Source organism: Lissotriton helveticus, chromosome 2_1 (genome assembly GCF_964261635.1).
Source record: "Lissotriton helveticus chromosome 2_1, aLisHel1.1, whole genome shotgun sequence".
NCBI classification, from domain to species: domain Eukaryota; kingdom Metazoa; phylum Chordata; class Amphibia; order Caudata; family Salamandridae; genus Lissotriton; species Lissotriton helveticus.
In genome coordinates this window covers 961,722,528-961,866,706 of record NC_136059.1, presented here as the reverse complement: position 1 = coordinate 961,866,706, position 144,179 = coordinate 961,722,528, and the positions used below count along the sequence as shown (strand labels likewise).

The 144,179-nt window shown below is 44.6% G+C and overlaps 1 protein-coding gene across 1 annotated transcript; it reads right to left on the bottom strand.

Moving 5' to 3' along the window:
- Nucleotides 1–41,284: 41,284 nt before the first annotated feature.
- On the bottom strand, nucleotides 41,285–125,856 carry AK3 (adenylate kinase 3). The gene is made up of 5 exons (XM_078675712.1): nucleotides 125,509–125,856; nucleotides 80,116–80,235; nucleotides 48,603–48,775; nucleotides 47,924–48,042; nucleotides 41,285–42,074 (listed from the first exon to the last, which is right to left on the bottom strand). Exons 1-5 carry the CDS (start codon nucleotides 125,654–125,656, stop codon nucleotides 41,951–41,953), a joined length of 684 nt encoding a protein of 227 aa, XP_078531838.1. The 5' UTR covers nucleotides 125,657–125,856; the 3' UTR covers nucleotides 41,285–41,950.
- Between the last annotated feature and the right edge of the window lie 18,323 nt (nucleotides 125,857–144,179).

The window sequence follows — 144,179 nt, the reverse complement described above, 5'->3', positions numbered from 1 at the left end:
AGATCAGAACCAGAGTCGCCATTCTAATGGAGGCTCACCAGGATCCTGTAGGAAAACATTTGGAGGAGTAACAGTTTGCATGGTGCAAAAATATAGTGGAAAATAGTGGGAGAATAAGAAAGTGAATAGCAAGAAAGAAAGAGGAAAAAAATGATAGATAGCAAATTGCAGCAATGAATAACAGTGTAAAACAAATAAGTAGACAAAACAGTAATTAAAATAAGGCGAAAATGCGCAGGCACCAGTGTGTGGATCACTGAATCCACCGGAGTTTGAAAGAAAATTGTTTGGTGGGCAAGCGTATAGTAAAGATGCTCACAGAATGACCAGAATGGTTTCACACTGTCGAGAAATGTATAACGAGGTTAGCGTGCTAGTGCTTAAACAGCAAAAAGTACAAAACAGGAAGTGACGAATTCCCAAAAGGAAGAATACTTGGAGAGCAGGAGCAGAATCCCACGGCTAGTGCAGAGTACAACACAGGAAGTGACGCAGAGAGTCACTGAGGGTAAGACCTGAGTACACTCCCACGGTCGGAGTACCCAAGCGAAGAAGTACCTAAAGAGCCTGAGCGGAATTCCACGGCTAGTGCAGAGAGGAACAGATGACTGGCAGCACGCACAGAAGCCTCAGGAGCCTGAGCGGTATCCCACGGCAACAGAGAGAAGGAGACGGTATCCAGGTAACGAGCAGCAATAATGAAGGAGCAGGTAACGAGCAGCAATAATGAAGGAGCAGGTAACGCACACCAATAATGAAGTAAGCTGAGGATCGAGCAGAATGCCAAGCTTGAGGGAGTGCACACGCAAGAATTTTAAAAATAAACGAAGACGCATGTGAAAGTACTCACAAGGCAGGCAATAGTTATAACAAGCAACAAATGTACTAAAATTAAAAGCGGTGGAGACAGTAGGCCGTTCTGCTTGTAAAAAGAAGTGTCTTGAAAGTTTAAAACAAATCTGGTTATATTTATCGAGATGTAGACAAGCATGAAAGTATGCTTGAGATGGAATAAATAAACAAACATGGGGAAGCAGGTGGTGTACACCCAAAAAAACAAGCATTGGCATAGCCAATAGGTCTCGCATTTGGGACCTTATAAGTGTTTAGCCATGCAACAGTTGGTGTTGTTGCACCAAGGATATTCTGCTGCATAACTAAATACTTATAAGGTCCACAAAGCGAGCCCTATTGTCTGTGCCAATGTGTTGTGAATTGTTAATGTTATGATCATGCCGGCAACCGTCCATCTTGGAATGTTGCAATGGTATTTATGTGATATCACCCCAGGCGTCCGGTCATTCTCTTGTGCCCTTACCTGACCCCTTTGCCCTTGCTCTTATTCCGTGAGCCTTTCATGTTAGGATTAAACTTCCTTATCTTTCACCATCAGTGTCCTCCTCCTCTTTACAACAATGGTGACGAGGACATAACGGGAGAGCTCACGGACACCACCGGAATTATTGGTGGGATTTGAAATCTTCTGAGAAATTAATGGTAACTGCGCGTGGACCGTATACATGAGAGAAAAAATTAAATAAAACGGAAGTGGCAATAAATTGTTTTACGCTGCTGCTGCGGAGGGCCTGATCGTTGATGCGCATAATGAGTCCTGTCAGCATCGCGTGAAGCATGCTGGGATCGATCTAGGAATCCCGCATAACGCTGATTGGCAGACTGGGGCAACGTCATCCGACGTGCAGAACGTGCGGCCATTTTGGGCAAATAAACTAATCCTGTCAGAAAAACACGCGAGTTTCGAGCGAATACAGCGTACATATAGAAATAAGCGCAAGTTTAAGTGACAGCAAGGAAAACATGCACGCGCATTAAAACATCAAATAAGAGCGACTAGAGGTCAGTTGTGGCAAAATAAAAGGAGTATACTAAAGTAAATGTATAAAAGCAACCAAGGATAAGGAAAATAATACATGAGGAGTAAATTCAATTTGAGAAAAATTGGATAAGAATATAAAGGTGGAATACTTGTATATTTTGTGTGCTTTTAAACCCACTTATCCTCCCCCCTCCCTTCACTATTTCTGGGCACTTGCCTGCTTGCTGGAGACTCCGCGCAGCCGATATTTAACGCTGCCGCGGACTAAACACAAAAATGACATCTTGCCGCCATTTCCTGCTCACTCGCGGAGGCCACGCCCCCTTCTGAGGCCACGCCCACCCCGAAACTCGGACTCAGCGTTATAAAAATGTGCATCCACAGGAAGCGCAGCGGTCGAGCGCAGCGGGCGCGACGATTGTGCGCCTAAGGCAAATCCGTCTGCGCCCGTCATCGCCAAGACATCGCCTCTCGCTGGTCCCCCTGCCCAAACCATACGGACGGCACATTACCATGATAAAAATTCTCTCCTTGCACTAAACCCGGGCAAACGCTGTGACAAGTTAGTGGGCTGCACTGGACAGACTGACTTACATTGCAAGCGCTGTAACTTTGCCACACCTAGGCCCTGTCTGCCTCGACACAAAGCCAGTATCACAAAATATACCCCGCTTACGATTCTCCAGCTTAATGTCAGGTCCCTGGTAAAACACCACCCTGAGGTCAACACTCTATTGACCGACGAGAATCCTGACATTCTATTCCTGTGCGAAACTTGGCTCAAGGATGAGCTAACTAGCATTCCTAACCTTACGCTGCCGGATGGATTTTCTATGATTACCATCAATAGAGACGCCAGGGGAGGTGGCATAGCCGTTATTTATAGAACGCTATACTCCTGCTCCTTTTTGAAGGAAGACATCACGGGATGTGAGTGCGCCCGCTTCAAAATCACCATTAGCCCTCACTTCTCCCTTTCAGGCCTCTTCATCTACCGACCCCCGGGCCCCGCCTCTAAATTTATAGAGGAACTTCTAGAGGCAGCTCATGCTCTGGTTGTGACCTCCGCCAACTTTACTATTCTGGGAGACCTTAATCTCCACTTTGACTCCACCTCGGATCCCATCATCAGAAACCTTCTGGCTGACTTAACAGCCTTACAGCTGATCCCTCTTATCCAGTCCACTACGCACGTTGCTGGTCACCTACTTGACCCCGTCTTTACCAACATCTTGGAGGCCATAGCCGATCCACCAAAACCTCTGGGCTGGACCGATCACTTTCTCATTAAATTTGCCCTTCCCACCAACACCCAGCCCAACAAGGATCCACCCCTCTCCTGCCTCAAGCGGCCTTGGCACAAACTCCAAAGTAAGGACCTCTTTGCTATCTTAGGAGAACACAACCTTGTAACCACTAATGACATCAACACGTCCTATGCCTCCTTTCAGAACTGGATCATTAAAGGGCTCGACACCCTTATACCAGCCAAATGGTCTCGAGGTCGCTGCACTCCCTCTAACCCATGGTATAACGAAAACCTGAAACTTTTAAGAAAGGAATGCAAAGTAGCAGAACGTAACTGGAGAAAGGATTATAAGGACATGGACAAGGCTTTCTACCTGTCCAAATTAAAAGCTTATCATAAAGCTATTCGAACGGCCCGTGCAGCCTTTTACGCCAGAGAAATCAACTCCAGTTCAAACCCCACAAAAACTATTTTCAAACTGGTCCAAAAGCTGCAAAACCGAGGCAATCCTGCCTCGTGTATCTCTTCCACACAGCAGTGTGAGGACCTTGCCACCTTTTTCATTGAAAAGGTAAGGAAAATCTATAACACCTTTCCACAGAACTCGTCTGAATATTCTAGTTTTTCCAACTCTCCCTTTAAAGGCACCAGACTTTCATGCCTACCGGAAATCTCCCACGGGGATTTAGTCAAACTCTGCAGAAAGATTAAATCTGGCGCCCCCTCAGATCCCATGAGACCGGCTCAATTCTTAGAGACACTGGACTTTTTTCTTCCTTCCCTGGCCACACTTCTCAACCTCTCTTTCTCCTCGGCAACTGTTCCTACCTGCTGGAAAAAAGCATGGGTAACCCCTATTATCAAAAAGCCGACACTAGACCCAACAAAGCCGGAGAATTATAGGCCCATCTCCCTGCTCCCCTGGGTATCCAAACTAGCAGAAGCCCATGCCAACACCGTACTAACTGACCACATGGCCCAAAATAACATCCTGGACCCTTCCCAGCATGGGTTCAGGCCAGGTCATAGTACAGAATCCGCCCTCCTATCCACCACCGAACATCTCAGGAGGGTGTTGGATGCCGGTCAAAGTGCTGTGCTGATATTGCTCGACCTCAGCGCAGCCTTTGACACGGTTTCCCATTACATCCTGCTGAAACTCCTGGAAAATATAGGTATCAGGGACCTGGCCCTCGATTGGTTCTGCTCGTTCTTGTCGGACAGATCCTTCCGAGTTTCAGCGCCCCCGTTCACCTCCCGATCCCACTCTATCGGCCAAGGAGTCCCGCAGGGTTCGGCTCTCAGCCCATCCCTTTTTAACCTGTATGTGCAGCCTCTCGCGGCTGTGGCTAGAGAATGGGACCTCACGCTGGTGTCGTACGCCGACGACACACAGCTGGTGGTTACCCTCACTGAGGCCCCCTCTACCTCTACCGCGAGATTCAGGGAGGGACTTGCCGCAGTCGCCCATTGGATGACGGGTAACTGCTTACAACTGAATGCAGGAAAAACCGAGGTGCTGCTCCTAGGTAAGAACCCCAGCTGCTGGAGCGCCCATTGGTGGCCTTCCCTGCTGGGCCCCATGCCGCCCCCCAAAGCCTTGGTAAAAAATCTGGGAGTTTGGCTGGACCCCTCACTGAGCTATCAAACCCACACCAAAAGAGTGGCAGCTACGTGTGTGGGCCTATTGAGAAGCCTCAATCCTATTCTTGGCTTCTTTGACCCCAAAACACGTCAGCTTATTGTCCAAGCTATCATTCTTTCCCGGTTGGACTATGCTAGCGTCCTATTGTTAGGCGCTAACAAAGCTGAGACAACTAGGCTTCAACGAATTCAGAATTCTGCGGCTAGGGCTATCGTTGGCCTTCCAAGAAGAGGCTCTGTGAGAGCCACCATACAGACTTCACTGGCTCCCAGTAGAAGCCAGAATCCAATTTAAGGCCCTCACCACTGCCTTCAAAATCCTCAAAACAGATGGCCCTGCACTTTTGCGTCCGCTTCTATTGCCCTACATCCCTCAGCGCAATCTGCGCTCCCTAGGTCAGTATCTAGTGGTGGTTCCCCGTACGAAACTTTGCCGTGTCGGGGGCCGCTCTTTCAGAGTTTTGGGTGCAAAACTCTGGAATTCCCTTCCCCTGAACATCTGCTGCCTTGACAATCTGTCTGCCTTCCGCAAGGCTATAAAAACCCATCTGTTCCCACTGACCTAAGCCATCAGCCTCCCCCCCTCTTCCCAGTAGGTTATGTCTTAGTTTTCAGCGCCGGGACGCCCCGTTGCTGGGGCAGCTGTTGCGCTTCAACAAAAACTTAACATAACATAACATAAGTATAAAATACTGAAGTAATATTTGGAAATAGTAAAAGGAATTTAAAAAGAATTACAACAGGAATAAGACAAATATGGCACAAAGCAATAACATCTGTGTTCCACCACTTTTCCAAAAAGAACCAGGGAAACCTATAATGAAGTGGAAAAACTGGTTGAGAGCTTTTGAGAATTATATTATATCAATTGATGGCAAAGGATATGATGCGGAGAGGAAAAAAGCGCTATTGTTTGGACTATTAGGTAAAGCTGGTCAGGAGGTATTTGACAGTCTACCGGAATATGAGAGTCCACCAGGCGTATTCATACCTCTCAATGAATATCAAGAAGCTATTAAGAGACTTGAAAAACAATTTGATGAGGAAAGCAATATAATGGTTGGTAGACACAAGTTTGTGCTGAGGAAACAGGAGGAAGGTGAATCAGTTGAGGAGTACATAGCGTGTTTACGAGTCTTAGCAAGGGATTGCGAATTCAATGAAATGACTGACATTTATATAAGGGACCAAGTGGTATTTTATTGTTCTTCTAAAAAAGTGCAGTAGAGGCTGTTGACATGTAGAAACCCCACACTGCAAGAAGTAACTGATATAGCAAAAGCCATAGAAAGATCTCTGGTGTCAACTAAAGTACTATCTGGCAATAGTAATAATGCTAACGTGTTTTATTTACAGGACAAAAGAAAAGGTGAACAGAAGGGTGAGAAAAGTTGGGGAGACAAAAAGGTAGGCGGAAGAAATTTGAGTTGTTTTAGGTGTGGGTCACAAGAACATTTAGCAGATAGTAAGTCATGTCCGGCAATTGGGAAAAAGTGCATGAAATGTAAAAAATGTGGTCACTACACTATATGTAAAACTAAAAGAACAACAGAAAATGTGAAGATAAGTACTGTAGGGGATTACGATGATGAAAGGTGTGCCAAAATTGTACTATATGTTGAAATGGTTGACGGTAAGATAAAAGGACCTATTGGAGATGTAAAAATAGGAAACGTAGATTTACAATTTACTGCTGATTCAGGTTCTCCTATAACAGTTATTCCTGACAAATTGTTTGAGGGAAAATGGCAGAATGTAACATTGCATGACACAGATGTAAAACCAAAAGCATTTGGGGAACAGGATATAGAAATGAAAGGTTATTTTTGTGATACAGTGACATTCAAAGGAAGAGAAATAAGCACAAAAAGTTATGTTGCAGTAAAAGGTGGGGTTTTGGTGGGTTGGAAGGACCTGGCAAAGTTAGGTGTGATCCTTCAACCAGGAGCTAAAGAGCCTATAATTCTCAGAGAAAATTTTATGAACAATGTATGTACACAGCCCGCACGATGAACACCATCCACTCCAGATCACCGACCGACCCCTGCCCACACCACGTCTTCAACAAGGCCGACTCCACCATCGCACCCCAACTCCGGAACATCATCAACGCCTCCTTCAACACCGCCACCTTCCTGGAGAGCTGGAAGCACGCCGAGATCAGCGCCCTCCTGAAGAAACCTACAGCGGACCCCACCGATCTCAAAAACTTCCGCCCCATCTCGCTCCTCCCTTTTCCTGCTAAAGTCATCGAGAAGATCGTCAACAGACAGCTGACCGCCTTCCTCGAGACGAACGGATCCCTCGACCCCTCGCAGTCCGGCTTCAGAGCCAACCACAGCACCGAGACCGCCCTCATTGCAGCCACCGACGACATCCGGACCCTGCTCGACAAGGGGGAAACAGTGGCCCTCATCCTCCTGGACCTCTCCGCTGCGTTCGACACGGTCTGCCACCGCACCCTAGTCCAGCGCCTCAGCAACATCGGTATCCAAGAGAAGGCACTGGAGTGGATCATCTCGTTCCTCGCCGGAAGAACACAAAGAGTCCGCCTCCCCCCGTTTCGCTCCGAGGCCACCGAAGTCATCTGCGGCGTCCCGCAAGGATCTTCACTCAGCCCCACCCTCTTCAACATCTACATGAAACCTCTCGCAGCCATCGCACGCCAGCACAACCTCAACATCATCTCTTACGCCGACGACACCCAGCTGATCCTCTCCCTCACCAGAGACCCCGACACCGCCAGAACCTGCCTACACGAAGGGATGAAAGATGTAGCCGAGTGGATGAAGGACAGCCGCCTGAAACTGAACTCGGACAAGACGGAAGTCCTCATCCTGGGATCTTCGCCCTCCGCCTGGGACGACTCCTGGTGGCCCCCAGCCCTGGGCACCGCACCCAAGCCAACCGACCACGCACGCAACCTGGGCTTCATCCTGGACCCCTCCCTCTCGATGACCAGACAAGTCAACGCCGTCTCCTCATCGTGCTTCAACACCCTGCGTATGCTTCGCAAGATCTTCCGCTGGATCCCGACCGAGACCATGAAGACTGTCACCCAGGCACTCGTCACCAGCCGACTGGACTACGGAAACGCCCTCTACGCCGGAACCACAGCCAAGCTACAGAAAAGACTCCAGCGCATCCAGAACGCCTCCGCCCGACTCATCCTGGATGTCCCCCGACGCAGCCACATCTCCAGCCACCTGAGGAACCTGCACTGGCTCCCCGTCGACAAGAGGATCACGTTACGGCTCCTCACCCACGCACACAAGTCTCTCCACGACCTGGGCCCCAAGTACCTCAACGACCGCCTGACCTTCTACACGCCCACCCGTCAGCTACGGTCCACCAGCCTCGCCCTCGCAGCCGTACCACGCATCCGAAGAGCCACCGCCGGAGGAAGATCTTTCTCTTACCTGGCTGCCAAGACTTGGAACTCCCTCCCCATCCACCTTCGGCTGACCCAGGACCATCTCGCCTTCAGGAAACAACTCAAGACCTGGCTGTTCGAGCAGTAGCATACCCCTCCCCCCAAGCGCCTTGAGACCCTCTCGGGTGAGTAGTGCGCTATACAAATGGCATGATTGATTGATTGAAGAGGGATGTATGACGTTACAACGCATACTTTTACATCGCATGCCTTTACAACGCGGTATTTACAACGAATACCATTACACGCATAGTGCTTTGGGGCGCTGGATAGTGAATAGTTTAATTTATTATTCCAACTCCAGTCCCCGTGGACACTAGGGAAGGTGTTGGACAGTAAATTAAACTTATTCCCTATCCTAGAGCGCCCCCCAGCGCAATGCGCTGTAATGGTTTGCATTGTAAAAGTTGCGTCGTAAAGGCACTGCGTGGTAAAAGTTGCGTTGTAAAGGATGTTTCCCATAGAAGAGGATCAAAAAGTGTAGAACATTTACTGGAAAAGTATAAAGAAGTTTTCAAAAATGAAATTGGCTGTGTGAAAGGGTTCACACACGAGATAAAATTAAGAGACGGCGCTGAACCAATAAAACATAAAGTGAGAACAATTCCACTGTCAGTTAAAAGTGAATTAAAAAAGGTTTTAGCAAAGTTGAGTCAAGAAGGTGTAATTGAGGAAACTGATGCATCCGAATGGGTGTCTGCGATTGTAGTCTCAAAGAAGAATAAAATCAGGGGATATTAGACTGTGTGTGGACCTCAGATCCTTAAACAAAAACATTCTAATAAACTGCCACCCACTCCCAATGATTCAGGAAATTCTACAATCTGTAACAGGATCAAAATATTTCACCTTTATAGACTTGAAAGCCGCTTACCATCAGGTGTGTTTGTCTGAAGAATCGAAAAAGCTTACAACATTCATAAAACCGTTTGGTGCTTACAGGTATGTAAGACTACCTTTTGGTCTGGCCTCTTCATCAGGAGTGTTCCAGAAGTTAATGGATATTCTATTTGGTGAGGTCAAAGGAGTTGAGGCGTTCCAAGATGATATATTAATACATACTGAAAATGAGCAAGAACATCTAGAGGTACTTAGCAAAGTCCTAGAAATTCTGAGGAACAAAGGAATGACAGTTTCAAAGGAAAAGTGTAAATTCATGAAAAATAAAATAGAATACCTGGGGCATGTTCTATCCTCAGAAGGAATAACACCCAAGGATGATCTTGTAGAAGCTATCAGAGATGCACCTGAACCTAAAGACAAAGAGACTCTAAAGTCTTTCCTAGGACTAAGTGAGTACTATTCAAAATTTATAAAAGGATATGCAGGTAAGGTAGAACCATTGAGGAAGCTGCTGCGAAAGAATATAAATTATAGTTGGACTGATGAACAAGAACAAGCGTTCAAGATCAAAAAAAAAGGAAATTTCAGAGGCTCCTGCTTTGAAGGCGTACGACCCAAAACTTGAAAATGCCATTACTGTAGATGCCAGTGCAAAAGGCGTAGGTGCCGTGTTCTGTCAAGTAAAAGGAGATAAAGAAAATACTATTGCATTCATATCCAGGAGGTTGAGTGAAACCGAAAAACACTACAGCACCATAGAACGCGATGCACTTGCATGTGTTTGGGCGGTGCATAAACTAAAAAACTATTTGTGGAGAAAAAGTTTTGAAATAGTAACAGATCACAAGCCTTTGGTATATATGATGGACGGAGAAGGAAGAGGAAACGGGAGAGCAGGCTCCAGATTGATAAGGCTGTTATCTAAACTCCAAGAGTACACATTTAGTATAAGACACATTAAAGGAGGCCTAAATTGCAGAGCTGACTGTTTATCAAGACTGCCAGTGGGCAACCAGAATGGAGAGTCATTTGACGATGTGGAATGTGTAGTAGCCTGGGTTGATGCGTCAGAAATAAACAATGGATCCATAACGGAAATTGAATGGAAAAATGGTATTGAAAATGACAAGACAATGGAAAAAGTAATTAACTATATAAGATCCAAATGGCCTCCGATTAGGAATTTTCAGAATGAATTATAAAGCTACCAACAGATAAGTGATGAGCTAACAATAGAAAATGGATTTTTAAAAAGATGCGACCAGTTCATACCACCTGCTGATTTAAGAGAAAAAATAATAAAAATGGCTCACAAGGGGCACCCCGGTAGTAGTGCCACCAAGAACATCCTAAAAATGCACTACTGGTGGCCAAGAATGCACCATGATGTGAATGAGTTCATCGACAAATGTGAGCCATGTCTTAAAGCTGACAAGCATTGGAAGGTAAGTAAAGGAGAATTACAGATGGTGGAAATACCTACTGGACCATGGATAAAAGTGGCTATAGATTTTGCTGGCCCCTTTAATGGATTAGACGAAGACTGTAAATATCTAATTGTCCTAACAGACTACTATTCAAAATGGGTGCACCACAAATTCGTACGCACAATTACTACAGAGCAAGTAATTAAGTTCTTAAAGAAAGTATTTGCTATGGAAGGACAACCAAAGATTAACGGCACACAGTTGGTGTCTAAAGAAATGACAGAATTTTTTGAGAATGCAGGAATCAAGCAAGAAAAGACGCCACTTTATAGCCCGAAAAGTAATGGTCAAGTGGAAAGAATGAATACATTCATAAAAGAAGGAATCCAACTAGCTGTTGCATCAAAATTAAATGTGAAAGAAAGCATTCGTGAAAAAATAAATACGTACAATAGCACACCTAATGAGACAACTAAATATGCGCCATTTTTCTAAATGAGAGGAAGAGAATGCAATAACATGCTTACTCCTAAATTTAACTCTAGGTATAGAAATGAAAAGAATACAGAAGAAATAAAGGAAAGTGATCTCCAGGTGAGAGAGCGTATAGTGTGTAAACAGGAGAAGACCAAAAGATATTCGGATATGAACAACGAAGCAAAAGTAAAAGACATAGAGCATGGAGATTGGGTGATAATTAAAAAACCATTCATGGTGGCCAAAGGCGAATCTAGCTTCAGTGATCCAGCACACGTACAAGAGACATCTAAAGGAGCAGTGTACTTGGAAGGAATGGGTTGGCGAAGCAAGGATGATGTAGTGAAGCTGAAGAGAGGGCAAGAAAAAATCATTATGAAAGGAAAGACGGCAAGTGAGGACAGAGCAGATGATAGCATACTTGAGTGGGATGAAGTATCGGAAAGTCGTAGTTCAAGAGGTGCAGAGGGAAGTTTCAATATATCCAGTAATGGAGGAGAAGAAGAAAGCTGTATAACGGAGGAAGTTGTCAGCAGAGAGGAGATGGGCAACACTCAACAAAAGACTTGACTTTGAGAGTAATAAAACCAGATGTGGAAGGGAAGTTAGAATGGCGAAGCGTTTTGAAGATTATATTCATGAGTGAATTTGCTATGTTTTGGGGGGAAAAAGGGAGAAGTTGTGAATTGTTAATGTTATGTTCATGCTGGCAACCGTACAGTATGTTTACTATGTTCATGACTCTACGTCATTGATTCCATCTTGGAATGTTGCAATGGTATTTATGTGGATCTTGAGACCTACACTCTGAAAATGTTATGCTGACAACATGAACTTTTTACCAAATGATTGCATGAATCCTGCTGAAATTAGATAATTTCTAAACCAGTAGATGTAGGGAAATTAAATCCCGAGTACCAATGACTATATTAAAAAAGTAAAGGTCATGTATTTGAATTGTCTGGCTATTAACTAAGGGGACAATTTAATACAAAATAAAATGAATATGTTTAATAATGGTCATGTATTCTAGGAGGGATGTATGTTAAAAGAACTGAAATGTCTGTTTATCTACAGAAACTTCACCTGACGACTAGCAGGAGTCCTAAGGACGGGTAAAACCGTGAGTTATTCTGAGGAGAGTAATAATATTTGTTCTTCTTTCTTGCTATTTCCTAACGGTGTGGGCAGGCCTTAGCGTGCCTGGACCCCCGTAGGATTTGTTTCCTTTTTTAATCTGGTCCTGAAGAAAGCTGAGCTGACTATAGCACTATCAGCAGAAACATGTTGACCATTCACTTTTTTAAGGCCCTGGATAAAAATTAAAAAGTCCAGTGACCTCACAGTTTTTAATGTGAACAACTGGCCCCTAATAAAGTTTGTTGAGGCACAGTTGTGATCTTTTATATACACACTATTGCACAGATCACTTCTTTCACACACACCAGCTCCGCTGCACTTGCAGGCGTGGTAGCACACAGGTGGGGATAGTCGGCCCCCCCTGTGACCGAACCCCATGATGAAGCATGTCACCTGTAGGGTGAGTGAGGGTTCTTTTAGAAAATAAATAATTTTTCACTCCCTCCCACATTACTTAATGACCACTCACATATAGTTAGATTTCACCTTTTGTTTGATATAGGACTTTACTCGTGTCTTATTGGCGCTCTTTTGTTGATAATAGGTAAATGGTATTTATGTGTCATCACCCTTGGCGTCCGGTCATTCTCTTGTGCCCCTTACCTGACCCTTTGCCCTTGCTCTTATTCCGTGAGCCTTTCATGTTAGGATTAAACTTCCTTATCTTTCACCATCAGTGTCCGCCGCCTCTTTACAACCCAATGCTTGTTTGTTTGTATTTGCTGTTTTGTTTAAGTTGCCAGATCTACAATAGCTGGACATGGTTTTTGTTAACAGTTCTTTGCATCAAATGAACTTGTTTTCATTGCTCTGAATGTTGTTTCCATTTTGGTTGTAGGAAGCAGTCATTCCCAGGGTTGTGGGGTCTGCCTAGCTGTGCACATGTGCTGAACTTTGCAAATGACAAAAAGCCTGGTGCAGGCGCAATTTACAAGTGTGGAGTGAATGATCCCCAGGCAGCATGACTCACTCACACAGGAGTTCCTGCATTGCACCTGCATACTCAGCATGGTTTAAGGAAACTCAACACACTCCCTCCCAGGCATCAAACACATATTTATCAAGAAACTGAGAAGAGCCTGCCTGCTGTACTGACGGCTGGTGGTGTGTGTGCCTGGTGGAAGCGTGCACTGACGGCTGGTGGTGTGTGTGGCTGGTGGAAGCGTGCACTGACGGCTGGTGGTGTGTGTGGCTGGTGGAAGCATGCACTGATGGCTGGTGGTGTGCGTGCCTGGTGAAAGCGTGCACTGATGGCTGATGGTGTGTGTGCCTGGCGAAAGCGTGCACTGATGGCTGATGGTGTGTGTGCCCGGTGAAAGCGTGCACTGATGGCTGGTGGTGTGTGTGCCTGGTGAAAGCGAGCACTGACGTCTGGTGGTGTGTGTGTGTGCCTGGTGGAAGCATGCACCGACGGCTGGTAGTGTGTGTGCCTGGTGAAAGTGTGCACTGACGGCTGGTGATGTGTGTGTCTGGTGGAAGCGTGCACTGACGGCTGGTGGTGTGTGTGCCTGGTGAAAGCGTGCACTGACGCCTGGTGGTATGTGTGCCTGGTGGAAGCGTGCACTGTGTGTTTGCCTGGTGGAAGCCAGCACTGACGGCTGGTGGTGTGAGTGCCTGGTGGAAGCGTGCACTGACGGCTGGTGGTATGTGTGGTGTGTATGCCTGGTGGAAGCCTGCACTGACGGCTGGTGGTGTGTGTGCCTGGTGGAAGCGTGCACGGACAGCTGGTGGTTGTGTGCCTGGTGGAAACGTGCACTGACAGCTGGTGGTGTGTGCCTGGTGAAAGCGTGCACTGACGACTGATGGTGTGTGTGCCTGGTGGAAGCAGGAGCATTCACAGTGTTAGAAGACACAAATGAAACTGACGAAGAGGAGAGGGAGGAGGGGGAGACGGGAAAGGGAGTGCAAGCAGAGGAGCATGATTCACAGCTAGAAGACACAAATGAAGCTGACCAGGATGGAGGGGGAAAAGGGAGAGGGTAGTGCAAGCAGAGGAGCCTGATTACAGCAATAAAAACACAGATGGCAGTTGTGCACGTGCACGTGCACTAGCTCGTGAATGCAAGCTGTAGGCCTGCAAAAGCCTCTGGTGGCACTTTAAAAAGCCACTTACTAAATGTCTCGAAGAGATAGCGCATACACTGTCTCAGGTGAGACCTAAAAACGCCTCTGGGCCCGAGATACAGAACAAGGAGACAGTACCTTGATGAATCGAGGACAGGATGAATGGAAACTTGCCAGGAAAATTCAGCTTGCTCCAGCTCGCTCGAAATGGAGAATCAGCACGCCCCAAGACAGCTGGCTCTGGGTCCTAAGCTTGTCGCCAAATGAAAAGATGGGGTCCACAGCATGCAGTCTTGATGAGAAGCTCTATTTGGCAAGACTGGTAAGCAAGTCAAACGGGCCCAGAGGATTAGCACCAACTGACCGATAAGACGTTCTAATCCTCTGTGCTCTCACATTTCAATACAGAATTACACCAGGTAGAGGTTCATGACAATATTAACATTCCATACCATAAATAACAATAAGAGGGGACATCGTAACATGCAAACTAGTAATATGCAGAACACCACAGGAGTCTGGGAGTAGGGATGTTGGCACCATTCATATGCAATAGTACAAGACTGAACAGATAGGTGGTGCAACCACCCTGCTCCATGGCCTCCCAGACTCCACACTGGCCCCCATGGAGAACATGCTCCCTGTCTGCACCGGTGCCCACCCTCCTTCTGTGAACAAATGGAAAACCAGAAGGAAGTTTTTTGTTTTTTTAAAGGATTTATCGCTATGGTGTAAGCACAAACTCTCCACATTCGAGCTTGCACTGTATAACGTGCAGCAAAGAAAGTATTTAATTGCTGGTAGACACTGCCTGCTTTTGGGTGGGTGGGGGCGGGCAGGATGGGTGGCGACCCCTCATGCCTCAAAAGGTGTGCATGTAGAATTGTGCCAATTTACAGAGGATGCAGTTTTCCAAAGGGCGGTTACATAGGAGGAGGCATGCTAATTGTGCAGGACCTCCTAGTTGGCACATAGTTAGTAAACCTCTCGAGAGGCCTTTTGCCCCAGCATCCACATCAGTCATTTCGTTCAGACTCACAGGCAAATATGTTGCCTAATTTGCATGGGACCATGCACCCTGAAAAATGGAGGAACACCACAGCACTGGGTGAGTGCAAATTAAATCCATACTACAAGGGTATTGCAGAAGAGGTGGTAGGTGCGCAAAAAGCAGGTGCAAGTGTACACAACCGCTGGAATCCAGCGGCACCTGCCAGTCCTTGAATACCTGGCAGAATGACATAATGCTGTTGACATAAGGACCAAACCAACATTGAACCAAATGATGCAAGGAGGTTTGGCACATCATACAGACACACAAACATTACATGGATGCACATAGAGAAGCAAAATTAGATAAGACATAGGTGGTGAGGTTGGATTTAAAACCGAGACCTGCGAAGACAGACAAAGTCTGCTACAGCTCGAATCCTGCTGTTGAGGGTTTAACGGCTCTCTAATGATCCACAGCTGGTGAAATAACTGAGAATACAACACAACTGACCAATACAAATCTACAATACAATATTGGTCTTGTATTTAAAAAAAGACTTGTTCTCCCTGATTGTTTGTGGATTTAAATGCCAATCAAGTTTGACATATGCCTTTAATGAGGTTCAGGTCCACAATAGTCTAGTTGTTGCACTAACCCTTGGACTGGGATGGCGAGAAAGACTAGAGCTGAGCATATGATTCTGATTTCAAAGGATGGGCGACTGTTTAAAGCAATCTAAATCAAAGAATGTGGGGATTCATTTGGCCGTGCACTTCAAGGACCTGAGTAGAAGGTTGTAAGAGGGCTGTTTGGACTCTGCTCACAAGTCGAGTGAGCATTCATAAATCTGGAAGGAACTAATGCCTTAATTAGTATTCGTTTCCATGTAATTGACAAGAGCCATGTTGGGAATGTGTAAAAGCAGGACACAAGGCAATTCGGATGAATTTCCTGGATTGAGCAGCAGATTAACTGCCTAAATAGGAAGCTTGGTGGAAGCCAAGTCTGCATCTCGTTTGGGAAGATAGGGTCTTATTTTTGAGACGTGTCACATCGCTGCGACAAAGCAGCGATGCAACACTTCTCAGTGCACCCTCCTTACGACACCATGGATGCGTCGTATTGAAGGTACGGCGCATTATGTTGCAAGGAGTTACAGATAAGTCAGTATTACGGATGTATCTGTAGGCGCAAAAGTGACACATTGCTGGGGTGTGTTTGAAAACAGATTCCTCTCCAGCAATGTGTCCTTTCACATGGGGCCTGCGTCACCCTTACTCCTGCCATGAGGCAGGCATAAGGTTTTGACGCAATGGCATCCTAGAAGTGGCGCACTGAAATCTTATAGATTTCAATGCGCCACTTCTACGAGGCTTTGATGTGGGGGAACGCCCACCCTGCCTACATTATACCTGATGCAGGTATAATATAGCGCAGGGGTTAACGAAGTGACACATCTGCCTAGATGCGTCACTTTGTAAATGTAGAGCAACGGGGCAGCATCACAAAAAGTGACGCAACAGCAACGTAAATGTGACGCAGGGCTTCATAAATAAGGCCAATAGTTTTGGGGGTTTACCCTATGGATGGCAGTTGTGGAAGAAAGTGTTGGGTGATGGGAATTAATCGTTAGCGAGAAGGTTTCAATAAATACGTTTGTAGAGTGGGCTGGGGATAAATCCTTGGCTACAGGAGGTATTTTTTAACAGAATATTGGCATAGTCATGTACAGAGGCATGGCTGCTTAAGCAAGCATGGGGGTTACAGGAGAGGGCGGTGCAGCATTGTGTGCTTAAGATTTTCAAGTGCACAACAGAAAGTTACAGTAGAAAGATTGAGCAATAGGAGGGCGAAGAGTACCCACGAGACTATCAAACATACATAGATGTATCTACCAACTTTAAATACATGGCTCTGAAATAGAACTCAACTCGTTAGTTGTTCCAAGGGCAGAAATAGAACCATGCCCACACACTAGAAGACCTCCACAGAGATGCTGAACTGTGGGAACTAATTTTCTAAGCTACAAATTACTGGCCATGGATCATTTTTACATCAGATAAGGTAGCAAACTTGTTTATTTGCGGACAGTGTTCTCACACAATCACATTTGAAAACGTGAAGCTGAGATACAGCTTGAAACTGATTTTTCACATATTCAGAATCCTAAACATGGTCACATGCGTTAAAGCTATTTCTTGTGTGAAATCACTGTCTGTTACATTGGTAACATTCTGAAACCTAAAGAACTTTTGCTTAGTAGTCAGCAACACGCAATATATACACAAACACTGACAAAGCCAATAGGTCTGACCTTGGCATGCTGGTGTAATTAAGTCCTGGATCAAATCATCCCCCTTGCTGAATATTATCTAACACACTATAACATTTCAAATGTAATAAGATTTAAAAAAGCAGCATATATGCTTATTACTGCACTTTATGACATTGAATATGACACTACATTCAATTATTCAGCAGAATGTCAAACACCAAGGGGGGCGGGGGGCAGCAAACCAAGAGAAATTGCTGGACTCTGAGCCCCATCAACAACTGTGCCAGGAGATGCCACCGCGAGACCAGGGGAGGAGGTGGACACACCCCCTTCCAGCGCTTAAAGGCACGTTACAGGCTCCCGACACCCATCTGCGCCAGTCAGTGCTGGCAGAGGCCGGGCTGCCCTGCCACCTTGGCCCTGTGTTTTGGCGCCCATCACTCGTTGAAAGCTCATCCTGAAAACATAGGGGAAAAGGAAGACTGTATCCAGTGCCACAGCTGGTGACACAATTGTCAATATGGACTCCGGTTGCGCGCAGCTGGGGCACTCTCGAAAGAGATTGAACCATCTGAAAAGTGCCTCTCTTTGGAGGAGGAAAGTCACCTACTCCTTTGTGTTTGGCTGGTCGCCAGGGAGCCCTTGTGTTGGAGGACTCTGTCCCCTTGTCTGCCTCCCCAGTCAGGACAGAGAATGTATACATAGACAGGGTGACCAACTGGCATGGGTGCAAATCAGGATGGTGAGTGTAAAAATTCATGACAAAGGGTCAAAATTCAGGACAAAACTTTAGGACAAAAGGTAAGTTTTACAGACACATCAGAGGAGGTCATACAATAGTATATAAGTAAGCCCATCCATATCCAAACACATTCAACCATTTGCAAGCCTATCCATCATATACCTTCCCATCCATCATTTCCCTCATCCATCCCCCCACCCACCCTTTCACTCATCCATCCATTATCCATCCATCCACCCATTCACCCTATCCATCCGTACATTCATCCATCCACTCTTCCACCCATCCATCTACCCTTTCCCCCATACAGCTATCCTTTAAGTTACTCATCCATCCACCCAGTCACTCATCCTTCCACCCATTCACCCTTTCAGTCATCCATCCATCCTCCCTTATTCTCTCCATCGACCCTTTCACTTAGCCATCCTTCCATCCATCCACCCATCCACTCAGGAATCCATCCATTGACACGATCACTCATCCATCAGTTCACTTTTCCATCCATCCATCCACCCTTTCACTCCTTCGCTCATCCATCCATCCTTTCATCCATCTACATTCCTTTTCACTCACTCATCCAGCCTTACATCCACCCTTTCACTCATCCATCCACTCACCCTTTCACTTATCAATTCATCAATCCATCCATCATTTCACCCATTCATCCACCCATTCACTCACCCATCATCCACCCTTTCACTCATCCATCCATCCTTTTACTCATCCATCCACCCTTCTACCTATACATCTACCCATCCATCCATCCATCCATCTACCTTTTCTCTCATCCCTCCATCCTCTCATTATCCATCCATTCACCCTTTCATTTATCCATTCACCCTTTCACTAATCCATATAGCCATTCACCCATCCCTTCACTTACTTACTCGCCCACCTTTTCATAATATTTATGAGCTGAGCCTTTTTCTGGAGAGTTGCAGAAAGAAGCTCCCCATCAAGAATTTCACCTCTGCTGTAGTTCCTAAAGCAAGGGATGGAGTGCGGGAGGGTTCACTATGCCCCTGCACATAGGCAATCTGAAAAAGTGGAAGTCATGAGTCATGCATGATGCACAGTGCCAGGCCATGAGGTGACTATGACATGCTGTTGTTTCCAGGGCTTTAAGTGGGATAAAAATACTGGGGGGTATCGCCAAAGGGGGTGTTCGATGTAATTAAGGGAGTGGCTTAAAACACCTATGCTAAAAAATCTGTGCTTAGTATAGTGTACCGCCAAACTGGTATTTTGCCTCTTCTGTCATTGTATCCAGATATATAACACAACTAGTACCGTTAGACCTACAACAAGCATGAACTATTGGCTTTGTCAGTGGTTGTTAGTTGCATAAAATAAACAAGCATTGAAAATGCAATAGGTCTCGCCTTTGATTAAGTTAAAGCCATTTTCTTTGCTAATGGTATTCTATAGCAAAGCAAATGGCTTTAACTTAATCAAAGGCGAGACCTATTGCATTTTTAATGCTTGTTCCAATTGCACCCAGAGGAACCATTTTGTCACCCCCAAAATGAAACCATCTTGTATAGAAATTTCATTTGAATTTTGCTGCAAGGTTGGACAGTGTTCATTAGAGAATTCTCACGAGGCCACCCTTTAACAACAAATTCCAGAACTTTAGCCTGCTCAGCATCCTTGGCAACTTAATATCTCAAGTCTGCCTCACTAACTTGATTGCTCTCAGACAAACACACACTAGCACCCAAACATTCATTACCTTCTTTGCTCTCCATATCGGGGTCATCATCCAATGCAGGTAACCGAGAGAGACAATGCCTTTTTTATTTCTCCCCCCTGCTATATGTTCAATTTCAACGAGGTGCTCCAAGAGCTTGGAGCTAAGGAGCACCAGTCTGGTGATTGCTTTAGTAGAATAAACATTACTGCCACTCAAAATGGAAACCAGAAGTTTCAGATCCTAATGTAGAAAGAATTTTGTACCCCAAAATAGCACTTAAACATCTCAACAGTCCAAGTAGAAGCGAGCATCTCCCCAATGACCGAATATTGGTGTTCATGTACATTCAAAGTACAGGAAGCAAAAACAATGGTATGATCTTGGCTATCGCTTCGCTGTGTCAAAACTATACCCAACACCACACAACTGGCATCAACTGTGATGCAGTTTCTTTTCAGGAACAAAAGGACTCAATAAGAGAGCTTTCATAAGTTAGTTCTTAATTGACGAAAATTCAAGTACTTCCTCTTGCCCCCCCAAAGAAGTGGGTATTTTTCTTTAACAATCTGTACATAGGCACAGCAATGGTGGCATAATTTTCTATGTACAGATTGTTAAAGAAAAATACCCAGTTTATTTGCAGGCAATCAATCAATCAATCAATCAGATTTATAAAGCGCGCTACTCACCCGCTAGGGTCTGAAGGCGCTGGGAAGGGAAGGGGTCCGTTACTGCTTGAAAAGCCAGTTCTTGAGTGGGTGAGGAGTCTGAACGTGATCCTCCTGCTGACGGGGAGCCAGGGCAGGTCTCTCAAGTGGGCGGAGATGTGGTTGTGGCGGGGGATGTCCAGGATGAGTCGTGCGGAGGCGTTCTGTATGCGCTGGAGTATTTTCTGTAGTTTGGCTGTGGTTCCCGCGTAGAGGGTGTTCCCGTAGTCCAGTCGGCTGGTGACGAGTGCCTGGGTGCCCGTCTTCCTGGTTTCAGTGGGGATCCATCGGAAGATCTTTCGGAGCATGCGCAGGGTGTTGAAACAGGATGACGAGACGACGTTGACTTGTTTGGTCATCGAGAGGGAGGAGTCCAGGATGAAGCCCAGGTTTCGTGCATGGTCCGTTGGCTTGGGGGTGGTGCCCAGGGCAGGGGGCCACCAGGAGTCGTCCCAGGCGGAGGGGGATGATCCCAGGATGAGGACTTCCGTCTTGTCTGAGTTCAGTTTCAGGCGGCCGTTCTTCATCCACTCGGCGACGTCTTTCATTCCTTCGTGTAGGCTGGCTCTGGCAGGAGAAAGAACTTACCTTGTCTATTTACCGTGCAAGGTAAATGACCGCGACAACGAGGGGGGAAATGAGAAAACAACACTGCTTGGAGGTTGGCAACAAAAACACTAGAAACCGAGTAACGTATTGCAGCAGGGAACGGATAACTTCAAGGTAGGATCTTCTCCTGAGCAGGGCAGCAGAAAGCAGCCAACTGAGGGACTGCAAACGAGAAACTTCTGCATGAGGGAACGCAACACTAAAGAAAAGAGATCTGTCTCCCAGTTATTCCAGATTCGAAACCCCAAAACAGTTCCATAACCACTGACACGTGATTCAGGCTCCACCCCATCGCCCCCGCCCTTATGGATTCTCAAATTCTCATTCCACCATACTCTCCACACCCCAAAGTTCTTTATTCTCGAAACTCTTCCTCATAGACTCCACCCAACAATCACTCCCCAGCCTTGCTTCTTTGCACTTCTACATGTCGCGACTCCCGCTGGTCCTATGCACCCCTGAACCCTTTGTAAGATCCAGTGCCTCGGTCACCACCCTCCCCTCCACGCCTGGATGTGCTCAGGAACATGGATAACATTGAAGGGCCAGGCATGTGGTTGTCTCTGAGAAGCACTGAGCTCGTCCTGAGGCCCTGTTGGCCCACATGCAACTCCCTTCTTGCCATACTCTCTGTGCTCTCCCCTTCTGTCCCAATGCGCCCCAAAAGGCGCTGGACGGCCGTGTAAGTCTCCCCCGGGTGCAGCACTCACCAAAGGGCCTCGCACACACTCCCAGACCAGTTCTCCAGTATGGCGGCGGCAGAACACGCGCTGCTACCGCCCCTCCCACCTAACTCTTCTGCATGGCGTACCTACAGTTTGCACTCAGCCAATCCGTAGAGACAAAGTTCAAAAGCCTACTGGGAGTTGTACTTCATCGTAGGCGTGCCCCGGCTGCAGATTAATACAACAGAACTAGAGTGCCCACTTTGATGCTGAGGAGCGGAGTAAATGTTAGTGGACTTTGGACGCCATGCTACTGGAATGGGAGCTCGGTAATTCACAGCATTTTATTTTGCAATAGGCTGCAAAAGATACGCATGTTAGTATTATTGTTTTTTGTGGCACCAAAATGAAAGAAATAGATGTTTTTTCTATTTCTTTCATTTCGGTATAATCGCGGCACCCGCGCTTTACTTGTAGCATTTTAAAAGTAAAGCGTGGGTGCCGCGATTATACCAAAATGAAAGAAATAGAAAAAACATCTATTTCTTTCATTTTGGTATAATTGCGGCACCCGTGCTTTACTTTCAAAATGTTATAAGTAAAACGCTGGTGCCGCGATTATACCAAAATTAAAGAAATAGATGTTTTTTTCTATTTCTTTCATTTTGGTATAATCGCGGCACCCGTGCTTTACTTGTAACATTTTAAAAGTAAAGCACGAGTGCCGCGATTACACTAAAATGAAAGAAATTTCTCTTCTAGAGCCGTCCCACTTGGACGGACTGCCCTGCTGGCGTAAAAGGTTTCTTATCTTCTTTATGGGGCGAAACAGATGGCCCCATAAAGAAGATAAGAAACCTTTTACTACACAGGTAAGTTAAGGAAGCCAGTCCGAATGGGACGGCTCTAAATGAGAAAAGAGTACGTCACTGGGACCTCTTTTGCAATGGCTGGCCATCGTTTAGCATGAACGGTGACGCCAGCCAATGGAAAAGAGGGGCAGGGCATAACCTCGCTAGTGAAACGTACTCTAACTTATTAAATCTCGCCAGCGAGACTGCCCATGTGTGCAGACTACGCTAGCCGAGACCTAAAAAGCAGCAACCATGGCTTCGTTGAATATAATATTGAAAATGCATCCGTTCTAAAATGATAAGACTGTGAAAGAACTCTAGCCCCTTCTTTTTTTACTTCTTTCACCAGCTTCTTTTCATGAACTGGATTCCATAGCAGCATTGGCGTTTTTGCACATTTCTTCCATCTGACAGAATGCCCTGCCCTAGACCGAGGCTGGAGGAGGCCACCCCATGCTGTAACAGCCAAAACTGGCACATTGTCATTCTGTATGTTGCAATCATCAGCTGCATACAGCATGACAATGGGCGGGGTGGAGCTGCTCTTGTGCTCAGAGGAAGAGTGCAAGGCAGCCCCATCAGGGAGCTGAGGCTTCTTGCAGGGAACAGTGCTGCTCCCTGCAATGCCCAAAAGTACAGACAAAAGATGTCCGTAAAAGGGATCATGTCAGACAACGGACGTGAGATCCAAATTACGGACGGTCCGGGAAATTTACGGATGGTTTGTCACCCTATACATAGATCATGCTGGCAATTCAATTCCCAGTGAACCCCCTATTAAAAAGAAGAGAGATGGGGCACTGCATAAGAAGCCCATTCTAGTGTCTAAGAGGCCCAGTGGCATGCAGGACAATGTGCTCTCTATACCGCCCCACCTCATAGCTGATGAAATTTGTAGCAGAGTGAAAACTACAATGAATTTGCATATAAAACCATTAAAGGACCACCTCAACGCCATAGAATGCTAACCTTTTGCAATACCAGTCTCACCTAGAGGTATTACTAGTTTCTTCTAATTCCGCTAGAAACTTGAGTGGTTCTGGTAATACGGATAGATGTCACTGTTATCCTCAATCAAGTGTTGCTATGTGTCTGCGACTGGGGAGGGTGGCGGTGGCCATGTCTCTGTTGCAGGCATGCATCAGCTGTATATGCATCTGGCCCCTAGGTTCCCATTCCATCTACCCCCCAATCAGCACATGCAGTGAACTTGGGCTGATGCAACCTCTGCCCCAGATATCATAGTGGCCCTTCCTTTAGGGTACCAGATTGCCCTTAAAAAAAGGTGGCAGGATTGCGATCCTATTAAAAATTGCCTAGAGACATCCTGTCATCCTGCTCTTATTACGGACTGCCAGGCCCTCTCTTTTAGTTGTAATGCGAGGAATCAAACCAAGTTACATGTTCTTTTAGTCTACAGAGCCCCAGGTCCTAAGACAGCATTTTTAGAAGCCCTAATGGATACCTGGAAAGTAGTGTGCTTCTAAATAAGTTCACCATATTTGGAGATTTTAACTTTCATCCTGATGAGCCTAATTATAAAGATACTATTTCTTTTATTGATAACCTGTTATGTTTTGATTTAAAACAACTAGTTACTGCTCCCAGCCATCAAGCTGGCCACACGTTAGATGGTGTTTCACAAATTTTCGGGAATTGCATTTACTTGATATCATTCAGGTTACCTGGTCTGATCCTATGGCTGTCCAGTTTGATTTTTGCTTCAAGCCGACAAAGAGAGGCCTTGGCTTGGAACAGCAGATTAAGATGATCAGGCCATGGAACAAAGTAAATGAACAAGATCTAATTAGAACTCTTGAGTCTGCTCAACCGGTGTGAACAGTTAGCCCTGCTATGGCATGCTCGCTATACTCCAATTGGATTAATGAGGAGGTAAATAAATTACCCCTTTGAAGAAAATCACCAGTTACAGAAAGAGTTAGTCAACCCCTTGGTTTTTCGAGCAATTAAGACAAAAAAAGAAAATGTGTCCTCGGCAGGAAAGGAAATGGAGAATTAACTATGCTCCGGAGGAAAAACTGAGATATAAAAAAACAGCTCCAGGAGTACAAGAACCTAATAGTAGCCGAGAAAACAAGTTTCTTAAGTAAAAAAAATTAGATTGGCGGCCAATTCGCCATGTGATCTGTTCAAGACGGTGTCCAATTTATCAGCCCTAGCTGTCCCGCCTACTTAGACCCCCTCACAGTGGTTTTGCGACAATCTAGCAAGTTTTTTTTTTAAAACAAAGTTGAGGAGGTTTATGAGGATCTCATTCTTAAAAAGGGTTGAACCATCAACCACAAGTCACTTTGTTTATTTACTTAGAATGTTTTAAATAGCACAAACATGACCTCCGAGGGTATCAGAGCGCTTTACAGTATAAGCAACAAGAAGGGTTCAAGCAAACAAAACAGAAAAAACAAAGCAAAAAATTCACAGTCTTAAAATGTCAGACATTCTCGTGAGCCAGGTAGTTGGGCCACAAATCCGCGGTTATGTCCCCGGAATCAAATGGAGAAGCCAGATTGAGGAAAACATTTCTTCATCAGGAGCCCTTTGACTTCTTTTTTGAAGAGGACCATGGAAGGGTTCACCCTGACTTCAGGTGGAAGGAAGTTCCAGATCCTCTGAGCCAAACCTGAGAAGGCTCGATTGTAGGTCTTTTTTTTCTTGAATTATGGTTGTTTGAGCAACAGGGTGCTAGCACGTCTGGAGGCTCTAGTAAGAGAGCTCCAGTTTCAGTGCGAGGTACAGCGGGGCTTGAAGTGGATGGCTTTGTGTACCATGCATGCAATTTTTAATTGTATCCGAGTTTCATATGAAAGCCAATTCAGGGCCAGCAAGTCTGGAGATTATGGTTGAATTTTTTGGCCCAGTTAGAAGCCTAGCAGCAGAATTGAGGGCAACCCTAAAATGAGCAGTCTTCACTCTGGGCAATCCGCAAAGTGTTGTGCTACCATAATCCAGATTTGAGGTCACTAATGCTTGCACTGCAACCTTTAGGTCATGAGCGGGTAGATAGGGTCTGAGTTTTCTTGGGATGCTGAGTTAGAAGTTCGCTCCTTTGGTGAGGGAACTGAAGTGCTTCTGCATGTTAAGAGATTTGTCTAATATAATACCCTGAGAGGATGCCGAATCCACGAGGTGAGGTCTACAGTTAAGAGCAGTAAGCCGATTTAACCATTGTTTCAAAACCGGAGATTGTTTGTGGGGTGAGATTAGGAGGAATTCAGTTTTTAGAGCATTGAGCTTCAGGTGGTTACGTGTCAGCCAGCTTTGTGTTTCCATCAGGACTGAGTTGAGGGATTGAATGTCCTCGGAGGAGGCGATCTTCAGATATAGTTGGGTATTGTCCATATACATGTGATAACGAATGCTGGATTATTTAAGAATTTCTGTCAGGGGCTCCATGAACAGGTTAAAGAGCGTGGGAGAAAGTGCTGAACCTTGGGGAACCCCCAGAGTAACCAGTACAGGATGGGACAGGGATTGGTTCACCTTGAAGTTTTGGGATCTGTTCTGGAGGAACGAAGAGAACCAGTTAAGTACAGACCCAGACAGCTCCATTCTATGTTCCAGGAGGTCGATTAGGTTATCGTGTTTGACAGTATCAAATGCTGATGAAAGGTCAGCAGGATCAATAGGCACGACTTATTATGGTCCAGCATTCTTAAGGCATCATGGACAATATGCGTTAGTGCAGACTCAGTACTATAGCCCGGGTGGAAACCAGATTGGCATTGGTCCAGGAGTTGGAAATGGTCGATGTGATTACATAGTTGGGCGAGCACACGTTTCTCCAGGAGCTTTGCCAAGGTGGGGATGTTGGAGATTGGGTGAAAGTTATTAAGGTCCGTGGGATCAGCAGAGGGTTTCTTTAGAATTGGGGTAACTTGACCCAATTTTAGGCACTCTGGAATAGCACCTTGCCGAAGTGATGCATTAACGATGATAGTCCAAAGTGTTAGTAAGGAGGATCTCACTTCCGGAAAAAGGTTCGATGGCAGAGGGTAGTTGTAGTGATTGGAAGGTTTCAAGGTCGACAGCATTTTGCATATGGTGCCAAGGTTTGGAACAGGCTCCAGGATGCAATATTTTTGGGGAGGTAGGGCTCAGCATGGTCAATGATAACCACACCTGGGGGACGGAGGGAGTTCAGTGGACTGATCAAGGGCAGAGCGTAATTCAGTTTCAATCTTAACAGTCTTTTCCATGAAGAAATCAGCGATTTCTTCACAGTTCGGCAATGTCCCGTGACCCAGTGATGAGAGATTAGGTGGACTGTTGGCTTGGGACTTGATGAGTTCGAACAGTTTTTTGGGATTTTTTTTGCTTGGTCTAGATTAGTTCTGAAAAAGGCAGCCTTCGAGCATCTGATGTGTTTATTGTATTTGCTTCTCAGGGATCTCAAATGGTAGAGATGTTCAAGGGAGGGATCGTATTGCCACAACCTTTCTGCAAGTCTTAAATTTCTTCTTTCGGAGTTTAGTGGACATCCTTTTAAGCTGTAGCAGAGCAACCGAGTCTAGAACATTAAGCATTGAGTGGTTATAGTGGGCTGTAAGGTCGTGGACATCCGACATGTTCAAGGGAGGGGGCAGGATGTTATCGCAGAAAGCAGTCAGATCTTGGGACTTGATGTGTCATAGACATCTTTTCAGGTGTTTTGGGCTCTTAGGCTGGGCTCTATTTGATCTTACCGATCCCAAGAGGAGGAAGGTGATGCAGAAGTGGTCTGTCCAATCACATGGGAGGATCGAATCCAGATGGATGGAGTTGGGCTTACCAAGGACAAGATCTAAGGTAGCTCCTTTGATATGAGTAGGGCTGTCACAGATTTGGATGAGGTTGAGGTCAAGTAAGAAGGATGTGCCGGACCAGGGGCGGCTCTAGGCTCATGGCGGCCCTGGGCAGGGAGCATAGGTAGGGGGCCCCCGGAGGAACGCAGGCGCGGAGGCCAGTGAAAGGGGGGGAGGTGGGGGGAGGGAGGGCAGGGTGTTTGGAAGTGGAACAAAGCCAGAGGCCGCCTAATCCCTGCCAGGGGACGCCATGCAAATATGTATCCATCCTCAGAGGATTATTATATTAAGGATATATATTGGCGTGGCGGCCCCTGGGGTTTGGCGGCCCTGTGCAGGTGCACAGCTTGCACATGCCTAAGGCCGCCCCTGGCAGGATCATATGAAAGTAGGAGAGAATGAATATCCTTATCCGACAGTGAGGCTCTACATCTGAAGGTGGGAGAATGGTTGTTAGGGTGTGGAACGGAGGCCCAACAATGGGGGGTGTGGGTGCTGTGAAATGGTGACGGCAGAGTATAGGGGAGGGGAGGGGAGGGTGCCAGGTACTCCCACGCGAAGGGAGTGAGCGGAGATGGTGATTGTTCATAGTTGAGCAACTTAGCCTGGAGTTAGTTGACAGTTCCTCAGTGATGTTTAATAGACTACGAACCTTTGCCTTAAGTTGCTATAGGCAGAGTTCTATCTTTTTAAGTCAGACTTCCAAAGAAGTGAGGGAGGGGGAAAGAAGGGCAGGTGGTGAATAACTGTGTCCTGAGGGAAGGGATTCTGGGAAATGGAGCGGCGTGCTCGAAGGGCTGGGTAGGATAGGGAAGGAGGGGTCGGACGGATGGAGACCCCTAGAGGCCTGTGGGACCAGGCCGGCATTGCGAGACGGGCTGGGAGGAGGGATCCTGTGGAGAATCAGGACAGTGATGTGAGCAGTGGAGCTAGATGAGTTAGAGCTAGCTAACAGTGAGGAGGGAGCAGGCAGACTAGTCAATAACCAATTTTATCTAGGTCGTCAGTCTCTTGACAGCTTTCCTGCCATTTCCTTATGCCAAACGATAGAGCTTCTTAAACAAACTAAATCCGGTGTTCCTTCAGATCCTTTCCTCCCTAAATTGTTGCACAAAATAGCTGATTGGATCGCACCTCCACTCTCCTTGATGTTTAACAACATCTTAAAATCTGGAATATTTCCCACAGAGTGGAAACATTCTACCATTTTGCCCCTCCTTAACAAACAAGCCCTAGACCCAGCTGAAGAACAAAGCTATAGCCCCATATCGAGACTGTGGTTGCTAGCGAAAGTACTTGAAAGACATCTTAATTCTTATCTCATGCAGTATCTGGAACATGACATCTTGGACAAATCACAATTTGGGTCCAGGAAAGCCCACTCTACGGAGACAGCTCTAGTTATAGTGGTGGAAGAGGTTAGGGCACTTTTGGACCGTGGCGATAGAGCTGAGGTGGTCCTTTTGGATCTTTTCAAGGCTTTTGACATGGTAAGTCATGCAATTCCTAAGCAGGGCCTTCTTGACATAGGTGTCAATAGTATGCCTTTCGAACTGTTCTGTACTGTCCTGGATGGAAGAGAACAGTCTGTTAGTATAGGGGATTTTGGGTCAGAATCCTTTTCCTTGCATTGTGGAGTCCCGCAGGGCTCCTCGATAAGTCCCACCTTAATCAAACTTTATGTGGCCCCTCTCATGGGATCAATAAGATCTTTTGTTTTTTTTTATAATCATGTATGCGGACGATACCCAAATTATCGTCCCCATAACTAACAATATTGATGAAGTGGCCCTGCGTTTCAATAAATGCATTAGTGCCTTTGTGCAATGGATGGTAAACCATTGCCTGAAATTAAATGCAGCAAAGACCGAAGTTCTCCTTTTTGGGCGTGATTTTTCTTTTGGAATCAATCCTGGTGGCCAGACGATCTGGGTCCAGTCCGCAGCTCAGTGTCTAAATCCAAGAATCTTGGAACAATATTTGATACTAAGCAGTCTTTTAGGGATCACATCAACCAATTCACCTCTTGTTTTTATACGTTAAAATTGTTGAGAAAAGTCATCTCTGTTCTACCTTTGGAGTTACAAAAAACTGTAGTTTATTCCTTTGTCCTATCGAAACTGGACTATTGTAATGCACTCCTGGTCGATGCCCAACAGTAAATTCTAAACAGGCTCCAGAGGATACAAAATGCTGTTAGGGTTTTGACAAAAATTATAAAATCGGAGCCAGTGGCCAGAGAAGATCTCCATTGGTTGCCTGTAAAAGAAAAAAAAGAGTAGCTTCAAAAGCTTTGTGTATAGCTTACAAAGTGGTGCATTCCCAAGGCCCCAAACTCCTTAGGAAGACATTCTCATGGTATACCCCAATCAGGACTTTGCCGGTCAAAGAATTCTATGACTGTCAGCTGCTCGCATTCATAAGGTCTCCTGGGGAGGGAGATGTTTTTCTCTTTCTACAGCTCACCTCTGAAATCAAATGCCAATCTCTCTGAAGAACTCTACCAACTTCCTGGCTTTTAGAAAGCTTCTCAAAGCGTGGCTTTTTACACTCCTGCTCTAGTTTCTTTTCTGATTTTCTCTCTTTCACAAGCAGTGCCAAAACGCCATCGGGCATACGCCGTGCTTTACAAATTAATAATCAAATCATCTGACCATGCAGGACAGGAGGATCATGTTCTCAGTAACGGCCCGATAAATACACCTAACCTCCATTGAATCAGTGGTAGGGAAGTTCAGATAATGCATTTACCGACAACAGCATGCTCTATGTACTAATGCTGGCAAATGTACTTAGGCTTAAAGTGGCCCAGAATGAGTCGACGGAACAGTTGATCCTAAAAGGTCTCCACTGGCTAACTAAGTCTATGGGGTTTTCTCACTCGTCATCATCTCAACTTCTTTCTTTTTTTTTTTAAACGAATTTTTATTGAGTTTTGGTCAAACATCTTACATCCATGCATCATAAACTGGCATTCAACACCATAGTCTTTATCAGGATAAAAGCAACAATAACCCACACCCTCCATGTCCTAACAATTCTCCCACCCCCCTCCCCCTCTACCCCCACCCCACCTTGTCAGTGTGCTCCCTACCGCTTTCCCCATAAAGTGGCATAAACTTTTGTGCAGTAGCGCCCAACTCCTCCCAAAACATTCACCGTTGTAGCCGCCATCGAGTCGGTGATCCAGAAAAGTGCATAATATGACATGGTATCTCAACAGGCATTCACCCCCCGTCAGCAAGAGCACTTAACCCTCCCAAGCACCAGGGTGCGTGGACCTAGCCGTCTGCTGCCCCCGTGCGTTCCCCCGCTGCCCCCGCCCCAGTCTCCGAGACCTGACTCGCTTGCGCATCCGTCCCACCACCCCCACCAGCTTCCACCAGCGACTGAAGGTCCACTACCAGCGCGCCCCACGCCCTGGCCGCATCTAGCGCTTTGTCATATCATCTCAACTTGTTATGGCCAGGAGGATTAACTGGGTGGGGCCATCCTTTAAGACAATACCTGGCGACTGTATCATCAACAATTGTAATAGCCCATTTACTGTCTCAAACCTCCTAAGGCAATAAAAGAGTTTTTTTCCAGGGTTCTACCAGATTGTGGTTTCTCTTCTGGATTTATTTTATGGTTATGCCCTAAATAACCTTTTGGTAAAGTTTAACCATGTATTGGGGAATGAGTTGCCGGAGTTAGTAGGTGATCTTGCCTCTACCTTCATGTGTATGGAACGATCATCTACGATTGATTATATTTTACGAACAGAGCCTACAGGTGCCCTGGTGACTGAATTGGAGTCAGAATTTATGGGTTTCAGTGAGCATGCTAAGTCGTGCTTAGGCTGAAGGTGGAGTGTGTGAGCAAGAACCATCCCAGATTTGGGTTTAGGCCCGCAAGAAAAAAATGGATCACCATTAAGTGGGATATGGTGAAGTTTCTTCCCACAGTCCTCCGCGATATACAAGCTGAGGTCACTTTAAATTTGCACACGGAAGCCGAGTTCATAAATTATGGTGGCTTTCTTGGAAATCACGACGAGGGTAAGGCAAGCCCTGACATGAAAAACCTGCCAGGCAAAGTCACATCTCCGGGGTTGGTTTGACTCGGCCTGAACCAAAGCCTTTGCAAAGCTACATGTGGCCTTATGCAATGCGCCAAGAGACAGAACACTTATCAGGAACGAGCGAGCAGTATATAAAGAGGCCCTGGAGGCAAGGATAATAGAGATCAAGGAGTATGCATGGGAGGCTCTCTAGACAGCTAGTTTAACAAACAACAGCGTCACGTTGTAGAGGGTGCTAAACACTTCCGATTTTAGGGCATTTCCAGACTCATCAACAGATGTACACAATCAGGAATCAAAATGGGTTAAATACTTCACAAGTATTTATTCAAACAGGTCAGGGACTCCTGATGAAGTCGATCCCTCTCTCGACTATGGGGCTGAATCTACTGCCTTCGTTTTTAGGTTTCGACCTGGCGAGAGCACGCAGTGCTCCGCCCTGGCCGAAATCTTTTGAGTTACAGTATGGATGTTCGGCACCGCCTATGTTTCCCATTGGCTAGCTCCATAAATGGACGCTAGCCATTGGCAAACAGAGACGTCCGTCATCCTACGAGGCGACTCGTGGGCGTTCCTGTGATCTTTTTCTCATCCGGCCCCTTTTTGCTCGTCATGCGGCGGTGGGCGGGGTTTATTTTTTTTGATGTCGAGGTTTCATTTGCTCATTCCGTGGCCGACCGCCGCCGGAGGAAGTCCAGGTTAGTGCCTTTCTTGCTGTTCCCTCCCCCCTCCCGCTGTCCGTGTGCCTGCCCCCCCTCCCGCTGTCCGTGTGCCTGCCCCCCCCTCCCGCTGTCCGTGTGCCTGCCCGCCCCCCTCCCGCTGTCCCGTTCCCGACCCCCCTCCCGCTCTCCGTGTGCCTGTTCCCGCACCACTTTTTGTTTGTTTTACTGTTTTGTTTTCTATCAATGGCGGCAGGCCAATTGAAGTAAGTTATATATTACATACATTTCAACTACCAGTTGAAGTAGGAAATGCTGCTTGGCTGGAAGGTTGGTGTGTGTGTGTGTTCATATAAACAGTCATTGTCTGTCTCTGAGCTTAGCTGAGACAACATGTCCCTCCTGGCACACTCACGCTCAGCTCCGAATGAAAACATCTAGGCTCAGAGGTGTTTCGCCGGAGCCCGCGGCTGACACCGTGTGCCGTGGCGGGGTTTGGTGTTGGCGGCGGAGTCCATGTCGGAGTTCCCATGACAGAAGAGGGGTGCACCGATGGGCCCCGCGTGGCACCCCTTCCAGGACCTCTGGTGCCTGCTTTTGAGAGTGACGCATTTTGGGGCACTTGAGGATTTGGCCGGCTGTGGCTTCTGCGGCGGGAAGCTGGCGACGCTTCAATGTTCCCAGCTATTTCTGGATCGCGTTTATGAGAACCACCCGTGCAAGCATTCAGCGTGTGTTGTACACCAACCGGCATGTTTGTCTGTAACAACACAGCCTCTGCGCCTGCCATAGACTGACACAGGAAGGTGGATACTGTTTGCATGTCTGTGCTTTCACTGAGTACTACATATGTGCTATCAATGTATGCATGGCTACGTAGAATACATTTGTTCGGCTGGATAATTCTTCAGGGGTGCATTACTTGTTGAGTGTTTTAAGGATATCAAGTAGACGAGGTAAACAGAGAGTGATGCACGCGTGAGACTGCCCATAACACGACATGCTTGCTGCGGGTTTGGAAGTGTTATGACAGAGCAACTTCAGTACCACCCGGTTGGTGCCCACGCATATTTGCAAAGCTACCCTTCCGTACATCTCTACCAGTCACCAGCAGCGTGTTGTGTTTGATGACGTCTGCTTGGTTATTAACAAAAACACGAAGACCAAGTATTGGATTTGCAAACTTAATTGAAACTACTCTTAGTTTATCACACAGGCAACATTTTTGTTGTGATTAATGTGTTCTCTCCAGTCTGTTACGGCCCCCCTCCCGCTGTCCGTGTGCCTGCCCCCCCCCTCCCGCTGTCCGTGTGCCTGCCTGCCCCCCTCCCGCTGTCCGTGTGCCTGCCCGCTGTCCCGTTCCCGACCCCCCCTCCCGCTCTCCGTGTGCCCGTTCCCGCACCACTTGTTTCATATTATTGGTATTCCTTATTTGTTTCCTAGTCAGCTAACCCCCGCGCCCCTTCCAGAAAACTGTGGTCAATACAAATGGCTAAAAAGTAGTTCCTTGGGTTTGTGGAGTACGATATACTTAATGATTTACAAATTCTCAGTGAGTTGAGTATGTCTGCTTCTGTTCACGACCAAACTATAGATGAGCCTTAAACACATTTAAAGTATTGTTCTCAAATTACTGGGGTAATTTAATCATTTCTTTATTTACACATGGGCGGAGTAGATATGTGAATGTCCACGTTACTGACATTTTTTACGAATAGTTTGGTGCAATTTGTGCTATAAAATGCACTTCTAAACTATGAAATCCATGCATCCGTGATCACTGTTCACCAGATTTCACATATGTAAGCACATCAGTTCTAAAAATTTAGGTGAAATTGACGAACATAGATCAAATAATAAAATAATTGTAGCCAAAATATGGTTCCTGTATTCTCTAAGGAAAGTGCAACATAACCGTATCTGTCGTTTTTATTTGGCCACTATAATATTTGTGCCTTTAGACATATAGGATATAACAGGCAATTGTGTATTATGCATTCGGGGTGATGGTCACATGATAATGAACCATGAGGCTGAGCGGACTGTAAATGTCAACAGAACTGCTTCACGTTTCAAGTTTATTTTTGACATTGTTTTGTAAAATGCAGTGTACCATACTTTTTTCTCAGCTTATGTTAGTTCCACAATTTATGGACAATTAATAATTCATATTTAGAGTATCATTGGTGTGAAATACTGCTGCTGCAACACTATGATTTTCATCTGAAACTAAAAACACACAGATTGTCTTAAGATGTAGTTCGCTATGCTACTACCCTTGCACCCCCTAATTAACTGTTCATGCAGTTCATAAATTCCCTACGGCTAGTGCCCCTGCCTGCAGTAATTGATGGGCTCGGGTATGCCCATCAGGCACTAGACACAGTATCACCTGGGACAATGCCCTGGGTCCAGTACCTCTGCTTAAGAGTCTGCTTTCATTCATGTTAGAAGGCTTTGGGCACAGTGCCCTTCTCTGGTGGTGTGAAAGTGTGTGGGGGTCTGGGTGTGTGGGGGTCTGGGTGTGTGTGGCTCTGGGTGTGTGTGGCTCTGGGTGTGTGTGGCTCTGGGTGTGTGTGGCTCTGGGTGTGTGGCTCTGAGTGTGTGGGTGTGTGGCTCTGAGTGTGTGGGTGGCTGTGTGTGTGTAGCTCTGGGTGTGTGGGTGTGTGTGTGGCTCTTAGTGTGGGTCTGGGTGGGTGGGTGGCTCTGGGTGGGTGGGTGTGGCTCTGGGTGTGTGTGTGTGTGGTAGTAATTGCTGTCTTCTGAGCTCATCCGTAGGGTACAATAGGTCTCACATTTGCGAGAGATTAAGCTAATGGCAATGTAAATGACAATGCCATTTATTTATCTGTTTTCAAAACCAACTCATAAATACAAAATTTGTCATTTACAATGCCAATAGCTCTAATTTTTCCAAAGGCGAAACCATTGCATTGTTAAATGCTTGTTTAATTAGTTAAGGTGCTAAGGGCATTAGGGGAACGCTGTAGAGGAAAGGCACCCAGGCCAGACGGGGTTACTGTTGATGTCTTCTTAGATTGTCAGGACTTGTGGGGACCCTTCATCACAAATGTTTTTAATGTTGTTGCAAAGGTTGGTTACCCTGCCACCTGGAAACAATCAGTCATAGTCCCAGTTTATAAAGAAGGATAGAAGACCCAGCTCAAGAACTATAGGCCAATTTATCTCCTGGGCGCCACGGCCAAGGTTATGGGAAGCATTCTGTTGCACAGATTGGAGGACAAGGCAAGCTCAAATAACATTCTGGCAGACACCCAGTATGATTTCAAGAAAGGGTTAGGTACAATTGACCAATGCTTGAAACGGAGTCTGCTACTAGGCAAGTATGCGGTCGCCAAGAAGGGCTCCATCTTCTTGGCATTCATTGATTTAACAGTACCATTTGACTGTGTCTCGCACTCTAAACTCTAGCCAATTATGTCCAAGATGGGCATAGAGGAGGGTATTATTACATTTATAAGGGAGCTATATCAGGAGGTGAATGCAAGAGTACATTATGGAAGAAACGTACAGAGCTTTTTCAAATAAACTGGGGAGTGAGGCAAGCATGCATTTTTGCCCCTTTCCTTTTCTCATTATACACAAATAGAGTTAATTCTGTATTTATACTGAGATCCAAAGACACTCGCTAAGTAGGAAGTCGTCCCCTTCCAAGACTCTTCTATGCGGATGACGCAGTGTTTGTAGCAAGAATAGGGAGGGCACGGCAAGGGTTAATTAATGGTTATATTACCTTCAAGAAAGAGCTAGATGTACAGGTTAATGAAATTACAACCTTTACTAGGTCTTGTGGGAGAGACCCCAAGAAAAGACCAGCGCACTACATTAACAACATCCGGGTAGGAGGGGCCGCATCTTTCTCCTATTTGGGCATTCTTTCTTAATAGCAAAAGTCTATGGAAACCGTTGATTTCAAATAGAATTGCCATGCTGAAAAAGTCAATTCTGGAGCTACACAATTTATGTAAAAAATTGTGTTCCAAACCTGGGAAAGAGCTTTTGACCATCTATGCTGCAAAATCGGTGGCTATTGCGACATATGGGGCAGGCATATGGGGCATGGTTGATACGTGTGATATACAACTTGCGGAAAATGCTCTTTTCTGAAAACTTCTAGAAGTCCCTCATAGCTGCCCGAATAGTATTTGCCATGATGAGTTGGGTATTCTCTACACAGAGGATAAAATAAAAATTAGTGCCACTCCTGCTTTGGCAATCATTTTGGTCCAGGGAAACTGTACCGTCAAATTGACTTGTCATAGAGGATTGCCAGCAACTGCACACAGTACATAACATACCTTGGCTCGCTAATGTGAAATCAACTTTGGAAGAGATTGGGCTTCCAGAGTTTTATTCTTTCCAAATTCCTGCTAGGATGGCAGGAAGGCCAAGCTGAGACCATCGTTTCTAGCGAAAGCCGCGGCAAACAAATCCTTGTCTGATAGACATAAAGTTGCAGTGTCCTTATATAAATTGGTGTGCTTGCAAGAGGGTCTTCAAACTTACCTAACCTCAAATCAGAATCAGCAACACCGTTAAGTTTCAACTCGATTCTGATTAAATTACTTACCCCTCATGGTGGGCTATCTAGCGAATTATTATGCCCGGTCAGATTTAGATCCCTGCCCATGCGATGGACCATCTATTAAATCTAATTTACAAATTGTTTTCTTTTGCCCTTTTTATGAGGGCCCTAGAAGAAATTTGATTTTGCCACTTTTTAAATATCGACAGTGCAGACCAGTGCTGCTCTTTTTACAGCAACTGCACTGTCCTTTGGTCTGCTATTCTATGGCGCTGTTTATATGGCAGATTTAAAAACTAAGGATGGGTGTATTTTGCTGTAAGGGTGTAGGATGGCCCTATATTGCAAGTGCATTGCTATCGTATGGAATTTTATTGCAATCATCTTTTCGATTCACGTTGATATTTATGTAATAACTTCAGTCCTCCTTGATCTGTAACTCCATTACGTTTTAATGTGCGTTTTAACGTATGGTGATGCAGAATAATATTGCAATGATCTTTTTGATTAGCATTGAGGTTTATGTAATAACTCCACTCCTTCTTGATCTGTTATTCAATTACATTTTAATGTGTTTTAATGTATGGCGATGCACAATAATATTGCAATTATCTTTTTTGTTAGTGTTGATGTTTATATAATAACTTCACCTCCTTGATATGTTATTCCATTACAGTTTGATGTGCATTTTAACGTATGGTTATGTGTAATAAGTTGATAGCTGGTATGATGGCACTGCATTGTAAATGAAATCTTAATGCACTGCATATTAGAGAATTTTTCAGTATTAATGCTCATAGCTGTAATGGCCTCCCCTTTTAACCTGTATTGTGGAGTATGATTACTGAATGTATTCTCGTTTTTAGGTCGAGTCTAGAGTCAGCGCGCATGCGCTGCTCTGCGAGACTTGTTGTGGTGCAGTACCGAAGGGAAGCCCTGCCCACTCTCTGCCCATATTTGCCATCAGCTTGTGTGATTGTCTGTCCTAAATGCTGGCTTCTGATTCGTAAATAGGCTTGTTAGTCCGTCTTTAGTACTGCCTCCTCTTCATTTGTCACCTCCCATGGCGACTGGCCCCTTTACTTCGGTTGTTACACGGTACGTGTTATTTAGACTGAAAGCACTATTTTCTTTATTCTGTTTCTCTTACTGCAGGCACGAAGTGCGTTGGTGCTTTCTTTACCCCCTCCCGTTGTCCTGCCTTGTTTACTCCCCGCCCTCCCTCCCGTTATCCATGCCTTCTCCGTACCCTCCCCACTCCTTAATCACATGAGGACTAGCTCATTTCAACTCAGCTTGTTTAAGCTTTGGCACACATTTGCACTCATGCAGGCAATGGGTCCCCAAAGGCTTTCTCTTCTTCCGGCGTCAAGCTGCCGCGAGCTGCACCGATGGACTGCACCAGCTGCAAGTCATCTCTGAAATGGCACAAACAGGACATTAAGGCAGTGCCCCCACTCCCCACCGCTTACTGTTAAGCCCATACCAATGTCTCATACTCGGTGCGGGCGGAGTGCGCTTGCCGATTCCTTGCCCCCAAGCAGAGTTATGTCGCTGCTACATTTGCAGCGGTCCTCACTGGGATAACGTAGCTCTTCTGTTTCCCTCCTTCACTCTGGCCGCGTTGGTCACTTGCAGAAGGGTAGGCTTCGCCTTGCTGCCCCTGGGCAAGAAAGCTTTGCTGACACATGCGCATTGCCGATCCAAGTCACCAACGCCGAAGGGGAAGGTCTCGCCTATGCTTCCAATGTCGAGTTGCATGCTGCCCCTGAGGAAGTAGCACGTTGCATATAATCCCTTTTGTCCTCATACAGCCCGTGGCGTCATACCCCCATTGAGGGGTTCAAAACATCACCTGGCCAGGTGCTTTTGTGCCCTCCTTGGTGTGCTACTTCTCTTGTTGGGCGTGGCAGCCCAAACCAGAATGTATAGGTCCCCAGCAGCTGTTATGGCACCGCCCCATGAGGCCCTCTTCAGGGCAGCCTCTGCTAGGGGGAAAAAAAAAAAAGCATTTGCAATGCAATAGGTCGTTTGCAAGAGTTTAAGCTATTAGCATTGTAAATGAAAATCCCTTTTATTTAGATTTAAAAACCAAGACATAAATAGCAATAGCTCAAACTCCGGTAAGTGCAAGACCTATACCATTGCAAATGCTTGTTACCTGTACTTTTATGCTACAGAAGTGTAGCGAATAAAGAAATTTTGATTTGACTAGAGAAAGAGAGAAAGAGAAAATGAAGCGTGAAAGCATGGGCGGTATCATCTTTATTGAGACAGCTTTTTTCATCAGCACAATCAGATCAAATGTGTATTTTTCTTTAAAAAATGCGATCCACTTTCCATGGTAAATCCTTCTACATACAGTGATGTTTTGAAAAAGATTTTTTTTAAACAAATACATTGATTACCTACCTACAGGTAGGAAATTTGGTTTACAAAAACATTGCCAGTAGGATGAGTTCTTCATGACGTTCTGATACTGTGTGCACCATATTAAAAATATACATTATAAATTAGTGCTTTATTATGTACACAAAATACATTCTGAAATCGGGTAGCAATGCCTTGCTAGAAATGTATGGTTATGATACTCATGTAATAAGTGAGTGTATATAATGGAAGGCACTTTTGACTTCCGATAAATTCCATACACACCGATCTGGATAAACAATATTTCAGACATATTTTACATGTACAAAAACAGGCAGGGCAAAATTAGTGTGCAATGTTCATCATATTCACAGTTTTTAATTTCACAATGGAGACAATAAAACAGCTACCAGATTCAGAATCTCTGTCTACGTGTCTCAATTGTAGCAACATCCCCCTTAAGTCGTTTGTAAAAACACTTGTAGGTTGAAGAAAAATAATAGTAAAAACCAATTTAAAGTGGTTGTTTCAAGAAAAACCTGTAATAAAAGAAAACGTACCAGATTCAGAAAATCAGACCAAGCAATCAACTTGCCATACCTTAATCATAAGTGCTTGCAAAAAGAAACACAAGCGATCGAAAAGCAGAGAAAGATTAAAGAATTCCTTAAATTAAGTTCACTCTTAGCCACTGGGAAAACAATATATAGCCAACCTAAGTCGGCCTATAAGAATTGTGATGTGGGCTACCTTTAAGTCAAAGTTATCCTGAATTGGCATGCACCATCAGTTCTTTAGCCCTCACTTTTCAGATGCAAGAATAGGTGGAACATTATATTTTAAATGCTAGCTTATTTTAGGGGCAGTGTAACATCATATGACAATTTCCAAATAGGTCCATAAAAAATACCTCTTATAACCAATGTTCAAGCTCTGCACCTCTCATTTTGTGGTACAAAAGACTGAGGCCATAGTTTATAGCTGTAACTAATTCATACATTAATATTTCTATCTGTTTCAGAGTAAGCAGACTTTGTAGGTTTTGAATCAAAGTGCAAACGAAACATAATTCTTCGTGAAGTTACAGGCCAAGGCACACGATTGTATTGATGTTCAGTTTCGCTAACTGAATATCTACCACTAAGGACACTTTCTCACATTCATGTAGGTCATGAATATGTAATTAAAATAACAACACGGCTAATAATGTACAACTGCCCATACGTACTAACACATTTTTAAGTAGATACAGATTGGATAAAAACCCTTTAGTACATCAGGCGCAAAGTTCTTTCCTTGCACAATTTGGGAAAAGATCATAGATGAAGGCGGGTTTTTTCCTTTCAATGGTGTTCTTGCTCAATAACATTTAAGGATAAACATGTTATTTCAGAAGGCTCTCATTAATACATGTTCTAAAGGACACAAACCACTAGAAAATAAAATTGATGTCTATCTATTCAGATACCTAAAAGAAAGTCGATCTAATGCCAGAAATCAAATAGTGTAATTGCACCAACATCCTCATCGGATTATATCCCCCTCTGATATTCATAAAATCATAACAAATAAGGTGCAAGTATCACATTTGCCTATCGCCTGGCTATCTTGCAGAGCTCTGTTTCTTTGGAATCATTCATTGTTACACGCTAGTGTCTATGCTGACAATCTATAGGATTACCCGGGGGCCTGTAATTTTTCAATAGGACTTGTTCAAATGTAGGCATACATGTTATGTTATGTTATGTTAAAATATGTTTATATAGCGCTCGGCTACTCTAAAAGAGTGTCCCGGCGCTTTCCACATGAAGCTACAGTGTATAACAACATAACAAGAAAAAAAACAAAAGCCCAGGGGAGAACAAAGAAGAAAATCCACCTAAACAGAAAGGTTAAAAAGCCAAGTCTTCAAATTCCTTCTGAATTGAAGCAGGGTGGGAGTGCTGCGAAGCTGTATTCCCACAGCTAATCCATGAGAAAATACTCGTTCTTTCCCCAGAGAAACCATCTCCTATTCTAGGATATTTTCAATTGCAGCTTTGCAATAGCAGTGATCACATTATAATCAATATGTCCATCAAGAAAATTATTATTATGAGATCTGGTAGCATTGCAGGAAATCTGAGGGTATAATACAGAAGCCTCTTGCACACACAGTTGAGCAAAAGAAACTGGAAAATAGAAGGGGGCCTGGGCAGACAACATTACAACTACAACTACAACATAAGACACTCATTACATTTCCTAGCTGCTACTGACAGTTATAAAGGACAGCCATAACTTTAATAAGTAGGTGTCATTTTTTCTTTGTGGATGCAAACTTGCATCCCTTTAGTTCACTCTTGGCTCCTGAATTCGGACCAACATGTTTTTTTATCAGATGTATGCATATTCATTAATTTTATGTCAAAATGGCAGTCACAGGTGATATAGCTTTACATTTTTGAAAAGGTGCATACATTCAATAGTTTCTCTGAAATCACAGTAGGAAACCCTTCCACTATATTTTCTAAAACATCTTGGGCTTGCATATTCAATACATTCATAAGCTCAAGGATATTTTGAAAATTGATTAATATATACATAAGGCTACTCTGCAATCAGATCTACTCATCTTTGTTCTTTCAATCTGTAAGAAATGTGTATTAAAAAAAAATCAAGAGATTTAAAATGTTTTGAGCGGGACCAAGTCAGCAATTTAAAATAGCACGGTTAAAAAGGTGCACCTAGCTAATAATCCATAGTGCTGGTGATTAATAGCGAAATGTATTAAAATGTTCCACATCAAGAGCATAATGTTCTGAAGGTTTTAAGCTTGTACCAGCTTAGTTTATCATCGTCGATTATTTTATGACCTTCATCTCTGACTCGCTGCTTCTTTCTGGCTTACATCTGGTAATTTTGTTTGGAGAAAAGTATACACATGAGGCCAGATCTTGTTTGTCTCGGTTCCTGAGAAAGTTTCCAACACCCCTTTGTCACTAAAAAAAGCAGAGAGATAAGAAACTCATGGTGAGGGAATATTTTGTATAGCAGAAGCAATATTGGCAAACATTTTGTTGCACTAAAACCACACATCTCGACCATCGGCGGACGTATTTTATAACACAGACTCGACCTGTGAAAACCCTTATCGGCAACAACAAAAACTTGAACACACGTTTGTGGTAGTTTGTTTTCATCTCAGAGATAATGGAAATCGAAATATTATGATTAGACCCATGAAATATCCACATTTTAGGGGGTTAAATAAGCTTACATGTATTCTTTAAACGTTCCAAAGGTTTTTCTTAAGACTTTAAACAGTTCACCTTAACAATTACAACCTATTCAATGTTTCTACATAGTACTTGTTAAAAAGTTTGGAAAACTGTCAACAAGTTAACCAGTAAAATCACTAAAAAGCACTTAAAACTTTACGAAACCTTGTCAGAGGATCATAAGGAGAATATTTCTGCAACAAAAAAAAAAGAACGTTGCTGTCACACATTCTCAAATAGGGCACCTTGATTGTCAAAGGAGCAGCCATTGCTCTTTAGGAGTAACTCGAAATCTTTGGAGATCAGTAAGGATTCCCACTGTTCCCTTTCCCGAACTCGAAACAATCAGATAGCATGGCCACCCATATTCATGTTGAGAATTTTGGATAATATTCCATTGGTTCCCCATCCTCCAAAATACAAAGCTTCTCTTTTGACACCTACTGCCTTAGTGGCATTCCTACATTTTTAGGTAGTAACATGGTCAGTCCTATGCAAATAAAATTAGTGTGCAAAGCTTCTAATTTGCAATTGGGTGCCCTGTTAAAGGAGAGGAGTGATCCATTCTCCAAACAACCCAACCTCATTTCACTCAAAGTGTAAATTTGTGATTTTTAAAAAACTGAATGTCATGCAAAAAACGTTATGCAGTTTTGTCCTACCTTACTTAGAAGGTACTAGAAACTGGTGAAAAGTTGGGACCCTCACGCTCTGAGCTCCGATTGATGCATTTGAGCGATACAAGTCATAAACCACTCCCACTTCCATCACACACTTTCAGATGATTTTTAATCCTCTTACAAATTACAAACATTTAGGTGTTTCTTGTTGCCTTGCTCTCATTACAGCCATCTTCTTTCCTCTTTATCTCTGCCTACCCCACCTAGCCCCTTAACACCCAACCTCCTCCTCTCTAACTAATCCTATACCCTTAAGCACCTCTTCCATATCTTTAACCTTTCACTGTAAACCTGACTGAGAAGAGTCTAGGCCGCCTGAGGATTCGACATAGCTAGAGAGGTGTTTGTTGACATATCTCTCTAGTACTTTACTCAGAAATGGCAAGAGTGAGATGGGACTGAGATTGGTCAGGTCAGTCAGAGGGGCCTTAGTTTTCTTTCGAAAGGCATTATCTGTGCTGCTTTCCATCTTACTTGAGAGACTCCACGTTTTTTCTCAATGGCTGACTATCCACTGTGCAGTATAGCCTCACTCTAATAACCTTGTGTTGAAGCTGGGGGTAAGAGAGCGATTGTGAAAGGAACATACATCCCGCATGTCTGCAGCTCCAAATTCTGCATTGGCAACCCCCCTGTTCGGCATTGCAGCAACAGAGTTCGGAAGCTGAAAGACCTACACTCCCTGCACCAGCAAGTCCTCATCATCCGAACTACCTGCTAACAGTGAGACTAGATACTACAGCTCACCTGCCCAAAACTACCCACTTCAGGCAACCCGTGTAACACAAGGAGCCAGAACACAGCTAAGTTTGATACAAAAAAGCAAAACCTGGGGTCAAGCCTTTTCTTGTCTATGCTTATGGATCTGGAATGTGTGATGCCCCTCACTGCCTGAGATAGCTATATTGCTGAGAAATGTGGCTGAGGTGGCAAGTAAGTGCAGAGTACAAGGATTACTGTGGCAGCATCAGCACTGACCTGGATCCTGTAAGTGGAAATCTGATGGGATAGACCAGAGTTTGTATGTGTCTACGCTCCGGGCCCTTCGGCGGGAAACCACAAGGAAATCTTGAGTACAGTACTGAGGGTCCTGGGCCGACTGAGGGCAACTGTGTTCTTCATGGGGGTGAGACCGGCCTGGGCATCTCCGTTTGGCAGGCTACTTGGAGGAAAGGGAGCCCCATGGGCATGAAACTGATCGCCATTAGGCTCCTTGGACACTCTGCGCAAGGTGCAAATCTCTGTTACTTCCTAGGATTGGAGCAATATCCGACTGGCCTGCTGATCCGGGGATACTGCCAAAGGCCTGATTTCACACACTACATACCACTCTCTCTGAGCTTTTTTTATAACTCCAGTCATCTGTTTTCTATGCTCATCCATCTAAGCGTTTCAAAGGGGCAAGGCAGTCCCCTGTTGACCCCAAGATGGCTGCCATAGTGGTCCCCTCCACGTTGTTGTACTTCCCTGGAACAATAATTGGACATTGACCAGACCTTTAACCTATCCCCTTACCTGCATACAAATCAGAAATTGAACCTGCGGAACTTACCCCAGACTGTTGAGACCAAGCGATTTGGCTGATGCCTGGTGGAGCTACCTGATAGCTAAAAGAGGAGATTGGTTGTGGAACATATTACCTGTAAAACCAGTTGTGTCGTTTATGCACTACAGTGCACATTCGGAAAATCATAGGTGGGGAGCACAACAAATAAAGTAAAACTGATAATCTTGCAACATCTACAAGCAATAGAAAAATATGCTTTTTTCTTATCCTATTGCCAAACACTTTTGGGAGAAACATGAAGGAAAAACACAAGGGTTAACTTTCTTTGGTGTGAAACATGTAAAGGCTGGAGAACAAGGGGGCAACCAAGAACTGGTTCTGAGAAGGACGGAATTGAGACTGATAATATCATTGGGGACAGAGGCTCCTCTTGGCCATAATATGGATGCAGAATTATAAATTAAACTTTTCGTGTGCACTGGTTAATAATAACTTTTTTAATCCCCAAAAACATTTTAAAGATTTTATGAACTCTGTAACTTTGTGATTTTTTGCCTTTTATCTCCCCCTTCTTATGATAAATGTACCTCCTTGAATGCACTTTACTGAAAATGTTTTGAGAGCTTTGAATGATATTTAAAGAATGTAATAAGCTCTTAACTTTGTGATTGATGATATAAGTACACGTATTTGCATTAGCACTTTGGCGGCAACATTGGAAAATCGTAATAATAGGTACAGTTAAGGAGATTGGCCCCTCAAATTCACTGAGTAACAAACACACTGATTTGTACCAGCACTTTTTAGGCCATATGGGAAAATGGCAAAACGCTATAGGTTCCTGATTAGATGAGACACACTTTATCAACATTAGCACTTTAGGCCTTATGGGAAATTGGAAATATAAAATAGGTCCCTCATTAAACCTTTAGTGATAGGCACCTTATTAGCATTAGCACTTTAGATTGATAATGCAGAACTAAAATTGATAAAGTAATCAGAATAGGAGGGGATCAGTTAATAAAATCTGATACAATTATGTATAGTGGAAATCCTATGTTGGCCCTGTCTCCTTAGGACACTACCCAAATATAGCAAATGATAGTACTTTACATTTACTGCATATTGGGAATGAACAAGTCATTGTATATTGGAAGGGACATGAACCCTGAATAGTATTTTACACCCAGAGATAAATACTAACTCATCTGTCTTCCTTAATGATACTGTGCAGTCACATGTAGTTGTGCTGGCTGGAAAGTCTGACTTGCACTTTTTTGATAATGAACCAAAATAGACCTAATATGTACTTTTGTATTCATGCATTGAAATATCCCTTCCTCGCAGAAAATCATCTCATATTGAATTCTTATGAGGATGAATCAATGGATCTTGAGCATGGTCATGATATATTACCAGTAACTTTTGTAAACAAATCTTTTTCTAAATGTTTTTCACTTTTCATCACTAGTTTTCTGTCACTTTAAACAGTCTCTAAAAGTACCAAGAACAAATATCTGCCATAAGTTTTGTTCCCGAGCATGCCAAATGTAAAAAGTGTTTCGTTTCACTTTTTACAATGTTTTAGATCTAGAAATGTGTTCAATGTTGTACTTTACTGTAATGAGACATGATTATGTTTAATCTACACCTTAAAAACATGTTAGCGGTTTTTACGCTTCAGTGGTAAAAATGGAGGTATGCTTCTGAACAGCGAAGTTGGAACGTGATCGCTCTAGTTGTTTTTAACGAAATCAAAGATGGACTTAACCACAGGCTGTTAAAAGGAGTGTATTTCACGTTAGGACTTTATGGTCCAGCTGAAGGTGGAAACACTGAAACGTGTCAGCCGTCTTTTCTCTTACTCGCACTTTATGATGATTATTGGATGGAAAAACTAAAATCAAGAAGAAACCTTAGCACCTTGATTGTGTGCCACTCTCCTCGCTATGCCCAGTCTCGGGAAAGTATCTGTCGAGATATATATATATATATATATATATATATGAAACGAAAGAATTCTAGTTTCCTTAATAGAATCCAGACGAGCCCATAATCCTTGTCAAGTATTTATTTATGGCACAGCAAACGACTGAGATAACGCGTTTCGAACAACCCTGGTTGTTCTTGGTCACATATATGTATATATATATATGCTTCATACTTCCCTGCAGAATATGACATACTTATATTTTTGTGGTAAAGGCATATTCATTGTAAAATTTTGCGTGGTAAAGACGTATGCGTTGTAAAGGCATTGTTGTTAAGCATCTGTGGTAAAGGCAATCGTGGTTCCGTCATACATCCGCTTAATGTATCTATTTGCCATAATACACTGTGTTAAAACCAATAGCCTTTTAAGCCTCCCTTCATCATTACCTGCTGTCCTTTAGACACCTTGGGGTCAAATTTGACAGTCCAATATTCTTGTCTTCCTTCACCTCCTTAACCTCGATCTCTGTTCATTTCCACCCCATCTATGTCTGCAAGATGTGGTGTGAACTCTGATTCCACTTGACAAAGGCCCTCATAGATACTCAGGTTTTCAGTAAGCTTGAATACAGTAATTGCTCTTGGAAGCTTCCATGCCAATAGGTAGAATTTTAGAGCACCGTTTAATTGTCCTTCTTACTAGTATGTTTTTTTCCCTCATTCGAGTGTGCATTTCAGATATAAAAAAAGGTCTTGTGAGATACCGGTAAGAGACTTGTTCAAACAAACAAAAAAATGTCTGTTAGTGAGATAATTTCTGCACGCACGAGTAAAAAAATTGTGCGAAATTGCCCAATGCCAATTTCAACCTTTTTGGGGAATTTTGTTTGATAAAATACTCGGGAGTTATGCAAATTGTGTCTGCGTAATTAAAGTTTCTCTCAGGCCTACTTCTAATATTCTTATCTGGTCTCTTTTTGAAATGTTTACTACTCATATTCTCATCAACTTGGTGCTCCTCATGACATTAAATGTGACAAGTGTTGCACTGCCCATGCAATTAAAAAGACAAAGCAATCTCCGCTCATTAAACAACTACACAGAAACCAAGGCAAAATTACAACCCAACATAAGTATTTAAGTATTTACTTCAAGGATGTCTAACCATAAACGATGACACAAAGTCCCCACAAGTATATGTAACAAAGGCAAGAACCTTAGGTTCATCAGTTCATGATTTAGGCTACTGGCAATAGCACAAAAAAAGCCTCATCGTTACCCATCTCCAATAAAAAAAATGAGAACTTGTAACTTGTACAAAACTACAATGTTTAGTGAAAGTTGCACAAGAAAGCATGGTTATCAAAGTAATCGAGTTCTTAAATAATAATGAGTGGCAATATGGACAGACCATGCAGTAGCCGATATTAAAAGTGAAAAAAAGAACTCACCGATAATAATTCAGAACTGGCCTTGTGAGTACCTCATAAGCCTTGAGTCTCTTCATAACCGTTTCTGGCTTGTCATCATCACGTTGAACAAGAGGTTCACCAGTGAGGTCGTCAATACCCTGTTCAAATAGTTTAAACAAAATCTTAGTAAATCATATTTCGAACACTGAATAATGAACTCTCCCTCCCTTTCCAAAAGGACCATAAGTAAATGTATTTTTGTGACATTTAGGACCGTATTCATTCTCGAATCTGTAAGGTAGTACTACTGTAGGAGTCTTTTAGGTATTCGTACATGCCTTTATGAACTGGCCCTAAAATGTTTTAAATGGGAATATACATATACAATTAGTACATATAGAAAGAACCGTAACCTCTTTGCACTTTTACTAGTAGGGTATTTGACATTTCGAGACTGGTTCCCCGAATGTATGTTGTACCATACTCATAAATGCTTTTGTGACTTGGCTCCCTAGTGTGGCTCCCCTATAATATAAGGAGGTCATTTCCTAAATGCTCACAGTTTAGTGTGGGGCGAACACAGACACGGCTCCAATGTTGTTTCTATGCTCTCAGTAGTGCATAGGTAATACCAACCACATTTAAAGCGATACAAGCAAAGTCCAAAAAATATACACACCGATTTATACTAAATGCTAGGTTCATGAATAGTACTTACGGCGACTTTGGGAGGACTGAATTCAGTGTTGTAGACTCTACCGCTAGCAGGGTGAATCCAGCGTGCAGTGAGGCGCTGTTTAATGGTGTCAAATGGTACATTTAAATCAATCACAGAGTCTATCTGATGAACTTTATCCAGCGCTTCTGCTTGTGGGACAGTCCTTGGAAAACCTTTTAATGAGAATTAAGAAGCACATTTCAAAACGGTATACTGCAATTTAAAATACATACTTTCATTCTCTTAAATATACTACTAAAACTAGTAATCAAAGATTTATTTATCTGTTTATTTAACAGACCTAAACAATCATTCACAAAGCCAACGGGTCTCGCCTTTAGGACCTTCTGGCTTTGGCAGTGGTTTTTAGAGATGCTGCCCGGTAGTTTAGGTTGACATCACCTGCAATAGGGAAACTCCTCTTTGAGTACTTGATCATTTTATCCCTGCTTGACCAATTTGTAATAAATAAACTTGGAGTATGAAAACTTATGTACATATAGGTAAAGTGTTTCAAACCTTATGAGACTGGGCTACAAGGTGTCAGTTTGCAATTTTTTTTTGAGTTTGAAAAAGATCAAATTTATTGAAAAAGAAAAGGGAAAGGGTAAAAAAGGACTTTTTTTAAAAATACACATAGAAGAGGACTTTAAAAGATCTGATACGTAAGGAAAACGGCATATGACAGTATAACAAGATAAATACAAGTATACTAAAATATGCTAAAATATAAAAAAAATCTGGTCAAACAATAGAACAATGCATAAAATATAGAGAAAGCAGTAATGAGAACAATAATAAAGATAACAAATGAGAATGTCAGGGGGGTTTCAACACTTCTTGGTTCGAAATTTGAGGTACAGAAAAAAGTTTAGCATGATGATCTATAAAATATGTAACTGGGGATCAGTTTGCAATTTAACGTGGGTTTTCAGGGTTTCATGGATCTAACACGGTTTTCTCACAGCACATTTAGGTCACATAACCCTCTTAAACCGATAGAAAGTTCACTACATTTTAAGTCATTCAGTGCTTTTATATATGGTAAATTTATAATCTTTCATTCCTAAAATAAGGCAAAACGTAAGCATCAAATGTACATGCATCAATGCACCATTTTAATTTTTATGGGGACATAAAAGAGGGATTAAAAATAAAAGGCAAACAAAGGCATCCCAACAAAAACAATGCATTAAAAAAAAGTACATGCACCACTACACTCTCACCTGTATGGACATAAGGAGGGAGAGGAAAAAAAACTACTTGGAAAAAAATAGCACATTGGGACAGTCAATGTTGTTTTATAGCTTTGCCCACCCCTTTCTGCAGATCTCTCCTTGGGCTGTAATACAGGCCAGGAGAGATGGAAAATAAACAAACATTGGCAAAGCCAAAGTATCTGGCTTTAGCGTGCCTCCGGCATATAAGCAGGAATTCACAAATGACTTTTACATGCATTGCATACATACACAAATGCTGGATATGGCATTAATGCCTGCATGATTAGCTGGAAAAGTAAAAAAAAATGTCCAATTGCTCTCTGAATAGAATGAGTCTAGGAGACAGAACAGAATATGACCAACCACTTGTGGGACACCCCCGCGCCGCACGGCCACCAGCTGCTGTGTGTGCCCCCTGCCTGCCCTCTGCCTCGCTGCTGCCTCGTTTGCCGGCTGCCGCCGCTGCGAGTGTCTTTTGCCTTGTTTTGACGGTATATTGTGCTTGCTTAGTTTAACCTTATTTTTCCCCTGTTTTACGCTTATTTTGTGCCTTATTTTGTGCCTGTTTTATTGTATTCTCCGTGTGCTCTCCTTCCTTGTTGTCCGCCTACCTCGTCGCCCCCCGCCCTCCCTTCCCGCCACCGCCGCTTGTCCCCGCCCCTTTTGTCTTCTGTAACCCTCCCCGCTCCCGCCTCCCAGCTGCCCCGCCCACCCGCGCACTTCGCCTTAAATGGCGACCGTGCGAACACGCAGCGTTGACGCGCAGCGGGCGCGCCGATTGTGCGCCGAAGGCGCGCCAAAGGTAAGCCCGTCTGCGCCCGTCCGCGCCTGGACCGCGCCCAGGGCCAGGACCCCTGGACCTCGACCTCGAAGACCCCGACCTACCCGCCTGACGTACTCTGCCGCCACCCTCCTCGCTCTCAACACCGGCCGACTCTCAGAATGCCACCAAGCCACTCCAAGACGCACCCACGGACCCTTCAGCTGCCACGCCTGCAAGTTCACCTGCATCCGGACCTGCCGCGCACCAGCACCCGCCAAGCCGAACACCAGCAGCACCCACCTCAAGTGCATCCTGCTCAACACCCGCTCCGTCCACAGACACGCCATCGAACTCTGGAACCTCCTCGACACCACAGCTCCAGACGTTGCCTTCCTCACGGAGACCTGGATGAACGCCTCTTCAGCTCCCGACATCGCCATCGCCATCCCAGAGGGCTACAAGATCGTCCGGAGGGACCGAAACGCCAACCAGATGGGAGGAGGCATCGCCATCATCCACAGGAGCACCATCCGTCTCACGACCAGCACCGACAACACCCTGACCAGCGCCGAACACCTACATTTCCAGATCCACACCAACCCGAACACCACCCTCAGAGGCACCCTGATCTACCGACCCCCTGGACCACGCACGCAATTCAGCGAGGACATCGCCGACTTTATCAGCCCGCATGCCCTCCCCTCCGCCGACTACATCCTCCTGGGAGACCTCAACTTCCATCTGGAGAACAACAACGACCACAACACCAGCACCCTGCTCGACAACCTCGCCAACCTGGGACTCAAGCAACTGGTGTCCACCCCCACCCACCTCGCCGGACACACACTCGACGCCGTCTTCTCATCCAGCACAGACATCGACTTCAGCCACGCCACAGAGCTTCAATGGACGGACCACAGCTGCGTCCACTTCACCTTCAAGAGAACAACGACCCACCATCACCAGCAACAGGCCGCCCGCAGAAGCTGGAACAAGATCACAGCAGACCAGCTCGCCACCTCCCTGAGCCAGCACCCTCCTGCCAGCTCAGCGAACCCCAGCCAGGCCGCCGACAACCTCACGAAGTGGATCAGCAACTGCGCGGACGAACTCGCCCCGCTGAGGACCCCGCCTAGCAGACCCGGCAGCAAGAAGGCCCCATGGTTCACCGACGAACTCAAGAGCTCCAAGAAGAACTGCCGAGCCCTCGAGAAAGTCTGGAAAAGGGAACCGACACCGGACAACAGGACCTCCTACAAACTGGCCACCCGGAAACACCACCAGCTGATCCGCGCCGCCAAGAAAACAGCATTCAAGGACCGGTTGGACAACAACGCACACAACTGCAAGGAACTCTTCAACATCGTGAAAGAGCTTTCCAACCCCAGCGCAGGAAACAACGACATCACCCCTTCGCAAGAACTCTGCAACTCCCTCGCCTCATACTTCCACAACAAGATCGCGGACATACACAGCAGTTTCAACAACCAACCAACGCACACCATGACCGACCAACCACCCCCCCCCACCACCACCCTCCACGCCTGGACTCCGATCAGCACCGAAGACACCATCCACACGATGAACTCCATCCACTCCGGATCACCGACCGACCCCTGCCCTCACCACGTCTTCAACAGGGCCGACGCTGTCATCGCACCCCACCTGCAAGACATCATCAACACCTCCTTCGACACCGCCATCTTCCCTGAGAGCTGGAAACACGCCGAACTCAGCGCTCTACTCAAGAAACCAACAGCGGACCCCACCGACCTCAAGAATTACCGCCCCATCTCGCTCCTCCCGTTTCCAGCCAAAGTCATCGAGAAGACCGTCAACAAGCAGATGGCCGCCTTCCTCGAGACGAACGGATCCCTCGACCCCTCACAGTCCGGCTTCCGAGCCAAACACAGCACCGAGACCGCCCTCATCGCCGCCACCGATGACATCCGAGCCCTGATGGACAATGGAGAAACAGCGGCCCTCATCCTCCTAGACCTCTCCGCGGCCTTCGACACGGTCTGCCACCACACCCTAGTTCGGCGCCTCAGCAACATCAGAATCCAGGACAAGGCGCTGGAATGGATCATCTCCTTCCTCGACGGAAGAACACAGAGAGTCCGCCTACCACCGTACAAGTCAGAGGCCTCCGAAGTCATCTGCGGCGTCCCCCAAGGATCATCCCTGAGCCCCACCCTCTTCAACGTCTACATGAGCCCCCTCGCGGCCATCGTACGCAAACACCACCTCAGCATAATCTCCTACGCCGACGACACCCAGCTGATCCTCTCCCTGACCAACGACCCCACCGCCGCCAGAGCCAACCTGCACGAAGGGATGAAAGAGGTAGCTGAGTGGATGACGACCAGCCGCCTGAAACTGAACTCGGACAAGACGGAGGTCCTCATCCTGGGCTCCTCACCCTCCGCCTGGGACGACTCCTGGTGGCCTCCCGCCCTGGGCACCGCACCCAAACCGACAGACCATGCACGAAACCTGGGCTTCATCCTGGACTCCTCCCTCTCCATGACCAGACAAGTCAACACCGTCTCCTCGGCGTGCTTCAACATCCTACGCATGCTACGGAAGATCTTCTGGTGGATCCCCACAGAGACCAGGAAGACCGTCACCCAGGCCCTCGTCACCAGCCGACTGGACTACGGTAACGCCCTCTACGCCGGTACCACCGCCAAGCTCCAGAAGAGACTCCAGCGGATCCAAAACGCCTCAGCCAGACTCATCCTCGACATCCCACGATCCAGCCACATCTCCGGACATCTGAGAGACCTTCACTGGCTCCCCGTCAACAAGAGAATCACCTTCCGCCTCCTCACCCACGCACACAAAGCCCTGCACGACCAAGGCCCGAGCTACCTCAACAGCCGAGTCAACTTCTACGCTCCCAGACGCCACCTCCGATCAGCCAACCACGCCCTCGCCGCCGTCCCCCGCATCCGAAGAGCGACTACAGGAGGAAGGTCATTCTCCTACCTGGCCGCCAAGACCTGGAACTCCCTCCCGTCCGACCTGCGCCTGACCCAAGACCACCTCTCCTTCAGAAAGAAGCTGAAGACCTGGCTGTTCGAGCAGTAGCGGCACCCCCCCCCCCCCCCAGCGCCTTGAGACCCTACGGGTATGTAGCGCGCTCTATAAATGTCACTGATTGATTGATTGAACAAAGTGATGCTTCAGTCAATGAACTTTTCAGATGTAAAGTAGCCCTAGCGCATAGCAATAATTGCACATTCTGGAAGAGGGATCACTATATTTTTAGAAATTACTAGCACTACATCTTGTATGTAACTGCGCTATTAAGGCAGACCGAAACAAGCATTGGCGAAGCTAATAGGTCTTGCCTTTGGGACCAATATTTTGAAATGTTTTTTTAGAGGTTATGTACAGGTTGCCCAATACGGTGCAGTGACTTAATAGGAAAAAATATCTCTATGACATGGACACTTTTTTCTGTTTTAATTTTCCGATTTAAGGTGGATCACTAGATCAAAAAATAGAAATTATGCAAAAGAATGTTATCACGGGCGCAAAGAAACAGCATGGGAGCGAAAGAGACATAGAGGGTTGGGACTGCACAGAATACGCACAAGAGAGCAAGGAGGAGCCAAGGTGGGGAGGGGAGGGAAGCACACAGGTGAGAGAGCAACATGGTGCTGGTGGGGAAAAAAGCACTGGCGAGCGTGTGCTAAGTGGGTGAGAGGATACAGGTGAGAAAGAGAGTACTGAAAGGGGGGGCAGAGAAGTAAATGAGGGTGACAACACTCTTGTGAAGTGCTTAAACAAAAAGAAAAACATAGTTTCCTAAAATTGTGGAAGGACATAAGTAAAGAGGCTAAAACCAAGGAAGGGAAAGAAGATAAGATGGACAAGTCAAGCCATTGAATAAGAAGCAAGCAAATGAGAGTGACAAAGCCAACCAATGGTAAGCAATAGACTTGTTCTAAGCCCTCTGTAAGCTAACAATACGTCTTTCGCAAACAGAAAACGTGCACTGTCAAGTATGCAAGATATTTAGAGGGCCTTTACCATCACCCTAGGCCTAGTAGGACAAGGTGGAAAGAGACTATCCAACAATTGACACTACCTGGCATTGCTGAGCAGTCAGGGAGAAATCTATTTCTAGGATGACACAAGCCAGTCACTAGTGTAAATTGGGTCCTTAAGAACTGTAGCAAATGGATGTTACATAATTGGACTTAAGTGACCCAAAAAGCTTCATCCTTAATTTGGTCTATGGTAGGTGGACACGCTTGCTCACGTTTCCAATTCATGGCTTCTGCTCCCCTAGGCTAAACTTCTTGCTCATATGTGATTATATGTTACACAATAAAATTATCAATCTACATCATTATCAAGCAGTACGGAATTCAGCGCATCCCTGTTTTGAAGAAAATGGCAACATATTTTTCTAGCTTTAACAGAAACTTTTTATTCTAGTCAATTGTTTTTTTTTTTCAAATTCTAGTTATCTTCCTTAATTAATCACTCTTGTATTTTAATTCTATCACATGATAGATTTTGATTTTATATATATATATATATATATATATATATATATATATATATATTCACTGAAAAAACCATAGGTTTCAGGCCTTATATAGTTAGGAATTAGCATTTAAAAAACCTTGCAAATTCACTGAAAAAACCATAGGTTTCAGGCCTTATATATAGTTAGGAATTAGCATTTAAAAAACCTTTGAAATTCACTGAAAAAACCATAGGTTTCAGGAGTTATATAGTTAGGAATTAGCTTTTAAAAAACCTTTGAAATTCACTCAAAAAAGTTATAAGTTTTAGTGGTGTTATAGTTAGCTGGACATTTTACTCATACAAAACCATTGAAATTGCTCCTATATAGTTAGTTGTACTAACTATATTTCGCGCACCCGCAATCCACTGCTGATGATGTCACATATTAGATCATTCATGACATGGTCAGTGACATCACTGATGACATCTCAAATGACATCACTGATGACATATATAAACATATATAATCTGCATATCCATATAAATACAAATATAAATGCATGCATACATATACATATATGCATACATATGCATGTTATTCACATGAACATTTTAAAAACACTAATAAAAGCAAAGCTAAAAAGCCACCTCATTACAAACAGAATGGCTTTAACTTAAATGAGGGCGAGATCTATTGCATTTTCAATGCTTGTTTGGTTCCATCAAGAAGGCATTCAGATGTGTCACACATTTGCCATAAATTCTGAATGTTAGCACTCTAGTTGCTCATTAGATCACTGTAGTAAAGCTACTGCTCACCAGGGAAGTCTGCTGCTGGTATTCAAAGTGCATGTTTCAGTCTGCATGTCAGAATTTCTTTAATGAAATAGAAGAGGATTTGAGAAGTCACTCAAAATGTGCCCTAATTTTTCTTTCTTCAGCACTAATCATAATTTCTATGGCAAAATGAACCCCCTCATTTTGTTCCTTTGCAAATTAAATGTTTTAAGTGTTAACACTTTATTCCAATCAAGATGACTTCAGGTGTGCCATACTTTTGTCATAAGTAAGACTGTTAGCGCTCTAGTTGTTCTTTAGAACACTCTGGGACATTCTGTCATTGGGCTATAGTTGGGCTACATCTGGCTGATATTTGGGCTACATTTGTTTTTTTTGTCTCTGGTGGCCATCTTTGGGCTACATTGGGCTACATTTGGGCTCTAACATATATATAGCCCAATGTAGCCCAATATATATTTTTTCAAAGTTAATTTTCCTAAAAACCACTGGAGCACATATCTTGAGACATAGCAAAGGCACATCGGGCTACCAGTCCCTACAATTTTGCCAAGTTTGGTGGAAAACCATTCAGCCGATCGGGCTAAAAGTGAGTCCAACCGCCCTATGGAAATTAACATGGGGAAAACACGTTTTGGGACCCCCCCCTTTTATCTTGGCCCCCGCTTGACGAATCCCCCCCAAACTTTCAGGGAAGGACCGGAACGCCGCGAGGCAACGTTAAGGAAAATTTCAGGAAGATTCCTCAACCGGCGCCAAAGTTATTCCCAATAGAATGTTGCGATTTCCCTATGGAAAACAATCCTAACTATATATATATATATATATATATATATATATATATATATATATATATATCCAAGACAAACAGGTAGCACCAGAAGAGGGAAGCCACTGGAAGCTCAATGCGTTCGTTTTTCTTTATTGCCAAACACCTTGCCAGCATTCACATTCGCCAAAAATACACATCCCAAAATAGCTGCCAGACGCGTTTCAGGATCAAAGTCCTTTCCTCAGTGGCTGGATGTATGAGTGAAATGCACGCTGCAGACCGACTGTTATAATCATGAACACCTGCCACAGTGGGCGTGGCACTTGCAAAGCCTTCTGGTGTTTGAAGTCCGTCCTAATTATTCCCCAGTGGGTGCGTGTCATTTCACTACCAATGTACAAAATAAAATCCCCTGTGGGTAGATGAGAGTCTTGGCGCTGTAAGTGCCTTGCTTTGTAGGTATTTGAACACGAACCTGTGCAAGCTGCAGCCCTGTACTGGAACGAGCACTTCTTCCACCCTTATGCTCTAGCTGCAGTGTTGAGCCAGAACGGGCCTGCCAGGCAGCAGTGGGCTCTCCTCCACGGCCGTGCAAAGCCGTAAATATCCAAGACAAACAGGTAGCACCAGAAGAGGGAAGCCACTGGAAGCTCAATGCGTTCGTTTTTCTTTATTGCCAAACACCTTGCCAGCATTCACATTCGCCAAAAATACACATCCCAAAATAGCTGCCAGACGCGTTTCAGGATCAAAGTCCTTTCCTCAGTGGCTGGATGTATGAGTGAAATGCACGCTGCAGACCGACTGTTATAATCATGAACACCTGCCACAGTGGGCGTGGCACTTGCAAAGCCTTCTGGTGTTTGAAGTCCGTCCTAATTATTCCCCAGTGGGTGCGTGTCATTTCACTACCAATGTACAAAATAAAATCCCCTGTGGGTAGATGAGAGTCTTGGCGCTGTAAGTGCCTTGCTTTGTAGGTATTTGAACACGAACCTGTGCAAGCTGCAGCCCTGTACTGGAACGAGCACTTCTTCCACCCTTATGCTCTAGCTGCAGTGTTGAGCCAGAACGGGCCTGCCAGGCAGCAGTGGGCTCTCCTCCACGGCCGTGCAAAGCCGTAAATATCCAAGACAAACAGGTAGCACCAGAAGAGGGAAGCCACTGGAAGCTCAATGCGTTCGTTTTTCTTTATTGCCAAACACCTTGCCAGCATTCACATTCGCCAAAAATACACATCCCAAAATAGCTGCCAGACGCGTTTCAGGATCAAAGTCCTTTCCTCAGTGGCTGGATGTATGAGTGAAATGCACGCTGCAGACCGACTGTTATAATCATGAACACCTGCCACAGTGGGCGTGGCACTTGCAAAGCCTTCTGGTGTTTGAAGTCCGTCCTAATTATTCCCCAGTGGGTGCGTGTCATTTCACTACCAATGTACAAAATAAAATCCCCTGTGGGTAGATGAGAGTCTTGGCGCTGTAAGTGCCTTGCTTTGTAGGTATTTGAACACAAACCTGTGCAAGCTGCAGCCCTGTACTGGAACGAGCACTTCTTCCACCCTTATGCTCTAGCTGCAGTGTTCGAGCAAAAAGAAACTACAACTTGGAACAAAGCAATCAGAAAGAATAAAATAGGAAGAAATGACTTATCAAAGACTGCTTCCTGGAAAGACCTGCTAGTCCATAGGAATCACGCACCCAAAATAACTAATTGGCTGTAACAGAAAAAGGGTTTCCGCCACTGTAAGGCTTGTAATATAGCACAAATGTACAAGTAACAACTCTATAGAGAATGACTAGGAAATAGTGCATTCCCAAATTGATCACCTGTAAAACGTATTTTGTTGTATATGCCATTATATGTCCATGTGAAAAGTGGTATATCAGCTCAACAGCATTCCCAGTTAAGAAACGTATATTGGAACACTGGCGAGCCATTACCAATAATACCCAAAGTTATAGCAGTGCCAAACATTTCAACGAGGCACACGATAGGGATTGAACAAAAGCTAGATTTGTGGCATAGACACAGTACTGAAACATCCAAGTGGAGGGAACAGAGTAAACCCACTGTGCAGATTAGAATCAAGGTTGATCCTGGAAGTCAGTTGCTTCACCCCCATAGGAATGCATGTTGCCAAAAAGCTACACTTGCAGGGATAATAGTGTGCACCTCCCTTTCTTTGTACTTTTTAGGTGTATTAAATGTTAGTTGTATTTCTTCTTTTTTCAAGAACGTCACAAGTAGGATAGTGTCGGAAAATAGGAAGGCTAATAGGGAGTCTTGTTCTCCTCACCTTTTATTAGTTTTTTACGTGTCTAATTTGTAATTTTGGTACATCATCTTAGATTATTTACTCCTACATATGGATGCTTTTTATCTCCCTACGACGTGGGGGCATGATATGAAGGAGATCTAACGTTAGCCAAACAGAAACAGTTGCTTGTGAACGGAGATCGAACTACATACTCGTGGAATAATTTTTCCTTTAGGTTGAGGTCTGCAAGTGAAGAAGAAGAAGAAGAAACAGCACAGTGAGGAATTAGGACGTTTTTAAATGGCATAATTTTTATATTGAGTGCGGAGGTAGTAAAAGGGGATATATCCACCACTAGCCTCTTGCACATGGTTTTCTTCTCTCTTCTAGGAGAATCTTTAAATTTTTGAAAGATGAAGGTCTAGGGTAGGATGCAGCTGAGGTTTATATTAATGACAAAGCAACTTCACAGCCACTTTTCCGGTGAACAATATTGGCTACTTTGAACCTTATGATTTAACAATCATGGGTATGGATGAGAAATACCAAGAATAAGACTTTACTTAAGATATAGTGCATCTTGAATATAGTATTGGTTCTTAATAAAATAGGCTACTTTGAGCCCTGGAAACTTAGTTTAAAATGGGTATGTTTTTTCCATGAATAACTATAATTCTTTGGGAAAGATTGTATACTTTATAAATCACAATGATGAAGATGCAATTGTATATATTATAATTTTTAATAATTCAAAACATGACAGCACAATAGTACAAATTTAAAGAAAAAAGGTTTTCCTTATATGCCTTTGCAATGCTTTCTGGCACAGCGTCTTTTTACTGTTTGTTTATTTGTTGTGTGTGTTATGATGTAGTTAAAAAGCACAGAGTTGGACCTGAAGTCATGTGATCAAGACCTAGATTTGGTCGAAACACATAGCGTTGTACTGCTATATTAAAAAACGTATGAAATGGGTGGGGATTGGAGTGATGTTGGCAAAACGGGACATAGCGCACAAATGGGGGGCGTCGGCTGCACCGACCTTAGCACAGTGGTGCAGAAACATGGATGTGCTCATGGTAATGGAAAGGGCAGTGTATCAACAAAGAGCTAATCCACGTAAATGGAATAAACTATGGTTGCCCTGGAACACATATAGGGGGGAGCTGTGTGAGCCACTTCCGGAAGAGGAGGATGTAGATAGTTCAGGGGATGAAGATGACGTAGAGTAGGCAAGAAGGGGGAGGTGGGGGGACACGATGGCGGGGAGGAATCCAGGGACTCCCGGGCTCTCCTGGTACAGACAATAGATATGCGATCTGTGGGATACAAAGCCTTCACCACTATACTGTTACAACTAAAATAAGGCATAGTATATCTTGACGACTGCTGAATATCCAATCTGAGAACCTCAAAGTTCAAAGTTATGTATTAAAATGGAAAAGTTGCGCTAACGGTTGGATGTAGCGGAATGTTGACGCTACTCCGACGAATGAATACAGCTGCTGATTTGTCTGTTAAGATGCAACAATCAAATAAAAAATTTTTTTTTTTTTAAACGTATGAAATTCGCTGACATGGAGGGGTTTGTTCCTTAACTGTGACTGGAGGTGATGTTGTGCAAGATATATACATTTTCAACAAAAGTGCTGCACAGGAAGATTCATGACCACAAAACGAGTACCAAAGATTGTTTGCGCTGTGGGAAGGGTCACTCCTGAAGTGGGAATAGTCGCTGATCGAGGGGGGTCGGATAATATATTTAATTAATGGAACTGACCCGCTCTCTCTCTCAATAAGAACTATACTAAATAAATCAAAGCATGTAACATTGTTGTGCATTATGGAACTTTTACCCACAGAGGGAGGTACCCTCTACTTAAGACACTGTGAATCCATATGCACTAGGATTGGTTTATTGAAGTAACCAACAACCAATGGGAGTGTTTCTATGTGCATATGAGTGGACTTGTAATTAGGCCTGGACGGTGAACTCTGTTTCATTCGCTGAGTTTTCTGCACTCCGCGGAGCTCGTGGAGTACAGAAAACTTTGCTCCAGGTAGTGCAGCAATGTTTTTTCCCTGTTTGCGATCGTAAATGGTAAGCGCTAGCACTAGCTGCCGCTCAGGTAGAATTTCTACCCAGGTGGCAGGAAGACCAGCACAAACGGCAGTTCGCACTGCACTACGCCACTAACGGAACTCCGCTGAGTTTTTTTTTGTAACTTCGCTGAGTTCCACATAGCAAAACTCCACGAACTACGCCCAGGCCTGCTTGTAATTCAAGACCCCTGGCGGGAACCAGCCTTTATACAGGCGAATGGTCGCAAAACGAGTCTGCCTGGTACATTAAAACATTCTTTGGTACTCGTTGTGTGCCCCTGAATGTTCCTTTGGAGCGCTTTTGTTGGAAGTATTGATACGTGCAGCCACTCGCAGTTCAAGGAGGCACCCAATCTGAAAAGAGTTTGGCGGTCGGAACAGTGACATTTTGGTGAATATATATATATATATATATATATATATATATATATATATAGTTATTTATGTATTCAGGAGATGAGCTCATTCTCACCAAAAGGCATTGTGGGAATAGCATAAAGATAAATCACGTGAGTTGTCAGAGTAGATGGAAACCACTTCGGGTGACTGTTTATTTGGCGATAGATGAGTTTCAAAAGAAGGCACAATTTTTACCCTTCTGTATTCAAAGAAGTAAGTTTACATAAGTCCGTTGTAAACAATCTTCCCGGAATAACGAGCAATTACGATGGTTCAAGAAATTTGATAGTCAAATCAGTTTTGGGCTTTTTATTCTGTGATTTGAAAGACGTTGCTTCCTTCAGAAGCGTTAGCCTGGCTGAGGGTCGGTTGTGTGTACTTGTTGAATAAGTGGGGTGCCTGTTTATCTGTGGCAGAAAGGTGTGAATTACTTGTGTTGGAAAGAAACGAACTCCAGCCTGCTTCCGCCCACAGCACAGCTCTTCAGACCCCTCGTTTCTCCCACAGTACAACATCAATGGGACTACAATCACTCAAGCTGCCCCCACAGCACTTGTCCTCCCCATAAAACATATGTGCATGCTCAACTTGATTTTTTTACAACAAAAAAGGCCAGCCCAACTGCCATCAGTGGCTCGGTCACGGATGATTTGATTCCGCTCTATTATTATAAATGCAGGGTTTCGTTTCATAGGGCAAGAAAAGGAAATCCTGGACAGAATCAGACACGTCACCTGATGTTCCAGACATATGCCCTCGGCCAAGGGCAGACCGAGCGATTTCCGTGTTTATGAGAACAACTCTCCACATTGTAAGGTTGAAAGCTAAATATTGTGTTTCCAAACGGTCGTACCAAGTCTTTCCAAAGGAAGGGCGCTGCAGCGGAGACGTGTTGCAACCAGTATTAGGCCGCTTCAGCAAAGAAAGAACCGGTCCCAGTGGAGGGAGGGGGGGGGGCTGCATCCTGTGAAGGGAGCTCAAATTGCACTCATCTGCGCGACATCTGCTCATTCGTGAGGGAAAAACGAGGCACAGGGACGGTGCCGTTTTCACAAAAAATCCCTATTTAAACCCGTTTAAAATGCAGATCCAGCAGCCAAAGTATTGTTTCTAGGATTCTGGAGCGCTCGCCTTTTGCAAGCATTTCACAATCCAAGATAAACCATGGCATTTCGGCTACGAGACCTGTGCTTCCGTGCGACAGAAATAACACTTTCTGGTCCAGTTCGGAAGAAGCAACAAAGCGCAAGGCACCATACAGAAAATGCTGCACCCACGTCCCATTCACGGCCTAATATCAAGGTCGAGCTGAGACAGAAAACAGGCCCGGGCACCAAAATAGAAAGGGCCACCATTAATGAGTTAGATAGCTAAAAAGTGGTCCATGTTTGCAAATTAGGGCAATTTTGAACTTGAACTAAAGACATGTCGTAGTAGTTTTTTTCAAGGTAAGGAAGACTGCCTGCCTGACTTCGTGCTTGCTACTTGCAAAGTTTGTTGTAATATCTGGGAAATGAAAAGTAAGAGCCGGCCTAACAGACCATACAACTAGGCCACAACCAGCCAACAAGCATTTACAATGCAATGGTCTCGGCATTATGAAAGGTAGAGCTATTGGCATTGCTCATGACATTTTTTTTTCATTTTTTTTCATTTTTTTAAAAAACATAAATAAATGGTATTGTCATTTACAATGGCAATAGGTGAGCATTAGAGAGTTCTAGAGAGTATTCGCGGACACAGAGCCGTGCACACAGACAGAGCCGCGCACACAGACAGAGAGCCACTCACACACACACACACACACAGAGCCACTCACACACACACACACACACACACAGAGCCACACACACACACAGCCACTCACACACAGAGCCACTCACACACAGAGCCACTCACACACAGAGCCACTCACACACAGAGCCACTCACACACACACACAGAGCCACTCACACACACACACACACAGAGCCACTCACACACACACACACAGAGCCACTCACACACACACACACACACAGAGCCACTCACACACACACACACACACACACACACAGAGCCACTCACACACACACACACACACACAGAGCCACTCACACACACAGACAGAGCCACTCACACACACAGACAGAGCCACTCACACACAGAGCCACTCACACACACACACAGAGCCACTCACACACACAGAGCCACTCACACACACACACACAGAGCCACTCACACACACACGCACAGAGCCACTCACACACACACGCACAGAGCCACTCACACACACAGACAGAGCCACTCACACACACAGACAGAGCCACTCACACACACAGACAGAGCCACTCACAGTGCTGCTCACTTTTCAGCAATATCGTCCAACATACCCTGCCTTTACCTATCATTTGTATCACAGGAATGCTCACAACAATTTACAACTCCTCTCAATTTTCAAAAAGGTACAGCTTTCTACTTTTGAATAAAAGGTCTGTGGCAAAGAAAGCGCCCACCCTGAATCAGAATGACGACTCCCTTTAATGCATCACAGCAAAACCAGTCCTGTCCTTTTCTGAGAATCACAGGCATATCACACTCCTTGGCATTACCACCCTCTGCAGAATCAAGGAAAAAACTTGTAGCAGCACATTTTTAAGTGAAACAATAAGGGAACCTTGGGCTCTCTAGAGAAGGCATGTTTGGCGTCTCTGACTCTTAGGTGCCAATTGTATGGGGGAACTACTGATTGTGTCCGAGAAAAGGCCTGGTGATCAGATATGGTGGACTACCAAATGAGAGAAAAGTAGAGCATCAACACACTCATTTGAAGGTCTAATGTTGGACTGAGATGACGATCCCACCAGCAAATGTTGTGTTATCTATTTTTCCTATGGGAGATCTTGCTGTTTTCTTATGTTATCTCTGAAACCAATAAAATATGTTAAAAAAATGAGTGAACTGATATACACAACTTGCATGAATGATCCCAACCAGTGAGGCTTTACGATGTCCCATTAGTACTCTGTAATTGAGATTTCAATTTATGAAGCAGTTTTCCAGCTGTACATATTGCTATACATACATATGGTCAATCCATTTAGTTATATCATCTCTATTCCGAAGGCAACATACACACATGGGAAAAAAGCATGGGCACCTGGCTCAGGGGGGGCTGGAACCCTGCAGCGAGGGGCTGGCAGGCTTCAGGACAAGGCGAGTGCCGCGGACCAGCCTAGGGGACTGAGATCCAGGGACCGAGGTCCGAGGACTCACTGGCGCTCCCTGCAGCGGCCGGCACTTGTAGGGGGAGGGACGAGCAGCTGGGAGCGGGGTGGGGTCACCGGGCGGCGATAGCAGGGGTGGAAAAGAACAGACAACAGCAGAGGGCAAGGCTGCCCTTAACTACAAAGTACTACTAAGCAGGCTAAATAAAGTGAAAAACGGGCACAGACTACTACAAAACAGAAAACTACAAAAATACTACTAAAACAGGCTATATATGGTGAAAGCGGGCACAGAATAAGGGTTATAGAGCACAATCTACCAGACACAGTGCGGCAGGATGAGGAGACCAGCGGGCTCAGGAAGGGCTCGAACCCTGCAGCGAGGGGCTGGCAGGCTTCAGGACGAGGCGAGTGCCGCGGGTTAAGTGGGTTAAGTATAAAGAGGTCAACCCACCAGCACACAGCTACAAAAGGAGAACAGGTGACTGTGTTTTTGACCAGATGGAATCAAATTCAGTGGCATTCACTGCTGGTATAAACGTGATCCTGGGTAGCATGCGTGATGGGATTAAATGGCAGACAATGTAATAATATTGCCATTAAAAATGTATGCATCCTCATTCAATTACAACTCAATGTTAATAGTACCCCTCTCAATGGTACATATTCTGACCTCGGAAGAAAGAAAAGATTAAATTGGCACTTCACTGCGGTTGACGTTTATTTCACGAGGTTATCTTAGATGCTTGAAAAAGCATGGAAAGCTTGTAGATTCACATCTTTAAAAGCCAGATAAGTGCAAACATTTACTGACAATGTGGCAGAATATGAGAATCCTTTTACAAGGCTGACAAGGAGACACGGACAGCGGGGGCGGGAAAGGAGACACTGACAGCGGGGGGGGAGCGGGAAAGGAGACACTGACAGCGGGGGGGAGCGGGAATGGAGACACGGACAGTGGAGGGGGGGTGGCCGGAAAGGAGGCACGGACAACGGGGGGGGGGGGGCGGGAAAGGAGACACGGACAGCGGGGGGGGCCGGAAAGGAGACACGGACAACGGGGGGGGGGCGGGAAAGGAGACACGGACAGCGGGGGGGGGGCCGGAAAGGAGACACGGACAGCGGGGGGGCGGGAAAGGAGACACGGACAGCGGGGGGGGGGGTGGTTTCCGGAAAGGAGACACGGACAACGGGGGGCGGGGGGCGGGAAAGGAGACACGGACAGCGGGGGGGGTGGCTGGAAAGGAGACACGGACAACAGGGGGGGGGCGGGAAAGGAGACACGGCTAGCGGCACACACACATCATACATAAAGAGAGATGCCACAAGCCCGTGATCAGAGACAGATGAGGCGAGCCTCGGCCATGAAGGTTTCAGTCTAAGGCTCGTTTTTTTTCCTCTACCATGCGCTCATATTAAAAGCGTGCATCTTTAGAGCACGCTACTTACCCGCTAGCACCCACGTGGTGCCTACTTTACTTCACCTCAGCTGTGCGCCCATCCTGGCTGCAAAGAAAGGCCCCTCAGCAAAACGCCCGGGTTGCAATCTCGGCTCAGCAGCGGGCCGTCGCCGCGGTGACGTGGGCAGCTTGAGTCGCGGGAGGAGGGCGGGAACAAACACGGACAGCGGGAGGGGGGCGGGAAAAAGACACGGCGGGGAAGAATACAACGGCCGACCTAATCAGCGGGAGGAGGGCGGAAACAGAGACGGACAGCGGGAGGGGGGCGGGAAAAAGACAGCGGGAAACCAGGACAGCAGCCTACCTCATCTTAAGGAGACTTAAAATGGCGGCCACAAGCTTTTGAAATTTTTCGGAATTGGGGGCGTGGTTTTGCTGTGCTGAGTGACGGACGACGTCACTGTCTAAAGAACAGCAAAACTTACGCCCCCAAATCCGAAAAGGACGGGGCTACATCGGAGTGACGGATCTCTCCTCCAATGGCTGGCCTCCGTTTAGGAAGCCAGCCAATGAAGGAGAGACAGGGCAGGGAGGCGGGACCTTCTGCGCTACTAAGAGTCATTAAATCTCCGGCCTAAGACTGCGCAAACGCAGCCTTTTAAGCCTTCGACCTAAAAACGGCCCCACACACTGGCATGTCTTTTAGGCCAGCCCTTCAGGCCCTGCCCGTTTGCCCTACAGGCCAATGCTACCCTGTTTAGTATCTGAGACACCCGTATCATGTGCTGCCTTCTCCATGGCAGAGTGTCTTGGGTTAAGGGAGCATTCAGTCAGCCAGTCCTTGTATATTATGGTAATCTGGGGCAGGGTTGGATTGGGATTGAAAATCGACCCGGGCACGGAAAACGCCAGCTCAGCGAACCCCAACCAAGCCGCCAACAACCTCACGAGGTGGATCAGCAACTGCGCAGACGACCTCGCTCCACTGAAGACCCCTCCCCCCCCCCCCCGCCAGACCCGGCACCAAGAAAGCATCCTGGTTTACCGACGAACTCAAGAGCTCCAAGAAGAACTGCCGGGCCCTCGAGAAAGCCTGGCGCAGAGACCCAACTACAGACAACACGACCACCTTCAAGCTCGCCACTCGAAAACATCACCAGCTGATCCACGCCACCAAGAAAACCGCATTCAAGGAATGACTGGACAACAACGCCCACAACAGCAAGGAACTCTTCAACATCGTCAAAGAGCTCTCGAACCCTAGCGCCGGAAACAACGACATCACTCCCTTGCAGGACCTCTGCAACTCGCTCGCCTCGTACTTCCACAGCAAGATCGCAGACATACACAACAGTTTCAGCACACAGCGGACGCACCCTACGACCGTACCAACACCCCCACCACCACCCTCTGCGCCTGGACCCTGGTCAACACCGAAGACACCATCTGCACGATGAACTCCATCCACTCCGGATCACCAACCGACCCCTGCCCTCACCACGTCTTCAACAAGGCCGACTCCGTCATCGCACCCCATCTACGGGACATCATCAACGCCTCCTTCGACAACGCCACCTTCCCAGAGAGCTGGAAGCACGCCGAACTCAGCGCCCTACTGAAGAAACCATCAGCGGACCCTTCCGACCTCAAGAACTACCGCCCCATCTCGCTCCTTCCTTTTCCCGCCAAAGTCATCGAGAAGACCGTCAACAGACAGCTGGCCGCCTTCCTCGAGACTAATGGATCCCTCGACCACTCGCAGTCCGGCTTCCGGGCCAACCACAGCACCGAGACCGCCCTCATCGCAGCCACCGACGACATCCGAACCCTGCTCGATAACGGGGAAACAGCGGCCCTCATCCTCCTGGACCTCTCCGCGGCGTTCGACACGGTCTGCCACCGCACCCTAGTGCAGCGCCTCAACAACATCGGAATCCAGGAGAAGGCACTGGAATGGATCATCTCCTTCCTCGCCGGAAGAACACAGAGTCCGCCTCCCCCCGTTCAGATCCGAGGCCACCGAAGTCATCTGCGGCGTACCACAAGGATCATCACTCAGCCCCACGCTGTTCAACATCTACATGAGCCCCCTTGCGGCCATCGCACGCCAACACAACCTCAACATCATCTCCTACGCCGACGACACCCAGCTGATCCTCTCCCTCACCAACGACCCCGCCACCGCCAGAACCAACCTACACGAAGGGATGAAAGACGTAGCAGAGTGGATGATGAACAGCCGCCTGAAACTGAATTCAGACAAGACGAAGTCCTCATCCTGGGATCTTCGCCCTCCGCCTGGGACGACTCCTGGTGGCCCCCTGCCCTGGGCAGCGCACCCAAACCAACAGACCACGCACGCTACCTGGGCTTCATCCTGGACTCCTCCCTCTCCATGACCAGACAAGTCAACGCAGTCTCCTCATCATGATTCAACATCCTACGCATGCTACGTAAGATCTTCCGGTGGATCTCCACCGAAACCAGGAAGACGGTCACACAGGCCCTCGTCACCAGCCGACTGGACAACGGCAACTCCCTCTACGCCGGAACCACAGCCAAACTCCAGAAAAGACTCCAGCGCATTCAGAACGCCTCAGCACGCCTCATCCTGGACATTGCCCGACACAGCCACATCTCCGTACACCTGAGAAACGTGCACTGGCGCCCCGTCAACAAGAGAATCACGTTCCGACTCCTCACCCACGCACACAAAGCTCTCCACAACCAAGGCCCAAGCTACCTCAACGACCGCCTGACCTTCTACACTCCCACCCGCCAGCTTCAATCGACCAGCCACGCCCTCGCCGCCGTCCATCGCATCCGAAGAGCCACAACGGGAGGAAGATCCTTCTCCTACCTGGCGGCCAAGACATGGAACTCCCTCCCCATCCACCTCCGTCTGACCCAAGACCACCTCTCCTTCAGGAAACAACTCAAGACCTGGCTGTTCGAGCAGTAGCGGACTCCCCTCCCCCAAGCGCCTTGAGACCCTCCGGGTGAGTAGCCCGCTATACAAATGCTTTGATTGATTGAAAAAGAAAAAAAAAAAAAAAAAAAAAAAAAAAAAAAATCGCCCCACATTAGCATAATGCCTTTCCTCAAATGACTGCTTCGGCGTAATCTTATAAAAACAAAAAAAAGCGGGGAGGAAGGGGGGTAAAAAAAATGTACACGTTAGTTTACACTGCTGAAATACACCTGGAAACAAGTGAGGCCACTTCTACTGAGGCCCCCTGCCCCGCTCAGTATGTGCACACGTTAATGGGCATGCCAGCGAGACAAAGGAAGTGATACCTTTGCCTGTTGCTAAACAGGAGGTAACGAGCGCTCGTCTGCCTATGAAGGTCCTCTCAGGCACCCACTGGGCCGCGGTCTGTTCGAACAATAGAGACAGCGCCCAAAACGGCCCCCGCGTTACCAATCCGACGCTGATCTGGAGGCTGAATGCGCTTTGAGGATCTAGGGACCACCACTGAAGAGGAGACAACGCATATGGACTTGAGGCATTACTGTTTTGAGGCTCATGTACCTACTAATACTATATGTGTTGAACCAGTTGGTTACAGGTATGGTTTTATAGTTAAAGGAGTCTACACATTAGCCTTCCTAGGTAAATAAAAAGTATCATTGAATCATGCACGAGTCATGGCTCTAGTTTAGATTAGCAGGTAACAAGACCACAATGGCAGCAAGCACTACATGAAATCAAGCCCCTTCCCCCACCATTTGTCATTCACGCATATAAAACAAAAATGTAACTTACTACAGGACCGACCACATACTGTAGTGGTGGGCCTACTGTTCTTCCGATCTGGAAAAATGCAGCTTTGTTTTTTACTCCAATATATATAAATTAGGTGCCATTGGCACCCCTCCAACTTCTGTGCTCCTGAACAGTTTGGCAACGTGTTGCTGTTTGTTTCTGCCTCTTGAAATACCACTAGGCCCTCATTACAAGTTGGCCGGACTTTGGTGCGAAAAGTATGGCCATTTCAAACTTAATTCCCTAAGGGGGTTATAACTGCTCAAAATCAGAGTTTCTGGGTGCTTTATTGGGCAGTTCTCTTCCCCACTCCAATTGTAGCAAAAAAGCGGACATCGTCTAGCTGTTCTGAACAGGCAGAAAACTTCAGTAGCGACTGGTCTGTGGGCGGAGTGCCGATGCGGGTGTGGGCGGAGACGATGGACGGTAGGGAGGTGGGCGAAACAGACAACAATAACATTTTCAAAAATGGGGAGAAAAGAACTTACCTGCCCCCTGACGCTCTTCTGCTCTGTGTCATCGCTGCAGTACACAGGCTCCCAGTGGACAATCCAGACGCTGCTCTCATGCTCGCGAGCAGCATCAGGACCAGCCTGAGTGCTGTGAATTTGCGCTCCAAGAGAGACTGGGAGCCTGTGCTTGTGGTCTCTAACGAGGCAACGCAGCTGGGTTGGAGACAGCTCAGTGCGCATGTTGGTTTGGCCGCCCTGAGACGGCCGGCCATAACAGACATGGGCACTGATAGCAGTGCCAACCACTTCCTCTTGTCACTGCCCTCGCAGAGCCCCAGCCCCCAAGATTCGCCAGCCCTTAGGACCTGAACAATAAAACGATAATAAACCGGTTTTACTTGACACGTTTTGAGACTGGCAGGGGGGCGACGCTCGCTGCCACTGCAGAAAGTGTCAGCGGGAGTGCTGGTGGGATTGGGCAGCAAAGGTGCAGAGCACGCTTGTGCCTTCCTGGTGGAGCAATGTCTGCTTACTCAGGGACTGCTGCAAGGCATAGACAGGGGCCGGGAAATGCTGTAACTCTGTCAGGCCTGATGGCTGTTGACTTAGAATTATAAGAGCAGAGGTAATGGTCCCCCTAATTTGTTTTTCTCAGTGTCCAGCAATGTATGTGGGGCACTTTTTCCCTGGTAGAAGGAACAACCATTATGCAGATATCGTGGAATGCGAGCTGTCATACCTGAAAACTGTTGACACTAGAGGAGCTGGATGTATGTTTCAACTATTAAAAAACACAAATGAGTAAAGAATTACATTTTGGCGCTTGCTGCTTGTCTGCTATTCTACATGCTGCTTTTCCCTGGGAGTGAATCAACAGTGTGTATCCTGATCCGCAGGAGAAGGTGGTGAAGTGGGATCTTGCAATGTGGTGTGACAGGCTAACTTGATGAGTGGTTCACCCTGGCACTGGTAGATGTTAGTGGTAGTAGGTACGTGTTGAGTGACTCAAGCCTGCCTGCAAGGGGGCATTTGAGTGCGCTGCCCCATTCTGTTGGACCATAGATGGCACTTACTGACTACACAGATTTAGGAGTGACTGAGGGGCCCCTGCAGCCAGGAGATAGTGGTCTACCTGGGACGCACAGATTATTTGATGCTGGGCATTGCAACCAGATCACTGCCTCTATTTCAGATCTGTAAGTACGTAAGCCCCTTCCTGAATCCCTGCTATCACCATCAGTGCGAGAAGGGTGCGTGGACCGGCAATACAGAACTGCATATGAATGTGTGGGTAGAGAAGAGCTCTAGGACTGACTAATAAAGGTCACAAAAGATTTGTGATTTATGTTTCTTTAGGTCTTCTAATTCATTCAATCTCTTGAAATATACCCAGGTTATACAAGCATAGGTTTGGGTAATGAACAGTACATCAGCATTACATTGCATGCATCTAAAAATGTGCACGTTAAACTTCAACTGCCGTGGAATTCTCCTTTTGCTCTTTATTTTCCTGAATTAAAAAGGATAAATCTGACCTGTATGTTTCGGAGCTCTGTCAATTAACAGGTGAAAACCCTGAAGTTCATAAATGTATAAACAAGGCTACAATTGCCAGAATGAGAAGAAGAAACACCTGAAATGTCTTTGGGCTCTTCCTTTGTGCATAGAAATGTCAGATGCTGGGACAAGTAGATGGGGAGACAAGCAGATGGGCATGTTTTTAGAGGCTCAGGCGAGATAACCTTTGTACAGCCTCCACCCACACCGTGAAACCGAGGGGTGTGGAACTGTCTGAATGGCCAGCATTTGTTTATTTAGGAGGCCCAGGGCAGGCAGGAGTAGCAGCACCAAAGCTGTCACTTAACAGGCAGAACCACCCTCGGTACATCGAGATCTTTTGTGACACTAATGAGGGTGAATGTCATCACAGACAATGGGGTAGAGCTGACCCAGCAGGGGGCTTAGCCCTAAACCAGCACGGTACTACTGGCCCCTTCTTACTGCCAGCCCTGCAGACATGCACTTAGTCACTTTAACTGTCAATATCTCCCTGAAGGCATGTAAATGTAGCCTGTGTTTTCTGGTTTTTTTCCATCCATGCTCTGAACCTCTCTGCGCAACATGAAAACTGGGAATTAGAGGGTGTTCAAGCCACAGGCGCTGGAAGTTAGGGTGCTGCAGCACCCCCAGAATAACCATGATGTAGTTCAGAAGGCAAATAAGCAATAAAGATGCATTCACATCTTGATTTAATCTTGTCATAGTTGCCTTGCCTTCAAAGACAGAGGTCCAATGTCAGGCTGTGTCTTCTGACAAATTGCTGCTTATTCTTTTAACAAGCAGAATGGTGTTTACTTTTCTTTTTTGGACTACAAAGTGAGATGATTTTGTAATGTGAACTACTGGACAATCCTGCGGTTTTATAAGGAGTGACAAAAGTAAGGACGTAGCATATCTATTTTTTCCGTAACACAACAAAATGTAAATGTCAGTAGATGAACTCTACAATTATTCCAAACTTTATCAGCAGATGAGAAAACACAAATGAAGCACAGTTTTTTTTTGTAATTCTGAAGTGTGATGAAACAAAGGTTCCAATACGATCAAAACAAATCAAGGCACTTTACTTCTGGGTGTGCAAATGATAAATATTTGCTGACACTCCACACAATCTATTGTGTGTGTCCTGAATAGTTGATCCGTAAAATGTCTGTAGAAATTTAGTAGCTATTTCAATGGAAAATGTGCTGCATGTAAATTAGTGTGTGCTACCACACCATTTGGTAGTAATATATTGGCAACAGGGTCCTCTAAAAAGCACCACTGGCTACATACCACATCCTTACCATTCTCCTGCTGAATGGGCGAAGCTAATTTGCTACCCTTGTTCTTTACGGGATGCTTGGATTTTTCACAGTCCCTATATCTTCAGTATGTAACATCGATGGCAGCAACCCTACTCTGATATTTATTGCAGCACCAATGGATCAAGCACACATATCAGAGAGATCGCAGGTCTGGCGTTTTTGGACGTGATCATTTCAGGCCCAGACACACTTTCAATTGCAATTTGGGATACATCACCCAGAGTTACCACTCCAGCTTAAATACCGTAACTCGTAATGAAGGCCTCAGTGCGTTGTCCTGTGAGCACCCATTTTTATTGGTGCCCAAAAGATTGGATGGTTCGGGTTTACAAACATGTTGTGTGACTACAGAGAAAGCAGGTGATAGGGCCTGTATGAAATAATGGAAACCTAATGAGTCAGATGTACAAAGCCCTTTTGCAGTCATAAACCCTGCAATTCATAAAATCACACGCTTTGTGACCATAAAAGTGCTTTTTACTATGTACACAAGCCCTGTACAGGTGGGAAAGTATTTCTGACTCATAAAATTGTTTTTATGTATGTCACTTTTCATATCGCAACTAGGAAGACATGTAAAATGGGCATCTTTATGAATTGCAAAGTATGTTTTCATTTTTTGTGACCTCAATTGCCATTGCAAACCTTTGTTCAGTTACCAACCCTGACTGTGGAGGTAACAGATATGTAAAGTGGAAGCTGCCCCTAGGGACAGCTTCCCCTTTGGTAGTGATCTCGGTGTGTTTCAGAGGGTGCGCTGGCTCCTCATGTAGGCAACTTTTTTATTTAATGTACACTGGTTGCTTCACTAAAAAAAACTGGGGAACTGGGTTTGAGCCTCGGCAAGGACGCTGAACATCCTGTGATTCTGGGCAAATTACTTAATCTCCCCGTGCCTAACAAAAAATGACTGTGTCCTCATAATGCAACTTCTGCTATGTAAAGCGCTCCGATACCCGATTCGGGTCAAGTTTGCGCTATAAAAAACTCTGTTAAAAAAAAACTGCTATTCACAGCCAAAGGGCTTGTGCATTTGGGGCATTGGCATCAGATCGCCCCAGGGAGTTGAACATATGCTAAAGTTTGAATAGGATTAAAAAAACAAAACTGAGTTTCACTGAAAAAACAAATGGTTAAAGTGACGTTACAGTTAGATGCTGAAATGACAAAAAAACAAATATGTCCAGAATAGGATTGAACGTTATGTCCTTTATCATATCATTGGTGTTAAAATAACTTGGCTACAAGCGTAGCTTATTGAATTACTTCAAGTGTACTAACATTAGAGGATGCTCTCACAATGACTGGATAATGTAATCAGTCCTATCATCAGTGAGGTCATAAGCTGTGCATGGCAGCGGAGCAGGCTATAGTTATCTCAGTATACTATAACTTGTGAATTTCAGTGTTTGTTTTTTAAATGTTAGTTTTTATCCTATTTCCACATCTAACTATAACGTCACTGTAAGCTTTATTTTTTTCAATGAATATATATTACATAAAAAACTCTGAAATTCACTGAAAAAACAGTTCAAAACAGAGTTACAGTTCTGGTCAAACGCATAAAACCACTGAAATGTATGATTTATAGTTATGCAAGCACACAACACACACACCATAACTCAGTGTCTGCCATGTTGTTCTCCCTTTAACTGTTTCTGCGTACCTATGCCATTGGCAAATTGGTGTTTTGTGCATAGCGAAAACCATGAGTTCTTTGTTTTATGATGTACTTAATTTCCAACTTCTCCTTTGCACAGCCTTCATGGGCTGCCAAACCTTACTGCACACAGCCTTCGGCTGGGTTCTACACAGCTTGCGCAGATCCTGCATCCAATTTGCAGCGGATACCCAACCCCCCATTTGGCCATTCTCTGTGCCCAACGATCAGTGTGTGGGGATTAGCAGAGGCCTGCTTCCCAACATCCAAAGACAAATACTAATTTTCATGTTTAGATTTGCTTTTGCTTCTTATTTTTGTAAACAGTGGCTGAAACTCGTGAGTCAGGCACAAAATGGCAGTCAAATCCAGCACATTAAATGGCAGCTGGCGAGCGTGCGAGTCAGCTCTAACTCACGAGTTGCATACTGTTTTAGGCACTCTTTTTTTCCCTCTGGAGTGGTTTTATTTTTTTCATGCATCTGGGTACAACTGACCCCTTCTGGGAGTTCGATCACCTTTGTGGTTGCCCCCCCCCCCCCCCCGACGTATGTGGATTTCTTTTTTCCACAGCATGAAACTTGCAAATTTTAAAGATGGTGGTCGACAGGATTTGCAAGTCACGTCGCACAAGTTACAACGGCAGAGATATATGAAAGGGTTACCCTTTCAAAGATGCTCTGGACCTTTTTTTGTAAACACATCTCAAAAACTATTGAATGGATTTAAACCAAACCAAACACACATTTACAATGCAATAGCCCTTGCATTTGCAAGAGTTTAAGCTATTAGCATTGTAAATGACAATGCCTTTCATTTATGTTTTTCTAATTAACACATAGATAAAAGACAGTCTCATTTACAATGCCAATAGCTCAAAGTCTTGCAAATGCGACACCTATTCAAAGAAGCGGCCGCCATTGTCCCGGCTGCTCAGAAAGTCAAAGCACGCATTGCGTGCTGAATGTTACAGGGAAGCATGTCGTACCTGCAGTAGGAGAAACTCATTAAAGAAAATAGCGCTTAAAGACTAAAAAAGACGTACCGTGTAACAATCGAAGTAAAAGGGCCAGTCCTCATGGGAGGTTGCAATTGAAGACAAGGTGGTACTAAGGAGGGACTAACAAGCCTATTAACGAATCAGAAGCCAGCATTTACGAAGGACAATGGCAAATATGGGCGGAGAGTGGGTTGGGCTTCTATTCCATACTTGAATACAGCATTCCGCAGAGCAGGGCATGAGCTGCACATGCTTGACCTAAAAAGTGGTGCCTTCTGAGTAAAGTTCTACTTTCACTCTAAGTTTGGTGGAAATGCATTCAGCCCTATGGGCTGCAGATGTGAGCACAATTTTCTATGGGAAATCATTTGTTTTTTTCATATACCCTTAACCCTCCACCACTTAACTTTTTATTCAATGGATGAATCTTCACGAAACTTGGCATGCCAATGCTCTGCTGACTAACTAAGTAGACAGCAAAGTTACGTGCAAATCCAAAATCCCTTCACAGTGCAAAAGTTAATAGCAAAATAAATAAAAAATGCCTTTTTAGTGGAAACAACATCTAAATCATAACTACACGGTGGTGACAAATATATATATATAATGTAAGATACATATATAATATACATACATTAAATATATATATTTTATGTCTTTTTTTGCATTTATATATATTTTTTAATACACAAGTCTGATAAGACAGCTATAGCAGTCTCAAGGCAAACTCTAAAATATGTACATAGATTTTAAGATTTTCTCACTGCATCTGCAATAAAGTAGCTTAGTGAGCAGCTACCTACAATCAGCCATCAGCTGCCGTAAAACAACTGGGTTTATTAAATGGAAACCACTCCGTGTTGGAGGATCCTGAGCACACACGTACTGGCAGTATGGCTAAGTAGCCCACTAAAGTGTCCTTCTGACATCTGTATTGCTTGTTTCAGTTAAACGTCCTTGCTCAGTAACACTGGGCTCATTAACTCTGTGCTAATACACTTATCTCCATCCAGCAGGCTGTCAAACAGAGCGCTGCCAATTTATGAGAGACGCAAACACAGAGGCCATAGCACTGCCCTTGAGTCACAGCACACGCGTCCTTCAATGAAGCAGGTTCCCACCGTACCTGGGATACTTTCAACCACAGAGGCACGGCAAGTGCAAACAGTTTCCCAAACCTCACTCACAAATGTTGGAATATCCTGCTTTACCACAAACATCCAAAATATCCAGGGCACCTCAAGGCCAGAAGTTTGGATCTGCATTTCCTCTCAGATTGCAATGCTATACAGCAGTTCCACTGCTGCACAAACGTTGCTGTATTGTTAAGTGTGGTGGCTCATGTTGCTGATACTCATTTGTGCACATATAGCTTTAGCTGTGTGTTGTTCAAGATCTATTACACACACTACCAGTACATTCGTCCTCATTACAACTTAAGGGGTTTGGAATGACATGTTTTGTGATAATTAGCACACCCTTGTAGATTTCCCACAATAAATTCCAGCAGATCAAACCTGCTCAAATGTAATGGGGGAAAGGCCTAGAAAATGGAAAAACATGTAATTTGGTGTGTTAAAAACAATACTACATGTTATGCCACATTTTCGTATGGGAAATTTCGAATAGGAAATGATTAGCAGACCTGGAAAATAGCTCAGCTAGGGGTAATGGTATGTGCGGAAAATACGCCACCCTTTCCCACCCAACTCGTAACAGAAGGAGAGAATTAGAGTGGGCTGCAGGTTAGCCAACTGGCTATCGTTGGTCAGCTTTCTGGTCATTCGCATGACCTTGTTTCATATTCAGTGGCTGTCCATCCCCTCCTGTTTGTTCCTTCACTGACGCACAGCTGTTTTACAGTGTTTTTGACTGGATGAGTTGCATCCTTCCACTGCTTACAGTCAAAGAACTTTTGTGTTTTCTTACTCACTTGTGTGCCTGTTTAATTTTATATTTTTGCCCAACTTTCCAGGGTCCATAATGATTTATCCCTACTTCCTTCATTAATCTACTCTGCCTTCCCGCTCTTCCATTGCTTTTTGACCATACACCAGTTCCTTCATTGCTCTGGCATCCTTTCTCGTTCCTCCACGGATTTTGAGTTTATGCCTTATAAACAAGGCTTTTCCGCTTATTCTAGGTAAAGATTCAGTTTCTCATACACCCTGGTGCACAAGGAGTGTGGATTATGTAAACACACTGCATAGCCCATCACACTTTGACATCAGCCTGTATATAATGGGGGTATTTTAGAGGCCAAGGCCTAGTTTTGATTTAATACCAATGTAACATCTTGTTGGGTTTCCTGCTCATCCACGCAAAGACATGTGGAACATTGCAGTTATGTTATAATATTTGTAAAGTGCATGGTTGCCCCAGAAACCGGGCGTCCCAGCACAGACTGTGAAAGAGGAGTCAAAGAGAAATTTAGTGATTGGAGAAAAGCCAGGTCTTTACCATCCTTCTAAAAAGTCCAATGATCATGGGTGCTGCGAATAGAAAGAGGTAGGGAGTTCAAGAGAGCGGGTGCCAGTGCCTTGAACGAATGGCCACCCACTCTGGCCCTCCGTATCCGTGGTACTCTGGCCAGATGCAGATCTGCTGAGTTCAAGGCGAGGGTGGGTACATAAGGGGAGCACAGATTGCTCAAGATCCTCGGGCATATGCCTGAAAAGATCTTGAAGATTGTACAAAGGGCTTTGAAGTGTATTCTCTGTTCCATATATAGCCAGTGTAACCGGCAGAGGAGATTGGAAACATGGCAGTGTTTAGGAATGGCAAACAGAGCGCGGGCAGCATCGTTCTGGACACGTTGAAGCCTTTTGATCACCGATTTCGTGGATCCCAAAAGTAGTACATTACAATAATCCAATCTAGCCATGGTGGTAGACTGGATGATTAACTGCCAGGTTTGAGAGTCGAGGAGACCTAGGCTTGGCTTTAGGCCACGTAACAGTCCGAGACATGTGCCTGCCACTGATCTGGCACGAGTCTCAAAGCAGAGATCTTTGTCCACCCGTACTCCCAAGTTCTTAACCACAAGTTTGGGCAGGGGGGTACACCAAGAGCAGGAGGCCACCACTGGTTCCCCCAAAGATGAGAATCCCTGTCTACCAGGAGGATTTCGGATTTGGTAGAGTTCAACTGCAAATATTTGTCAGCCATCCACTCAGAGATGGCAGTTAGATCTTCTTTAAATGTTGCTGAACTGATGTTAAACCTTAACATCATTCAGTTCAATTCTCAAATAATTTTGAACATACTACCCACCGCAAACTGCAGAAATGGAGAGAGTATGTAGCCTAACGGTTAGGGCGGTGGACTTCAAATCTGGGGAACCAGGTACGAGTCTCGACACCGACGCTCAACATCCTGTGATTCTGGGGAAATTACTTAATCTGCCCGTGCCTGACAAAAATGAATGTGTCCTCATGTATCGCAACCGGTGCTCATGTAAAGCGCTCCGATACCTGATTTTGTGTCAAGTTCGAACTATATAAAACTTCAACAACAAAAAAAGGAAGACAGTAGTGTCACACAGAGGCAAATTCCGCGGACCTTGTGAAATATATTGAGCAGAGAGACAATAAGAAATGGATCCGGATCAGGCATGTGAAGCATGGAGACTTGCACGCATTTTCATTCTGATTAATCAACAGAGTGTCCTGCTTTACTGGCAACTACGCTTGTCTTTGATTCCTATTTTACCCTTCTCCTGCATCCTTCAGTTATCCTAGTAACAGGCCAATGACCCCTCCCCCCACCATCAGCCCTCCTATGGCAGTCTAGCCATACACTTTTGGGCTAGGTCTCTGAGATAAGTTCCAAGCCCTCGACAGCAACTCGAGGGGTGATGCACTATGACTAGGGCAACCAGAATACAAATACAATCCAGAGCCAGACAGAGAGGGGCTGAGAGGTGCAGGCTGTGTACCGGGAATATATGAGGTGGAATGACAGAGTCTCCTCATTGTAACTAGGACAAATATGTGGACCTGGAGCAGAATATCCTCAGTTTGATCCATTAAAAATTGATCTTTAAGTTCGATATGGAACTCGTATCACGAGTATAGTTAAATATTGAACTTTAAATTGTCATTGTTTCACTCTCACGACATACCGTCAGTGAGCACAAACTTGAAATGTTTCACACTCTATAATGCTACACCCATTTCAGACCCAATAGTTGCTCTGGGTGTGGCCCCTCCCTGGGAAATGGGAAAACTCAAAGTTTAAGAAGAAAAAAAAAATAATAACACGCATTTAAATGTTAGAATGCAGCTCAAGTTTCGCCTGTAGAATGTGTTCCATTAGGTCTCACAGATCCATTCCTCAAGCGGACACAATTCCACTTACCATCCAGCAACCAGGGGTACTGGTCCAGGTCTTTGAGCTCGTGCAGGATCAGCCGCGTAATGACGTCATCAGGAACAAGCTGCCCTTGAGCAATGAAGGTTTTGGCAATGAGACCAAACTCTGTAGAAGCAAACAGAACATCAAAGCTGGGTTAACGTTTTGTTGTTCACATGATCGCTCTACAACGCAGTGAATAGCCAAGAGAAATGATAACTCATGCAGGATTTCAGACACCAACTATACAGCCCAATAATACACAAATACCCTAATAAAACAGAAATGCTTCCAACATCAACGATCAAAAAGACTGCAGGCCAAGTGCAACTACAGCACCAGGAGTGAAAAAGACATCAGACAAATGGCGAGTAATATTAAAATCAGACAAACAACAACTGGTGCATCTACACATTTAGCTTCTTGGGATGGGTAGAGTTGAGAGGGCTTTAAAGATGGTCCCATGAACTGACTGGGGTTGATAAAGGACCAGACATACCTTAGATTACCTGTCATTATGGAGAGAAGGCTGCAGCACGGTGGGGGTGGGGGCAGGTCTTCTAGTTTGTGTTCACTATTGGATGTCCAATTATTGACATACACAATGACCATAAAAACAACAAAAATGTGTTCAAAGATGGTTAGTCTTAGCCACTGGCAGTCACTCAGTCTGCATTTCAGTTCACAACCTATCCCCACCACCACTCACCCCAACGTGCTACTTCATAAGGGAAGCAACCCTTACAAAACAGCTATAGTCCTGCTCCATTACACTCAGCCTGAAAAGCCAGGCAACACACCCACTCATTGGAAGCATAAGCAACCTTATACATGTTCTTGGAGCTTGAGCATGTGTGTATCACATTGCTTAGAACATAGGGGTAGTATAGTCAAAGACGCACCGTCAACCTTCCAGAAAGAAGCAGAAGGGAAGCAGCCCAGACATTAACTGGAGACAAAAGTGATCGACAAAATATCCGCCCAGCAGAGGACTGGGGATTTGCACATGCCCCCTGCCCATCCAAAGTTTATATTGCACTTGGCCAAAGGCGTGGTGACTGCCCTGGAAAAGGTGTGTTGCTTTTATTACTCAACTGGGCGACTCCTTCATGAATGGAGTGAGGCTCAAATTCTCAGCTATTTTACATAAGACAGGGGGGCATGATTTACTACATCAGTGTGGTTCTGACATGCTGCTTTCTTTATAGCTCTAGCAGTCCTCTTGTGTCTTTGGATTTTCCAAGCTCAGTTGTATTAACCTCTGATCCTTCTTTTGTTTGGAGAAGGGGCTTTGGCTATCCTTTTCTGGCCATCTACATTTATGGATTTCGGACTCGCACCTTCATTTTTGGGGGTTGCAGCCCTTACAGTCACGCTGTTCGATCCTCTCTACCTGATGACCCACTGTTAATACTCTGCTCTTGTACTACGTAAAACTCTGCAGTCTAGTTTATTTAGTGGTTTCCTTCTGGGGCTTCATAATTGGTTACACCTTCAAAATAGTTACACCCTTGACGTGTGCTCTTTGTGATACCATACTATTGAATTACCACCTACAGGTAGTAAGACTGATGTCTACTTCATTGACCTCTGCGTGTAAAGTCAGAGTCAGCATAACAGCAATGGACTGACATGCACTCGCAGCCATTACTACGGGGTGAGGTTAATGCAAGAATCCCACGCAGGAATTTATATTTCTTTGGTAGAACCATCTATCTGCTGTATTCCAGCTGATGTTCTAGGCAAGAATTGTAAATGTGTTGTGTAGATGACATACTATGAAACACTGTAAATCTGCACTGTAGAAGCAAGAACACACCGCCCTATAGCCGGCCAGCTTACAGTGATAATAAGAAATGCAGCATGTCGACTGTGCAGGTTTGAAGCGGTGTCAAAAATGTACCATGTTTAGAGCCCGCCAGTATTAAATTTGCTTTTGTATAATTCATTATTATAATAAATCTATGGAAAGTTCTAATAAACCCCGTAGGCACACCACACACAATGCTAGGTATAGACCGGAAACGTTTTAAAACAGACTGTCCCTTTCTTCATATAAGCAGTGAAACTAACCCTTCTGTGGTGATGGTAAAACATTATTGCTCACAGAGAAGTCTATCAAATCGGAGATGTAGGTTACCTGAGCCCTGGTACACAGGTTTCAGGAATGCCCTTGTTCTCGGAACAGGAATGACAAGCATTATTAGGAAATGTATCCAGTAAACATTTGCTGGGAGCCAGTCAGGAGCAGGATCTGAGTTTTCTAAGGAAGGAAGGTGTACCTTGTCAAATCTACCTTACTTAACTCGATCATGAAACTGGGAAGATCCATTTCAAGGTGCAAGACTCACTGGTCATTTCAGGAGTTCAGAATCTCAAAAAGTAGTACTAGGGATTTAACTGTAAAATCCTTAGCTGTGAACTACCTTAAATAATATCTTGTATCCTCCTTGCCAACTCGATAGAGAATTGCCTCAGCGACAAGAGTGCAGGTTCCTTTACTTATCCAGAAGACTAGGGTGATGCATTCTGCTTACCAATGGCTTCCAAAACTCAAGACAACCCAAGAACTCCAAATGCCCATATAATTATTAGAGCAGCTCTCAGTAGATTTGATCCAGCAAGAGTTCTAGCTCCAAGTGGAGGAAAACATTTCCAGTTCCTCCCATGAAGCCTCCAATAACCATCAGAAGTGCTAAGCTGTGGTCTCTACATTTTGTTCCAGAAATATATGTGGTGCTGGAATTTGGTACCAACTCAACTGGCTCTAGAACAAGTACTGAGCTAGATGTTGGTGGCATAATTCTTTGGAAAAGTAGGCCTGAAAATATGTAAACAACCTAAAAGCGCATTTGGATAAAGTTAAAGATTAAAGTTGATGAACACTAGAAATCTGATAATTAGTAACAGACGTGAAAGATGGATGTGACTAAGAAAGGCGCATAACATTTAAAAAGTAGGATGATTAATAATTAAAAGTGGGCAATTCTTTAGCATTATCAAAACTAAGGGACCCATACCACAAAAGGTATAAACATGTGTATATTTTCACTCCCACGTAGATCTACTACAAAATGCAAGAGTAACTCTCCATCTTTATGATATTCATTATTGTAGTGAAGCCTCCTACAACAGAATTTACAAGTGGTATTGATAGAAACTTCTCACCTGTTGGTGGAGTTCTCTGCCACTGGGGCGGAGACCTCCATGTGGTTAAGTATGTGGAAATTTAATAAAGTTTAATCTAAAAGTGTATTAAGTATAAACATTTAATATAATAATTTCATTTATAAATATTAAATTTAAACAAATACCCACACTCATTAGTATTTTTTCTTACTTTAAAAAAATATATAGTTAAATGTTAAGTATTCAATTCATTTAGCTTTTTTTTTAACGTTCGTTTTTTTTTAATTAAGTTAATTGTTACATTTTTTACAAAATAATCCCTCATACATAAATTTATATATTCACTGAAAAAACAAAGGTTTAAGTGACATTATAGTTAGCCGAAAATGTTGATTAAACAGTAACATTTAAACAACAAAAAACACTGAAATTCACCAGTTATAGTTAACTCAAGCAACTATAACTTGCGCCCTTGCCATGCTCAATGATATCATCAATGATACAATTTGAGTTGTCATCAGTAATGTTATGAATGATGTATTATAACATGTCACAAGTGTTGTAATATGTGAGGTCATAAACAGTGCATGGCAAAGGCACAAGTTCTAGTTAGGTCAGTTAGCTATAACGAGTGGATTTCAGTGTTTTTTTTAGTTTAAAGTGTTATGTTTTAACAAACATTTTCCAGCCTTTACATGTGCATATTAACTAAATGCACACATTGAAATTTCTTTGGGGCTGGCTGCAGCTACCCTGGAAAGAAGGTTTATATCTTGTTTAGCTGTTTGTCCTCCCACTGCTTCACAGCACAGGAGATGCCCTCTCTTCCATTTCCGCTAAGACATCTCAACAATTTGAATTAACTGCACCGGGATGTTTGTATTGTGGAAAAAGTAGGGGAACTGTTTTTGTTAAATTAAAGTATGGGCACGTTGTGGCCCACAGACCTGGCTTTTACGACAGTAGAAACTTCAGAATTTTTCTTTGTGAATTGTAATTGTCTTACTCTTTTGTAGGTGTTAGTTTTGTACTAGCAAGCCCCCCTCTCCCCAATCCCCTCCTTAAATGTCCCATAGTCCCACTCATTTTTGAGTAATTAATCCACATTTCCCACCACTCCCCAGATCTCTCCCACATTTACTACAAGGTAGTACACTTAAGTGTGTGAAGATCACCAACACTGAGGCAGAGGTTTATGCAGAGAAAAGATAGGAGAAGCAGAGATCTCCACCCTAGGTTTGTGAATTACATTTTGTAGTACACGAGTAGTGCTACTGTAATACTGCTCTACACACCACAAAAATGCAGTTTGTGAATTGGACCCTAGCATATAAACTAAATACCATTAAGGATGAGGCAAATCTTACATTACAATAAAGTGGTACGAAACCTCAATATAAATTAAAGTGCTATAGAGAGTTCTGATACTACAAAGTTGTTTAAGTTCCTGCACTGTCACTTTTTTGAAGAGATTGAAATATGACATTTTAGTGACTATAAGATCGCTATAAGCTACTTACAGAAAATAATGTTGTGAACTAATGCATTTCATAGAGATTATGACTTTTTAAAATCCCGATTTACAAAGGTATTTGGACAGCTAGTTGACACCTTATGCAATACCAATGCAGATACCTTCACTTAGATGAGCAAATCAACTTTACGGATTAATATAGGAATTTGCACTTGTACATTTTTTTGGGCACAAGGACTTTTCCTCCCATTGCGGAAAGTCACCCACTTCGGCAGGTTACATTTCACAGCAGTACGTCTAGAATTCAAAATGCTGATGGTGTAAGTCCTCCCATAAATGATTACTTTGCCTGGCACACTGTATTCCAGGGTTCTCCAAAGTCGGTCCCGGCGGGCCGGATCCATACCAGATTTTTAACATATCCCCATTTAGATAAATGTAGTTATCTTGAATATCTGCCCTGGATCCGCCCTCCAAGACCAACTTTGGAGAACCCCGCTATTGTCCATGGTTTGTTGGCCTTCCTCAGACTCCTGTATCAATGGAAAGGTGTCAAGTGTTTTTCATGTATTTCGTTCCAAGCACGCAAATTACTGGAAAGGTTACCTCAACAGATTTATCAGGCCTGTTCCACATATATATTCAAACAAAAGTGAAAACGTATTAGTCTCGCTCCGACAGAGCGCCACAGAACTCATTGAGTTCTGTAGCAGTGCAGAACTGTTATACACCAAAGGGAAGTCATGATGATAGTATGTCTTTAAACCTACCTGCTATGAGTTAATGCAAAACTGGCAAAAATCAGTAAGAAAGCGAGTAAAACAAGTGCAAAACTCATTTGTATGTATTATTCATCATGCTTTGCATCAAACTGCATTTGAGGTGCAAAATGTCAGCAAAAAGATAGCACCAACTGTTTAGGTGAATTTTTGCACCTAAATTTAGTATCCGAGTATATATGTATGTTTCAAAAGGCCAGCAGGCATACTTCTCTCTCTCAACTCCACTACACCTACATTGGCCTTCTCTTGGAAAAGGGTGAGCTGGGTGATATAATCCTCTCGTCTACTCTGCCATGCTGCAGCACGTCTCATCCCAGGCCTGAAGGAATACATAACATTGCCCAGGCTTGATGGAGGTCTATTAGCTTCCCTTGCCAGCCCCACCATCTTCTAAACCAGATGCATCATTTGAAAAGCTATCATGGCCATCACTCCTGCTCGTCTTATAGTCTAGTTCACCTTCTCTGGTGCATCTCAGCACACATGCATCCAGGACACCATCAGACTGCACTGCAGACTAAAAAGAGTCAAAAAAAGACGAAACAAGGAAGTGTGCCTTTTCCATTTATGCTCCCAAGATCGGGAACATAAGTATTCCTCAGGAGCGCCCCATTACTGCTCCAATTTAGGAAAGAGTTAAAAAACGCACCTCTCTAAAAAACGCTACGTCACAATGCAGTAGAGCACACTTCTGCTCCCAGATACCGGCCACCTCTCCTATCACCGAGTCTATGCTTCCCTCTGGCCCTGTGCAGCGCCCTGCTGCCCTTGGCAAGGTTCACGCTATACAAATAGTGCATACATACATGCCACATCTGGGTATGTACTGCACAACTAGACCAACAATACTTAATCTCACTTTCGTACACGAAAATCACCTGAAGGCCTTCCAATTCTCACAGGTCGCATTAAAAAAAAAAACATGCGCATTGTTGCTTATTTAGAGTGGTTTTGGACCCGACAGGAATATACACAGTAGCGCTGCTTTCAGCTTCCTACACCTGAGGCCGTGTGAAGAGCTGTTTCACGTCACCACCGTGCGTCTGCTGCAGGCCTTCATCAAGGTCGCTTATCTAATCGTACGCTGTCACGTCAGGTCATGGGGTGAAAGCACACGTCTGGGTGCCAGGTTCATGCACGCAGCCTTCGTACAGGAATGAAGAATAAACACGATAAGGAGAGAGCGCTGCCCCGCCCTCTGTGTTCGTGACACCATCCTTTCACTTTTTTTCCCTAAGAGAACTCGTGGCAGTCAAAATATACAATCAACGCGCCAACAGGAGTCTGACAGCGGGGAACGTGAGCTCACAGCGCCCTCGCTCACATATATATCAACTTAAATAAAGAGGTCTGTTCCGCGCGCGCGCGCCATCATTTCATCGCCCTCCCCTCCTGTATCCTGTCAATATAGGTTTTAACGGCAAGTGACAGTGAGACCAACGGGCCATTACTTTTCGGTCGGCAAGCACTGTTATGGCGTACAAAAACATAACACGGGCCGGTTACAAGCACAACCTGTTCACAGTTTAAGGGGCCAGGTAAAGGATAACAGCTTTGATGGCAAGTAAATGTTGTCCGCTCTAATATGCTAGCACAATGCACGACCCTTTACATAGCATTTGACGTCTATATAGGTAACATACAGTCATACACTCTGGTCCAGATTATATGAACGTCACTGGTTCCTGCTATTTTGCACCAACATGCTGTTAGCACTACATTGTCTAACATGTCAAGATCGTGTCTGTGCAAGGGTCGTGAATCTGGAACCAGTTAACTCCAACTTAAGAGCGGAACCAAACCCCAGAAGTTTAGGAAACTCGTGAAATGTGAACTCTTAGGATTTGTCCTCAGTTGACGTCGACACAAGCCACGTGTCCTGCTGAGGAATGTCAGTCATGGTCACTCATCGGCTGAATGGACAATAACTTCCCAACAAGCTGTCAGCGATTTGATGTTACCGAATGGCTACTAGCAACCCCTTTCGAAACTGTTCTGTTATAAATTTGCAATAGCCAAACAAATTTAAAAAAAATATTTCCGTGGTTTCTACATAGACTAAATATAATTTATGTGCCGAGGTACAGTCAGAGGAAATACTACCCAAACAAAAAAATTACTTTAGACTGATTTTGCTTGACCATTCTGCAAAAGGAGTCATCGAAAGATTTTTTTTGAATAATGCAAGGCTGGATTAATGCCTCTATCCGAGTCTGACATGGACGAGGGACAGTCATAAACCACAATTCGATGGCAAGAACGACATTGAGAGCAGGCAACATACTTAAAGTCAATTACAACCTCACCACATCTGCCAGTAGCCTTCATGATAAGGGTTCAAATAATACAGACAATGAGCCATGAATTTATATACCAGATAATCTTGGCCATAATATCTGCATTGTCCACAGCAAGTTGAAGGCTAGTAAGACACCGGATCCATGGAAGAAACTCTCCTAGACATTACAAGTGATCCAGGAAGTTTCCCATTGGAGTGATCCTTCCAAAAGACAGTTGACTATTTAATAACGGGTAGATACTGCTATAGGGAGGACACAGCAAAATATTTTGGCAGCCTCAGACTGAGTACACAGTAAATGCAGTCGGTTTCAAACCAATGTAAAATTTGCAGATCTGTTGAAACTAACACTTGAAGTTTTGTCTAGAAAGTTAAAGGATGCAGGACATCAGTGACTTGATTTTAAGTGGGTCTGGAATTTCGGAATTCTCAAAAATTTGACGAATATCTGGCATGCAGCGTATCCTGCACATAGCTGTTTCTAATTGCTATGCTGTTATCACATTCATGTTTCTGAACATTGATTTGCAGCGGAATGGCTGCCTATGTGAATGGAAGCACTTGTAACTAAAATTACACAAGATATACACTGTTGCTTTCTCATCCAACAAAAACTGTCAGACCTACTTGCCAAAATGGCACCACATGTTGGCAAGAATCTTGAAGGCATGGTCCAGTCACATTTACCGGGCTCCCTTATAGGGATTATTATATTGAGGTCATGTGAAGCAAATGGCAACTTCCCTTAGTCACCTCCCAGTTTGGCCCTAGGCAGGCCGTGGCCTAGAAAAGCTGCCCCTTCGCACTACACCTCCACCATTCACATAAGTTGGTCAGTGTGTGTTACTTTTATTCTGCACCTACTTGTATGTGTAGTTTTCCTTACATGTATACAACTCCCTTACAGCCACATAATCATCCTGATATGGGGGTTAATAGCCTCACAGCCCTCAACCATTTATATCCAACATCTAAGGTGAGTAGCCAGGGCAGTGTGTATCCTAAATTTGAGGTTATGAACCCTTAGTCTGTACCCTATTGGTTGGTCCTTTTGGAGTTTCTAGTCTGCGTATCATCAGACAGTTTGTATTTTGCATCTGGGCGGCCCCTTTGGATGGTCAGTGGTCCAAGTGCCTCAGGTCTGCTCTGTATTCTGCATCTGGTTCTTGCTCTGCACCAGGCGTCAGCCACTCCAAGTAAGCCCTGTCCGATTCTGGGCCCAACCCAAGCACAAGAACCTCTTGAGGCTTTTCAGCAGTCTGAATACCATTATTTTCCCCACTTACTACCCTCAGCTAACCTTGCAAGTGGCAGTCTGAGTAAATCCTCAAATTAGGGCATCAAGAAATCTCCTGCGTGTTCCACTCATCTGCCTCCCAGTCCGACTGCACTGGATAAACGTCTCTGCAGCCAGAGTCCTGATTATCAATCCCTGTCCAAACACCAGGGGTTTCATTCCCCAGGGACTACGTTCCTGATGATGTTCTTTTCTCTTAATCTCTACTGCTACCTTTCCTCCTACTTCTGCCTCACAATACCCTCTGCTTTCCAACTCTCCTGTAGTTTTAGTTTGGTCTGCGATCTACAAACTGTAGCCTTCTTCTTGCTGCTAGCACTCATTTCTCCTTTTTTTAAATATGTTTTAGTAGCTTTCCAGAGAAAACACATAACCAAACATAACGGTGTCTTTAGTGCACTAAAGTCACAAGCAATACAAGTTCTATTTTCCCATTGTTCATTAATCCCCCCTCCAACCCCGTCCCGCCCAGATATTCTAGTATCTATTCCACAATTGCCCTAATATGTTGCCCTGTTATGCCCTTAACTGCGAGTTAGCAGTTGGGGAGGATCTGCTAGTTTCAGAATCTTTTCCCCTCACGTCGCCAGGTGGTCAGCTACACACTCATGCCTACGGGTGCGTATAATGTGCTGTTTGCCCACCAGTGCCCATTCCTGTAAATCACGTCTCCAAGCGGAGACCTCAGGCGGCCTAGCACTCATTCCTACTTCAATTCCCAGGCATCCTGATTACCAGCCGCTTGCCTCAGTCCACTTATAACACCAATGCTGCCCTTGCACCTTCACAGTCGCTTCCCTTACTTAAGCCTCAGATGCTTGAGGAGCTGCTTCTATAGACACTCCATACAATACACCCCTGTAATTTCCTTCTTTCTCAGATCCTTTTCTCTTACACTCTTACTTCTCTTACCCTTCCCCTCCACATCCTACTCTCCTAATAGTGCATTTGACAATTACACCCCCCTTTTGCACCACTTTCTCCACTCAGTTTATGCTCCTCCATTAACCTCTCCTTATCGCCTCTTTCAGTCTCAATCTCCCACTCCTTTTTCACTTGACACTGCTGATCCTGCCCTTCATCCAACCACCCAGCCCCATCTTTGACTAAGAAACTCTCATGGCTAAAACTGATTGTGCATCCCCTCTGTTTTTACCCTACTCTCATGCTCATACATCAGAACTATTCTCATGCTTCTGCGGCTCGCTGGCTGCACACTCATCTATACAAGGTCACTCCCTCCTATTCTGCCAAATGTCCTCATTTTGCTCTTTCCTTCCTCGTCAGTCACCATCTTCTTCCCGCACTTCATATCTACTTACCCTATATATCCGCATCAATGCCAGATCTGTGCCCACAAAAATGTTAGCACATTTTGACACCCTCACTGACAAGCAACCATACCTGCTTTTTATCACCTACACCAACCAGGCTCATGAATCATGATGTATCCCTATACTGCATCAATCCAGCAGCTCTGGATACAAGATAATCCTGACGAAACTGGTAAAAAAGAGTAAAGGCCACATGGTTTTTGGCCAAAAATTCAGAATACCCGCAGCCACTGTTCTCTATCAACAGCTGAAGTCAATCTTTTCAGATAAATTGCAACTTTTTTTCCCCATGGTAATTTAATCATGTCGCTCTTCCATTCAACATGGAACTTGCAGAGGCATTCTGTGTTTTACGGCAACCAAAACTGACAGCTCTTAGATATTTCAATACAAGGTGAGACATATTGGATAGCCGATCGACGACACTGCAAACAAAAACCCAACCTTTGATTGTGGACCCATTTCCCTTCTTTACACCGCTCAAATCCCAGCAAATTGCTTCCCTCAAATCCACAATCGGAAATGGAAGAAAGGATTGAATGCCACTGACAAACAATACTACACTTAAAGCCTTCGCTTTTATAGGGCTACCAACTGGGAGGCAAAGAATAGCCATGTATGCAGCTTATGTCGCATGTGTATCAAAATTCCAAAACATGGCATGCTTGCTGCTCAAACGAAGTGACATCATCCCAACAATTATGCAACACTATACATATTCACCTCGACATGAAAGCACAGGAGAGAAACCCATCTTACAAACCTGATGAATGCTGTGAACCATACACAGCTGCTCTGTCTCAAGTATCGGTTTCTTCAGCTACTCTGAAAATGTTTTTCCCACTGCCTATTTCTACAGCATTTCTCAGCTTCCCAAATTTTAGAGATCGTTTCAAGACACACTGCCGTCTACTCTTTCACCCCAGTCCCAATGGCTGAAAGAATTATTTGTAGCACCTCCTCGAAAACTGCATTTTTTCCATAAGACATCTAAACCTCTTAACAAACCACTCCTGAAGAAACCTGTGCTTGAGATAAAGAGCCTAATCCTAGAGGAGTTTACAGCTTTTGACATCCCACTTTCCTCCTGATCCTCAATGATATGTGTCCAGGACAAAAATGTTGGTGGAACTTCGCCATGTACTCTCCAACGTCACTCAAGCATCCACCAGCAATCCTAACCTGTCCAATGTGTGCTACAGACCACGTCCTTAACTGAATCAGTAATTTGGCCTTTCTTGTTTTAACTATGCCTTCAACAAACAGGTATTCATAGAACTCCTACTATTATCAGACTAGGACTTTATTGTACTCAGACCCCCACTTCTAATCATAAACGTATATAAAGGAGTCACCTAAAATTAGATACAAGAAAGACGGAAACCCTAATATTCTGTTTCAGAACCTCCCACCCTTCTACCTTCATTCTGGCTAACGAGGCTAGTTTCATAGCTATACCTTCAACATCAGTAAAAAAAAAATCTTGAAGTTACCTTAGATGTTGGCATGCGCTTGGCATCACAGGTCAATCCTATAGTTAAATCATCCTTCAGTCTACTTAGAAAGTTGAGCTGGATTATCCACTTCCACAATTTGCTTATTGGGTACACACTGCCATTTCAATAGAGCTTCCAATACTTTATTATGCCAATGGGCTACCTCGAAAGCCTCATGTGCATAATATGGAGTGTTTAAAACAGACCGCAAAATTTCTTACAGCACCACATATTATTTTCTCTGTGTGCCCTGGATTTGCTGCTTTTAGCCACGCACTCTGTATAGTGTATAGTGCCCTCCATGACAATTTATTTATTTATTTATTTATTAGGTTTATATAGCGCGACAGCTACCCATAAGGGTTTCCCGGTGCTGAAAGACAAATACAGCAAAAAAAAACAATCCAGAAAAGTTATTGGTCAAAAAGCCAGGTTTTAACGGCTCTGCGGAAGCGGATGTGGCAGTTCTCCATCCGCATATCCAAGGGAAGTGAGTTCCAGAGTCTGTGGACAATGGATACTGAACATTATTTCAAAAGAAAACTTCGCCATTATCACTTTGCATGCAGCTTTCCCTTCAAAAGCCAGCTCCATCTTGAGATTTCCCACTATCCTTAATCCTGCCTAGGAGGCTCTTTATTCTCTGCCCAAACTGGAAAGGTTCGTAATTCTTAGCAGACTGAATCATAAATATTCATAGCAACTTGTCTTTTTCAGAGTCATCCGGGTCTGGCTGTTTCTGGCATCTAAAACAAGCCTACTACACCACCCACTCCCTCCGTTCTACTTTAACTATTGATGCCTCGAACCCATATTCTCACTTAGAAAGAAAAAAAAAGCCTGTGTTGAAGATACATACTGAAGACTTCCATGCCCATCGTACCCAATCGCTGCGAGATAGTGGGAGTCTTACACCTAGATACAATTTAGGGGAAACAAAGGCTCACATCGTATCACTTCACATGTTCTTAAGACAGAAATGCTTTTGATTTTGTTCAGTTCATGCTTATAAGAGACATGCATATAATGTAAAAATATCACATGTGTTCGTCGCCCCAGTATTTACACAAATAACAATTTAAATACCACTATTTTGTTTTATTTCTTTTATAGCTCTTTAGCAACACTCATCCCAGTGCAGGGTGTCAGAGCGCTTTACATCACAAGTACAGTTTATACATTGACAATAAATTATGTGTGTTCATCAATATAAAGGATGTGTTACATAAGACAGTGAGGGTTACAAGGTGTAGGAGCCACTTGTCCTTCATACCTCACTGTGCTATATTAGAATGATTACAATTTATGAATTGCAAGTAACAAAAGGAACTCTGTATTAAAAGCAGCAACCCACTTACCCATTTACATAAAATATAGATATGTCAACTGCATGTTACATAATGTGCTTCGCAGGAGATATATTAACCCTCTATGCTACTTTGATTCAAAACTAGGACTAGGCAAAATACAGATCTCTCCAGCAAATTATTTCTCTTCCAGAGTTATCTAACCATCAATATCATTCCCTGAGATTTAGGTGACACACAAACTACTCTGCAGCAGGTGCCTTAAACCCTTAAGATATTTTAAAATACAGAGCTTGCAAACAATTCAGCAGAACAGATGTACTGTTACGTTTCTCCTTGTTGACAATTTCTTTGTGGAAGGGTTAAAAAAGAAATGTATAAGTTGAGGCCAAAATGTTGCGTCGGGTTGTGTCAATATTTTGGCACAACCCCAATGCACAAACCTAATTTGTTAAATATTGTAATACGCTCACAGGTACTCATGACAGACCTGCTAAACGTATCTGAGGTCTTAAGATCTGATGTCACTTACTGTGGGGTCATGGTTTGTGTTGCCACTTCCTGGGCTGCCACATGCAGGGTCACGCGCTGTGATTTCACTTCGTTACTCTTGGTGATGTCATGCGCCGTGATGTCACACCCATTTTGCCTAACTTGGTCAGTCCCCCCCACTTCTTTTTTTTAGGACTTGAGCCCAGGGTGTGCTTCTCCTCACCTCTGCTGATCAACCTACAAGTGAATCCGTGGGTTCACCAGATAGAGGAATATCATTCACACAGAGGACTCTATTTTCACTCTGGATGCCGCCTCCTCCTCTCTATGTATGCTGATGAACTCCAACTGTTTGTCTAGAAGCCTACTAATAACCTCTCTCCATGACAAACGAGGTAATCAAGTTTGACAGATTGCCTGGTATTTCCATCAACTGGGATAAAATCAAACTGTTTCCTCTTATGGGTTCCATTGTCAAAACAGCTGTGGAATGTCACATCCATTGAATTGGAGGATTTAGTCAAGTTCATATGATTAGTCCTGAGCTCAGACTACGATCCAGAGTTGGATAGGCTGAAGTATCAGATGTCACATAAAACATTCCATATACTCCACCGGTAATGTCCAACTAGGCAGGAGTAGAAGTAATTACCGGGTACCCATATCAATTGGGTGTCACCCTCACCTCTACCTGGTCACTACTCAGGGAAGGGGGCCCGCTCTCTCCGTCGGTACCCCGAGGCGGTCAATAAATAATGACCGGAATGTTTTATGTGACATTTATCACTGTATTTATATGAGTTTTTTCTCACAGTTGATATTAAGCAGCAGCTTTATTTGTTTAATTGCTTGGTCCTGAGGAATGCCCCGATACTAGTAGATCCTTGTGAGGGCAGAAACATGTCGACCTATATCACTTTGCTTGCCATCTTGAGAATCTCAAGTTTCTGCATATTGCTTTTTAACCATGACAAGGGCACTCTAAGAATAAAATTGATACAGAGTTCCATTAGTCATTTTTAACACACTTTTTCATATCATTTAGCGCTGCACTTTTTTGTCTCTTGCAACGCTCTTCTTGTATCATCAAAATATGTCTTTGGGTTTCATGATGCCACCAGCCATCCTTTAGTCCTTCCATTGGCTAAGGCTATCCCAGTCACTTTCTGAGACTGGGTTCCCTTGTGAGAGAAGGCCAGATCCAAATGATGATAAATCACAATTTGTGAATGATGGGTTCTGGCAGAAGAGGCTTTCTTCTCTGAGCTAGGAGGCTGCTGTCTTAGCTTTGGATATATATTGACCCTTGCCTTTTTCACTTCTCAACCTCCTTATTCAGACCCAAGGTGTTTTGGGGTAGTTATATGTTCCTAGGGGAAGTACACCTTGCAGGTCTTAAAAATTTCCCTGAGACCTTCCTTAACCCTTTTTGTTGTGCATCCTTTTTATACTCATCAGCGATGCCCTTACCTCAAAACCCGCTGTTTCCACTCTCCATAAAAAATAGGGTGATATAGACACTGTCCAGGGGTGACCTGGCTTTGCCAGGACACGTCTATGCTGACGGACAATTTCTTACACTAGGGCAATATAAAGCTACATGTGAGCCCTCCCACTGACTGTTTTCACTTTAGGCTTAGGGATACCGGAGAAGAGGTGATCTCAGGGTTACCAGAAGAGTCGCTGGAATTCGGGCCACTAACCCAGATAATCAGATCCCCATGATCCACAACATGGATGTCTAGACTATATACTGCAATATCTGCTCCGAGCGTGGGAGGACCTAGTCATAGCAAACTATCCTGGGAATTAGATATTGGGCTGAGTTGACAGATGCAAAACGGCTTACTGTTGTTTGCAGACCAAGATGATACCCATGAACTATTAGCACAAGTTGCTTCTTTTTAAGTTACTACATTGATCTTATTTTACTCCTAATAACCAATACAGGATAGATCAGCTAGGTCCCATCATCGTCCACGATACTGGGCAAAACATGCTGGGGTTATCTACCTGGCTCTGTCCCGCCCGCCTACCCTTGATTTCTGGTGTGAGATCACTTCCACTACCTCAAGTATAATGGAAGCAGGATTGAATTGCAGCTAGTCTTTCTTCTGCAGGTCGATGTCAAGTTGATTCCACATGGGACTAGGCAATTCATAGCGCTTGCATTACTATTAGTCAAGTACTGGGTTGCTATGAATTGATGCAGAAACACTGGGCCCAAGAAAGAGGATTCTTTAAAAAAAAGTGGTTCTTATGCTGTGGCTAATTAGATCATATTAGCATTAGTGGGGCAGAAAAGTAAACGGACATTAGCTAATAGGAGTGTGAAAGAAGCTTAAAGAGAAAATCTATAATTAAAATATTCATAACAGTGGACTGCACAAATCAGTCACTTTTACATTATGTTTCCAGGGAATATAATCCAGCCATAGAGGGACTGGGCCACGGGCGATCCCGCAGAAATGCTTAAACGTCCTGCAGATTGTGATGCCCCTGGCATTAGGAAATAAAACGTGTATCCCATCAATAGTTTATTTCAACTACCAAAAAATAATGAGTTACAATATTTTGGATATAATTTTGAAAAGAACAAAACGTTTGAAACCATACCGGTACCCACAAACAAAAGTCTCCAATTCTTAAATAGTCAAACATGAAAAAAGCAACGGCAAACACAAATTATTGGATACAATCTATGTTCACCTACAAATAGGTAAACGTCACGTCAGAAGAAAAAAAACAAGTGTTTATGTTGATTTCAAGCTTCATTCCGTGCAAATAGCAGAAAAGACAAAGTAACATGGTCAATGTACCTATAGATAAAAAAAAAAAACTATAATCAGCGTCCGGGACACTGCATCAAACAAGTAACTGGCCTACCCAAAAAAAGAACAAAACATAAAAAGAAACATTGTTTAACAAGCATTTGCAATGCATAAGGTCTCGCATTAGGAAAGTTTGAGCTATTGGTATTGTAAATGACACATTTGTTATATATGTGTTGGTTTTGAAAATAGCAAAAATAATAGCTTTGTCATTTACAATGCCAATAGTTATAACTTGTGACACCTATAGCATTTGTAATGCAATATGTGTTGTATTCACGTGACTTAGATGTATTGATATTACAAATAACAATGGCTTTGAATTTTTTAAATAATTAATACTTAAATAAAAGTTATTGTCATTTATAATGGCAATAGCTTAAACTTTTGTAAATAACTTTTCTGAAGAATATGTTCAGTGTATTTTATTGTGACGAAAATCCAAGAACAGAAGTGAAATACTAACTTCTTTTTGTGACATTTGTAATAAAGCTTGAAACATTGAGAGATCATATTTGACCCAGTTGTTGGTAAATGGTTGCACAGATTGATGCTGTGGTGGGGCTGAGAGATGTTGTAGTGGCGACTAGTGATGCTGTGGCATTCAATGATCCTGTGGTAGCGCATAGTGATGTTGTTGTGGTAGCGCATAGTGATGTTGTTGTGCCCCTTAGTGATGCTGTGGTGATGCGATAGATAGAGTGAGTGGGATAGATAGATAGAGTGAGTGGGATAGATAGATAGATAGATAGAGGGAGGGCGATAGAGAGATTGAGTGAGCGAGATAGATAGGTAGATAGATAGATAGGAGTGAGGGCGATAGATAGCTAGACAGATAGATAGAGTGATGGCGATCAGTATCTAAATAAGTAGATAGAATGAGGGCGATAGATCGATAGAAAGATAGATAGAGTGAGGGCGATAGATAGATAGCGTGAGGGCGATAGATAGAGTGAGGGCGATAGATAGATTGATAGATAGAGTGAGGGCGATTAGATAGATAGAGTGAGGGCGATAGATAGATAGATAGAGTTAGGGCGATAGATAGATAGATAGAGTTAGGGCGATAGATAGATAGAGTGAGGGCGATAGATAGAGTGAGGGCGATAGAGTGAGGGCGATAGATAGAGTGAGGGCGATAGATAGAGTGAGGGCGATAGATAGAGTGAGGGCGATAGATAGAGTGAGGGCGATAGATAGAGTGAGGGCGATAGATAGAGTGAGGGCGATAGATAGAGTGAGGGCGATAGATAGCGTGAGGGCGATAGAGTGAGGGCGATAAGATAGAGTGAAGGCGATTAGATAGAGTGAGGCCGATAGATAGACAGATAGAGTGAGGGCGATTAGATAGATAGACTGAGGCCGATAGATAGAGTGAGGGCGATAGATAGACAGATAGAGTGAGGGCGATAGATCGATAGACAGATAGAGTGAGGGCGATAGATAGATAGATAGTTGTGTGTGTGGTTGTGGGTGTGTGTGTGGTTGTGGTTATGTGTGCGTGGTTGTGTGTGTGTGGTTGTGTGTGTGTGGTTGTGTGTGTTATGCTTTGTTTTTCTATGTTTTGTTATGCTATGTTTTGTTGTCTTTGGTATGCTATGTTTTGCTAGGCTATGATATGTTTTGTTTTGTTATGCTATGCTATGTTTTGTTATGTTATGTTTTGTTATGCTATGCAATGTTTTGTTTTGCTATTCTATGCTTTGTTATGCTATGCTATGTTTTTTTGCTATCCTATGCTTTGTTTGGTTATGCTATGCAATGCTTTGTTGTGTTTGTTATGCTATGCTTTGTTATGCTATGCTATGTTGTGTTGTGTTTTGCTATGCTATGTTTTGTTATGCTATGTTTTGTTATGCTATGTTTTGTTATGCTATGCTTTGTTATGCTATGCTATGTTATGCTATGTTTTGTTATGTTATGCTATGTTTAGTTTTGCTATCCTATGCTATGTTGTGTTTTGTTATGCTATGCTATGTTGTGTTTTGTTATGCTATGCTATGTTGTGTTTTGTTATGCTATGCTATGTTGTGTTGTGTTTTGTTATGCTATGCTATGTTTTGTTATGCTATGCTATGCTTTGTTATGCTTTGTTATGCTATGCTATCTTTTGCTATGCTATGCTTTGTTTTGCTATGCTATGTTTTGTTGTGTTTGATATGCTATGTTTTGCTATGCTATTATATGTTTTGCTATGCTATGTTTTGTTATGCCATGTTGTGTTATGCCATGTTTTGTTAGGCTATGTTTTGTTTTGCTATCCTATGCTTTGTTTTGTTATCCTATGCTATGTTGTGTTTTGTTATGCTGTGCTATGTTGTTTTGTTATGCTATGTTTTGTTATGCTATGCTATGTTTTGTTGTGTTTGTTATGCTATGCTATGCTATGTTTTGTTGTGTTGTGCTATTTTTTGTTATGCTATTTTTTGTTATGCTTTATTACGCTATGCTTGGTTATGCTATGCTTGGTTATGCTGTGCTTGGTTATGCTGTGCTTGGTTGTGCTGTGCTTGGTTGTGCTGTGCTTGGTTGTGCTGTGCTTGGTTGTGCTGTGCTTGGTTGTGCTGTGTTTTGCTGTGCTGTGTTTTGCTGTGCTGTGTTTTGCTGTGCTTGCTGTGTTTTGCTGTGCTTGCTGTGTTTTGCTGTGCTGTGTTGTGTTTTGCTGTGCTGTGTTTTGCTGTGCTGTGTTTTGCTGTGCTGTGCTGTGTTTTGCTGTGCTGTGCTTTGCTGTGCTGTGTTTTGCTGTGCTGTGTTTTGCTGTGCTGTGCTTTGCTGTGCTGTGTTTTGCTGTGCTGTGTTTTGCTGTGCTTGCTGTGTTTTGCTGTGCTTGCTGTGTTTTGCTGTGTTTTGCTTTGCTGTGCTGTGCTGTGTTTTGCTGTGCTGTGCTGTGTTTTGCTGTGCTGTGTTTTGCTGTGCTGTGCTGTGTTTTGCTGTGCGGTGTTTTGCTATGCTGTGCTGTGTTTTGCTGTGCTGTGCTGTGTTTTGCTGTGCTGTGTTTTGCTGTGTTTTGCTGTGTTGTGCTGTGCTGTGTTGTGTTTTGCTGTGCTGTGCTGTGTTTTGCTGTGCTGTGCTTTGCTGTGCTGTCCTGTGCTGTGTTTTGCTGTGCTGTGCTGTGTTGTGTTGTGTTGTGCTGTGTTTTGCTGTGCTGTGTTGTGTTGTGTTTTGCTGTGCTGTGTTGTGTTTTGCTGTGCTGTGCTGTGCTGTGCTGTGCTGCGTTGTGCTGTGGTGTGTTGTGTTTTGCTGTGGTGTGCTGTGTTTTGCTATGCTGTGCTGTGTTTTGCTGTGCTGTGCTGTGCTGTGCTGTGTTGTGCTCTGTTGTGCTGTGTTTTGTTGTGCTGTGCTGTGTTTTGCTGTGCTGTGCTGTGTTGTGTTGTGTTTTGCTGTGCTGTGCTGTGTTGTGTTTTGCTGTGCTGTGTTGTGTTTTGCTGTGCTGGTAAGGGTATGTGAGGGTGTGTGTGAGGGGGGTGAGGGTGAGGAGGTGTGTGAGGGTGAGGAGGTGTGTGAGGGTGAGGAGGTGTGTGAGGGGTGAGGGGGTGAGGGCGTGAGGGTGAGTGTCTCCAATGAATGTCACTGCTTCGCCTTCTTTGAAAATGTTCAGTGCTGCAAATAGAGCATGCCGCCGTAATTATCACAGCATGAGGCCCCAAAGTGATAATTATCACAGCATGCAGAGAGCCGCCCCACGCTGCTGGAGCACTCAACTGCACATTAATTATAGTTGAGTGCTCCAAAAGCCTGGGGCGCCTGTTGACATGCTGTGATAAGTGGGTCTCATGCTGTGATAATTGTTGAGGAAGTGGAGACTCCTGCTGGGATAATTGGTCTTGTGGCCCTCAGGAAGTAGAGTTTCATGCTGGGATAATTGGTCTGGCGGGCTTGCAGCGCCTGACGTCCAACAAACGTACACAAGCTGCTCAACCTTGAAGCTCGTTCACAGACCTGGGTCGGCTCGTGCCCAGGTCTGTATCGGGCTCGTTCACAGCTGTTACTCCCTTGACAGGGAGGAAGGTGACTATAGTCTCGCTGGCGGGAGCGCTTCGCGCTCCAACGCCAGCTCGACCTAAAAAGGTACACTTTGTCCAGTGTGCCTGCTGCTGCGGACGAAAGCAGGACATCAAACAGGCGGTAGCCCACCAGGAAGAGCGAGGCGAGGTTTTCAAAAGAGGAAGGCTGAAGGGAAATATACCCCCGATCTCGTCTGTGGACTTCTTGTTTTGTTGTGGTTCTGGCACGAGGTGAAATAAAGACAGCGCAGCCTCAGTAGTCGGCACCCAGGCCTTTAATTGCTTTGGCATTAGGCTTCTGTGTAAAACTTTGGGCCCTGGCACTTATTCCTATACGAATTAAAGCGCTGGGTGAGGTGCAAAGACATGGGTGGAGACGTTCTGCAGAAATGTGAATAACCTTGCATCAGCCAGGCCCAGCCATATTGCATTTGAAACCACCTCTGTGAAGGGCGTGCACGGTTAACAGGCGCACATGTACAATATTTAGCAATGTACCACATGTCTCCACTGCCGACAGTCAGAGAACTCGAGGGAGCTACGCAGATGGTACCCAATCAGAATTAGGCACGCAATCTACCAGAAGATAGAACACTAAACCAAACAGAAACAGAACAAACAAGGTAAATAACCTTCAGTTCAATACCTGCATCTTCATGGCGAGAATGAGCCAGGTAGGCTGATATCCTGCAGCAGGCGCTGCTGAGACTCATCATTGCTAAGGGACCAGGTGAGGAACGCATGTGATGCACATAATAATCTCTGGCTGAACATCCCTTGTGATGGGAAAGGTAAGAAGAGGTTTCTACAACGACTGAGGGGAAATGTGGTATTTCACACCCTCGGCCACTTTCCACCAAAATGCGCATAACCCTTTAATATTTTTGAGGTCTAGCATACCAGCTGTCTGTACACGAAAGTCTCTAGAGGACCATACTAAGAAACTTACCATGGGATTAGAACACACCGGTTGCTTCCCATCCTCATCTTGTGTTTGGCCCTCCCCTTAACCATGCCTTTTCACCAGTCTTTTAATTGGCTAACTTGTATCCTCCTACTGCTCACATTTGGGGAACTATTTTTTTCTTTTCCTTTCAGCACTCGTAAGAGTATATGTGTTTTCTTCCTTGTGTGATGATCCACCCTCAAATAACAAAACGAACTTACAAAAAAAAACATTTGAAAAGCCAATGGCTTGGCTCTACCACTATAAAGGCAAGACCTATTGGTGTTGCCACTGTTTGTTTCATGGGGGATGGGGGCGGGGAGGGGGACGTCAAAGGTGATTTTGTGGAGATGGTTTTATTTTGAGGGCAAGTCCAAGATCATGGAAAGGGGTGGATTTATTTGAGGGAGTGTTACTTACAGAAGTTTGAGGTAGGCTTGGCAGAGGGGCTTTGAAGTATGGTGAGGAGCTAACTGCACGGTCAAGGTTGTCCCTCAGGCCCTAAAAGATGGGGTGGCAGTGATGCGTCAGGTAGAAGGGTACGAGTTTTTGAATAGTTTGAGAGCAGAGGCCTTATTCAAGGGATGAGGGTACATGTTAGGTGCAAATGGCAGGGGGTTGCCTCTTTTTTATTTACTTAATGACAGCTAGGGTTGGGATGGCTGACATTCTTTTGTCCTTAGGTTGGTGGCATATGTGTGAAAATGAGGCAAAACTGGATATAAGCCAAAACCCATCTGCACACTCATCTGTTTGCAGTGGTGTTTTTTAAAATAATAGTACTTTCAACTTAAATAGGTGGTTTTCTGAAACAAGATTTGTATGTGAGGAAGACCTGGAACAAACAAAATATTTAAAGTAACAAAAAACAGAGATTTTTCAAATAAAGGTTCATTTACAGAAATTATGCAACTCAATATCAATTTGCATTTTAAAGTCTAACGGCAGCTGCTCGTACACATCAGACAGCCGGATGCTAAAGTGACAGTCTTAATCTCAACTCTCAAATATATGCCATCTTCAGCATGGCAACCACATCATACCTCATAAATGGGCCACAAAAGAGAAGTTCAAATGTGATTTACAGCAAAGACGAGCTCTTTGGCTGTTCAGAGTTATGAGAGTTGCAGAACCAGGATCATGTTTGCCATTTGTGATTATGCAGGGGTGTTGGTGCCACGCCCAGGTCATCGTTTGCTGTCCCAGTGGACTGCTCTGCAAACACCGGGTTTTACTCAATCTGTGATTTTAAAGTATGTACAGAGGCCTTTCATAAAGATTCAAAGTCAGGCCCACTCCTGCAATAACAAACTGGTGTCAAAGAGCATTTGAGGTCACTTCCTTCCCCAAAATGATTTTGGGGTCATAGTATCCTGAACAAGAAGCAAGAGGAGGTTTGGAGTTGAAAGTATTTTAACTTTATACAATGAAATTATACTAAAATACAAAACAGTGTTAAGGCAAACTTCATCTGAAGGTAAAGCTTGAATAAAGTATACACAACACACAGCGCTAACAAATCCTCCATTAGGAAGTCTGTGCAACCATCTTTTCAGGCAAGGATTACTGGACCAGCCCACGCTGCTGTACCAAAAATAAATTACATTTGGATTGCTGTAAAAGACAGCCCTTCACCACAGACTCCCCTATCCCCCAGTAACACAACTCATGTCAAATTCATAAAACGTTTCCATTTCTAACATCTGGCTTGATAGCGCAGCTGTCGCCAGACAATTGTGTTAGCATCACTAAAGAGGAGCTTTAGTTTCGCCCACATGTTGGTAGCTAGGAGTACATGTTTTGATTGGGTAGAAGTTATGTGCTTCCACAAAAAAAAAGGGTGTGCACTCCACACAGTTGTGATCATTTTATTTATTCAGCTGCCTAGGCTTGAACTTTCAGGTGCACACACGATTTTAGAATCCTATTAAAGTTTCTTATATAACTAGAATATGTATGTTTTCCTCTGGCAGGAGCACAGGTGTGAGAAAGGCAATCATTAACCTACATGGATGTTTAGGTCTGGCTTGACAGTGCAACTGTCACCTGACCCATTAACCTACACGAACATGATTCTACAGTTCTTTGCTTACACACAAATACATATATATTCCCAGTCCATGAATGCTTCACCTTACCATACCACATTCCTTTAAGGCCAAACCTATTACCATTGCTTGTTTGTCTTCTTTGCACGTCACTGAAACAGTCTGCGCGTTGCAATTCAAAGGCCAGCTGGCCCATAACCCGATTTGGAAAGCGCCCTCTTCTTCATGTTCACCTGCGTCGGAGGTGCGGTGACGTTTATTGTGTAATGAGGGTCTAAAAGGGAACGCTGGTGGGCAGGGTGCACGTGCCTAAAGAACTGAAGGATGAAGCAGGCGAGCGATACAAACTGTGCTCCTCAGGCCGAACATGCACACACCGTGCCACGTCACAGATGCAGGAAGGGCCAGCCTGCGCAGAACAAACATGTGTGTTGGCGGGAAAGAAAGGGGGTGCAGGGTATTCTGGTATAAGGCCCGTGCCCACTCTGAAGGGTGAACAAACATGGTTTCTTCGCCGTTTGTGTCGCTCCACTGGGAAGAAAGAGCAACACAGACGCGTAGGCGCAGGTTAAGTGCTAAGAGTGCGCGCCAAGGAAGCGACAGAAGGGAGCCCTGGTGCGAACAGGCTCAACAGAACATACAGTGGGGACCCGGAAATATAAGGAAATCCCTGGGAAGGAGCAGGCTAAAGCGTGGCAGGCAAGAAGGTGGCCGACTTCGGGGAATAACGCCACCCCCGTCCCAGTCAAAAAAAAAAAAAAGATGCCCCCAGTAAGCCTGGGGATGCCGACGTAGGGGAGCTGCAACATTGTGTGTGGAGGGACCCCAAAGCAGACACTGCACTCACAGATAAAGCCTGGCTGGAGGTTGTCTAGACCTGGAACGAATGTACAGACAGTACCCAGATAAACCTACCTTTTGTGGGAGTTACCCAAAAACAGCTAAACACTGGCTGCCAAGAACTGGAAACACCATCATTTGTTTACATGTGCCTTCACGTACTTGAACTAGGCTAAAATGGCGGGAAATATTTGACCTTAATTTTGCTCAGGGCAACCCGCCCGCGAGCAGTGACCAAATTATAGATAATGAATAGGCGACTATTGTGGAAAAGTAAATTTTGCCATGTTCTGTGTCCCTACGCCTCATCCATCATATGTTATGTGTGCATGACCAATATGCATATGTTATTCCCCACGTCCGATTAATGACGCAATTACAGTTGTGTCCACCTCTAGTATGCCAGTTTCCAGTCCTCGTGAATACTACGAATATTAGGCCTATGTAAAGCTACGTTGCCACGTTTCCCAGTGTGCACGTTATTTCATTATAAAGTCCCCGTTTCCAGGCCTCAACAGGGCCCGGACACTAGATTCAGCTCCTGTCTCCTGAAGCCTCGCTGAGGAGCGATACAGCCCCCACCTGTATCCTCGACCTTTCACTTGCTTCCTGCCTCACAGTGCCCGGTGCAGCCTGGCTCTGCCTCTGAGTCTGCCAAGAGTATGTTATGATTCCAGCTATCAGTTTAGTCCTCCTTCTCTGCATTCCTAAGCTACTGAACTGCATCAATAGTTTCCGTCATTGTCTAGCCTTCTCGTCTCCACGTTAGAGAAATACTGCATTTAATGGTCATTTAATATTCTTCATCACGCACTACATGTAGAATAATGCATGGTCCAGTCTTAGAATCAAGTTAGCCTTTCCCCTCTTGACTTCTAGTTTATATCAACATGTTCCCTAAACATCAGATACTAGATAGGGTTTAGGTACATGTCGCTCCAACCCTCCAGACTTTAGTCTCTGCTCCTAGCACAGAGTTCATAGCCCCCAGCTTCTCCTAGTAACACATCATTGCCAGTTTACGCGCACCACCAGGTTAGAGGTCCCGGCTCCTTAGGTAGCCCCCTCCAATGTTTCCGCCCCATTCATGACATATTCTGTTACGTCTGCACCACATGTCTATGTATACGCCCAGTTACACCTACTTTTACTCTTATCTTTCGCGACTGCTACGCGTCACGCCTTCTGCTCCACCCACTGCTACGCCTACTGCAATGTAATGCTATGTGTTTGCGCTATGTATATATGCTCGTGTTTTGTTATGAAAAGTTAGCGCGCTCATCCCAGACCCAGCCCCGGCAGCTGCCGGGCCACTCTAGCCCTGCCATTCTGTTCCTATGCAGGTTGTCCTGTTCCTGTCCTTATGCTGTAATAAACCTGCAGAAACTCCTACTACCTCGAATCTTGACTCTTATTTATTGAGCTATCTGTTATGATATATGCCTAGTCAAAAATAGGGTATTATTTATTTATTTACCACATAATGGCGCCCGAATAGGGACCTGCCCTTTCCCCACGCGTCGGTGAAGCCACGCCGACCCCCTGACCCTCTGCAGCCGTGACGGAACCATACCGGCCACGTGCAGATATTTCTGCTTCAAGTATCCCTCAGGCCCACGGAGGAGACGGAGGAGGCGGTCCAGCATCCAAACGAGACGGTGGAGGAACGCGGCGAGTCCCGACCAGAGCCCAAGCCGAGAGTCCAAGGTCCGAGGTATCCGGAGGCCCACCCGTAACTGAAGCCCGAAGTCCGTCCGTCGTCGTAGCAGTCCAGTCCGATCCGAGGCCTTCCGTTCCGTGCTGCCCGGTGAGTACCATTGCTGGGGTAGTATCTAGACAGGACCAATCTAAATTGACTCCTGGTCCGTGGGTTGGTGGTACCCAGACTCACAAACGAAGTGTTCACCTAGGTGGATACGGGTCTTGATGTGTCCCTTTATGGGACCGGTATGTTCCGTACTGTTACAGCAGTGCATCCAGTAACTCTAGTCTGTTCCGTTCTCGAGAAAATTCTTGTATTTCTGCTCTCAGTATTCCAGGTAATATTCTGTCCGAACTGTTATTTATAATGTTCTGCATGTATTTTAATGTTGTGGTATGAGTGTGACGTGATTTCGTGTTTATTGTGTATTGTATTTTGTCCAGATTACAGTTCAGTCATGCCTATATTTTCCAAGTTACGTCAGTTAAAAACTAGAAAGGGTCTGCTGGAAGCAGCAGTTCCTGTCCCGCCGAGGGACAGTCCAGGTCATTTTATGTATCAGAAACATGGCATAAGCGCCATATTGTATCTAGATTTATGGGTAGAGTATACCAAACAGTTAGAAGAAAAGTATAGATGGCCCGTATCGGGTACATGGGATGCCGAATGTATCATGCGAGTAGAAGAAGCATTATGGAAAAAGAAAGCCAGACAGTCACAGAAAGATGCCATCGAGTTATGGCGTAAAGAAGCGCATAGAAGAACCGAAAAGGAAGTCAGAAAGTCAGAGTTAAGTAGAGAATCCCAAGAACGAGCCCAAGAAAGAGAATTAATCGAGATAGGTGAACAAGTCAAAGCCGAACAGTTAGACAGACAGAGGCATGCCCTCATTAAGGGTATGTATCCTCTTCTTGCTGAGGGCTTGCCGAAAGCGACCCCGGAGGCATCCAGTAATTTCCCGCCACCATTAGTTCCGACCAAGCTACGTCACAAACAGACCGCAGCTGATATTTTTATTTCGTCCTATTTGGACGACACAGTCCCAGAATATACAAATCCTGTTCGCGCTCCGCCAGTCCCTGTAAATCAGGCACTTCCCGCTCCTCCAGACACCGGAGTACCTGTTACGGTACCCCCGGTCCAGCCCGCCATACAAGTCCAGCCTACATTTCCATTTCCCACTCTGCCAGGACGTAGAGCCTCAGTAGAGGACTCCAGTTTAGGGGCCGCAGGGGGAGGTCCTCCTCAAACCCCGCCGCCACACAAGCGTTTAACGTTAGCCGAATTACATGCACAAGCATTACAGCGTACGCCTAGGTATCAGTCTGTTGCAGAAATAAGAAAATCCCTTGCCGAATGTTGCTATGATCCAGTCCCAGGCGAGGATAATATGGTTTTATATTCATTCCGCGTAAGAAAGGTGGCCGAGTATCTAGTCACTTTACCGAATATGAAAGAAGATCTAGACAGAATATATCGTTTCATCCGTACAGGGGATGATCCAGAAAGTATTAGCGAGACTATGTCTCAAAGGAAGGCCGAGATCCAGCTCATGATATTAAAGTTCCTGATCAATTGTCTAATAAGAGAACAAGATTACCCGTCTAAAGATTCCGCCGAAATGAGAATCCTGACAAGGTGGAGTGATAATATAGCTGAGGGTAAGCACAAGACCGTCGGTGCTATGGAGAGTATGTACAAGAAAATCCGTAAAGAGATAATAAAGATACACGAACAGCGTAAAGCAGCACAAGTAAGCGAGAAAGAAAGTATCTCTGATCCCGAAGAAGAAGAGGACGAGAATCCCGCCAGAATAGCGTATGTAGGAAAATCTAGATTTCCAGATCGCCATTTACGCCTAGAACCCAAGTCTATTTTCCATCATTCAGCACCAGAACAAGGTTCTCTAGAACAAGTATTTCAAGCTACCGATCACATTCTGAAATCACGAATCGGTTATAGTGAGTTAAGTACCATGCATGAACAAGAACTAGCCCGATCAGCCGTCCGATGGATTACTGATTCTACCACTTTTCCAGACGAAATAGTGGCACAAATGTTTCTGAAACTGCCCCCAGCCGAGCAGCGACTGGTGGGAATGTATATGATTCAGCACCTCATTACTCTGTATGAGGGTCAACACTCTGATCCAGGTCCGTTACATGATATCCTGAACGAGTTACTCCAGTACAGATGGAGAGGTCTAGGTACCGATTTAATTAGTGTCATTCTAGAACAACGTCACAAATATAGAACGTTCTTGAACCCGCATTTTGTTCATGTCTCACCCCCAGAAAGTAAACCATTTTACATAGACAGACAGAATCCGTTACGAGAAGTCCACCCAGTCAAAGGAACGGGTGGCGAAATGCAACGAGTGTTTGTATACACTCCGATTACAAAGATGGAACTTCTCGAGATGAAGAAATTAATTCCTTGTCATGACAAAGATCCAGCAGGGTTCCATAGAGAATTAAAAGACATGCTCCGTATGGGAGAATATACTTACCCAGATATCATTAAAATGTTAAAGGTTCTGCTACCCGCAGGGGTGTATGAAAAGCTAAAGGAAAAAGAATGGGAGGTGGGAGAGAAAAAGATCGATTGGGCAGTTCTAGAAGCTGAAGACAAGGCACGAGTACCAGGTACCGGTCTTGGAGATAAATGTAAAGAGTTACCAGAATTATTAATTCAAGTCTTACCCAGATTATTGACAACTAGAAAAGAAGACTGGGATGCAATCTCAGCCTGTAAACAGAAACAAGATGAAGATATTAGTGATTTTTATTCTAGATTTGAAAAATGTTTTAGTATTAACAGTGGTCTCAAGACAAGTAGTGAGTCATACCCTCACCTTTTCGTTACTAAATTAGTCGAGAATTCAAGTCCACAAATTAAAAATCGAGTTCTGAAAGTCGAAAGCACCTGGCAAGCTAATACTCCGTCCCAGATGCTCCAGATGCTCCAGTACCACCAGAATAGAATCAGAGAAGAGCAAGAACACGAGAGAAAACGTATGAAAGACACGAAAATGAAAGTGCTAGTTGCACAATCTGTTCCTCAAGACAGTCAGAAGAGGGGTCCGAATCAAGCCAGTCATCCTGCAGCTCCCGTTAAAGGGAACTGCAATTATTGTAAACAGCCAGGTCATTTTATAAACGAGTGTGCAGTTCTGAAACATAACATAGCTACTGGTAAGACTAAAGAAAGACCACGCCCGCCTAGACAAGAACAAGTTTCACAGATTCCTCAGTCACAGAATGCACCGCAGACAGTTACAGTACCGCAGCCTATTGCTGCAACACAGCATGTCACATCACAGATGTACCAGTATGCACAGTCCGAGTATCCAGAGTACCAGCCATATTCATGAAACAGCCTAGAGAGGGAGGTAGGCTTGCCTCTCATCGAGATACCTGTAGATCAAGAAGGTCCCTATGTTCACAGTCAAGTATTAGGGAAAGACAGAAAGTTTTTGATCGATACAGGGGCAAGTAGGACCACAATTAGTCACGCCGAAGTTCCAGGGGCTCCGCTCTCAGGCTCAAGAAATGTTTCCCTTGGATTTTCAGGAAAGCCTATCGTTAACGAGATATCAAAGCCAGTTACTCTAGAAGTAGGTCCATTGTCCCGTACTACTGATCTGTTACTTACTAAGTCATGTCCAGAAAATCTATTAGGCATTAAAACACTGAAAGAATTAGGTGCAGTCATTTGCTGTTCCCCAGAGGGAATACGTCTGTTCCTACGTGACTTTAAGGGTCACTATGTATTACGAGATTTTGATTCCAGACTGTCTAATGTTCCGCAGCATCTATGGGCACAAGGTCCAACAGATGTAGGTTATATGCAAATCACACCCTATCGTGTGACTCTCAAGCCAGGTGTAGTGTTACCACGAATCAGACAGTACAGATTGCCACGTGAGGCTGTAGCAGCCTTATCCAAAATTATTGACGAGCTCATTGTTCAAGGAGTAGTTGTAGAAACTGACTCCAATGTATGTAATTCTCCGATCATTCCAGTCATGAAACGTACTGATCCGAATGCACCCCCAGTATATCGATTAGTGATTGATTTACGAGAGCTTAACAAATGTATTATTCCGCAGTATCCAGTTGTCCCAGACATCTCTTCCCTATTGACAGCTATTGATTCCGAAGCTACGTTCTTCACTGTCATCGACCTCAAGAATGCATTTTTTAGTGTTCCAATTCATCCAGACAGCCAGTTTCTTTTTGGATTCTGTTTAAATGGAAGGAGCTATATGTTTACACGCGCTCCTCAAGGTTTCACAGAAAGCCCTAGTATTTACAGTCAAGCACTCAAGAGACAACTAGACAATATTCACATGCCAACTGACACTGCCCTGCTCCAGTATGTCGATGATCTACTGATCACAGCCCGTTCTGAACGTGCATGCGAGCGAGCATCCCTTACAGTTCTGTATTTCCTAGCCGAGATGGGGCACAAGGTGTCACCTTCGAAGCTTCAATTCTGTGTCCAGCAAGTGGTATACTTAGGACACTTGCTGTCCAAGAGGGGTAGGCAGTTGACACCAGACCGTATCCAGTTAATAGCGAGTCTTCCCCAGCCCAGAACCCAGAAGGAGGTACGTGCCTTTATCGGCCTTACTTCTTATTGTAGACAATGGATTCCCCAGTATGCATTTCTAGCCAAGCCACTGATACAGTTAACGACACAGGAGGCAGCCGTATCGACTGTCCTCCCTTGGACATCCGAACATACACTTAGTTTCAACGAGTTAAAGAAAGCTTTATGCCAAGCTCCAGTTCTAGCTACACCGAACTACAGTAAGCCTTTTACACTTTTCGTTACTGAACGTGAAGGTACAGCATTATCTGTTCTCACACAAGATCAAGCAGGTCAATACAAGCCCTGTGCTTATTTTTCGAGCACATTAGATCCAGTCGCCCAGGCTTTGCCTGCGTGCCTCAAGTCAGTTGCAGCCACAGCACTAGCTATCAGACAAAGTGATTCCATAGTTTTAGGACACTCCCTGACAGTACAAGTCCCACATTCAGTAGAAGTTCTTTTAAACCGAACACAAACTCAGCACTTGACAATTGCACGTTTAACAGGTTATGAATTGACACTGTTTCAGCCACACATAGAAATTAGACGCTGCAACGTCCTGAATCCTGCTACACTGTTACCATCAGTTAATTCAAATCCTGACCCACATGACTGTGTGGAAGTAGTCAACATTACGACAAAGCCAAGACAAGACCTGACAGACATTCCGTTACCAGATCCTGACCTGACACTTTATGTGGATGGTTCATGTATGAGAACTAGTACAGGAGAACTAGTCGCCGCGTATGCAGTGACTACTGACACCGAAGTTATTGAAACACACCGTATTGATACCCTGTCCGCTCAAGCAGCAGAGCTAGTTGCTCTGACACAAGCCTGTATACACGCCAAGAACCTGAAAGTTAATGTTTACACAGATTCACGTTACGCATTTGGAGTTGTACACGACTTCGGAGTGCTCTGGCAGGAGAGAGGTTTTATGACTTCTCATGGAACCAAGATTCAGCATGGTCTCCTTATTCAAGCTCTGTTAGATGCCATACACTTACCGACATCTATTGCTATCATGAAGTGCAAAGCACATACGAAAGTCACTGACATTATTTCCCAAGGTAATGATCTAGCAGATCGCACAGCCAAGCTTACAGCACAGACTCCAGACATTCCAGTTAACCAGACACATACTCCAGATCCGACTACATGTATGACAGTTAAGGACCCTACACAAGATGTCATAGATATCCAGTTACATGCTACTCCTGAAGAAATCAAGAAATGGTCTGAACAAGGAGGGGTCCAGACAGATCAAGGATGGTTAACGACGGGTAGAGCCACATGGTTTCTCCCCGACTCTATGGTTCAAGTCATTATTAATACCGCACATAGTCCAGCACATTTAGGAGAAAAAGCTATGTTAGACAGTATCCAGAACATTTGGTTCAACAAGCATTTACGAGCTGCAGCCAAGCAGAAAGTCCGTACCTGTATGATATGTTGTCAGTTTAATCCAGGTAAAAGTGTCCCGGTGGAACAAGGTGGTTTCCAGCCCCCTGACCACCCTTTTGAAGTCCTCCAGATGGATTATATTCAGATGGAGCGATGTCGAGGTTTCAAGTATGTCCTTGTAGTTGTATGCGCTTTGTCCAGATGGACAGAAGCCTATCCAGTCCCAGATTACACAGCCGCGACCACTGCCAAGCAGTTGGTTCGTGAGTTTTTCCCTAGATATGGACTCCCTAGAGTCGTATATTCTGATAACGGTCAGCCATTCTCATCTGAACTCATGAAGCACGTTTCCCTGTTATTAGGGTACCAGTGGAAGTTTCATTGTGTACGCCATCCTGAAGCAGCCGGTCTAGTAGAGAGACATAATCAGACCCTGAAAATCCGCATTGCAAAAGTCTATAAAGAAAAAGGTGTGGACTGGCTAGTAGCCCTGCCAGTCGCTTTATTTTATATGCGCATGGTCGCACATTCCAGATCAGGTCTGTCCCCGTATGAGGTCGTATTCGGCCGTCCCCCTAACATGTGGGGTACTCCTAGACCCCAAAGTATTACCGATGTTTCATGTAATATGCTGACAGATTACCTAGCTTCCTTGATGTCTGCCCTCAACTCATGTCGTTCACAGGTTGCCGCCGCATTTCCAGACAATACCGAGGTGGCACCGCATGAAATCGTTCCAGGTTCGCTGGTGATGATCCGAAATTTTGACAGATCAAGTCCGCTGGAACCTCGTTGGAAGGAGCCACGTCAGGTCCTCTTGACCACCCGTACTGCCGTCAAGCTAGAAGGCAGGAAGGGGTGGGTCCACCTTTCTCATGTAAAACTTTTCAATGGACTGAAACCAGTTTCTAAACACATTTCCAAGGATTCCCAGGATTTTAAAGACTGCCAAACTATTGCTCTTAAGGACTGTCCCGCAAAAGACATTGTTACAACCCCTTCCTTGTTAGAGAAAACTCCGCAGCAGGAGTACAAGTTAAAGCTCCGGTCTAGTAAAATAAGTCAGTCAGTTTGATTGTATAAGTCCTCCCCTAGGTGAAACGGTTAGACTGTTTCTGACATGTATAAAATAGGCCCCCATAGTGAGAGAGTCAGTAAAAACTCAATTCAATGTATCGTTTTTCTAAGTTTCATATTATTCATCAGCATAATGATTTCCTGCACCAGCTATGCATTTTTCCTGTATTTTTCAATTCTTCATGTAAATAAGTCTGCTAATGTTACAGTAGAGCACACGTTTAGTGATCTGCCTCCTCACGAATATGCTTACCGCCTCGCTATGCGTAACAATTCATTTATCCGTATGTTACATTACTCACACCAGACCAGCAATGCCACTAATTGTTGGGTGTGTGGTCGACTCCCCCCTTTCCAGACCCCGAAGGGAGTTCTGCCACTTTTTCCTTATCCATTTTCACATAATGGTTCGTGTGGAGCATGGTCCACGTTAACGTCCTCCTCAACAGATATGTCTTTTCTTAACAGCACATGTTTCCCAGACAAGCAAGGTCTCCCCCACAGAACAGGTTTAGATCTAGAAAATGAAGTGTATAATTTAGGTAACTATTCGTCGAATTTCATGGTCCTGAATGTCCAGTCTGATACTACTCCAGACTCACCTGCCATTTCAGTACTACCAGTCAAAGGCGAATTATGTGTCCGAAATAAAGGTTCCGTACACGTAGGACATAGTGATTGTACTACTATTATCAAGTATAATGACAGTGGGAAATCTAATTTTAAAGCTTCACGTCATTCTTATTTTGTTTGTGGTCAAACTGCATATGTTCATCTGCCCCTCGATTGGGAGGGAACCTGTTACATTGCCTTCCTACTGCCACCTGTTTTTCTAGCCCCACCTGATTACCATAGGAATTCCTTCCTAGTACACACTAGACACAAGAGATATCTCCCGATTGTCGATTATACTGAAACTGCCGCAGAGCAATTCATTGATATTGATAAAGGTGTTTTCCCTTATTTAGGCACAGTTGTAAACAGTAAGCTAATCCGTAGGTTAACAAGAACCCTTGAAGCTGTAGTAGATGAGACTGCCTCCGCTCTAGGTAACTTAACCGAAGAGCAATCCTTTATGAGAATTGTCGTTTTACAGAATCGTCTCGTCCTTGACGTCATACTGGCCGATAGGGGCGGGGCCTGTAGACTCATCGGATCCAGTTGTTGCATTTTCATTCCAAATAGCGCGCCGTCTGTTTATTCAGCTATAACCAGACTTCATAAAATTGCCCATCTGTTACATCAAGATCCAGGCACCTGGACATGGTCCGGTTGGTTCTGGAATATAATTTCCGCATGGGGATGGAAAGTCCTGTCCTTTCTAGGTATTGCAGTAGCGATCATATTTAGCTGCTGTCTCTGTATACAATGTGGCCCTGCGATTTGCGGCATTTGTGCTACCTCTTGTATTCCTAGTCCCAAGCCTCGTTCTAAATCTCGTTCCAAGAAAATTCGAGACGAGCAAATGGTACTGTATGAAATGATAGATGGTATCATGAATATTGATGTTTCCTGATGGAAACGTAGTGACAAGGAGGGAATGTGGAAAAGTAAATTTTGCCATGTTCTGTGTCCCTACGCCTCATCCATCATATGTTATGTGTGCATGACCAATATGCATATGTTATTCCCCACGTCCGATTAATGACGCAATTATAGTTGTGTCCACCTCTAGTATGCCAGTTTCCAGTCCTCGTGAATACTACGAATATTAGGCCTATGTAAAGCTACGTTGCCACGTTTCCCAGTGTGCACGTTATTTCATTATAAAGTCCCCGTTTCCAGGCCTCAACAGGGCCCGGACACTAGATTCAGCTCCTGTCTCCTGAAGCCTCGCTGAGGAGCGATACAGCCCCCACCTGTATCCTCGACCTTTCACTTGCTTCCTGCCTCACAGTGCCCGGTGCAGCCTGGCTCTGCCTCTGAGTCTGCCAAGAGTATGTTATGATTCCAGCTATCAGTTTAGTCCTCCTTCTCTGCATTCCTAAGCTACTGAACTGCATCAATAGTTTCCGTCATTGTCTAGCCTTCTCGTCTCCACGTTAGAGAAATACTGCATTTAATGGTCATTTAATATTCTTCATCACGCACTACATGTAGAATAATGCATGGTCCAGTCTTAGAATCAAGTTAGCCTTTCCCCTCTTGACTTCTAGTTTATATCAACATGTTCCCTAAACATCAGATACTAGATAGGGTTTAGGTACATGTCGCTCCAACCCTCCAGACTTTAGTCTCTGCTCCTAGCACAGAGTTCATAGCCCCCAGCTTCTCCTAGTAACACATCATTGCCAGTTTACGCGCACCACCAGGTTAGAGGTCCCGGCTCCTTAGGTAGCCCCCTCCAATGTTTCCGCCCCATTCATGACATATTCTGTTACGTCTGCACCACATGTCTATGTATACGCCCAGTTACACCTACTTTTACTCTTATCTTTCGCGACTGCTACGCGTCACGCCTTCTGCTCCACCCACTGCTACGCCTACTGCAATGTAATGCTATGTGTTTGCGCTATGTATATATGCTCGTGTTTTGTTATGAAAAGTTAGCGCGCTCATCCCAGACCCAGCCCCGGCAGCTGCCGGGCCACTCTAGCCCTGCCATTCTGTTCCTATGCAGGTTGTCCTGTTCCTGTCCTTATGCTGTAATAAACCTGCAGAAACTCCTACTACCTCGAATCTTGACTCTTATTTATTGAGCTATCTGTTATGATATATGCCTAGTCAAAAATAGGGTATTATTTATTTATTTACCACACTATTCGAACCCCTTAGAAACGCGGTGTCTGGTTGCGGGATTATTAATCCAAACAACGTTTTCGAGAGTGTGTGTGGCTAAACGGAACAAGTGCTCGGGTCATTCACTTGGGAGTGTACTTTCTTTACACCCTCAGGGGTCTGCGGCTTGCATTTTAGCATCCCTCGTGGTCGGTGTCACATGCATTCCCTCGGTTTATACAGCTGCAGAGAGCTCCTCCGATGGCTCAGTTTGCATTATAAACAGAAGAACTCTGTGGAGGGGGAGGGGGCTTGGTGGGGGGTGCTGCAAGTAAATAAAGCGACGGAAAGTGAAGTTTACAGCAAAAATGCAGCGTTGGTCTTTCTTTCTATGCGTCATTTTAGAGGACCAACACTTTTCATTGAGGGAGGGGTAAGTCCTATATATTAATTAAGTGGGTCTAAGAATGCAAAGAATTGGGTAGGACAAGCATTTAATGGATGGGTAGACAAGCATTTAGTGGAAGATGTTTCTTGGGCGCATAGTTTCTCCAAATTATAATTCTACCCTGGTTCGGTTTTTCATGGTTAGTCGAAAGAAAAAAAACACTATTTCGGTTGAGATTCACTGGGCAGATTCCAGCGTGAAGTGTCGACTACAAGAACAAAACAACTGCCCACAACACAGCTCACAATCACCACCGACTGAAAGGGTTACTTCGGAGCAGCGGTGCTCCGGTTGCAGGCTGACCTCTGTTGCTTGGCCACGGGCAATGCTAAGTGACTGGTTCAACTACAAAGCCGTCTCCACAAAAGCCCGCCAGGCCCCGGAGAGCGATCGCTCTCAAATCACAAGATGTCAAAACAAAGACCCCGAAACAATCCGTCAGGATTCCTGGGGGCAGAGGGTAGCGGGGGATGGGGCAGAGGGTAGCGGGGGATGGGGCAGTCAAAATCGTGAAAGCAGTGAGGCCTGGAAGCCAGAAGTTGGAAAGAAAAGCACGTTTTTCAACAGTGGGCGGCTCGAGGAACTGTCACATGGCTGCGACCGTCTGCAGAACCTTATGTGGCTGCGGGCGGTTAATGAAACCCGCACAACGAGCCTGGCACGCGGCCAGGTGCCCCCTCCAGACACGTGTGACACGGACGCCTCGGAAATACCTCCACAGCTTCTGGTTTTAGAGCCGCTCCAGAGGACAGCGTCATGGAACAAACCACTGGCGGGTGAAAGGCACACTTCGCACCAAGGAGAAAACAAACATCAAACAACGCACGTAGGCAATTTAGGTAGGCATTTCAGGTTCCTACACAATTGCACCTTGGGATTTCTTTCGAAAACAATGGAAACTTCGAGAGTAAGGTAATGTCGCATTATATTTTATCAGGCACAGTCGTAATTTCTATTGGTGCAGTGACACCGGGTCCCAAAGGCTCGAGGCACCTACTGAACCCTTATTATGGTTGTATGTTTGTAATTTAAGCAGCAACCGGAGGGGGGGGGGGTATCTCCTGCCTACACTAGGCCCTATGACACACTGGGAAATACTACTAGCAGTAGCCTTAATGATACAGGCACACCTGAATGTTCTGGTGTAGAAGTGTGAGGCTGTAGTACGACCTATGTGGGCAGAATAGGGTGTGTGAGGTTCTAACACATGGTCTGGTCGCGTTGGGATGAACGTAGCTCAACTGGCATGCATGTTCATGTTTTAGGGGCATGCGAGACAGACAGCTCTCTATTTTACCTGCAAGATGTTGAGTACTTGTCTGCAAAATGTATTATGCTGTTTTGCATTGTGGTGTACTGTTTTTGTGGCTGACGGGTATTTCCCTGGAGGTGCTAGGGTATGACTTGGAGCAAGAAAATTCAAAGAGTGCAGTTTTTACGGCCTGTTGAAATGTCAAAGAAGCAAGTCCCTTTCCATTTTTCCTCAGGCCTTGGCTATAACACTAGTGGTTCTAAAAATACATCTGGATTAGAAACTTGTGGTAGGTGCTGGGGAAGCGTAGTGAGCCTTACACCAGTTCAATAGGACTGGGAGCACACAGGCCATCTTCTAACAGTTCATAAAGCCTGGATGGGCCGGGGGGGCCTAGTGTGTAGGTTCTTTGAGGCTGCCCCATGTTCACGGCTTCTATGTGGCTTCATGCTGGTCACAAAGAAGACCATTGCTCCATCGACTACCTGCTCAGTTTAGGTCAGGCTGACCCGGATGATGATTGGCTGTAAATGCAGGTTAGTCTGTCCGTAGCTGCCTGGGCCACTGCTTGATAATTTCTCTGATCCCTTTGCCCAGGCTCCCAGAGGTGAGGAGCCAGTTGGGGAGTCACAGACTTCAGCAGGCATACAGTTCATCTGTTTTCTCAGCCATCGAGGGCCTCAGACACTTTGCGACTGCATAACTCAAAAGACAATCCAGCAGTCACATCTCATTCAGCGGCCGGATCCAGTATGCATGTCCCTGTAACAACCCTGTACGAATAACTACCATGCCCCAAAGTGCAGGCTCTTGGAGATCCATGGCATGTAGAATGACCCAACTTACAATGCATGCGTGTCCCCATGCTCCCTGACGGAATGTGTCAAGCATGGGCAGGCAGTGTCCAGCACTTTAGAAATAGGGTGGTTTAGGCAAGGAGACTCCATAGCTTTCAAAGATGTCCACAAACAGTTACAGGCAGTAAGAGAACTTATAGTGGGTCTAACAGTAGTGCAGCCATGTTACCAGCGGCCTTAAAGAGGTTGACAGATCAAGGATAATGGAACCAACATGAATAAGAGAAGAAAGAATCAGAACCCATCCTCAGCCCGTCATAATATATATTTAAACAACATATCACTCCTCTGTGTTGACCAGTCAGATTATGAATTTGTATCATCCAATGGAGGAGCTGCTATGCCAGTGAGTCTGTTTGCTCATGGCCCAGTATTGCGGAGACCCTTCAGCATTAAAACCGCAACCAACCACGTCCTCCCATCACCTCCCCCCCCCCCCTCGAAAGACAAACCCTACACAGTTCCTTGGATTAGGGGTAGTAAACCCAGGCTGTATTTTATTACAAACATTAAGAACAAAGCACACAACATTTTTGTTTGCATAAGCAGTAACCCTTGCTATTTACAGCTTTATTTTTAACAGGTGATGAACTTCTAACCATAACAGAGACAGTATACATCATCTTCCTGCCACTCTCAAGACATGTTCCTGGGTATCCCAAATTGCATTGAATGAGATCATGATTGGCTCCAGTGTTATCTCCCCGGTCCAGGCACTGGCTTTCCCCCAATGACCTGTGGTGGGTCCTTCCTTATGGGAGGACCCCACACTCCCACATACATCTCCTCTTCGGGGTGTGCCTGTGCAAAGGGCCATTCCACCCGCTAGGATACCTACCTCAGGCACCCTCTACACCTGTCACTTCTCCCCTTCTTCATTAATGGGCGAGGCTTCGCAGTCAGATCGGACGCATGCAACGGAAGCCAAACCTATGACTTCCGGGGTCTCAGCTCCGCCTGTAGCCAATTGCCATGCTTGATCCTGCTGGGCAGCCGTGCAATGCGCTGCTGACCCCTTCCCTTTCGGAGACGCCACCTCAACGAAACCGCCATGTGTGCGGCTCCCCCAAGGTGGGGGAGTCCTGGACAGTTTCACTGTGACTCCAATCCTAAACTGCCTGTACTTGATGTGATCACAGACCTAATTTCTGTTGAAACCTCGATTACACATAGCAAATGTGGGTTGTCTCATGCTCTCCTGGTCCACCATATGCGGGTCAATCTGCCAGGCCAAACTAAAAGGAGATGAGCACAACAAATCCAATAAACAAGAATGGAGGCATCACTAACAAAATAATACACTGGCATTGCGTTGGTAGTATATAGTTCCCAATCATCACTGGTTAAGGAATTTCAAAAGCTTTCTTTTGTTCTCCTCGGAAATGTGGACTATTTTGAATCACAGGTTAAGATGGAGATGAAAGCCATGTTTATGTCTGAAGTGTCACTTGTTGGGTTGACCCAATGTCTCTGGCAATATGTGTCTTGGTAACAGCCCAAAGACATGTTCACATAAGATACGGAAAGATTGTCCAGAAGAGCTACTTAACAATGCAGGAGTATCAGTTTGGTAACTGTTGCAAGTTTTGGTACACACATCCTTCGGGAATCATAAATATGCCCACAGATTCAGAGGAAAACCTATGTATTCAGCTTAGAGACAGTTTTTTGTATGAGAGAAAGCAAAGTTTTCCAATAGCCCATTTACTGTCAATGTAGCATATTTTAACTAATTTTGTGGCGACACGTAATTATTTTGAATCTTATTGAGGAGGATGTTTCTGGCCTATGCCAAAGCAGAAGATGACACGGATCCGTTCCAGCCACGCCAACCATGGGGATGGTGCAATCTCTGTCAGACATCTGTAGAGCGGCTACCTCGCCTACTCCTTCAATACTGGCTAGACATAGGGAACAGGGGCCCTTAAGACTTCAGGTCCAGTTTCTTTCTGCAGTACTGGATCCTTAATTTGACTTTTCTTTCCTACTTGGTGTGTCACTAAAACAGTTGCAATTTGAATCTACCCATGGCGAATAATATTTTTTGTAGCTGGTATATAAGACTGAGAGAGACCAAAGCATGCACCATGGGCATAGCTTAATGGAAACAAATCAAGGGACAAAGATGTTCTAAGGAGCTAATGACTCATTCTCTGTGGTAATCTTAATTTCTCCAAATGTTACTTTCTCTTGCCAATCCGAACACCCTCCTTACAATCCATAGGCTGGTTCCATTTTTGCTCCTGCTGGGCTGGGTTATACACACAGGAGGATTTGTGGGTATGGTGGTACTCTTTTACCTGTGGTAGAAGGGCAGTAGAATGTTTGGAAGAACTGTACGATATAAACATCAGTTTCCGTCTTGCGTGGATTAACTTCAAGCAATGAAGGACTAACAAGTAATGTGCTGCCTCTTAGAAACAAATACTCTTTTGGTTTTGCATGGAGAAAGGATAGCACCTGTACCTAAACGACCAGACCACCTCTGATACTCACTGAACTTGAACAGTTGGTTTTGTGAGAAGTAGAGAGAATGTGCTTTACAGTCACACCAAGAACATTTATGCACCGACCATGTCAAACACCCAATAAACATGGCTACAGGACATCCATAGAATTTCTGAATATTACCAAAATGCCTCAAAGCCTAGCAACGTTCATTAGTAAAAGCCTAGAGATAGAAATTCCACTACTTAGATTGTGCCTTGGATGACCTGGTTACGAGTGGCGATGCAGTCCCAAAGGCCATACTTTCAATACTCAAACACAATAAATAATGTGTCTTCCATCCAAATTAAACATTGATTACTCTTTATCAAGGCCTCATAAAGAATTAAGGAAGGGGCTGCTAGCATACAATGTTACTGTGTCCCAATTAAAATGAATACCTCACCCCATGGCACGACAGTGTTCCCAGGCCTGATCCTTTCACTTACAAATCATTGCTACCAGGAGTATTTTCGTAATTAGGTTAATGGAAGCAAGTCAAGACTACAATGCCCAATATGCATTTAGCGGACACATAAAAGCCCATTGTTTGAAACTTTGTAATTATACAGTGTCAGGTGGTCACCCGAGTCCAAAAACTGCCTTCAATGAGTGGCGCAAGCAACAGAGATATCATTTTCTGGCACCAGCATCGATACAAACCCCCACCAATATTCATCCAGAACTCACTTTGTTTTTTTTATATTTTCTCGCTTAATCCCCTAGCGACCTAGTTACTCGCCCTTCTACTGTCTTTCCATTTCTTCTGATAGACTAGAAAAAAAAAGAAAAAAGAAAAAACACTCCTCCAGAAATACTGTTTTCCCAGCACATAAATTCATAGGAACTTTTTCAATAATGGGTCCCCTCCAATCTGGCTCATGTAAATTAAAAAACACAAACAACAAGAAAATACAGCTTATAGGTGCTTGAGACATAAGCGCAGGCAGACACAAATGCACTCAAATGCAAGTGTTACATGACGGATTGGCCATGTCTGACTACTTCACAGAAACCGCCTCCAATGGCCATGGCAACCCAAAAGCACATGACTCCATCATAAAGTGCTTTCACAGTTCAACCATGAGATGGTCCTTTCAGAACCAAGGATGGTCATGTGCAGACTATATCCAAGGTCTACCCCCTAAATAAATTCCAAAATGCCCAATGTCATCACACAAGCATTCAGGAAACATGGGATTGTCGCCCATCAATAAGATCCAGTTCTATCTGAAGGTCAACAAGATAAAACAATGATTTAATAGGAGCCACAGACCATAATTACCAGTGAATCACGCTCTTTTTTTCTGTTGGATTTTTTTTATGCCAATTTGCATAGGAGGCTAAAATGTTATAGAAAGTTCCATGCTGAGCCAACTGGAAAATCACATCACTAACAGACTGCTTCCTAAAATTCTCTGCTCTGTCAATGACCCAATATGAAATACTTTCACGGAGGATCAGAAGCTCTTCTTCTGGATATGCACGTATCAGCCCATAGCAGGATGATCACAGGCCTTGAAATCTTCTGCCACATACGAGCGCGCCATCCTTACTTGATACCTTTTCTACGCTCTAGTCCATGAAGCTGGTGATGGCTCAGAAAGTACTGACGGAAACTCACCTGCTGCAGAGTAACTCTCAATGGCAAACCAAGAGTTGGATCTTTGGAGCAGCCATCGATCAAGACATCAGCGCTTGGTCATAACATATCTTGAAGATGCGGACCACGTGAGACGCATGCAATAAAGCAGAGCATCGATCTTCTAATTTTATATTTGCATGTATTTTAGTGAAGCGATGTATGTCATGGTACTACAGAGTCAGTGCAACAGGGAATACAATGGAAACAGAAAGCGTGTGCCCTATGACAGTGTCCCAACCAGGGCTCGAGTCGGTGTACCACGGGGGTGGATGGCGTCCCCCCACTTATTTTATCGGGAGCTCCATAACTATTAACTGCAACATGAGTGCAAGCCACATTTCATGACGTCACTTCCTGTTGTGACGTCGGCGTCCCCCCCCTCTCTTTTTTTAGGACTTGTGCCCTGGTCCCAACTGTTACTGCACATCGACTGATCCAGCATGGACGCCACTAGATATGGGCGGTCAATACACGTGATGATTCTTCCAAGCAAGCAGCTTTGGCCACATAAAATGGAAATAACTGTGACCGAAACTGTTAAGGCGGTAGAACTCAAGAGATCCATTCAAGTGCTGGTAGAGGGAAGATGTGTACACGAAAACTGCAATCGAGGGATTTCTCCAGGGCAATTGTTGTAAAGTAACAAGGAGAACGAAGGATTAGCAACACAGTAACAGAACCCAGAGGGTCCATGTATTACTGAGACTAAAAGTTGACTGACCCCAACCCCCTCCCCCCCCCACCCAACGTGTTTTTTTGTGGGGCTTGCAATTGGTAGCAGGTTGCCTCACACTACATATGCCCATGTGCAACCTGATACCAATTGATTAGGATTACTTCCTAGGTTAAAAAAAATAACGCATTTGTGAAGAAGCAATGAAATCAAGCGTCGTGTTTACCGCCACCTGCAAAAGTCACTTAGTTGTTTAACTCGTTTGTCTGGAAAGACGCAACCGTTTCCCAGGAGGAAAATGCATGAAAACAGTTATATGTGTTTGAACACATGAGAGGAAGAGGTCAGCGTGACTCTTAAAGATTTCCTTACAAAGGCTGGAGGTGATGTCATGCAGTCTCCTTCCAGTACAATATTATACGTGGCATCGGTGCCTGTGGAACAAGTGCCTCCTCCGCCAAGATACAGACCGCTATTAACGCAATCATCATTACTCCCAAATTATGCTGGTATTTCTGCGGCCACTATAAACGCAAAACCGGAAATTAGGAGCGAGGTTGTGGCGTAAGGGCCAGAGCTGCTGACTTTGGACCTGGGGAACCAGGTTCGAGCCTCCGTATCGACTCAATAGCCTGTGATTCTGGACACATCAAATAATCTACCTGTGCCTGCAAAAAATGAACGTGCCTTCTAGTACTGTATCTGGTACTCATTTAAAGCGCACCAATATCTTCGGGTTGAGTTCACGCTATATAAAACTGCAAAAAAAATCTATGCGGATTCCTAGAACATGCGCGTCTATTCTTAAGGGAGTCCTCTTATCCACCACCTGAAACCCTGCATATTGTAATCTGTAAAATCCTGTTTTTGTAATAAAACATTCCCTGTTGTTCAACTTTAGTTATAAGAATATAGCGCGTCTTTTCACCTGGCTTCTGCCCACTGTACTGGGGTCAGTCACTAATCGTTTATGTCAGCGTGTTGCAGGAAGAAAGGCAACACACTCCACGTACAGGACACGATGCACGTTTACAGAGACTTCAGTAGCTTTCTGACACCTGTTTATTCCAGGCCCCTTACTGCTCCTGGGGCTATTTTGCAACCCATGGCTTTTAGGGAAATGTTTTTTTTTACCCCTACAAAACTCATTCCCCTCTCAGGAGATGGCAGCGTGCAGCCACATACTACACGCAGAACCCAGGGAAGAACTTAGAAACCAAAACAAGCCTTGGCAAAAACATTCAAACCGGCCCCACGCTGCAGGAGACCGCGACCAGACTGGGAGTGCTGAGTTTTCACTGCTGCTCTGAAAGCAGTCACTAGCTTGAAGTCCACCGGAAACTGCCGAGTGGTCAGTCCGGCCCTGCAGCTCCTTCCATCCTGGCAGAACTGTGCACGTGGGAGAAGCAAGACGTCCACGTGCACTGCAGCACGGTTCCTCATTTTCAATACTGTGACCTCTCTTCAGGACCTCTTGAGACACTCGGATCGACCTTTCCAGTCAAAGGTGCATGGATGCTCTCTGCCGCGAGACTCTGTTCCGCCTGTCCAGATGCACCGCCCTCAGTAGGGGCAGCCCAAATAGAAAGGGGGGGGGGGGGTACTCGCATCTGGGGAAGAATGGAAGGGCCCAGTCTGGGGCATCAGTGCCACTTAACCCTTTCCCCCAGTGCTTTTTCTCACACCGTCATCTCACACAGTTCACTCTGGCCTGTTACACTCCTCTCCACTCAGTGTTGCTCTCATAGCCAACTTGTACTATCGCCTCAATAGCCCTAAGCACTCCCCTGCTCACTGTCCTGTGCCATCACCCACCCTGTGCCACCTCCTATCCTATGCCCCCTCTCACCCTGTGCCACCTCCCACCTCGTGCCACCTTCCACCCTGTGCCACCTCCTATCCTATGCCACCTCTCACCCTGTGCCACCTCCTATCCTATGAAACCTCCCACCCTGTGCCACCTCGTGCCACCTTCCACCCTGTGCCACCTCAATCTGAGCTCTTTATGAACCTCAGAGTCTGCAGCAGCACAATCCTATGCCCAGGCAACTCTACTTTCAAAAGAAAACCTTTCCCTTCGTGAACTTAAAATCGTGCTTTCCTTCGCCAACGTCATTCTTATACGCAGTGTGATCAGGCCTCTTGCTTTTCATTAGGGTGCAGGGGGAGGTGTGGGGTGCAGGGGAAGGTGGCGCGCAGCTGGTCCCGAGTTAAGTCCGAGAGGCCTGGCTTGTCCACAGCTCACCCTCAGCCCTCACCTGTGCGCCTCTGCATGTTGGTCCGCAGCAGGTCCCCGCTGGAGAGATGCTTGAGCCCGAAGTGCTTGAGGATCCTGTCGGACACGGTGCCTTTCCCGGAACCCGGGGGCCCCATGATCACAGCCCGGAACAGCATGCGAGTGGCCATGACTTCAAGAGGTGGCCAGGAAGTGGCCGAGGGACAGAAGGCCGCTCGGACAAGAGGACAACACCCAGGACTCCGCTATCTGCTCGCTGGCCCAGCGCCCAGAGTGCAGGACTTAGTAAAGAGGCGCGCGCCACTGCCCTGACTGCCCGACCCTCCCGCCTGACTGCCTGCCCTGCTCTCTTTTTCTCCCCTCCCCGCTCACCGCCCTCTCCTGCGTTATCCCCGCCCTGTCCTCCTTATACCCTCCCCGTCCCTCCTCACGCCGCTCTGACGCTGCGGGAGGCGGTGTTGTCCTGGCAAAGTTCCAGGAAATGAATAGACGCGATGCATATTAATGCATACCTTTAGATCCAGCCGTACCCCGACGGGAAATAATAATATTAAAAAAAAACATTACCCTTGTAACCCCCGGTGGCACCATCGCCTACGCCAGCTGGTTCCCGGTTGATGTCTTCCTGCCTATCTGTTGTCTGCAGCAGGACTCGTTATTTATCACAGCACGACCACCACCCCGGGGTCACGTAGCCACCCCTGCCCCCTCTCCCAATGGGAATGTTAGACAAGCATTTGCAATACAATTGGTCTCGCATTCGTAGGAGTTATTATTTTTTATTTTTTAATTTAATGCGATGTTATATAGCGCGAACTTTACCCGAAGGTGTCAGAGCGCTTTACATAAGAACCAGTGGCAAAACATAAGGACTAAGGATTACATGTGTTACATAAAAGATACAAACAGAAAAAATTGCAAATGTGCAAGATATAAAGTCACACAAAGAAGAGACTGGTGATTAGAGTAATCTTTATATACATAGGGAAGGGCTACGGATGGATATACTCTAGGAGTCACATAGGCATGGTAGAGAGTACAAAGGTCTCCTGCATATACTAGTGATTAGAGTCATCTCTATATACATAGAGAAGGGATACGGATGGATATACTCTAAGAGTCACACAGGAATGGTAGAGAGTACAAAGGTCTAATGCATATACTAGTGATTAGAGTTATCTTTATATACATAGGGAAGGGATACGGATGGATATACTCTAAGAGTCACATAGGAATGGTAGAGAGTACAAAGGTCTCCTGCATATACTAGTGATTAGAGTTATCTCTATATACATAGGGAAGGGAGACAAATGGATATACTCTAAGAGTCACATAGGAAAGGTAGAGAGTACAAAGGTCTCCTCCATATACTAGGGATTAGAGTTATCTCTATATACATAGGGAAGGGATACGAATGGATATACTCTAAGAGTCACATAGGAATGGTAGAGAGTACAAAGGTCTCCTGCATATACTAGTGATTAGAGTTATCTCTATATACATAGGGAAGGGATACGAATGAATATACTCTAAGAGTCAATTAGGAAAGGTAGAGAGCACAACGGTCTACTGAATATACTAGTGATTAGAGTTATCTCTATATACATAGGGAAGGGATACGAATGGATATACTCTAAGAGTCACATAGGAATGGTAGAGAGTACAAAGGTCTCCTGCATATACTAGTGATTAGAGTTATCTCTATATACATAGGGAAGGGATACGAATGGATATACTCTAAGAGTCACATAGGAAAGGTAGAGAGTACAAAGGTCTCCTGCATACTCGAGTGATTAGAGTTATCTCTATATACATAGGGAAGGGATACGAATGGATATACTCTAAGAGTCACATAGGAATGGTAGAGAGTACAAAGGTCTACTGCATATACTGATGTCTTTTACCCATGTGTTTGGTTTGGAGAATGTCTGTGGTTTGCAGCTGAATTATGTGGGTTGAATTGGAATTGTGTGGGGTGTAGTGTATTTGTGTAGTGGAATTATGTGGCTAAAGATAGACAGACCCAAAAAAAATGGGGTTGCTACCAGTGAACAGGCTTACAATGGTCAGTAACTAAAAGGGCAAACACGACAGATTTCACTTAGCGGACCTGAGAAGAATTTCTGGTGAACCTTTATCAAACACAAGTTTAGCTATCTTGAGATGCTTGTTACTTTTTATGGAACCTTTTTAAAGCTTCTCAAAGCACAATTTATCATGGTCATATTTTGTTGTTTGGAAACGTGAACGAGTTAAACTGCCAAAATGAAAAGGCCACTAAAATGTCTATGCACTTTTTATAGAGTCTGCAATGCTTTAAAAATTGCCAAGTTGAATCATGTTACTGACTGCTCACAGGTTAGACTATAACTGTGGATATGGAGCATTTTACTGTCCTAGTGAATCATGTACTTGGGTCATAAACACATAACTGTGTGTTATAAGTGAAACTGATCAACTTTGTGAACAGAGCCCAAACAACATAGGGAGCTTTTTGGACGTGGAAGGGTCTGTAGTAGTCATCATATGTGTCTATAGTTTGCAGCTCTGTAATACACTGTTAAACAAAGCACATTTGAATCGGTGTAGAGAGTTTTGACTGGCATATCTATACATCTTTATGTAAGAATTGGGCCGTAGATTCCCACAGCCAAGCACTAAAATCAGTACAATGAGGGAAACATCCATCCAACCCATACACAACCAGGCAGATTTAATTTCAATGTATCATTTATGAAGTTCAAAAATACTAAAGCAATGCAGATGTGAGCTACACGGGTTGTGAAGCAGTTTATACTGCAAAGGGCAAATTTATAAAGTGAAAGTGATAAGCTCTCAGTTCCATGCATTTATCTGCCTGGCCAACCCAGAGGTTACCGGACGGAAGCTGCTGCTTCAGACTTAGGCCTGCTGATTATAGGCGTCCATGATCAAGGTGCTGTTCTGTTCAATTGTATTGTGAAAACCCAAAAACGGTCTCAGGATGCTTGTTTCTGGACCAGGGAGAACCTGGCCAGGCAGTTCGGGCTGGACTGTTCCCATGGGGAGCAGGGTCAAGACGGATTTGCATATTGCTGGGTCTAAACTGGAATAGTATGGCATGCATGCCAAAAAATTAGATTCAACCCAGATCTGTGACTGGGGGTGAAAGTTTGATTGGCTCAGCATTCTGTCCATCGTCTGTTCTTACTGCACTTGTCGCCCTAAGTGGGAAGGGTATGCCCAGGCGTGGGTCCTGTGCTCGCTACACCACCAGATTCAAGCTAGCCTGGCTGATGAGGGGTGAACCCCCGAAACCGGTCGCAGGATGCTTCTTTCTGGTCCAAGAAGGACATGGCCTGGCAATTCGGGCTGGACTGTTCCCATGGCGAGCAGGTTCAAGACTGATTTGCATATGGGTGGATCTAAACTGGAATGGCATGGGGACAAAAAAATGATGGATTTAATCCAGATCTTCGACTAGCGGTGAATGTTTGTTGGCTCAGTATCCTGTCCATCATCTGTTCTTTTTGCAATTATATTGGCACCCAAGCAGCCTTTCCATTTTCTGATTAACCAGATCCTACATTTATATTTCTTTCAGGTAGCAGAAGGGTTGTTTCTTTTTCATTTATCTCTCTGTCACTTTGTTTGGTTCCACAGCAGAGGAGACCTCCTCCCTTTCTTTTTCAGCTGAGGCATCTTAACAGTTCAAGGACAGCTGATTTTTAACAATAAGTAGGGGAACTATTTTTGTGAAAAATTTAAAAAGTATGGGCACATTGGTCCTCACAGATCCCTCCCACTTCGACCTCTTCTTGTAGCCTAATGGGCACCTTTAATGGCAAATTCTGAACAAATTGCTGGTTATTGTTGTCGGAAATAATAGCTACGCTTGTAATAGTAAATCAGACCTTTTGAAACATTGAAAGTAAAGAAGTGTGAACAATAAGTTTTGACATGCATGGCTTTGTCAAAATAATGCTTATAAACAACATTTGTTCATACCTGTATTTGCAGGTATTAATGCCTTAAACCTAGACCTCTTCTCCAGCATTGTCACAAGAATCAAAGCTTGGTCCTGATTCCAAATCCAATTCCATACAGTTTGTTGAAAACACCTTAAACTGCTTAATGCCTGGAACCAAAAAGAAGAGTCAGAGTTTTAACAATGAGCCACAACATGTGTTTAGCAGCATGCTGTCACTTCCACAGAACTACAATAGATCTAATAGACATAAAAGGCCATGCCAGGGTTCTAAACCCCACAACCTGCTTGCTTGTACTTCCTCCTTCCTGATTGCTACCATCCAACAACCAGACTTTAGCATCACCCATATATTAATAACGCATACTTAACTCATCTCCAGTATTAATTCTTTTACCGTCAGACTCGCACCAAAATCATACCTTTCACCCAACATTACTTATGATAATGTGGAATAAAGTTCCCTATCAATGTTCAACCCATTCCCTACTGTCTGTTGTTCATTTATCCACCATGTCTCCTTTTGTCCTAAACTGTGTTCACAGTCTTACCCTCTTTGGTTCAATTTAATATGATCTATACCAAGAAAACTGATTTGTCTTCTGGCATCAAGTTTGGGTATTACCTTAAGATGTAGGTATTTGCTACCACAATTTCTAATACTTGCTACTAAATTATTTAGTACCATTAAATCCAGTGAAACCTTTAGGTTTATCCTTCACACATTTACAGTAAACACCACTACCACATTTATAACACCCTATCAAATGATCTGATAACCAGTTCATGGTCATTTTCTTTACATATCGACTAGTATTGCTGGGCTCAAAATGTTATGTAAAGTCTCTGACCTTTCGAACGCCCCCAAAGGTTTTCTAAGGAGGATCTTCTCAAGATCTGAAAGAGTGTGTACTTCTTTCCAATATTTCGACAAAGCATTACAACTTTCTTCACTTTCCTCTTAATATTTAGTGAATACTCCTACATTCCCAGTCAAACTTTTCTTCTTATGGTCTCTCTTATTCTCCTCCAATAGTAGTAACCTCGCCCTGAGTTCATCTTTTTCCTTCGCATCCATCAATATTTTAATATGATATCCACTACTCTTAAGTCTGTCACAAACATCGTTTACCTCTTTCTGATATTCTCTATTATCACTACAGTTCCAGAATGAGTGGATACATTTATTTTATGTTAAAGGATAATAATATTTTCTGCAGGTCTGGTTGTAATTAGATCTTTTGTGTGGAGCAATGCAAGTACCAAGGAAGTGGAAGCACACCGCAAAACATGTTGGCTCTTTATTAAAACTCTGGCTCTACTTTTTGGTTCCTGATATAAAATCTTTTATGTGGTTTTAATGAACTGCATAGACTTGGATTTGAACCAGGACTATGCTTTGAGTCTTGAGGCAAACTCGGAGAAGAGATTTCAAACAAATTGGGAATATTACAAAACAGTTCTGTCAATGGATAGAAGCCATGATACCATATAGTGTATTTTAAGGATTGGGTTAGCAAATGGACAGAACATTGTATGCACCCATTCATTTTAATTTTATAATCTCGCTTTGGGATTATTATTTATAAGAACTATAAGCTTGGGTTTCTTTAAGAGTTGTTTTTATGTGACACACTGAGAAGAATCTGAATACATTTTGGGTATATAATGTATGATATTATGTAGTATTGTGCTTCATGAAATGCCTCTTTTTTTTTGTACAGTGTAGGCCATGTGGGTTACGTCACTGAGTGGGTTTGAGCAAGCGCAGGGCCATAGGACCTGAGTAACCTGACCTGTGTTTAGGGTTATTAAAGCGGAACCTTGTGGCTTTGCCGCTCTTGTTAACTGCGTATTTATTACACTTCTTCATCCCCCCTATTGCCAATCCTTATGGTTTGAGGAGAGGTCTGCCCAGGGGATGGCCCAATACTGTCTCAAACTGAACTCCAGTAAGACGGAGGGACTTTTGTTCAGTAATGACGCCAATTTTTGGACCCCGGCGTGGTGGCCTGACAAACTAGGTCCTCTTCCCACTCCTGTTAAAAAGGCAAAAAAATTGGGAGTCTCTATAGACAATAAACTTAGCCTCAAGGACCAGGTGAATTCAGTGGTCTCTTCCACCTCCTACATTCTAGAAGCTTGTAAGAAAATCATGCGAGTTTTGCCTAAATATAGCCATCAGTTAGTTATCACTGCTTTAGTGATGTCCAGACTGGATTATTGTAACAGTCTATATGTCAATATCCAGGAAGTACTGATGAATACATTACAACTTTTACAGAACGCAGCGGCCAGATTGCTTACTGGCACTCCAAAACATGCCTCCATTTCAGCTGAGATCAGAAGGCTTCACTGGTTGCCGGTGCGAAAACGGGTGCAGTTTATGGCTCCGTGTACAATACATAAAGCCCTTTATAGAACTGGGCCTAACCAGCTCAAAATGCAATTCCAATGGTATATACCAACTAGATGTCTATGCTCTTCAGAAGCTAAACTGGTGTTGGTGCCTTTTGCTAAAAAAGCCAATTGGGGTGATAGAAGTTTTGTGATTGGTGCAGCCAAGGCATGGAATGGCCTCCCGCTGCATCTTAGAGCCCTGCCAAGCCTGCTTGCGTTTAGAAAGGCTTGGAAGACTTGTCTCTTTACTGTCTAGTCTCAGGTTTTGGTTTTTACCCCTTTGGCTCAGGTCTCTTGTAGGACTTCATGCAGCGCCAGGACACCTTCGGGTAGCAGTTCAAGCTTTAGAAATGTCAATAACATTAACATTAACATGTGGATGATGATCAAGATAGTGGTCCTAAGGGTATATGTGTGCAAAGTGCATATTAACAAAAGCTTCCAACACATATTGAGGAAGTTTTATGGGTGTAATGAAATCCCAGCAAAAAGATTATTTCTATGCTCAGTATAGTGACCCTTCAGTGAATTACTTACCTCTACATGATGTGATCAAATATATCCCATTAAAAGAATGGAAGGGTATTGATAAAGCGGGTACCCCTAGATTCCTAACTAAAAGATGTTCTTTAGAAACATTTGATGAGCAGTTCCCGTAGGTTCCAGACATGAATTCATTTCTATCCATTATGGCTTCCACTTATTTGTTATCAGAAGAGTACACAATGCCGAATGTAGTGGACAGGAAGATAGAAAGAGCTTTCAAGAGATATTTCATGTTATCAAATCTCACTATTGGAACAAGCACTTACGCTGCATGTGCTACTCAGGTTCTGTTAAAGAACTTCCTGTCACTGTCCAACTGCTTGCAAGAGAATTGAAACCCAATTTCCTTTCTTGGACACATGGAACTTTTAGCCCAGTTCCTTACAGAAAAGTCTTTTGATGTGTTGTGATTGACTGCAGCATCTGCAGGGACTTCTGCAGCAGGAAAGTGAACTCTTTGGATGAAGCCCTGAAGCTGGATGTGAGGCAAAGAGTTTTCATTTGTCGTCCGTTCCTTAATTGAAACCTTTTTGGATCACAATTGAATTAAATAGTTACAAAATCTTCACATTTTCAGCAGGGAAAATGTCTCTAATCCAGAAACATTCATTCCAATTTTCTCAGAAAAGTAGACATCCTTTTTGTGGCTCAGCCCCAGGCTCAAAGGGGGCGGGGGAGGGGGCATGGTGTCAAATAAATTACAAACAGAACAATTCATGGACGGAATGCTGAACAATGTCAAACACTCACCCCCAGTCAGAGATGTGGGCCTAAATCCATAGTTCACTACGCCATTCCAGTTTGGACCTAGCCATATGCAAATCAGTCTTGACCCTGCTCTCCATGGGACGAATCCAGCCTGAAGTGCCAAGCCAGGTACTCCCTGGACCGTAAACAAGGATCCTAGGACCGGTTTTGGGGTATCACCCCTTATCAGGAAAGATAGCTTAAAGCCATTAGCATAGCGAGCACGAGACCCACGCCAGGGCATACCCGTCCCACTTGCGGTGACAAATGCAAAAAGAACAATTGATGGATAGCACGTTGAACAATGTCAAACACTCCCCCCTAGTCAGAGATCTGGGCCTAAATCCATCCTTGATTTGCTCACCAGCCACATGCAAATCAGTCTTGACCAGGTGCCCTGACAGTTCAGTTTTCTGGGAGTACCACTCACAAGCGAAGGGTACAGGAGTCCAGATGTAGGGGCAAGGTGAGGGAGGACTCACCCTTGACCTCTGTTAAGGCTCAGGGTACATACCCTAAGCTGAGTGACTTGTTTCAGGATACCACCTCATAACTGCTATCAGATAGAGTGGAAAAATGGTGCAAGGCACCTGAGGCTACCTTTCCCACTCTGAAAAACCTCAGAGGTCAGAGAGCCCTGGATGGTCTGGAGCTTGTCAGTGGCCTCCGTTGGTTGTTGTTCTTGTGGATAGAATTTTCCTTGTGTTGTGTACAGAAGTCTGAACCCAGGGGTGGAATGGGCCACATCACTTTGTTGGCCATGGTAGTACTATCTGCCTACTGGGATGCATCTGTGAGCAAGTTAAGGTTAGGTGCTGCACAGATGGGGACCACAGGTGAGGAGGGGTTCCCCATGGGTCAGTACTGTGGCTCAGGAGAGTATGGTCAGAGGGATCCAACTGAGTTCTGAGAGGTGTAGAACTGACGCGTGCCCCTGCAGTAGAGGGCCATTGTCCACGTTCTATCACCTAAGCAGAGAAGTCCATCAAGGTATTGATTAGTCTACCCTAGCTTTAGGCTGGAGGAGGGTCAATTCCACCGCAGTCAACCAGGAACCCCAATTCTAACACTTAGGCTCATGGAATGTTACATGCTTTTCTACCAATCCCCCTAGTTCCAAGGGTCCTGCAGAAGATACAGTAGAGAGAACAACAATGATTTTAGTAGCTTCTTTCTGGCTGCATCATTCATGGTTCCCAATGTTAAGCCAGTTGTTGATGGATGATGGTTATCATCTTCCCTTGAAACTTTTGTCTCTAAAGTATCCATTGCTAACTCAGACCCAGCTTAAACATTTGCATCTTCAAGAGTGAAAATTGAAAGATTAGGCCTACAAATGTTGAGGTGTTTAAGAGATGTAGGTATGGACCTTCGTGCTTACAGGAAGCATTCAACGTTATTCTCCTATGAAAAACATTGGGGACATTTTTCTAAATTACATCTTAGTGAGAACCTAAATCTGGCTACATGTGCTCCTTTTCAAATATTAGACTTTTTAAGACATGGTTTCCCAAAGAATCTTACTCCTTCCACTGTGGTGGCTACAAAGGCAGAGATTAGATCTTTGAGGGAGTCTGGTGTAACACATCAAACACATTAAAATGCAGTAAAGGTTTCCATCTGAAAAAAGGGTGGCTCCTAATATAGTGCCCAGTTGGGATCTTTAGATAATCCTTAGAGATCTTGAAGAAAAGCTGTTTGAGCATTTGGAATCAGCAGATATTGCCTGACTTTCTGCCAAGTTGGATTTCCTACTAGTAATCAATTCTGATAGAAACACAGGTGAGTTAGATGCCATAGTGATTTCATACCCATATCTCAGAGTTTTTCCGGGCAGGGTGGTGCTGTGTTCAGATCTAAAATTCAAACCAAAAATTCACACAAAATTTAATTCATATTTGAAGGAGCAACAATTGATTCTGAGCCTTCGGTTCTTGATGTTAAAAGAGTTTTGACTTTGTACTTAGAGAAAACAAATGATTTCAGATATCAAACTCTCTCTTTGAGTCCCAAGGTACTGCCAGTAAGACAACAATGTATCTAATTCCGCCTTGAGTTGGTGGGTCCATCAGGCCATTTCCCAAGCATATAGATCAGTTGGGGAACCTGTTTCAAGAAATATAGAGGGTCGCTCAACAAGAGTAATTTCTACCTCCTAGGCCAAGACCTATGGTGTTTTCACTAGATATTTGTAGAGCAGCCACTCGTTTGACACCATAACACTTCCTGCCCAAGCCTTTGCTCCTGACTCCTGGAAGTGATCACACTGCCTGGCAGGAGGTCAGAATCTTGTCTTGGCGGCAGATGGTGCGAGAAATCGAGGGCTGGTCAGCCAGAACACAATGAAGCTGGTGCAACCAGGTGGGCAACCTTAAAGGTACCGCCTGTGTGCATGCCATGTCATACATGGCACGAGATTTGTGTTAGGGGTGAAAAGGGCATGACATATTTTAGTGGTACCATAATGGAGCTGCCAGTCTCGAGAGTGCCTGGTTGACACCTCGTGTAATCCTATGGACCTCTAACATTCATAGTAGTTTCCAGTGAGGAACGCCACTATAGAGACATATAGGTATGCAATTACATGTCCACACCTTTAATATAATGCACCCAGCTCCCTGGGATGAGGAGGCCTACCTTAGTGGTGTCCGACATATATTATAGGCAGTGCATTTGACTGTGCCGTACATGGTGAGGGCACTGTCGAGTTAGAGCAGTTTGCACTGCTGCTGTAGTCTGTAATTGCAGGCCTGATGTCAGTAGTTTGCTTGGGTCACCCAGGGTGGCACAAAACCGTGCTTCAGTCCTGGGGACCCCAATACCACCTATGCCCTGGGTAACCCTGGTACCATATACTAGGGACTTATAAGGGGGTAAAATATTTTCCAATTTCGAAATACTAAGTCAAACATAACAGTTTTGTGAGAGAGGACAAGGACTGGAGTCTGGGCAGCAGAGTCCAGTGCACTATCAGAGTTGCAACCAATAGCATTTGGAGGAAAAGTGTGAGGTGACTATGCACAAAGCGGCGCTTTAACACACTTAAGAACTGAACTGAGAGGTTTCCACAGTGTATGTAAGCAGTACTGGATCCTCTAGAGTGGTATTTAGGCAGAATATTGGAAACAAAATGTTGTGGGACAAAATATCATGTTAAGAATATCGAGGACAAATATATAGTGAAGATAAGTTTGTTAAGGTAAGTCAAGTTTTACTAAATATAACTCCACATCTATGTACCTTGACTATATATATCAATCTTCAAGGTACGTAGATGTGGAGTTAAGAATAATAAATCTATACCTGCCTATACGCACTTACCTTCTCGATATTTTAGACCCAATACTTTTGACACAATATTCTGTCCACAAAATATTTTTGATTCCAATATACTGTCAGTGATCCCTCTAGAGCTTTATAGTGAGGTGACAGTGAATGCAAAAGATAATCATTGAATGCGCTATCCAGAGTGTGCAAGCCTTACAACAGTCACAAAGCACAGGGGCATTCTATGACAGACAGCACTTGCCCTGCTGGAGACTGGCTGCACTTTAAACTAGTGTTTGCTCAGAGCAAGTGTGAGAAGGATCTCCACCTGCCAGTGGCGTAGGTAGGCACTCTGACGCTTGTGGTGGTCCCTGCCTTTGCAGCTCGTGGGGAGAGGGGAGTGTGCTCGCGATGAATTCTGCAATTGCCGCCCCCGTGGCAAACGCATGCAAGAGCGGGGGTGGGGCGGCGCCCCCAAAACATGTGACGCCTGGGGTGGACACCTCCCCTTGCTATGCCACTGGCAGCTGCATGTGAAACCATCCTACCCTGATGGAATTGTCAGGTCCTGTGAGCTATCGATTCATAAGTTTAACTTTAGTGTGGGCATTAAAAGAAAACAAAATATTACCCATAAAGGAGCGATTCAGCCATCCCGAAAGAGTGGAAATTTACATAGGTCACAGACATACAAGCAAAGTCATTCTCATCCTCAAACAATACTTTGGAGTTTACTAGCTGTGCTGTGTATGATAAAATGCATCACAATGTCTGCAACATACTTATTTTTCAGCACTACCATAAGGCTATGAAACAAGATCTGCAGTAAGTGGGCAGTGGCAGTAAAAAGCAAGGAAACACGTCACACTTAATGTTAAATGCAGTTCAGCATTTTAAGCATTTCAAAAGTTGATTGGGTCACCCTGCTCCTTTTATTTGTTGCTTTCATGGATTAAAGAGGTGAGAATTTCGCCTAGATGATGTTCCTGTCCATAAGAATGGACTGGGTAGAACGAGTTAGTCCAAAGCAGAGGAAAAAAAATACATCTATACCAATAAAAATGTAACTGTTCGTTTGTTCAAAATGTCAAATCTCCTAAAGTTCTTCACCGTTTGCTTTGAAATTTTGGCACAATGTTGCATTCGAATACGCGTGTGTTTTCATATACACAACGTTGGATTCGAATACGCGAGTGTTTTTAATTGAAAGCACAAACAGACACATAAAAATGTCAATGTGCGTTTGCTAAAAATCTTAAATCTACGAAAGTTCTTCACCGATTGATTTGAAATTTTGACATAACGTTGAATTTGAATAAGCGCGTGTTTATATATACACAACGTTGGATTCGAATATGTCTGTGGCGAATACGCGAGTGTTTTTAATCGAAAGCACAAACAGACACATAAAAATGTCAATATGCGTTTACTAAAAATCTTAAATCTACGAAAGTTCTTCACCGATTGATTTGAAATATTGACACACCGTTGTATTCGAATAAGCGCGTGTTTATATATACACAACGTTGGATTTGAATACGCGCATGTCAGATACGCGCGTGTTTTTAATCTAAAGGACGAACATACCCTGTCGATTGGGTTGCTACGCAACAACTACAATAGACGCATACAGAAAATAGTCTACATATATTAAGGATGGACAGTTGGTGCCAGGATGGCAGACCGGGAAGTGGGTGGAAGGAGGTGGGAGGAGTTGGTTCACTTGACAACATCAAGAAAGGACGCATAGAGACAATAGTCTACATATATTAGGATGGGCAGTTGGTGTCAGGATGGCAGACCGGGAAGTGAGTGGTGGAAGGGGGGAGGTGTTGGTTCACTTTGCAACATTAGCGCGTGTTTATATATACACCACCTTGGTTTCGAATACGTGCGTGTCCATTACGCGCGTGTTTTTAATCGAAAGGCCGAACAGACCCTATTGATTTGGTTGCTGCGCAACAAATACAAGGAATGCATAGAGACAATAGTCTACATATATTAGGATGGACAGTTGGTGTCAGGATGGCAGACCGGGAAGTGGGTGGAGGGAGGGGGGAGGATTTGATTCACTTTGCAACATTAGGAAAGGACGCATAGAGACAATAGTCTAAATCGATTAGGATGGACAGTTGGTGTCAGGATGACAGACCGGGAAGTGGGTGGAGGGAGGGGGGAGGAGTTGGTTCACTTTGCAACATTAGCGCGTCAGACCTGGAAGTGGGTGAAAGGAGGGGGGAGGAGTTGGTTCACTTGGCAACATTAAGAACGGACACATAGAGACAATAGTCTACATATATTAGGATGGAGAGTTGGTGTCAGGATGGCAGACCGGGAAGTGGGTGGAGGGATGGGGGAGGAGTTGGTTCACTTTGCAACATTAGCGCATGTTTATTTATACACAACGTTAGATTTGAATATGCGCGTGTCCAATACGCGCGTGTTTTTAATAGAAAGGCCGAACAGACCCTATCGATTTGGTTGCTGCGCAACAAATACAAGGGGCACATATAGACAATAGTCTACATATATTAGGATGGACAGTTGGTGTCAGGATGGCAGACCGGGAAGTGGGTGGAGGGAGGGGAGGGGAGTTGGTTCACTTTGCAACCCAAACAGACCCTATCGATTTGGTTGCTGCGCAACAAATACAAGGGGCGCATATAGACAATAGTCCACATATATTAGGAAGGACAAAAACATATTGTATACCCACAAGCATTGTGAAATAAAACATATTACAAACGTGCGCTTACTCTTTTCTTTCTCTTCCATTTAACCAGACTGAGCCACTGCAACGCCTGGCCGGGTACAGCCTGTATTTAAATATAATTCTAACAAAGTGTGAAGAAATGTTACTTCTTTTTCATGCAAATGTTTTTTTGATGATATTTCAAAAAGGGCTCCAAGGTTAAAATATTCTCTGTCTACGGTATGATTTCTTGTTTTTTAAAGTGCCGTATAGTGAGACACCTATATGATGGTTGTGTAACGCACCATGGGCAGATGTACAACTTAATTTTGCATGCGCAAATGGGTTTTAGACCTGTTTACACGTGCAAAAAACCTTTGGCCCATGTACTAACCCTATTTTGCGTGTCGCTATTTAAATAGCGACTCGCAAAATTGGGTTAGTGACTCGCTATTAGGAAGGGGCGTTCCAAGGTCGTCCCTTCCCAATAGCGAGTCTGAACCCTATGTAAGAATGTTTTGCGACCGCAATTGCAATTGCAAGACACTTGCAGTTTACCACCCTCTTCAAAAGGGTGGTAAACCATTCGCAAACAGGATGGGGTCCCCAGGGTACCCCTTCCCCATTGTGAATGGGTACGCAAACATTTTTTAAGAGCACGCAAAAAATGAAGAAAAAAAAGTTTTCTTTTTTTATTTTAAATGAATCCCGTTTTCCTTTAAGGAAAATAGGCTGCATTTTTTTTTAAAAACAGCTTTATTTAAAAGCAGTCCCAGTCATGGAGGTCTGTTGACCCCAACAGGCCACCATCCCTGGGAGTGCCAGCCATTCCCAATGGCGTTGCAAATTGCGATTGCCTCATTAATATTCATGAGGCATGCAATTTGCGACCCCATTGGGAATTGCAAACAGTGTCTCAGACACTGTGGTACATAGCATTTTACGACTCGCACATTGCGACTCGTGTGTCACAAAATGCTATGGTCGTACATCTGGCCCAATATGAACAGTTGTTATCCTAGGTCTTTGGGCCCTTGGGGGTCCACAATGTCTACTCAGGGGGTCCATGTCTGTTTAGAAAATTAAATAATATTAATAGATTAATATTATAACCAATGTTATTGCATTTGTAGATACAGATAGCATTTCTACCACATCACAATTCATAAAAGAAAAGGAAGAAGGGTGTGATTGTGACAGATCAGTTTAAGCATTGACAGCTGCCAACGCAGCGGCTAGTCACGCTATACAGATAAACCATGATAAGCCCACCATTGCTCCTGCACCCTTTCATGTTTTTGCGGTCATCTACGAGCCTCATATATAGGTTTTTCTTGCTGCGCACACCAATCCATCTGTGCATGCCAGACCTATAGCGAAGGTGTTGTAGACTGATTCCATAAGTGCGCTATACCTCCCTTGGCCACAAGTCAAGCTAGGACCATGAGCAACCGCTACACGCGGACACCCCCCAGTTCCTCCCCCAGCCCCAATAGGGCCACCCTGGGGGTTAATTCGATTGAGTGGCCTAGGACCTCAGTGATTTCCCCTCCACCCCGATCCAGAATGGCCCCATCATTAATAGATTAATAAAGTACGCATACATAAAAAAGCAAAATATAAAATTGGATAGTTTAAAACAAGCTGTTAATGAGAAGGTATTTGAAATTGTAGATTAAAGTTAAGTTAGTAGCCCTATTGATATGTGGGAGAAGCAAACAGAATTAAGAGCCAGATGTAGGATGCTTTTTAGCGTGCAGAAACAGGTCTTAGATCCATTTGCGCACCCAAAAAGCATGGGCCCATGTACAAACAGTATTTTGTAAGTCGCAAATAAATTGTGACTTGCAAAATACTGATTTGCGACTCGCTATTAGGAATGGGCGATCCCTTCCTAATAGCGACCGCAAAGCTATGCACCAATGTTTTGCGACCGCAATTGTGGTAGCAAAACACTCGCAAATTACCACCTACTTTAAGTAGGTGGGATTGCATTCGCAAATGGGAAGGGGTCCCCAGGGGACCCCTTTCCCTTTGAAAATGCATTGAATATTATTTTTTAAGGGCAGGCAGTTGTTCCAGGGATCACTGCCTGCCCTTAAAAAAGGAAACGAAAACGTTTCATTTAAAAAAAAAAAATGCATTCCGTTTTCCTTTAAGGAAAACGGGTTGCATTAAAAAAAAAAAGCTGCTTTATTTGATTATTTGAAAGCAGTCCCAGACATGGTGGTCTGCTGAGCCCAGCAGGCTACCACCCCTAGGAGGGCCTGCTGGGAGAGAAGCTCATTGATATTCATGAGCCTCACAATTTGCGACCCCATTGGGAATCGCAAACAGTGTTAAACATACTGTTGTACATGCCAAATAGCGCCTCGCAAATTGTGAGTCGCAAATGCGACGCAATTTGCAAGGCGCTATTTGGCAGGTCGTACATCTGGCCCTAAGTATGGTAAATTGGTGGCCTCAACTGACACACTTGTATCCTCAAACAGAGAGCATGCATTAGGAGCAAAAAAGATCAAGTGATATCCTAGAGTCTGTCATTTAGCTTTGTCTTTTAGAAATACAAACACATCTTGAAAAGGTTTAACCTCCCCATTAAAAGAAAAATTTCGATTTTTCTATATTTTGTTTGTGAAAGAAATTAAACCTTTAATAATGTGTGTATTTATTTGATGTAAACTTGCTTCTGTATTGTTTTGAGTTTCAAATAGTAGAAATTGGTGGGCATGGGCAATACGGCAGTCAGGCAAGGCGCTCAGTCCGAGCTCTAAGTCACTCGCCACCACAGAAGCATTTACCACTGATCCCGGATGTCCTAAGCGGCTACAGATGTCACTGAGGCCCCCTCGAAGCTGAGTGGCAATGCCAGGCCCAGGAGCGCACTGTGCAGTTCCCCCTGGCCGACGGATCATGTGGAGCTGCACAGTCTGAGTGGTGCAACCCGCGGAAAGGAGCAGGCCATCAGTTGACTGTGGTTCCTGTCCACTCACCCGAAGCCCACCCATAGTGCTGAGTGCCCAGACGGCATTGAGGCCGGCGTGCCGCGAACAACATAAGAAAGTGTGGCCCACAATGACTGCTGCGGACCGCACTGCACTGGTCTCCATATCTAAGACTGCGCTGACCTTGGTGTGGCCCCGGAAGAAACTGGGTTGGGTGCTCGGGTGGTGGAGGACACGCCTTGTGTCACTTTGCCAAATGAAAGGAGCAGTCAGGTCTAGCTCAATCAGCCTAGTGCCTGACCTGATCAGCCTGCACTTAATGAGGGGCACATGTAAAGTGCAGGCTGATAGGACTTCTATACTAGGGTCAGCATCTGGCCAACATGCCTCCTTGAATCCCTATTTAGCATCAACCACCCTAGGAGTACTCTTATATCCCTGTTCACCAGGGGGTGGGGGTCTTCGATCAGCCAGCGGGGTGCTACAAGCCACAGGGCGGCAGTGTTTCCAGGGTAATACTGGATTCACACTGGTGAGTTAGCCAAAGGGCCCAGCGCAGGGCACGCCTAAGTATATTACTGAGCATGTGTACTCGCTTCAACTCCTGGTCCACCTATCCGGTGCTAGCCTTCTCCCTGGAGCTCTTCTGTGCGGTGACTATGCCCCTTGTATCAAGCCCTAGTGGAATATTCAGCAGCTCAGCCACCAAGAAGAGAGAAATCCATGGTGATGGTATGGGGTAAGAGGGACTTCTACCTCAGGGACATGCTAACACGCACCACTAGTGCACTCAGCAAAGACGGCCAGCCGGCCCGGCGGGGTAGCCCCCTGCTCCCAACATTGAAGATGAAATGCCCCTCACACGCTCCTTCATGGAAACCCTTTTCTCCACTCTAAGGGACGACCTGCAAGCTGTCAAACAAGATCTATCCTGCGATCTCTGTATTGTGCACCAAGAAATAGAGGTGATGGATGACAGGATATCCATGCTACAGAACAACACAACAGCCCAGGGCGAGGAGTTGGCGCACCTTCAGCAGGAGGTTCTCCGTTTACAGGAGCAACAAGCCACCCTTCAGGCCCATGCTGCAGACCTGGAGATCTGCTTGCGCAGGTATAACAATTGCATATGGGGGAGTCAGCAGCACTTGGACCCTGCAAGATATGTGCAGCTAGTCTTTTGCCACATCCTTGGCGCGAGGGAGGAGATGTCTATATAACTGGAATGCATGCACAGGGTGGAGGAAGGTGGACAGAAATAGAGCACGCCCCCCCCCCCCAACAGATATCCTTATATCTTTTACCAGGACCTCTCAACATTGATGCTCCAGAAGCGCAGAGAGTTTCGCCCTATCACAGAATTCCTTCGGAACAATGGGGTAGGGGGACAGCTGGGGTCATACGTTTTGCATCATCTTTCATTGGGAGGATAAGCTTCACCAGGTCCAGACGATAGAGGATGCATGCCACCTCCTGGATATCCCTGACGACACCCCCAATATTTTTTCCAGTGGACATGAATACAGACTGCACCAAACACCAAGCTCCTAATGTGGTGGGCGCCCGAATTCCGCAACCATAGCTCAGGAGCATCAAGTTGTCATCGACAGCCTAACGTAAGGTAATGGCCGCACTATAGCAGAATGACTCAACTTTACCAGACTGGGCGGCTTCTGGTCTTCGTTCTATCACCCCTGGATCTGTGGTGGCAGCCGTGGGTGGCAGGGAGGCGGTGAACCTCTGACTGCCCTATGGAATGCAGATGGCCTTGCCCTCACAACTGGGCTCATACCTCGGACACTTCATCTACCTACCAATGTAGATTGGACTTATTGATTGTTTTCATGTTTATATGTTGTGTATTGGGAGGGAAGGGATCACATTTACAATAAACAATGACCCATTTCGGCCAATGACTTCTCCACTCATCTACTGGCTTCTCCAACCTGGTAGGCCAATCTAAGCTCCCCCTTGCACCCAGGAGAGGGCTCTAGGATAATTTGTTTTTCCACCTACATGCACACATGACCCTTAAACTCACTGGCCTCAATAATCCCACAAAGAGATTTGCAGTGCTGTCTATGCTGTAGTAGGCTTCGGGGAGAATTGCCTCACCCAGAATACCCATT

What these genes read in the sequence shown, in the direction of transcription:
- AK3 (XM_078675712.1), bottom strand. Translation starts at nt 125,656, where the DNA reads ATGGCCACTCGCATGCTGTTCCGGGCTGTGATCATGGGGCCCCCGGGT. An exon ending in CAACATGCAGAGGCGCACAG is followed by an intron (nt 80,236 to 125,508) that starts GTGAGGGCTGAG and finishes TTGCTTCTACAG; the next exon opens with AGTTTGGTCTCATTGCCAAA. An exon ending in CCAGTTCTGAATTATTATCG is followed by an intron (nt 42,075 to 47,923) that starts GTGAGTTCTTTT and finishes TGCTTTTTTTAG; the next exon opens with TGACAAAGGGGTGTTGGAAA.